Source organism: Oncorhynchus tshawytscha, linkage group LG28 (genome assembly GCF_018296145.1).
Source record: "Oncorhynchus tshawytscha isolate Ot180627B linkage group LG28, Otsh_v2.0, whole genome shotgun sequence".
NCBI lineage: Eukaryota > Metazoa > Chordata > Actinopteri > Salmoniformes > Salmonidae > Oncorhynchus > Oncorhynchus tshawytscha.
The window spans coordinates 8,573,784-8,717,962 of NC_056456.1; the positions used below are offsets into that span (position 1 = coordinate 8,573,784).

The 144,179-nt window shown below is 42.7% G+C and overlaps 4 protein-coding genes, 2 long non-coding RNA genes and 1 pseudogene across 12 annotated transcripts in view; 6 read left to right on the top strand and 1 right to left on the bottom strand.

The window, feature by feature from the left end:
- Window positions 1-12,468: 12,468 nt before the first annotated feature.
- On the top strand, window positions 12,469-28,210 carry LOC121838772. Its single transcript, XR_006080256.1, has 3 exons — window positions 12,469-12,816; window positions 23,409-24,118; window positions 27,899-28,210. It is a non-coding gene; the product is annotated as an uncharacterized LOC121838772 (long non-coding RNA).
- A 14,136-nt stretch (window positions 28,211-42,346) lies between these two features.
- Window positions 42,347-48,254, top strand: LOC112227318 (annotated as a pseudogene).
- A 7,508-nt stretch (window positions 48,255-55,762) lies between these two features.
- On the top strand, window positions 55,763-96,506 carry LOC112226599 (transcription factor E2-alpha). 7 transcript variants are annotated; one of them, XM_024391030.2, is made up of 21 exons: window positions 55,763-56,307; window positions 60,151-60,243; window positions 61,173-61,245; window positions 68,601-68,674; window positions 75,350-75,425; window positions 75,997-76,037; window positions 76,306-76,435; window positions 78,391-78,440; window positions 82,502-82,604; window positions 83,053-83,192; window positions 83,330-83,468; window positions 83,658-83,710; window positions 85,211-85,289; window positions 85,849-85,925; window positions 86,111-86,290; window positions 86,468-86,555; window positions 86,699-86,831; window positions 87,154-87,207; window positions 90,513-90,763; window positions 91,612-91,758; window positions 91,862-96,506. In XM_024391030.2, exons 2-20 carry the CDS (start codon window positions 60,190-60,192, stop codon window positions 91,749-91,751), a joined length of 1,935 nt encoding a protein of 644 aa, XP_024246798.1. In that variant the 5' UTR covers window positions 55,763-56,307; window positions 60,151-60,189; the 3' UTR covers window positions 91,752-91,758; window positions 91,862-96,506. The 7 variants fall into 7 exon arrangements, with proteins under 7 accessions (XP_024246798.1, XP_024246799.1, XP_024246802.1 ...); XM_024391031.2 differs by having other exon boundaries at window positions 90,516-90,763; XM_024391032.2 differs by lacking the exon at window positions 90,513-90,763 and adding an exon at window positions 87,896-88,137 and having other exon boundaries at window positions 55,766-56,307.
- An 11,890-nt stretch (window positions 96,507-108,396) lies between these two features.
- LOC112226600 lies at window positions 108,397-115,285 on the top strand. Its single transcript, XR_002949766.2, has 3 exons — window positions 108,397-108,458; window positions 110,791-110,912; window positions 114,813-115,285. It is a non-coding gene; the product is annotated as an uncharacterized LOC112226600 (long non-coding RNA).
- Window positions 115,286-116,051: 766 nt separating this feature from the next.
- Window positions 116,052-121,541, top strand: LOC112226601 (methyl-CpG-binding domain protein 3). The gene is made up of 7 exons (XM_024391038.2): window positions 116,052-116,224; window positions 118,112-118,274; window positions 118,359-118,496; window positions 118,955-119,045; window positions 119,134-119,311; window positions 119,954-120,112; window positions 120,310-121,541. The coding sequence occupies exons 1-6, from the start codon at window positions 116,211-116,213 to the stop codon at window positions 120,105-120,107; spliced, it is 738 nt and encodes a 245-aa protein (XP_024246806.1). The 5' UTR covers window positions 116,052-116,210; the 3' UTR covers window positions 120,108-120,112; window positions 120,310-121,541.
- Window positions 121,542-128,284: 6,743 nt separating this feature from the next.
- On the top strand, window positions 128,285-137,238 carry LOC112226602 (RNA-binding protein MEX3B-like). The gene is made up of 4 exons (XM_042307805.1): window positions 128,285-128,639; window positions 129,180-129,724; window positions 131,424-131,680; window positions 132,095-137,238. Exons 2-4 carry the CDS (start codon window positions 129,235-129,237, stop codon window positions 133,307-133,309), a joined length of 1,962 nt encoding a protein of 653 aa, XP_042163739.1. The 5' UTR covers window positions 128,285-128,639; window positions 129,180-129,234; the 3' UTR covers window positions 133,310-137,238.
- Window positions 137,239-143,003: 5,765 nt separating this feature from the next.
- The window catches only part of LOC112246888 (protein unc-13 homolog A-like), a 101,497-nt gene continuing 100,321 nt past the window's right edge, over window positions 143,004-144,179 (bottom strand). Inside the window, exons 42-43 of the mRNA XM_042308347.1 lie at window positions 144,117-144,179; window positions 143,004-144,014 (exon numbers count right to left, since the gene is read on the bottom strand). The exon at window positions 144,117-144,179 is cut by the window's right edge and continues 97 nt beyond it. Of these exons, the coding sequence (XP_042164281.1) occupies window positions 143,723-144,014; window positions 144,117-144,179 (355 nt within the window). The 3' untranslated portion in view covers window positions 143,004-143,722. The remainder of the gene's footprint in view (window positions 144,015-144,116) is intronic.

Here is a 144,179-nt window from a genome sequence, read left to right on the forward strand (position 1 = left end):
TTCCCCCATTTTGTCCTTCCTTCATCCATCTTTGTATTAAATGATTTATTGATCTAGGCCCGGTTTCCCGATAGCAACGGGATTTAGGTTTACGAGAGTAATGATGCATCTTTCCTAACCTCCGAAGATGTTACATGTGTTTCCCAAAACATCACGCAGAGAGAAAGTGCGTCGTCGAGGCATGTGTTGCTACTGATAGGATCGAAAGAAAGGCAGCGCTGCTCTCGGATCAGCTTTCTCCATTCAATTATTCCACAATACTGACGATTGATCAGCTCCTAGGGTAGAGGAACGCTTTCCATTTTACCTGCATGCATGTCATTGGTTGCCGGTTCAATAGGTTTCTCTGTAATTTTGTTCAAAGTTGAGATCCTGTTGAGGACAGGGTTCTCTGTAAAAAAAATGGAAATATATCCTATGGAATAAATAACAGTCCACACGAACAATCAATAAATATATACACCCACTTTAGAATAAAGCATACTGGAGCATACATGAAGTATCTGGCGTTGATATGAATAATATCTACTTTATTTACTGAAAATACACTGGCATAAAACTCCCACAACCTTTAGCTCCACTGAGGCACTGGTTGCTAAGTAACAGAGGGAGAGATGGATTGAGACGGAATAGTCGATCGATTCTTCAGGGAGGTGTGTGTGCGCGCTTATGATTGTGTGCGCATGCTTGTGTGTGCGGGCTTGTGAGCATGCACTCATACACGTGTGCACGTGTATATGAATATACAGTAAGGACTGGGATGGAGGTATGGGGTGAGGAAACGACGATCTTCTATTCCTCCAACCATATTGTTCCCAGACAGATAGATATATACTGGGCAGATCACAACATGCCCATTCAAATGCCCAACCATACCAATTCTTTGATCCCGATGGAGATATCGACTAAGTAGTTTTATTCCTATAGGTCACAGGTCATCCTCCATCTCTCCAGAGGCTTATCTGATTAGCTGTGTCTAGTTTAGGGAATATGGGAATATCTTATCTTCTCCATACAGAAGCATGGCCTAACCAGTCAGATATACAGTATCTTTACACTCCCAGCACTGCGAAGCCCAATAGGGATACATTGATCCTCCAACATCACCTGAAAATATAACCCTGTTCATACCTTTGAGTCTCACGGACCAATAAAAAGTCCTATCGTTGGATAATTGAATAGTCCCTGGCCAATAGTAGAGAGGAATGTTGACACAACTGGAACATATGTTGAGTGAAATACAGTCCCAATAGTCACAGGGAAGGTGAAAACAATGTGGATGCTTTCTGTGGCAGGAATTTACTTTCACCATTCTGTCACATCAGTGCAGGTTAATTAAAAGAGAGGATGCCTAGGGTAGGCTACTGAGATAGCCTACCCTAGAGCATGGTTAGACTAGTAAGATAAAATAGGATGACTACAGTATGTGCGGTGCTGCATATTTAGGAAATTACTGCAAATACATGCAAGTCATACGAATACAGCAGAATTTCTATAAAGTGCTGAATATTTCCAATACATAACATTATGTAAACAAACAAAATGTATGTTTTTTTTTCACCCAATTCCTCACACTAATCTAACATGCCTGCTCCTCCACCAACCATTTCCTCTGGTCGGCTACCACGAGAGGTAGAAAAATATGTCTGTTTCATACGCCTATCGATTTGCCCACAAACAAAGACAGAATGAGAGAAATGGAGGGAGGGATGTATGAAGTGAGGGAGGAGGGGAATAGAGAATGCTTGCATTTTTTATTTGATTAGATAATGCATGGCCAGTTGGCCCCAGATGTTTGTTGGGCATATACAATATCTGTACTGTAAGTCTTATGAAGGTATACATACTGTAGATACTGCTATCCTCTTCAGTATGAGGTTGGTTTTGACACTCGGCATATATCAATGCACAAAAATACCTCAGCATTTGATCCGAGAGCTTACAACAATGAATATGGTTGTGTAGGTATTTCCGACTGTGTGTTATGGAGAGGGAGAAATAGAGAAGGAGAGGGAGGTGGACAGAGAGAGCGATGAACATAGACAGAGATGGGGAGAGAGATACAGAGAGTTGGAGAAAGAGACAGTTGGGCTGGTGTTAAGGTGATTAGTCTGGTGGGCTGGCGATAGAGAGAGTTGATCAATAACCTATTGATCTCAGCTGGCGAGTGTCAGGGGGATAGTGGGAATGAGAGGGGGATAGGGAGGGGGTGGGCCCTGGGTTGACTTTTAAAAATCCTTTACTCTGCCGATGACAAATAACCCTCTGAATTGGAAGGGAGCTGGGAAATGCTCATATTTCTGCTCTGTCTGAAATCCCATATAAAGGCACACACAAATGCATGCATGGATGCAGCAGGCGCAAACACACACACACATCACGTGCTTTCCAGGCTATTCGTATATGTATGGGTCTGAATAAAATAATTTTAAACTAGGAAAAGGAGAGAGAGAGAGTGTGTGAGAGAGATAGAGATAGAGAGTGAGAGATATATGCCTTTGTTTGTTGGAGAAGTAAATATGGTTAGTTGGTGGCACAGGTGTTTTGGCCCCTTTGCAGATCCAGTAGCTAAAATCATTTCTGTCATGAAGAGAGGGGAAAGCTATTGAATTCTACGCAGAGCAGGTGCTTAACAAAGCACAGCATCAGAGGATTCCTATAGACCCTAATATTCACTGGACCAAACCCTGTCAAATACCTGGTCAAATACTCCAAAGTCTGTCAGAGTCCATCTCTGAGGTATTGAAAGATAGATTGTGTATCAGATTGAAAGACAATAGGAGACCAAAGGAAGACTGTATTTGGGTATGCATTTAGCTTGAATTAGGGACTGGAGAGAGTGTATATGAGTAGACAACCTGGACTCAGCGGTAGACATAACATAGTAAATGTAAATCAGTGACTCTCCAATTAGTATGATATGTTACATTTCGTACGTAATGTATTCATTTTTGGATGTCCATCATTTATTTCATATGATACGTTACGAATTGAAATTCTTACAATACGTTACAAATTTGCCAAATGTGATATGTTACGAATTCCAATTTGTTGTGGCTAACGTTAGCTAGGTGGCTAACGTTAGCTAGGCTAGGGGTTAGAGGTTAAGCTTAGAGGTTAAGGTTAGGATTAGGAGTTAGGTTAAAGGGTTAAGGGTAGGTTTAGGGGAAGTAGTTGCAAAGTAGCGAAAAAATGAGTAAGTATTAGAAAGGTTTCTAATTATATAAAATGCTAACGTTGTCCATGATGAGATTCAAACACGTAACTTTTGGTTTGCTTAGACATCCACATTGTATGCCTACCCATCCACCCCACGTTAATTTTTGCCTTAAGTAACCTTCTGTCTTATGTAGCCATAGCAAACTCAACAGATCATACTAATTTGAGTGTCCCGGAATTACGTTTACTATGTTAATGAGTCAATGAGACCAGGCTGGAGATGAGGGTGGTGTGTGTGAGAAGGGAAATTATATATGATTACAGGTGCAATGTTTATGTTAATATATTGAATGTAGAAAAAACAGCTAATGTTGATAATCAAACTATGGAACCATTTACATTGTGTGCAAGTATTTCTCCTCTTTTCCAATGAAAAGCCAATAGTCCCACCCTCTCCCACAGCCCAGCCTGACCAGCCCAGACGCTTGACAGCCCAGAGTACGTTTCTTACAGTGGAGGCTGCTGATGGGAGGACGGCTCATAATAATGGCTGGAATGGAGTAAATGGAATGGCATCAAACAGATGGAAGACACGTGTTTGATGTATTTGATACTATTCCACCAAGTCCACTCCAGCCATTACCACGAGCCGGTTCTCCCCAATTAAGGTGTCACCAGCCTCCTGTGGTTTCTTGGTATTCTAAACAGATAGATAAGGAAGATCAGGCAAAACTATTGATAACAAACAGATAGGAGGGGAGTTATATCATAAATCAATCAACCCAGGGAAGCAAAGATGACACCGGGGAGAGAGAGGAGGTGGGGTGCAAGGTTTGTCGCTCCCCAGTGTAATCTAGACCATGTGGTTGGGGTCAGAGTTGAGGGGTTAAGGGTCAGGGGGTATTGTAAAAAATACCTCTGAGCCCTGGAGATGGATGTGGAGGGGATGGGGAGGGGAGGGGATGGTTATCGAGTAACCCATCAATGTTAAATGTCAGGCCCCCTGGACCGGAAGTGTTTTTACTAGCCTGGTACCTAAAAAGGTCAGTGGAGGACATGGTTGTATTACTGCAGTAAAATAAGAAAGCACTTCTCCCCAATAAATCACTGTTCTCCGACATCCTCGCCCTGAAGAAGCCCGGAGATTTGATGGCTCAGAATGATGGATTTGACATGCATTTTAGCCCAGTGTTCACTTGGCCATTATCGTTAGGGATTCTGCTGAGTTCAGGCATTTCTCAAACAATGTGAGTATGTTTCTCAGACCATCCATTTGATACTTGACAAATGGGATTGAAGAGAGAATAGATTAATGTACTTTTCATCTTAACTGTTAAAAAAGTGAATACAGCCTGCAGTGTTTCCTCAATCTCTCTCTCTCAAGCCTCTTATTATATTCCCTATGTTTCATTTAATCTCTCTCATCCTTCTTTCATTTCTCTTTCAGCCTTCTTCCCTTTCTCTGTCCTTGTCTAACGACAACTCTATCTCCTCCCCCTTCTCCCTGCATACATCCACCCCTCAGGCTCGTAACGCCTCTGCTCGAGCTCGTCCGTGGGGCTGTATGCATCACCATGCTGCCTGTAAGATTAAAATGTTGATATTGACAAGCCATCTGCTCAAGGGGGCATAAATCATCAGGAAGAAGGAAGGAAGAGGGGCTGGGATGAGATCACACTGCTTTATATGGTCAGACAGGATTTCCTTTAGGCTGTAGGCTACTATGGGACCACATGTACCTGAATGTCTTGGGTTGCTAGATGTACAGTTTTTTTTGTTCTGGCTCAGCTGTAACACACATGATTCAAACGAGAGACGTTTTCTGAATTGAGGAATATTATCAGTGACTCCCAAAACTGTGCACACACTGCATTCCTTTAGGACCTGAGTTGCCCACCCTGCACCTGTAACCATAGTGGGTTATTCATTCACCAGGTAATCATTGAATAAAAACCTTGTATGATCACAATAGAAAAATATTTTCACAAGACACACAGACCCAAAACAGACACGTTCAACAGAAGTGCTGCAGTTGTTGAATTTACCATTCCCATAAACATTACACATACCGACTTACCCACTACACCTTAGCCCTGTAAAGTGGATAAGGTGTTATGGACAGTATATGAGTGGCCAATTGGTCAATACTGCAATTATATCGATGAGGCTATCGCCAGGGCAAATGAGAGCCAATCAGTGAAGTGCTTTAACTGCCCCTCTGGCCAGTGTTGACCCCCTGACTCTTGCTGATGACCCTCAAGCTAAAGGTCACCTCTCCAGGGCTCAAAGGGCATCGCTATGGTGCTGAACAGAGTGCCGTCGCCATGGTTACCCACCTGCCCATTGAGGGATTGAAGGGGGGTATATGGGTATAGAGAGAAATGACCTACAGTGGGTTGCCATGTGAAACAAGTGATGACTAACTGGACTAGACTGGACTATAGCTCCCCCCAAAGGTTATAAACATACAGTTGAAGTCGGACGTTTACATACACTTAGATTGGAGTCATTAAAATTAGTTTTTCAACCACTCCACAAATTTCTTGTTAACAAACTATAGTTTTGGCAAGTCGGTTAGGACATCTACATTGTGCATGACACAAGTAATTTTTCCAACAATTGTTTACAGACAGATTATTTCACTTATAATTCACTGTATCACAATTCCAGTGGGTCAGAAGTTTACATACACTAAGTTGACTGTGCCTTTAAACAGCTTGGAAAATTCCAGAAAATTATGTCATGGCTTTAGAAGCTTCTGATAGGTTAACTGACATCATCTGAGTCATTTGGAGGTATACCTGTGGATGTATTTTAAGGCCTACCTTCAAACTCAGTGCCTCTTTGCTTGATATCATGTGAAAATCAAAAGAAATCAGCCAAGACCTCAGAAAAAAAATTGTAGACCTTCACAAGTCTGGTTCATCCTTGTGAGCAATTTTCAAACACCTGAAGGTACCACGTTCATCTGTACAAACAATAGTACACAAGTATAAACACCATGGGACAACGCAGCCGTCATACCGCTCAGAAAGGAGACGCATTCTGTGTCCTAGAGATGAAGTACTTTGGTGCGAAAAGTGCAAATCAATCCCAGAACAACAGCAAAGGACCTTGTGAGGATGCTGGAGGAAGCAGGTACAAAAGTATCTATATTCACAGTAAAATGAGTCCTATATCGACATAACCTGAAAGGCCACTCAGCAAGGAAGAAGCCACTGCTTCAAAACCGCCATAAAAAGCCAAACTATGATTTGTAACTGCACATTAGGACAAAGTTCGTACTTTTTGGAAAAATGTCCTCTGGTCTGATGAAACAAAAATAGAACTGTTTGGAATTGTTAAAAACTGAGTTTAAATGTATTTGGCTAAGGTGTATGTAAACTTCCGATTTCAACTGTATAAGCATATCACATTGCATAGTTTTAGATCAAGCATTATGAAACTGTATAATAAAGAAGGCAGGCATTAAAGGACATAATATATTGTGAATATGTTATAGCTCCTGGGCTTTCAGAGTTTGCTTGATGAAAAACAAACAGCTGGTTTCCAACATGGAGGTTTTGACCATGATATTTAACAATATGAGAAGTTTTTGGCTTCTATAGGCTAATGAGCTTAATGAAATTGGTTATGTTTCTGGATGTTTACAACGGAAATCATTATGGTGCAGACACTTTGTTTATAATGTACTTCCGCCATCTAGTGGTTTCTAACGACACATTGAACAATGCTGCTGAACATTGGCAACAATTTTCCTTCATTTTTACAAATATTTTAACATGAACTTGTGATTCTAAACACTCATTAATATTATCACAGTGTACATAGTGAATACATCAAAACAATGAAATAACGCATAAGGAATCATGTAGTAACCAAAAAAGTGTTAAACAAACCAAAATATATTTTATATTTGAGATTCTTCAAAGTAGTAGTAGTAGCCTTCTTAAAAGTTCATCTGTGGAATTTCTTTCCTTCTTAATGCATTTGAGCCAATCAGTTGTGTAGGGGTAGGGTTGGTATACAGAAGATAGCCATGTGGTAAAATACCAAGCCATGTGGTAAAATACCAAGCCATGTGGTAAAATACCAAGTCCATATTATGGCAAGAACAGCTCAAATAAGCAAAGAGAAACGAGAGTCCATCATTACTTTAAGACATGAAGGTCAGTCAGTCTGGAAAATTTGAGTGCAATCACAAAAACCATCAAGCACTACGATGAAACTGGCTCTCATGAGGACCACCACAGGAAAGGAAGACCCAGAGTTACCTTTGCTGCAGAGGATAAGTTCATTAGAGTTACCAGCCTCAGAAATTGCAGCCCAAATAAATGCTTCACAGTTCAAGTAACAGACACATCTCAACGTTAACTGTTCAGAGGAGACTGCGTAAATCAGGCCTTCATGGTCGATTTGCTGCAAAGAAACCACTACTAAAGGACACCAATAATAAGAAAATACTTTCTTGGGCCAAGGAACACGAGCAATGGACATTAGACCGGTGGAAATCTGTCCTTTGGTCTGATGAGTCAAAATTTGAGATTTTTGGTACCAACCGCCGTGTCTTTGTGAGACGCAGAGTAGGTGAATGGATGATCTCTGCATGTGCGGTTCCCACCGTGAAGCATGGAGGAGGAGGTGTGATGGTGTGGGGGTGCTTTGCTGGTGACACTGATTCATTTAGAATTCATGGCACACTTAACGAGCATGGCTACCACAGCATTCTGCAGCGATATACTATCCCATCTGTTTTGCATGTAGTGGGACTATCATATGGTTTTCAACAGGACAATGACCCAACACACCTCCAGGCTGTGTCAGGGATATTTGATCAAGAAGGGGAGTGATGAAGTGCTGCATCAAATGACTTGGCCTCCACAATCACCCGACCTCAACCCAGTTGAAATGGTTTGGGATGAGTTGGGCCGCAGAGTAAAGAAAAAACAGCCAACAAGTACTCAGGGATGTGGGAACTCCTTCAAGACTGTTGGAAAAGCATTCCAGGTGAAGCTGATTGAGAGAACGCCAAGAGGGTGCAAAGCTGTTATCAAGGCAAAGGGTGGCTACTTTGAAGAATCTCAAATGTCAAATATGTTTTCATTTTTTTAAACACTTTTTTTAGGTTACTACATGATTCCATGTGTTATTTCATAGTATTGATGTCTTCACTATTAATCCACAATGTACAAAATAGTACAAATAAAGACAACCCTCTGAATGAGTAGGTGTGTCCAAACGTTTGACTGGTACTGTATATAAATATATACATTTCCCCAAAAATATATGGGGGATTGGAAATAATGGAGAAAATTACATTGATGGAAGCTACAATCTGCAATATTAAAGCTCATATTAACAGCTGATATTAATATTTTGACATTGTCAAAAAAAATCTACAGAAGTTCTCAGATTGATGTGTGTTGTTCGCTCAAAGTGCCATCTACCTTAGCGGGCGGTATCTGCATTCTTAACCAAATATATTCAAGCTCAGTTTTTCACAATTTAATCCTAATAAAAATTCCCTGTCTTAGGTCAGTTAGGATCACCACCTTATTTTAAGAATGTGAAATATCAAAATAATAGTAGAGAGAATTATTTATTTCAGCTTTTATTTCTATCATCACATTCACAGTGGGTCAGAAGTTTACATACACTCAATTTGCTCGCACATGCTTTTTCAGTTCTGCCCAAACGTTTTATATGGGATTGAGGTCAGGGCTTTGTGATGGCCACTCCACTACCTTGACTTTGTTGTCCTTAAGCCATTTTTCCACAACTTTGGAAGTATGTTTGGGGTCATTGTCCATTTGGAAGACCCATTTGCAACCTGACTGATGTCTTGAGAGGTTGCTTCAATATATCCACGTATTTTTCTTACCTCATGATGCCATCTATTTTGTGAAGTGCACCAGTCCCTCCTGCAGCAAAGCAGCCCCACAACATGATGCTGCCACCCCCGTGCTTCACGGTTGGGATGGTGTTCTTCAGCTTGCAAGCATCCCCTTTTTTCCTCCAAACATAATGATGGTCATTATGGCCAAACAGTTCTATTTTTGTTTCATCAGACCAGAGGACATTTCTCCAAAAAGTACGAACTTTGTCCCCATGTGCAGTTGCAAACTGTAGTCTGGCTTTTTTTTATGGCGGCTTGGAGCAGTGGCTTCAGGTTATGTCGATATAGGACTCGATTTACTGTGAATAGATACTTTTGTACCGGTTTCCTCCAGCATCTTCACAAGATCCTTTGCTGTTGTTCTGGGATTGATTCGCACCAAAGTACGTTCATCTCTAGGAGACAGAACGCGTCTCCTTCCTGAGCGGTATGATGGCTGCGTGGTCCCATGGTGTTTATACTTGCGTACTATTGTTTGTACAGATGAACATGGTACCATCAGGTGTTTGGACATTGCTCCCAAGGATGAACCAGACTTGTGGAGGTCTACAATTTTTTTCTGAGGTCTTGGCTGATTTGTTTTGATTTTCCCATGATGTCAAGCAAAGAGGCACTGAGTTTGAAGGTAGGCTTTGAAATATATCCACAGGTACACCTCCAATTGACTCAAATTATGTCAATTAGCCTATTAGAAGCTTCTAAAGCCATGACATGATTTTCTGGAAGCTGTTTAAAGGCACAGTCAACTTAGTGTATGTAAACTTCTGACCCACTGAAATTGTGATACAGTGAATTCGTTTTAATGACTCCAATCTAAGTGTATGTAAACTTCTGACTTGTATGTAAAAAAAACATGAAAAATATTGTGAAACATATTGAAGCTAAAAGACAGACAGTAAATACTGATATGAATAGGAAAATATTTTTTAATTTGCAGAAGGAAAAAATTCCCAAAACAAAATTTCTACGTTGTACATAACAGCCATCTTTGACTAAATTGCATTCCTTAAATGGGCAATTCAACCCCCTGGTAGAGCATATTTTTCAAAAGTTCCTAAAATTATAAAACAACCACAATTTCATCATTCCAAACTAACGTTTTTATAGGTCAACAACATTTGACAGTCTTGTATTTTCCCATTTTATACACAACAAAAATTGTGATTAATGAGATTTGGTTTTGCTAACGTTCATTTCCTGGTTTTCAACCATCTTTGAATGTGTGTTTTAAAAAATACAGGAGTCCAATAATGAAAACCACATGATAATTTACTAAATGGCGTTGGTTGAGATGATAAAATATGCCAAACAAAATTAATGTTTAATTTAATTTAAAATTGGTTGTCAAAATTTGCTCAACCACCCTGTTGAGCTGCCTGTTAAAGGGGTTAAAGAATCATTATGTATCATTCATTAAAATGATAATTGAACAGGTAGAGAGGTTTGCTTAGATAACCTATGCAGAGTTTAAATTTTTTTTGGCCTGGTCTTAAATGAGTAAATTACAGTGGGGCAAAAAAGTATTTAGTCAGTCACCAATTGTGCAAGATCTCCCACTTAAAAAGATGAGAGAGGCCTGTAATTTTCATCATAGGTACACTTCAACTATGACAGACAAAATTAGAAAAATAGATCCAGAATATCACATTGTAGGATTTTTTATGAATTTATTTGCAAATTATGGTGGAAAATAAGTATTTGGTCAATTTCCACCACAATTTGCAAATAAATTCATTAAAAATCCTACAATGTGATTTTCTGGATTTTTTTCCCTCATTTTGTCTCTCATAGTTGAAGTGTACCTATGATGAAAATTACAGGCCTCTCTCATCTTTTTAAGTGGGAAAACTTGCACAATTGGTGGCTGACTAAATACTTTTTTGCCCCACTGTAATTTACTCATTTAAGACCAGGCCAACTCTGTCAGTGTCGTGATCAAGGTTACACTTAATTAGATGTGGAGTTTACACAAAGACACATCTGTACATGGTAAGCTTGTTCGAGTTGCAGGTACATCTCCATTTTACACATTACACATTACACATTTTCTTGCAGGAACAGTGCACAAGCTCCAAGATGCCAGCTGGAGCTGGAGGGAGTGTCATCCAGTCGATCACCAAGAAGTCTCCCTCAATCTTCTAGCCGTGGGCCACTGGGGGATGTCTGGCTAGCTCTGTAGGCTCCTCCAGTGTATGACTGCTTAGTTGTTTGTCCGTTTTTGTTTGGTGATAGACCTCTGTCTGAGCACTTTCTGTTGCTGAACATCTGATATCTTGTTTGATATACATCACTTTTTGATTATACAGGTCACACATGAAAGCTTCTATGGCTTCATATACAGTGCATCCAGAAAGTATTCAGATCCCTTGACTTTTTCCACATTTGGTTACGTGACAGCTTTATTATAAAATGGATTTAAAAAAAATGTTTTAACTCATAAATCTACACACAGTACCCCATCATGACAAAGCAACACTCCTGTGTTGTCTTGGCTGTGTGCCTAGGATCGTTGTCCTGTTGGAAGGTGAACCTGGCGCAGTGGTTAAGGTTAAGATCACTGCCTTGATCATGATGAGGAACATCATGGCCCGTCCTAGATGACTTTGTAGAGTGGTGTGAGGAATCACACTTGGTCCTCAATACCAACAAGACCAAAGAGATTTGCATAGACTTCAGAAAGCGTACAACACCTACCCCTGCAACATCTATCAGAGGTCAGAATATAGAGATTGTAGAGGAATACAAATATCTGGGTGTCCTGTTGAGCAATAAGCATCAGTGGAGTAAATGTACAGACCTGATATACAAAAAGCTAGGTTATTTTAAATGTAGACTGTACTACACTGACTCGTTTTATTTTACAAATCTTTCATTGCGAGTATTTTAACTTTTTGTATTGTTTATTGGTTTGTCAATGCCACTGTCAGCCAGAGAAATTATCACCACTTCAAGCAAGGTAAGGCCTGGATGAGATCTTTAAGGTCAGGGCCCTCCGCAAGGCTCACAAAATCCTTTTAGACCCAAGCCACCCCCTGTACCCAGACTTTGAACTACTCCCCTCTGGGCGCAGGTATAGCTCACCCCTCAGCAGGAAAAACAGAACTAGACAATCATTTGTACCAGGTGTGATATCCCTCCTAAATAGCTCAGGCTAATGTTCCTATCGACTCAGTAAGGCCAGCAGGCTAGTCTCTTTTTATTGGAACTGTTATGAAAGTTGTATTGTCAATTTTGTTTTGTATTTAAAACGCCACATTAAACGTGTACATGACACTGCAACAAAATGTAAGTAAGTAAGTAAAGAGCCACCATTGGAAGGCACGAGGAGTTGCTTCCTGGTCTTATGGAAGCGTTCTAGACCTTGGCCAAACGCCATGACCGTGCATTGAACACATTGCTTGAGCAATTCCACGTGTTGTTTGTCAGGCAGCCTACCACAACCGTGACCTCCCAACCCCTCAGTAACCCGGCTGTTAGCAGCGCCGCCTCCCAGACTGTAATGTAGTGAACATTATGCCACACCCCAGTCCGTGTATTTGTACTGTGGGATTCCAGTTCCATGTTTTACAGTAGCTAGACAGTGCGAGGGACATGTGAAAAATGTAAGGCCAGCATACTTCTGAGTAAAGGTAAACTAAAGTATACAAATGCCCCGACCTCAGTTCTTATAACAATAAGCAATCTCAACAGTCGTATGTTATTGGCGACGAGTGAAACGCACAAGAGAAGAATGCAATTTACAAGACGAACTACGTGCGTACGTGAGTAAACGCAGATAGCATCAACAGCTAACGTTGGAATCAGCTAGCTAACATCGTACATTACAGTACAATACCACGATGGCTAGTTTGCCAAACTTTCCAATATTTGATGTGCACACGGATGGATCAACAGATTCTACCATTTTCTAGTGGAGTTAGACATCACAGATAACACACAGAAAAGGGCATTACTTATTTGACACACTGCAAGATACCGGAGCAGCTGATGACTGATACAACTGTAGTCAAGCTCAATGCATATCTGTCCAAAAGTCCAGACAGAATATGAAACCTACGTTTTCAGACAAGCAAGACAAAATGAAAACGAAACATTGGATGCTTACCACACTAGATTGAGGCAATTAGCATCCACATGCGAGTTTGCAACTGTTGATAAAGAAATCAAGTCACAGATAATACTTAAGCTGCAGTTTCGCACGCCTCCGCCTGATGGCGCTAAAAGATGGTTCAATGGCTCTCCAACAACTACTTGATACAGGCAGAGCACAAGAGATGTCAGGTAAACAAACTGCAGGCATGGAGAATGCTCAATCAAAATCACAAAAATAACTTTCAGTGTGCGCTGTACAAAATATGACAAAAGCCAGGGTTACTAAAATGAAAGTGACAAATGTTCAAACGGAACATGCAATAACTGGAGGAAAATCCCCACACGAGGACAAACTGCCCTGCAAGGGGGGAAAAATGTAAAGGATGTGGAAAGTTGAATCACTTTCAAAAATGTTGTAGATCACAAACCACAGAGTTAACTAATACATTTGCCATTGGGTGAGTTTTTCAGCGTCTGAAACACAAAGTGCATAAAGTGCAGTCACATGACATAAAAACATGACACCTCACCAAGCTCTGATGATTATGTGTATGTTGTGTGTATACTACAGAAATCATTGCAACCAGAACATCTAAGTTACCATTATGAACACTACTGTGGATGCTATTGTTGATTCGGGTGCAAGCGTTAACATTGTTGTTGATGTCACATATGACAAGTTAAAGCCCAGCTGTGAATTAAAAAAGGCTAAAGCAAACATCTTTGCTTATGGCTCATCTGAACCACTTTACTGAGAGAGAAATAAACAGCACCAGTCGGCTCAAAGACTAAGATGGTGGATTCCACTTTCTATGAAATCAAAGTTGACTATGGCTCACTACTTAGCTGTCAGACAGCAACAAACTTTGGACTTCTGAAGATCATCAACTCTCTGTACACTCCAAGTGAACCAGATGATGGTTCATTCATAAGCCAGCACAGCCTACTTCGCCAAATGGGTGATTTAACAAGCGCATTCGTGAAAAAAGCACTGTCGTTGCACCAATATATACCTAACCATAAACATCAATGCCTTTCTTAAAATAAAATACACAAGTATATATTTGTTAACCTGCATATTTAGTGAATATTGCCTGCTAACATGAATTTCTTTGAACTAGGGAAATTGGGTCACTTGCGTTCTGTGCAACAGAGTCAGGGTATATGCAGCAGTTTGGGCCGTCTGGCTCGTTGCGAACTGTGTGAAGACTATTTCTTCCTAACAAAGACAGCCAACTGCCAAATGGGATGATTTAACAGAAGCGCATTTGTGTAAAAAGCACAATTGTTGCACGAATGTACCTAACCATAAACATCAATGCCTTTCTTAAAATCAATACACAGAAGTATATATTTTTAAACCTGCATATTTAGATAAAATAAATTCATGTTAGCAGGCAATATTAAACTAGGGAAATTGTGTCACTTCTCTTGCGTTCAATGCACGCAGAGTCAGGGTACGGCATATACAACAGTTTGGGCCGCCTGGCTCGTTGCGAACTAATTTGCCAGAATTTTATGTAATTATGACATAACATTTGAGGGTTGTGCAATGTAACAGCAATATTTAGACTTATGGATGCCACCCATTAGATCAAATACGGAACGGTTCCATATTTCACTGAAAATAAACGTTTTGTTTTCGAAATGATAGTTTCCGGATTTGACTATATTAATGACCTAAGGCTCGTATTTCTGTGTGTTATTATATTATAATTAAGTCTATGATTTGATAGAGCAATCTGACTGAGCGGTGGTAGGTAGCAGCAGGCTCATAAGCATTCATTCAAACAGCACCTTACTGCGTTTGCCAGCAGCTCTTCACAATGCTTGAAGCATTGCGCTGTTTATGACTTCAAGCCTATCAACTCCCGAGATTAGGCTGGCAATACTAAAGTACCTATTAGAACATCCAATAGTCAAAGGTATATGAAATACAAATGGTATAGAGAGAAATAGTCCTATAATAACTACAACCTAAAACTTCTTACCTTGGAATATTGAAGACGCATGTTAAAAGGAACCGCCGGCTTTCATATGTTCTCATGTTCTGAGCAAGGAACTTAAACGTTAGCTTTTTTACATGGCATATATTGCACTTTTACTTTCTTCTCCAACACTTTGTTTTTGCATTATTTAAACCAAATTGAACATGTTTCATTATTTATTTGAGACTAAATTCATTTTATTGAGGTATTATATTAAGTTAAAATAAAAGTGTTCATCGTTCATTCAGTATTGTTGTAATTGTCATTTATTACATATATATATATAAAAATCGGACAATTTAATCTGTATCGGCTTTTTGTGGTCCTCCAATCATCTGTATTGGTATCGGCGTTGAAAAATCATAATCGGTTGACCTCTAAACCACACAGGAGGATTCCTTTTCACGTGAGAAAAAAAGTTGAACGGGAGCTTGACACACTACAAAGTGAAGACATCATTGAAAAAATCAGCGGGCCAATGCCATGGGTATCCCCAATCGTGGTCACACCAAAACCCAAGACAACAGATAAAGTTTGTGTCTGTATCGACATGTGCCTTCCGAACACAGCAATACAACGTGAACGACACATCGATGACCACGTTGATGACCTCATCCATGATCTGAATGGAGCAGTGGTGTTCTCCAAGCTAGATCTTAATGCTGGTTACCACCAGCTTGAGTTACATTCAGACTCAAGGTATAGCACAACCTCCACTATATATTCTGGCCTCTGGAGATACACCAGGCTGAAATTTTGCATAAATTCAGCTGCCAAGGTATTTCAAAATGCAATACAGCAAGTGCTGCAAGGCTTTCCCAACGTGAGAAACATGAGCGATGACATCCTAGTCTATGGTAGATCTCAAGATGAACAGAGAGAGAAATCTCATGCTGAACAAAGAAAAAATGTGAATACAGCAAAACAACACTTGAGTTTTACGGCTATGTTTTCTCAGAGAAAGGTATTTTGGCGGATCCAAAGAAAATCAAAGCCATACAGAATCTGCCAGCACCTCAAAATGCCTCGGAAGTTCGCAATCTACTGGGCATGATACAATACTGCTCGCGGTTCATACCAGACTTCGCAACAACTGCACAGCCTCTTCGTGAGCTCCCAAGAAAAGATCACACCTGGTCATGGGGACCACAGCACCAGTCTGCGATGGAAAAATTAAGAACACAACTGATGCAGCACATGACGACAGCCTACTTTGACCCAGCCAAGAGGTCGACACTGTTTGTTGACACTAGCCCAGTTGGTTTAGGTGCCATACTAAGTCAGCACAACCCTACAAGTGACAAAGACGCCCATATCATTGCATATGCTAGCCAAGCGCTCTGAGGTTGAACAGTGCATTCACAAACAGAGAGAGAAGCTCTGGCGATCATCTAGGCATGTGAACATTTTCACTTGTATCTCTACGGAGCTCACTTCACAGACATCACAGATCATAAACCACTAGAGCATAACTTCAACAACCCAAAAGCCACACCCCCAGCACGACTTGGAGACTGAGACTTCAACCTTACATCTACACTGTGAAGTACAAAGCTGGTAAAGGTAACCCTGCCGACTACATGTCAAGACATCCCATCGCAGGGGAAACGCCACAGAGAACCTCTTGCTTGGCAGAGGAATATCATCGACAACACAATTCCCAAAGCAATAACTCAGAGGTGCAAGAAGAAACAAAGAAAGACTCTGCTCTATAGAAGGTGATTCACCTATTGTCCACAGGAACGTGGCAAGATTCACCACGTGACACACAAGATGCTGATTTCCCAACACTAAAAGCACTCTTTCGCATGAGACATGAACTATGAACTAACAATCAAAGCACAAGCAAATGTCATCCTGAGAGGGACACAGCTCGTTCTTCCAGTCTCTCTCCACAAACAAGCAATCAACCTAGCTCACACAGGACATCCTAGGTATTGTAAAAACAAAACAGCTACCGAGAGAGAAGGTTTGGTTTCCAGGTATAGATGACATGGTGGAAAAAGCAATTCAGCACTGCATTCCATGTCAAACTGCCACTGCAGATTCCTATGGAACCGCCGTCTATGTCGAAACTACCCAAAGGTCCATAGCTAGAATTATGTTTTTTTCTTCTTTTTTCTTTTTGCGGTCCTTTCCCATCAGGAGCTACTTGTAGTTGTCGACGAATAGTCAAGGTATCCGGAAGTTGAATTGTAAAGTCCACATCTGCCACTTCTGCCAAGCTTCACAAAGTTTTCTCCTCCTTTGGAGAACCTGAGATTGTAAAAATGGACAATGGACCTCCGTTCAATGGACAGTCCTTCACAGATTTCAGCCTCTACCTTGGATTTAAACATAGAAAGATAACACCTTACTGGCCCGAGAGCTAATGCCAAAGCAGAACGCTTCATGAGAACACTCAAGAAAACTGTCACAGCCACAAACTCTGAAGGAAAACCTTGGTAACAAAATCTCTACAATTTTCCCATGAACTACTGTGTAACCCCTCACGGAACTACTCAACAAACTCCAGCAGAGCTGATGTTTGGCAGAAAACTGCACTACACTTCCCACAATGCCTCATGTTGCACCAAACACCAAGCTACGTGACACTGACCAATGTGAAAAGCAACGCATGAAAGAGACTGCTGACCACAAGAACTGAGCACGACCCTCCACACTCAAATCAGGAGACACGGTACTCTGCCGTCAGCATGACAAGAAAACTCATGACTCCCAACGATCCTAAACCTTACAAAGTTGTGAGAATCAAAGGATCGATGATAATGCGAACACGCTTTGGACGTCTGGTTACCAGAAACTCATCCTTCTTCAAAAAGCTTCCACCGTCAATACCTGTTGACTTTGACCCCGAGCTGTCTGAAGAAGAGGACGACCTGAACCCTTGTCCACATGTCACTGAACAACCAGATCAAGACCCAGATCCAGATCCAAACCCTCGATACTCTATGAGAACCAAATGAAGACCTCCAAGATATCTCATTGAAGAAATGTAATTAATCAAGTTCAAAGACTGTGAAATAGTTCATGTTAAGGTTATATCTCAAGTGAAATGTATACTGACCAGCAGTGATAACCTACTTTTCTTTATTTTTGAAATAAGGGAGGAATGTAATGTAGTGAACATTATGCCATAATCCAGTCCGTGTATTTGTACTGTGGGATTCCAGTTCCATGGTTTACAGTAGCCAGACTGTTCACGTGTCCCTCACACTGTAATGCCAGCATACTTCTGAGTAAAGTTAAACTAAAGTATACAAACGCCCAACCTCAGTTCTTATAACCATAAGCAATCTCAACAGTGGGATGTTACACCGGCCAAACCGGTTTCCCGAGAACCCCACTTACCTCCCGCAGAACGCTTTGCTGGAGAGTCGGAACCTGTCGGGCGTTTCTCGAACAGTGTTCACTCATCATCGAGTTGCAGCCCTCCCCCTTCCCCTCGGACCGCTCGAAGATAGCGTACCTCATCACGCTGATATCCGGGAGGACTCTGTTGTTCCCACAAGGGCTACGGCCTTGTGGGAACAACAGTTGGCTGTTTGCTTCAGTCTGGAGGAGTTTGAGGTGAAGGTTTTCAGTTATCCATTGTCTGGGAGAGAAACTGCCCGGAAGTTACTCCAGCTTTGGCAAGACTCCCACAGTGTGGAAGACTATGTGGTGGATTTCCGCACGTTGGCAGATTAGAGTGCTTGGAACCCGGAATCGCTGTTCGGCATGGATTATCAGAGGAAGTGAAGGACAAGCTAGCAGCCCGGGAACTAAAGACGGCTCTTGACTCGCTCATTGCCTTGATCATGCGGATCGATGGGCGGCTACGGGAACGTTGGAAGGAGAGGAAATCCGATTCCACTCGCCCGCCCCAGGATTCCACCTCATACCGGAAGTCCCCGACGTCTCCGTGGCCGAGAGGACCCAAGGCTACCCGAGTTCCCCCGAGTGTCTCAGAAGTCTGCCGATTCACCCTTTCCCGAGCCGATGCAGCTAGGCTGTCCCCAGCCGAACGTCTACACTGGCTTCACACAAAGAGTTGCCTGTATTGCGGGACACTACTGTTCATTTTGTGTCCTCCTGTCCACTAAAAGACCATTGGTACATTGGTGGACCATAAGGATAACTTTTCCTCTTCCTTTACTCGCACCCCTTTCCATTCCATCCTGCGGTGGGGGAACCTGTCAATCTCTCCAGGTACTCATCGACTCTGGGGCCGATGAGAGTTTTTTGTACGCTACCCTGGCGTCTGAGATAGGCATCCCCACTCAGCCCCTCTCCATTCCTATGGATGTTAGAGCCCTGGACAGGCATTCTATATGCTGGGTCACCCACAATACGACTCCCATCAACCTATGAGTGTCAGGGAAGCACAGCGAGGCTATCCAATTTATGCTAATCAAGTCTCCTCAGAACGGGCTGGAGCACCTCCTGGAGAACCAGCTTTTTGTGAAAGTGGAGAAATGCAAATTCCATCGCTCCACCATCCCCTTCCTTGGTTACATCATCGCTGCAGAGAATGTACAAATGGATCCCGGGAAGTTGAGAGCGGTGGTGGATTGGCCCCAGCCTACGTCCAGAGTGCAGCTGCAATGTTTCCTGGGATTTGCCAACTTTTATCGCCACTTTATCCATGATTACAGCACCCTGGCTTCCCCTCTGTCTGCACTCACCTCGCCCAAGGGGGGACAGACAACCAGATGTTTGTTCCTGACGCTGTCCGCCCATCGGTCCTGGAGTGGGCCCACTCCTCCAGGCTTACCTGCCAATCGGGCTCCCGTCGGCTCCCTTGGCAAGCTCATGTCCCTCACTGTTTCAGGTCTCACATATCCCTGAACTCCGTCACGGGTCTCCCCCGTCTCATGGCACCAACGCCAGCCTGACTGTAAGTGGACTGATTTTCCAAAGCCGCCATTTCCTTTCTCTCCCCAAGCTACCCTCTGCCAAAGAGACAGCCCAGCTCATGGTGCAGCACGTCTTCCGGATCCATGAACTCAGGGAACATAGTCTCCGACCGGAGTCCTCAGTTCTCATCCCAGTTCTGGAAGGCGATCTGCACACTCATTGGGTTGTCGGCCAGCCTGCCCACCGGGTTCCACCCTCAGTCCAACGGCGCCAATCAAGACCTGGAGACGACACTTCGCTACCTTGTCTCCGCCAACCCCACCACCTGGAGCCAGCAACTCGTGTGGGTTAAATAAGCCTGAAACACCCTCCGTTGCTCTGCCACCAGGTTCACGCCTTTCGAGTGTTCCCTGGGTTATCAGCCCCCGCTCTTCCCAGAGCAAGAGGAAGCGGTCGGCATACCCTCGGCCCAGATGTCAGTACCTGGAAGAGAGCCCGGTCAGCTCTTCTCAAGACTACCTCCAGGTATCGATGGCAAGCGGACCACCACCTTTCCCCGGCTTCCTGCAAACTTTCAGCCCTTTTATCAGCCCTTTCCCCATCTCCAAGATCATTAGGCCATCTGCTGTTCATCTTCTGTTGCCCCGTACCCTCCATATAAACTCAGCAACACAAAAAAACGTCTCTTTTTCAGGACCCTGTCTTTCAAAGTTATTTCGTAAAAATCCAAATAACTTCTCAGTACTTCATTGTAAAGGGTTTAAACACTGATTCCCATGCTTGTTCAATGAACCATAAATAATTAAGGAACATGTACCTGTGGAATGGTCGTTAAGACACTAACAGACAGTAGGCAAATAAGGAAACAGTTATGAAAACTTAGGACACTAAAGAGGCCTTTCTACTGAGTCTGAAAAACACCAAAAGAAAAATGCCCAGGGTCCCTGCTCATCTGCGTGAACGTGCCTTAGGCATGCTGCAAGGAGGCATGAGGACGGCAGATGTGACCAGGGCAATAAATTGCAATGTCCGTACTGTGAAACCCCTAAGACAGTACTACAGGGAGACAGGACGGACAGCTGATCGTCCTCGCAGTGGCAGACCACGTGTAAAAACACCTGCACAGGATCGGTACATCCGAATATCACACCTTCGGGACAGGTACAGGATGGCAACAACTGCCCGAGTTACACCAGGAAATCACAATTCCTCTATCAGTGCTCAGACTGTCCACAATAGGCTGAGAGGCTGAACTGAGGGCTTGTTGTAAGGCAGGTCCTTACCAGACATCACCGGCAACAACATCGCCTATGGGCACAAACCCACCGTTGCTGGACCAGACAGGACTGGCAAAAAGTGCTCTTCACTGACGAATCACGGTTTTGTCTCACCAGGGGTGATGGTTGGATTTGCGTTTATCATCGAAGGAATGAGCGTTACACCGAGGCTTGTACTCTGGAGCGGGATTGATTTGGTGGTGGAGGGTCCGTCATGGTCTGGGGCGGTGTCTCACAGCATCATCGGACTGAGCTCGTCATTGCAGCCAATCTCAACGCTGTGCGTTACAGGGAAGACATCCTCCTCTCTCATGTGGTACCCTTCCTGCAGGCTCATCCTGACATGACCCTCCAGCATGATAATGCTACCAGCCATACTGCTCGTTCTGTGTGTGATTTCCTGTAAGACAGGAATTTGTAAGTGTTCTGCCATGGCCAGCATAGAGCCTGCATCTCAATCCCAGTGAGCATGTCTGGGACCTGTTGGATCGGAGGGTGAGGGCTAGGGAAGCCCCCCCCCCAAGAAATGTCCGGGAACTTGCAGGTGCCTTTGTTGGAAGAGTGGGCTAACATCTCACAGCAAGAACTGGCAAATCTGGTGCAGTCCATGAGGAGGAGATGCAATGCAGTACTTAATGCAGCTGGTGGCCACAGCAGATACTGATTGTTACTTTTGATTTTGACCCCCCCTTGTTTAGTTTATGTCTCAGTTGTTGAATCTTATGTTCATACAAATATTTACACATGTTAAGTTTGATGAAAATAAAAGGGGTTTCCCGGCACACCCCTCTTCCCCGTCTCATTGACGGCCAACCGGCGTACACGGTGTGGCGCATCCTGAAGATTCGACCACGGGGCAGGGGATTCCAGTACCTCGTTGACTGGGAGGGTTATGGCCCGGAGGAGAGGTGCTCAGTCCCCGCTAGGGACATCCTGGACCCAGGCCTCATCACTGAGTTCCAACGCTGGCACCCCAGTCAACCAGGTATGAACGCCCATGCAAGACGCCAGGTGATGCCCCCTAGAGGGGAGGGTACTGTCACACCCTGATCTGTTTCACCTGTCTTTGTGCTTGTCTCCACCCCCCTGTCTGCATCTGGGTCTTCTACTGAGCCTTGACACATTGTTAGTAATGAGAATGATTGTTATTATGATGTGACTTCTGAGATTAGGAATTTAATTTGATACATGTTATTCTGTTTCCTTTGTTAAGCAGTTCACAAAAACTATCCAGTAAATATACCACTTTGTGTTTAAAGGAATTCCTGCCTCAGTCTCACCTGATCCGTGACCACCTGTTCACCTTGTCACACTGTTGTCAGTCATCCTACCTGTCCGGCTACACACACAAATTCCAAGATTCAAATTCTAGATCGTTACAGCTGCCCCTAAATTAGCTGCCCCTGAATTATTTTCCCATTTCTTCACAATGCAAGATTCCAACCTTAGATTAAGGCCTCTAGATTAAGTCTTCTAGATTAAGGCCAGTAGATTAAGGCCTCTAGCTTGTTTTGGTATGTCTGGGAAGTATGTAGGATGAGGGTAAGAAGTGCTCAGAATGAAGGACTGCCAAGTATGGAATGTCTCACAATTACCACAACAGCAGAACTTCTGTGCAATTCTGGAAATTCAGCGTGTGTGTGTGTGTACATTTTTTCCTACGTTATCAGGACCAGAATGTCCTGACAAGTCAACAGAATGTCCTGATAGGAATTTATTTTTTGAAATGTCTGGACTTTTTCCAAGTCCTAAATTTGTTAAAATGTTGTTTTAGGCTTAAGGGTTAGGTTTAGAGTTTGGTGTTAAGGTTAGGGTTAGGAGTTAGGTAAAATAGGATTACTCCCCCAAAAGTCCTGTAAAAAAAAAAGGTGTGTGTGTCGGTTCTTCTAAGCAGCATTTTGGATGACAAGCTCCTTTTACCCTGCAGCAGCAGCCAGCGAGGAGATTCCCTTCGAGACGGACAGAACCCCCACACACACATGCGTGCACACAAAAGTACTATTATATATAATGACGGTAATAATAGGGTAATTTAGCAGAGTGTAAAGTATTTTGTTCCAGCCCAACAGCAACACGCTTGATTTATGTCTATGATCTTAGTAACCTATTATTTAGCGTTGTGTAGTGTTGAATCCTATGTCCTCCTCTTTGGCAAAGGAGCCGTGGTAAAGAGCAGAAGCAGGGGTTTCCTAGACCTCAGCCGCAACCTCATGCTCTGGTAAGGGCCACTTCGACTGGGTTCATGGTCATCACTATCTGGTAATGCTAGAAAAGACAGAAATGTTGCTTTTTAACCCCACATTTTCAACCACAAACTATCCTTAACCATCACCTGAAACTGAAAACATATCCTATCTACATGCTCATCGGTTCACCAATCTGTATTTTTGCATGGCCATCCCATGATGTTCCTTCCCTCTCTCTTCTCTCCCTCACCCTCTTTCCCTTTCTCTCTCTGTCCCTCCCTCCCCCAGGGCAGTGACCTCAATGGTTTTCTACAGTCTCTCCCTCAACACCACCAACATGAACGGCGACTCCTACCTCAACTACTTTAACTCGGCACTAACAAGATTGTGACCTACATGAGTACCGGAGTTCTGAATCGCCGTTCCCGGCGACCCACAATCCTCTTCTACTTGCTGCTTTTCTGTGGCATTCATGCTGCTGTTCATCAAGCTGGTCCAAGGGGATCTGTGTCTGTTTTGAACCCCAGTGATCTGTAACCAAAGCGAAATTATGTTTTCCCCCCTACCTAATACCTCAAGGTCTTGTGTAGTACATTATCTATTACACATTATACACTGGATGGTTCGAGCCCTGAATGCTGTTTGACTGACAGCCGTGGTATATCAGACCGTATACCACAGGTATGACAAAACACTTATTTTTACTGCTCTACTTCCGTTGGTAAACAGTTTATAATGGCAATAAGGCACCTCCGGGGTGCCTAAGAACAGCCCTTAGCCATGGCATATCAAATCAAATTTTATTTGTCACATACACATGGTTAGCAGATGTTAATGCGAGTGTAGCGAAATGCTTGTGCTTCTAATTCCGACAATGCAGTAATAACCACCGAGTAATCTAACCTAACAATTCCACAACTACTACCTTATACACACAAGTGTAAAGGGATAAGAATATGTACATAAAGATATATGAATGTGATGGTACAGAACGGCATAGGCAAGATGCAGTAGATGGTATCGAGTACAGTATATACATATGGGATGAGTAATGTAGGGTATGTAAACATAAAAGTGGCATAGTTTAAAGTGGCTAGTGATACATTTTTTTACATACATTTTCATTATTAAAGTGGCTGGAGTTGAGTCAGTATGTTAGCAGCAGCCACTCAATGTTAGTGGTGGCTGTTTAACAGTCTGATGGCCTTGAGATAGAAGCTGTTTTTCAGTCTCTCGTCCCTGCTTTGATGCACCTGTACTGACCTCGCCTTTTGGATGATAGCGGGGTGAACAGGCAGTGGCTTGGGTGGTTGTTGTCCTTGATGATCTTTATGGCCTTCCTGTGACATTGGGTGGTGTAGGTGTCCTGGAGGGTAGGTAGTTTGCCCCCGGTGATGCGTTGTGCAGACCTCACTACCCTCTGGAGAGCCTTACGGTTGTGGGCGGAGCAGTTACCGTACCAGGCGGTGATACAGCCCGACAGGATGCTCTCGATTGTGCATCTGTAGAAGTTTGTGAGTGATTTTGGTGACAAGCCAAATTTCTTCAGCCTCCTGAGATTGAAGAGGCGCTGCTGCGCCTTCTTCACAATGCTGTCTGTGTGGGTGGACCAATTCAGTTTGTCTGTGATGTGTATGCCGAGGAACTTAAAACCTACTACCCTCTCCACTACTGCCCCGTCGATGTGGATAGGGGGGTGCTCCCTCTGCTGTTTCCTGAAGTCCACAATCATCTCCTTTGTTTTGTTGACGTTGAGTGTGAGGTTATTTTCCTGACACCACACTCCGAGGGCCCTCACCTCCTCCCTGTAGGCCGTTTCGTCGTTGTTGGTAATCAAGCCTACCACTGTAGTGTCGTCCTCTAGAACGCAACCTTGTGGGGCCCCAGTGTTGAGGATCAGCGGCGTGGAGATGTTGTTACCTACCCTCACCACCTGGGGGCGGCCCATCAGGAAGTCCAGTACCCAGTTGCACAGGACGGGGTCGAGACCCAGGGTCTCGAGCTTGATGACGAGTTTGGAGGGTACTATGGTGTTAAATGCTGAGCTGTAGTCGATGAACAGCATTCTCACATAGGTATTCCTCTTGTCCAGATGGGTTAGGGCCGTGTGCAGTGTGGTTGCGATTGCGTCGTCTGTGGACCTATTGGGGCGGTAAGTAAATTGGAGTGGGTCTAGGGTGTCAGGTAGGGTGGAGGTGATATGGTCCTTGACTAGTCTCTCAAAGCACTTCATGATGACGGAAGTGAGTGCTACGGGGCAGTAGTCGTTTAGCTCAGTTACCTTAGCTTTTTTGGGAACAGGAACAATGGTGGCCCTCTTGAAACATGTGGGAACATCAGACTGGGATAAGGATGGATTGAATATGTCCGTAAACACACCAGCCAGCTGGTCTGCGCATACTCTGAGGACGCGGCTGGGGATGCCTTCTGGGCCTGCAGCCTTGCGAGGGTTAATGCGTTTAAATGTTTTACTCACGTCGGTTGCAGTGAAGGAGAGTCCGCAAGGTTTTGGTAGCGGGCCGTGTCAGTGGCACTGTTTTGTCCTCAAATAGAGCAAAGAAGTTATTGGCCATATACAGTGCCTTGCGAAAGTATTCGGCCCCCTTGAACTTTGCGACCTTTTGCCACATTTCAGGCTTCAAACATAAAGATATAAAACTGTATTTTTTTGTGAAGAATCAACAACAAGTGGGACACAATCATGAAGTGGAACGACATTTATTGGATATTTCCAACTTTTTTAACAAATCAAAAACTGAAAAATTGGGCATCTAAAATTATTCAGCCCCCTTAAGTTAATACTTTGTAGCGCCACCTTTTGCTGCGATTACAGCTGTAAGTCGCTTGGGGTATGTCTCTATCAGTTTTGCACATCGAGAGACTGAAATTTTTTCCCATTCCTCCTTGCAAAACAGCTCGAGCTCAGTGAGGTTGGATGGAGAGCATTTGTGAACAGCAGTTTTCAGTTCTTTCCACAGATTCTCGATTGGATTCAGGTCTGGACTTTGACTTGGCCATTCTAACACCTGGATATGTTTATTTTTGAACCATTCCATTGTAGATTTTGCTTTATGTTTTGGATCATTGTCTTGTTGGAAGACAAATCTCCGTCCCAGTCTCAGGTCTTTTGCAGACTCCATCAGGTTTTCTTCCAGAATGGTCCTGTATTTGGCTCCATCCATCTTCCCATCAATTTTAACCATCTTCCCTGTCCCTGCTGAAGAAAAGCAGGCCCAAACCATGATGCTGCCACCACCATGTTTGACAGTGGGGATAGGGTGTTCAGGGTGATGAGCTGTGTTGCTTTTACGCCAAACATAACGTTTTGCATTGTTGCCAAAAAGTTCCATTTTGGTTTCATCTGACCAGAGCACCTTCTTCCACATGTTTGGTGTGTCTCTCAGGTGGCTTGTGGCAAACTTTAAACGACACTTTTTATGGATATCTTTAAGAAATGGCTTTCTTCTTGCCACTCTTCTATAAAGGCCAGATTTGTGCAATATACGACTGATTGTTGTCCTATGGACAGAGTCTCCCACCTCAGCTGTAGATCTCTGCAGTTCATCCAGAGTGATCATGGGCCTCTTGGCTGCATCTCTGATCAGTCTTCTCCTTGTATGAGCTGAAAGTTTAGAGGGACGGCCAGGTCTTGGTAGATTTGCAGTGGTCTGATACTCCTTCCATTTCAATATTATCGCTTGCACAGTGCTCCTTGGGATGTTTAAAGCTTGGGAAATCTTTTTGTATCCAAATCCGGCTTTAAACTTCTTCACAACAGTATCTCGGACCTGCCTGGTGTGTTCCTTGTTCTTCATGATGCTCTCTGCGCTTTTAACGGACCTCTGAGACTATCACAGTGCAGGTGCATTTATACGGAGACTTGATTACACACAGGTGGATTGTATTTATCATCATTAGTCATTTAGGTCAACATTGGATCATTCAGAGATCCTCACTGAACTTCTGGAGAGAGTTTGCTGCACTGAAAGTAAAGGGGCTGAATAATTTTGCACGCCCAATTTTTCAGTTTTTGATTTGTTAAAAAAGTTTGAAATATCCAATAAATGTCGTTCCACTTCATGATTGTGTCCCACTTGTTGTTGATTCTTCACAAAAAAATACAGTTTTATATCTTTATGTTTGAAGCCTGAAATGTGGCAAAAGGTCACAATGTTCAAGGGGGCCGAATACTTTCGCAAGGCACTGTACCACACCCCTCGGGCCGTATTGCATAATTTTACTCTTTGAAGAAAATGTCTATCTATCAAAAGCCCAGCACACCCTGTAAATCTCCAGGACTAGGGTTAGAGACTCTGTTAAATTTAATTTAACTATTATTGATGGAAACTGCTACAATTAGCTGTAATAACAGGTTGTAGTATATATTGTGTGCTGATAGGTGTATTGTGTTGTTGTAGTAAAATGACTGGTCTGTATTGTGTTTCTTTGTGTGGTTTCCAGCCCTGCTCCTGTGTCCCCTCAGATCAGCACATCCTGTCCCAGGTACTGGCGTTGCTGGGCGTGTTGGGGGCATACTGTTTCCTCTACCTCTTATCCACTGAGCTCTTGCCAACTGTGGTCAGGAACATGGGCCTGGGTATGGCCTGGGCATGGAAGCACGCATAGAAAGCATCCTCTCCCCCTACGTCATCTACATCAGTGTGGGGGGGGGGGGTTCGTGTGTGTTTGTGGAAGATTTCATGCATTAGCAAGAATGAATGTACACTGAACACAAATATACATGCGTCATACACATGTTGGTCCCATGTTTCATGAGCTGAAATAAAAAAAATCACAAATGTTCCATATGCACAAAAAGCTTATTTCTCTCAAATTTTGTGCAGAAATGTGTTTCTACCCCTGTTAATGAGCATTTCTCCTTTGCCAAGATAATCAATCCACCTGACAGGTGTGGCATATCAAGAAGCTGATTAAACAGCATGATCATTACACAGGTGCACCTTGTGCTGTAGACAATGAAAGGCCACATTAAAATGTGCAGTTTTGTCACACAACACAATGCCACATATGTCTCATGTTTTGAGGGAGCATGCAATTGGCATGCTGACTGCAGGAATGTCCACCAGAGCTTTTGCCAGAGAATTTAGTGTTCATTTTTCTACCATAAGCTGCCTCCAATGTCGTTTTAGACAATTTGGCAGTACGTGCAACCTGCCTCACAACCGCAGCCCACTTGTAACCACGCTAGCCCAGGACCACATCTGGCATCTTTACCTGCGGGATCATCATGCTGAGGAGTATTTATGTCTGTAATAAGGCCCTTTTGTGGGGAAAAAAAATAATTCTGATTAGCTGGGCCTGGCTCTCCAGTGGGTGGGCCTGACTGCCAAGTGGGTTGGGGTGGGGGCTATGGCATCCAAGGCCCACAAAGGCTGCCATGTGAAATCGATAGAATTTTTGCCTAATTTATTCATTTCAATTTACTTATTTCCTTCAATGAACTGTGACTTAGTAAAAACGTTGACATTTTTGCAGGTTGTGTTTATATTTTTATTCAGTATAATATGCATGAACCCAGATCTACGATGTTATGATTGAATATACATATGTAGGATATTAATTTGATCTCCCTGTTGGAGACCTGGACTGCAATGCAAGAAATATAAAACTTGTGTATTTGAGGTTTAAAAGGGCTTCTGAAGTTTGTAATTTCCACTTTGAAATTTTAGACTTAATTTTCCCTTTAAAAAAATGTATCAACGCTTACAACAATGTCCATTAATTATAATCCACATAGTGTCTTCAGAAAGTATTCATACCCCTTGACTTGTTTCACATTTTGTTGTGTTACAGCCTGAATTCAGAATGTATTACATGTTTCTCACCCATCTACCCACAATACCCCATAATGACAAAGTGAAAACATGTTTATAGAAATGTTTGCAAATATATTGAAAATTAAATTCAGAAATATTTAATTTACATATAAAAAGCAACACTTCATGGCACAACATCTTTCCCCCATGTGACCTACTTGTGTGTATGTACTGAGTTGTATGTAACTGATAGATGCACACACACACCTCATGTTAATGTATGTAAATTTTAGTTTTTTTGTCTGTAAGGTCTTTTTCGTTATGAGTCGGACCCCAGTAAGACTCAAATCAAAAACCTTTGCTATGACACTCCAAATTGAGCTTTGGTGCATCCATTTCCTTTTGATTATCCTTGAGATGTCGTTACAACTTGATTGGAGTCCACCTGTGGCCAATTAAATTGTTTGGACATGATTCAGAAAGAAACACACCTGTCTTTATAAGGTCCCACAGTTGACAGTGCATGTCAGAGAGGAAACTAGACCATGAAGTCTGAGGAACTGTAAGGAGATCTCTGAGAATTGTTATGAGGGATGTATCTGGGTAAGGATATAAAACAATTTCTAGTGTTGAATGTTCCCAACAGCACAGTGGTCCCCATCATTGGAAAATTTAACAAATGTGGAACTACCCAGACTCTGCCTATAGTTTGCCGTCCAACCCAAACTGAGCAACTGGGCAAGAAGGACCTTGGTCAGGGAGGTGACCAAGAACCCAATGACCACTCGGACAGAACTACGAAATTTCTTGGCTGAGATGGGTGAACCTGCGAAAAGGACATCTCCGCACATCACCAGTCAGCTTTATGGGAGAGTGGCCAGATGGTAGCTATTCCTGAGCAAAATGCACATGGCTGCATGCCTGGAGTTTGCAAAAAAGGCTTGTTAAAGACTGAGCGTAAGGAAAAATATTGTGTGGTCTGAAGAGACAAATTAAACTCTTTGGCCTGAATACATAGTGCTATGTCTGGAGAAACCCAGGCACAGCTCATCACCCATCTAACATCATCCCTACTTTGATGCATGGTCGTGGGATGATTTTCAGAGGCAGGAACTGGGAGACTGGTAAGGATGGCGGGAACAAAGAATGAAGCCTAATACAAGCAAATCTGTGACAACATGTTTCAGACTGCAAACTACCTTAGCCTGGGGTGACGATTTATGTTCCAACAGAGCAATAACTCCAAGCATGCAGCCAAAGCAATGCTGGAATGGCTTCAGAACAAGAATGTGAAAGTTCTTGAGTGGCCCAGTCAAAGTCCAGACTTGAATCCCATTGTAATTCTGTGGAAAGACTTGAAGATTGCTGTTCACTGTAGCTCATCTAATTTAACAGAGATTGAGACTCTGCATTGAAGAATGGGAGAAATCCAGATGTGCAAAGCTGATAGCCATACCTAAGACACAACTCAAAGCTGTAATCACTGCCAAAGGTGCTTATACAAAGTATTGAGTCATTGGTGTGAATACTTTGTAAATTAAAATTCTGTATTTCGTTGTCAAATTTCTAATCTTTTCACTTATGTTATTGTGTGTAGAAATGGTTTATTTAATCAATTTTGAATTAAGGCACACAATGTGGAATAAGTCAAGGGTTATGAATACTTTTTGAAGGCACTAATAATTCATATTTCCTGTTGCTGCAGGATTATTTTCCTACTATAGCAAATTGGCTCAAATGTAAGATCCTACATCTGTAATCCAACTTGATCTTTCTGTTTTCAGGAGTTTACACTACAATCCTGCTGTGCTTTTTGGGATAATCAGCCTCTTCTCTGCTGGCCTGTCTTCTGCTTCTGGACACCATGGATTGTCAAATCCAGATTGTCACATGGTAGGTCATAAGTGGGACATAGTACCATGGTTCAAACTTGTCTACAGTCATTGTAATATTTGTCAATGGTTGTCATGAACTTGAAGTGCAGGTCAACTTCTATAGACATGTTTATGGTCACAGTTAGTGCCATATCACTAATGTCGTGTGCCATATGATTTTGAAAAGGCAGAATCCAGCTAGCACATCTTATTTCCTTGGGAGTTGTGGGAACATTGGTTGTGGCAATGAAGCCATACCTTTCCTAACTGTTAAAATGGAATGTTTTTTTAAACATTCTAAGAACAGAAGTGAAAATGTTGAGTGTTCTGGGAACATTCATTTATAGGTTTTTGCTATGGTTCCTTAAGTTTTCCTGGGAGGTTTTATTAACACTCTGAGAACAGAAATGATAGGCTATTGAGGTTTTTGTAAAACTTTTGCCAAATGTTTCAATAAGACTTTTAATAACTCTGCTAGCATCTTGGGTAACCCTCTGTATTTTATTTTTATCCCCAAGCACCGGATGGGACATGGAAATTAATTTCACTAAGCTTTCACAGATAGGGCTCTACCTTTTTGTAGAGCACATGCTCCTTTGCCCTACCAATCTCAAGTGCCCTTTTCAGTGGTATAATTTCCCAGAAAAGTGAGTTACAGATGCACAAATGTAACTTCCCCTGTTACTGTAATGGTGAGAGGTTAGCATGTCTTGGGTTTATGATCAGGAGACCCCTCATTCAATGCAGGTGGGGCAGAGCCCCACATCTTTTGCAATACATGTATTTCTTAAGGCAGCTCCCAAATGCAGGTGATTCAGCCTAGCTAGTGCTTTCGGTGAAGCGAGCCAGCAAAATAGGAGCATTGCGCCGTGATTGGCTCAGTGTTTTGTCACTCATGGACACTACGTCATTGCTAAATTTAAGCCTTAGTAAGGTTAGACATCCAAAATGTCAGCCCTTTGTGTCCTGCTATATAGTTATATTACAAGTGCTTCCAAGAAGGCTCTGTCATTGGCCACACAACGTGATTTTATCTACAGTAGCTTGAACTGATCATGTTAGCTAGCAGTCATGAATCATATTGACAATCTACTGGCAAATCCTTTCAATTGTCATATGAAGAGGCATCGCAAATTCAACAATGAGGAGTTTGGAAGGAATCCGTGGCTAACTGAAAGCGTTGCAAAGCAACAAATAGCCTGCTATTCAATGGCGTGGCTGTTTTTGAGTTCCCACCATGGCATTCTCTGGATTTAGACTTTGACAAAATTTGCTGACAAAGGACTGCCACGCCACCTTCATGTTTAAGTGCGCACATCAAAAGCCAAGGTGAGTCCAAAAAATGTATTGTTTGCTACTACATAAATAGTCATACTTAGCTACAGTATACATAAGTGTGTAAACTGTTAGTAGTCTATTTATTTTTATTTATTTATTTTATTTAACCTTTTTTTTTTTTTTTTTTTTAACCAGGTAGGCAAGTTGAGAACAAGTTCTCATTTACAATTGCGACCTGGCCAAGATAAAGCAAAGCAGTTCGACAGATACAACGACACAGAGTTACACATGGAGTAAAACAAACATACAGTCAATAATACAGTATAAACAAGTCTATATACAATGTGAGCAAATGAGGTGAGAAGGGAGGTAAAGGCAAAAAAGGCCATGGTGGCAAAGTAAATACAATATAGCAAGTAAAACACTGGAATGGTAGTTTTGCAATGGAAGAATGTGCAAAGTAGAAATAAAAATAATGGGGTGCAAAGGAGCAAAATAAATAAATAAATAAAAATTAAATACAGTTGGGAAAGAGGTAGTTGTTTGGGCTAAATTATAGGTGGGCTATGTACAGGTGCAGTAATCTGTGAGCTGCTCTGACAGTTGGTGCTTAAAGCTAGTGAGGGAGATAAGTGTTTCCAGTTTCAGAGATTTTTGTAGTTCGTTCCAGTCATTGGCAGCAGAGAACTGGAAGGAGAGGCGGCCAAAGAAAGAATTGGTTTTGGGGGTGACTAGAGAGATATACCTGCTGGAGCGTGTGCTACAGGTGGGAGATGCTATGGTGACCAGCGAGCTGAGATAAGGGGGACTTTACCTAGCAGGGTCTTGTAGATGACATGGAGCCAGTGGGTTTGGCGACGAGTATGAAGCGAGGGCCAGCCAACGAGAGCGTACAGGTCGCAATGGTGGGTAGTATATGGGGCTTTGGTGATAAAACGGATTGCACTGTGATAGACTGCATCCAATTTGTTGAGTAGGGTATTGGAGGCTATTTTGTAAATGACATCGCCAAAGTCGAGGACTGGTAGGATGGTCAGTTTTACAAGGGTATGTTTGGCAGCATGAGTGAAGGATGCTTTGTTGCGAAATAGGAAGCCAATTCTAGATTTAACTTTGGATTGGAGATGTTTGATATGGGTCTGGAAGGAGAGTTTACAGTCTAACCAGACACCTAAGTATTTGTAGTTGTCCACGTATTCTAAGTCAGAGCCGTCCAGAGTAGTGATGTTGGACAGGCTGGTAGGTGCAGGTAGCGATCGGTTGAAGAGCATGCATTTAGTTTTACTTGTATTTAAGAGCAATTGGAGGCCACGGAAGGAGAGTTGTATGGCATTGAAGCTTGCCTGGAGGGTTGTTAACACAGTGTCCAAAGAAGGGCCGGAAGTATACAGAATGGTGTCGTCTGCGTAGAGGTGGATCAGGGATTCACCAGCAGCAAGAGCGACCTCATTGATGTATACAGAGAAGAGAGTCGGTCCAAGAATTGAACCCTGTGGCACCCCCATAGAGACTGCCAGAGGTCCGGACAGCAGACCCTCCGATTTGACACACTGAACTCTATCAGAGAAGTAGTTGGTGAACCAGGCGAGGGAATTATTTGAGAAACCAAGGCTGTCGAGTCTGCCGATGAGGATGTGGTGATTGACAGAGTCGAAAGCCTTGGCCAGATCAATGAATACGGCTGCACAGTAATGTTTCTTATCGATGGCGGTTAAGATATCGTTTAGGACCTTGAGCGTGGCTGAGGTGCACCCATGACCAGCTCTGAAACCAGATTGCATAGCAGAGAAGGTATGGTGAGATTCGAAATGGTCGGTAATCTGTTTGTTGACTTGGCTTTCGAAGACCTTAGAAAGGCACGGTAGGATAGATATAGGTCTGTAGCAGTTTGGGTCAAGAGTGTCCCCCTTTGAAGAGGGGGATGACCGCAGCTGCTTTCCAATCTTTGGGAATCTCAGACGACACGAAAGAGAGGTTGAACAGGCTAGTAATAGGGGTGGCAACAATTTCGGCAGATAATTTTAGAAAGAAAGGGTCCAGATTGTCTAGCCCGGCTGATTTGTAGGGGTCCAGATTTTGCAGCTCTTTCAGAACATCAGCTGAATGGATTTGGGAGAAGGAGAAATGGGGAAGGCTTGGGCGAGTTGCTGTTGGGGGTGCAGTGCTGTTGTCCGGGGTAGGAGTAGCCAGGTGGAAAGCATGGCCAGCCGTAGAAAAATGCTTATTGAAATTCTCAATTATGGTGGATTTATCATTGGTGACAGTGTTTCCTATCTTCAGTGCAGTGGGCAGCTGGGAGGAGGTGTTCTTATTCTCCATGGACTTTACAGTGTCCCAGAACTTTTTGAGTTAGTGTTGCAGGAAGCAAATTTCTGCTTGAAAAAGCTAGCCTTGGCTTTTCTAACTGCCTGTGTATAATGGTTTCTAGCTTCCCTGAACAGCTGCATATCACGGGGCTGTTCGATGCTAATGCAGAACGCCATAGGATGTTTTTGTGTTGGTTAAGGGCAGTCAGGTCTGGGGAGAACCAAGGGCTATATCTGTTCCTGGTTCTAAATTTCTTGAATGGGGCATGTTTATTTAAGATGGTTAGGAAGGCATTTTTAAAAATATCCAGGCATCCTCTACTGACGGAATGAGATCAATATCCTTCCAGGATACCCCGGCCAGGTCGATTAGAAAGGCCTGCTCGCAGAAGTGTTTCAGGGAGCGTTTTACAGTGATGAGTGGAGGTCGTTTGACCGCTGACCCATTACGGATGCAGGCAATGAGGCAGTGATCGCTGAGATCTTGGTTGAAGACAGCAGAGGTGTATTTAGAGGGGAAGTTGGTTAGGATGATATCTATGAGGGTGCCCGTGTTTAAGGCTTTGGGGAGGTACCTGGTAGGTTCATTGATAATTTGTGTGAGATTGAGGGCATCAAGTTTAGATTGTAGGATGGCTGGGGTGTTAAGCATGTTCCAGTTTAGGTCTATGTGCCGCACCCTAATAATTTGGTGTATTTTCACTTCTTAATTTCGCTTAACGTCACTGTTCTGACTTGGTGGCGTTACCTATAACTTGTTTTTGAGAAATGTCATCTAATATTGTAAGCGCTTTCACTTATTTATCCTACGGTTCTGACCTGGTGTACAGGGAAAGTACTTTAAAAGAGCAGCCTATTCTGCATTCTGTCGCTGTACATTTCAAAAGTGCTTGAACAGTTATATTGACTACGTCTGTCGTCGCTCGTTAATGTCCTAATCGAAATTACGGAATGCCTCATCTGCTCATCGCTCCCTTATGCCTTAGTTTGTTCATCTCATTTGCCAGGAGAAACCACATTTGTCAGTCAGCCATATCGGCTTTTTTTTTTTTTTTTTTTTTTTTTTGAAAGGCAGTAACTAGGCTGACTGAACTGTTTCGCTACCAGACAAGGCTCCGCTGGTAACCAGGTGTAGCGGTTGTAGGGATTCACTCCATTGTACTGGAAAGAGGCCCTAACAGTTTGTGGGCACCGCTTGTCGCTGTTATAGTGCAATTTTACGCGTTGTTATTGCTGGCATGCATCTGAAAATTGAGTTTGCCCCACCAAGATTTACATGCTAAAATTGCCACTGGTTATATTTGTGCGTCTGACTTTCTCCACTCACGATTCATTCAAGATTATCCGTAATCATGGTAGCATGCACATTCTTTAGAAACATTCTTATTGACATTGACTCAACTGATACATTTACCATTTGATTAATATTGGGCATAAAATCTGAAATACAACCAAAACAAACAGAAAATGCATCCAACATGTGTAGTCGCAAGCTTGATGTTGTCATTGCCTGCTATGCATAGGGGACCAAATATTTTACTTTTTAATACTTTAATACATGTGAATATGTCCCAATACTTTTGCTCCCCTAAAATGTACGAAGTGTTGTAATTTCTAAACGGTTGACCTGACATGGTGAATTAAAACTGAGTCTGCACAGTCATAGTTTGGATTATATAGCAAAAGGAAGTGCTTCACTGTCCCAATAATTATGGAGGGCACTGTACACGGCAACTGTATTTGTAAGCATGTGACTAAATAAAAATAAGCATGGGTAAGCAACACCTGGGCAGAGGAACACTGCCGCTGTCATTTTAGTTGTACCTCCAATCATCTTATTTGTCACATTTTTATTTACCACAAAGCCCATTGAGACCCAGTCTCTTTTTTTGAGGTAGACTTGGCCAAAAAGGCAGCAACATTCAATACAGTACAGAATTGAAACAGTCAACTTGATCCAGCCTATTTAAAAAAAAATATATATATATATATAACCTTTTTAAAAAAAAAGCATTTACAAAGTCTCCCATCAATATTTTAAAATCATTCTGTTGCATTAACATATCTAGGATGAAGCATGGATTGTAGACTATTCCATGTCTCTGGTGCACAAGAGAAGGCAGTCTTGCCTAATACTGTGAATGTCCTGGGGACTTTAAGTATCAACCACCCAGCAGACTGGGAACTGCTGGTGGTGGAGACCAGACTAGAGGGTGTTTAACCAAAAGGGCTTTGTAGATAAACTCATAATGTAGCTTTCTGTGCATATAAATTGAGGTCCAACCCACCATTTGGTGCACTGTAAACAGGTGTAGATTAACAGTGACACATTTATTTACAGGTCCTCTTCTAACAGTTAAATATAAAGATTTTAAAAATCAAATGGCGACATGAGTAACAACTAAAAATAGCATGGTTATATACCGGGAGTACTGAGTGGAGGGATAAAGTAATTGAGGTAGCTATGTACGACCTCAAGGGTGAAGTGACTAGGCAACAGGATAGATGCTTAGGTAGTAGCGTGCTCGTGTGTTTATGGGCGTACTGTATGAGTGGCGAGTCAGTGCTAAAATGGGTCAATGCAAGTAGCTATTTTGCAGTCTTATGGCTTGCGGTAGAAGCAGTTCAGGGTCCTGTTGGTTCCAGACTTGCTGTACCGCTTGCTATGCGGTAGGAGAGAACAGTAATGGCTTGGGTAGTTGGAGTCCTTAATTTTTGGGGCCTTCCTCTGACACCGCCTGGTATACACCGCCTCTGACACCGCCTGGGTCCTGGATGGCAGGGAGCTCAGTTCCAGTGATGTACAGGGCCGTACTCACCACCCTCTGTAGCGTCTTGCTGCCTGGTGCCTTGCAGTTGCCGTACCAGGCAGTGACGCAGCCAGTCAAGATGGTATCAATGGTGCAGCTGGAAATATAGTCAACACATTGGCACGGTTATAAATATAAATCCGGTGACTGTGCTGTCCACTCCATTATAGACTAATAAAAGCGGACTGCTTCTTCCCTAAATAATTCTTGCATAGTTTGGCGCTGTGCTTTGGCTCATTGTCCTGTTGTAGGGGGAAATTGGCTCCAATTAAGCGACGTCTATAGGGTATGGCGGTAACCTTCCTCCTAGATCCCTTTTACCCTGTACAACTCTCCCACTTTACCACCACCAAAGCACCCCCAGACCATCACATTGCCGCCGCCATGCTTGACAGATGGCGTCAAGCACTCGTTTTTTCTGCGTTTCACAAATGTTTACTTTTTTCCCAGTCTTCCTCTGTCCAGTGTCTGTCTTGCCGATCTTAATATTTTTTTATATATACCCTGCTCAAAGAAATGAAGTGAACACTTAAACAACACAATGTAACTCCAAGTCAATCACACTTCTGTAAAATCAAACTGTCCACTGAGGAAGCAACACTGATTGACAAATTTCACATGCTGTTGTGCAATTGGAACAGGTGGAAATTATAGGCAATTACAAAGACACCCCCAATAAAGGAGTGGTTCTGCAGGTGGTGACCACAGACCACTTCTCAGTTCCTATGCCTCCTGGCTGACGTTTTGGTCACTTTTGAATGCTGGCGGTGCTTTCACTCTAGTGGTAGCATGAGACGGAGTCTACAACCCACACAAGTGGCTCAGGTAGTGCAGCTCATCCAGGATGGCACATCAATGCAAGCTGTGGCAAGAAGGTTTGCTGTGTCTGTCAGCGTAGTGTCCAGCGCTTGGAGGCGCTACCAGGAGACAGGCCAGTACATCAGACGTGGAGAAGGCCGTAGGAGGGCAACAACCCAGCAGCAGGACCGCTACCTCCGCCTTTGTGCAAGGAGGAGCAGGAGGAGCACTGCCAGAGCCCTGCAAAATGACCTCCACCTGGCCACAAATGTGCATGTCTGGTCAAACAGACTCCATGAGGGTGGTATGAGGACCCGACGTCCACAGGTGGGGGTTGTGCTTACAGCCCAACACCATGCAGGACGTTTGGCATTTGCCAGAACACCAAGATTGGCACTGGCGACAAATTCGCCACTGGCGTCCTGTGCTCTTCACAGATGAAAGCAGGTTCACACTGAGCACATGTGACAGTCTGGCGACGCCGTGGAGAACATTCTGCTGCCTGCAACATCCTCCAGCATGACCGGTTTGGTGGTGGGTCAGTCATGGTGTGGGGTGGCATTTCTTTGCGGGGCCGCACAGCCCTCCATGTGCTCGCCAGAGGTAGCCTGACTGCCATTAGGTACTGAGATGAGATCCTCAGACCCCTTGTGAGACCATATGCTGGTGCGGTTGGCCCTGTGTTCCTCCTAATGCAAGACAATGCTAGACCTCATGTTGCTGGAGTGTGTCAGCAGAGCACAATTGAGCACATCTGGGACATCATGTCTCGCTCCATCCACCAATGCCACGTTGCACCACAGACTGTCCAGGAGTTGGCGGATGCTCTCGTCCAGGTCTGGGAGGAGATCCCTCAGGAGACCATCCGCCACCTCATCAGGAGCATGCCCAGGCATTGTAGGGAGGTCATACAGGCACGTGGAGGCCACACACACTACTGAGCCTCATTTTTGACTGGTTTTAAGGACATTCCATCAAAGTTGGATTAGCCTGTCGTGTGGTTTTCCACTTTAATTGAGTGTGACTCCAAATCCAGACCTCCATGGGTTGCTAAATTTGATTTCCATTGATAATTTGTGATTTGTTGTCAGCACATTCAACTATGTAAAGAGTATTTAATAAGAATATTTCATTCATTCAGATCTAGGATGTGTTATTTTAGTGTTCCCTTTTATGTTTTGGGCCAGTCTGAGAAAGCCATCTTTGCAACTCTGCCTAGAAGGCCAGCATTCCAAAGTCGCCTGTTGACGATGAGACTGGTGTTTTGCGGGTACTACTTAATGAACTTGCCAATTGAGGACTTGGTGTCTGTCTCAAACTAGACATACTAATGTACTTGTTTTGCTCAGTTGTGCACCGGGGCCTCCCATTCCTATCCTGGCTAGAGCCAGTTGGTGATGTTCTCTAAAGGGAGTAGTACACAGCGTTGAATGAGATTCAATTTCTTGCATGGAATAGCATCATTTCTCTGAACAAGAATAGACTGTTTTCAGAAGAAAGTTCTTTTGTTTCTGGCCATTTTGAGCCTGTAATCAAACCCATAAATTCCAATGCTCCAGATACTCAACTAGTCTAAAGAAGGCCAGTTTTATTGTGTCAACAGTTTTCAGCTATGCTAACATAATTGCAAAAGGGCTTTCTAATGCTCAATTAGCCTTTTTTTAAATGATAAACTTGGATTAGCTAACACAATGTGCCATTTGAACAGACGCATATCTGCAACCATCAAACCTATGTAGATATGTCATAAAAAAAGGTGGTGTTTCCAGCTCCAGTAGTCATTTACAACATTAACAATGTCTACACTGTATTTCTGATCAATTTGATATAAATTGTCGGATGTGTTTTTTCTTTAAACAATGACATTTCTGAGTGACCCCAAACTTTTGAAAGGTAGTGTAGGTGTTCCTTTTGTCCAGGTGGGAAAGGGCAGTGTTGAGTGTAATTGAGATTGTTGGGGCCGTATGTGAATTGGTGTTTCTGTGAGCCATGAATCTCCTTTCAAAGCACTTCATGGCTACAGACTTGAGTGCTACGGTGCAGCTGTTATTTTAGGCAGGTTACCTTTGCCGCCTTGGGCACAGACTATGGTTGTCTACTTGAAACGTAGGCATTAGACTCTCAGGTAGAGGTTGAAAATGTCAGTGAAGACACTTGCCAGTTGGTCCTCGCATGCTCCTAGTACACATCCTGGTACCATTCACAGGGCCAGACAGATTAACGGTCTTGCTCACATCCGCTACAGAGAGCGTTATCACAGTTGGCCGGAACAGCTGGTACTCTCATGCGTGCTTTAGTGTTGCTTGCCTCAACACGAGCATAGAAGGCATTTAGCTCGGCTGGTAGGCTCGCGTCACTGGGCAGCTCACAGCTGGGTTATGTTGGTAACCAGTTTTATAATAGCAATTTTAGCATGTAAATCTTGGTTGGGCAAACTCAAAGCCACTACACAATACATTTAATTGCACTGTCTCCACAAACCGTTGGGGCATACATAAAGCTGTACCAACAGCAGTCCCAACACCTTACATTTGCTATTAGCAGAGCCTTGTCTGGCAGCGAAACAGTTCATTAAGCCTCATTTACTGCCTTTAATAAAAAAAACAGCTGATTTGGCAGACTTGCTTTGACAAATGTTCATCTCAATTGTCAGGAGAACCCACAAACTATGGCATAAGGGGATGACAATCAAAATTACGGAAGCCTCTTATCCACTTAAGACCTTAATGAGCTCGCTAGGAAAGATGTAGTCAATAACTGTATAGCACTTTTGCAATGTACAGCGACAAAATTAGGAATATGGGCAATTCTTAGTGTTCTCCCTGTACACCATATGATAAATGAGGCATATAAGCAGACAATGAAAGCTCTTACAATGGTCAATGACTACGTTTCTCTAAAACTGGTAATAGGCTACATGTGCACCAAGTCGGAACAGGACTGGAAAATAAACAATTATTAGGGTGAGGCACATGGGCTACTAACACAACATACACTTAGTATTACTTTCCTTGCTACAGTATACATGCCTCCCTGACATTTTTGGACTCGCATTGTTCTGTGGCGCGGTGGTCCTTTGTGGGCAAACTTTGTCATTAAAGTCTGGCTTTGTCTGGATTTATGGTGCTTTCAAGACAGCTGGGAACTGTGGGGGGGGGGTAAGTGATCGTCAGTTTGTAGCTCTAGAAATAGGCCCGTGCTCATTACTTACAATTCTGAGTTCAATGACCGTTCAAAACATATTTCCCCAGTCGGAGCTCTTTTTTTTTTTTTTTTTTTTTCTTCCAGTTGTCTTGAACTCACAAGTCAGATTTCCCAGCTCTGAGAACAGTTTTGACCACGGCAGAAATCATGCTGGATTGACAGCATGGCCAATGTTTATCATTTTAATCTTGGAAAAGAACCTTAAACTGATAATTGGGACCACAATCTCCACTGAATAGCAAGCTAGTCATTGCTTTGCAATGCTTGTAGTTAAACACGGATTCCTTTTTAAACCACTCATTGTTGAATATGCGATTACCAAATTGCATAATTGTTTTAGCTGAGCACCGACATGTTATCTAATTTATTTTCTCTTATGAGGATTAAAAGATTTGTCAGTAGGCTGTCTACTTGATTCATGACTGCTAGCTAAGACTTTGATATGATCAATCAAAGCTACTGTAGATATTTAATGTAATTTTATCTGTGGCCAACGACATTGAGCCTTGGATGGGCACCTTTTAATGTAACTCTATGGCAGCACCCAAGGGGCTTGAATTTGAGTTCTACTTAGATTTGGCAGTGATGTAGTGTCCCCATGAGTGAGAACTGAGCCAATCACGGTGCAACTACAGAACAATACCAACCCCTACTGTTTTCATCTGGCTGCCCCACAAAGCATTGAGCTAGGCTGAAATGCCTTCATTTTGGCGCTGCCTTCCTGTTTTGTATGAAGGCTTTATTAAGTCTTTTTTTTTTTTACCTTGTTGGTGACCCTGCCTCACCTGCTCTGAATGACGGGTCGCCACTGAACAGCAACAAGGCACCCATCCCATGGTTTGTGTTATGTGGCCGATAAACCATGGTGAACAGCTGTATCCAGGTACTGTTACATCATACGTAAGAGTAGCCCTGGTACAATATATTGGCCATATACCATAACCCATTGTGACTTTTTAAGGGTGAATTATGTTCTCTTGCAACATATTCAGTCTTTTGTCGGAGTTTGCATGAAGTGTTTGTAACCGTCATTACATAATCCTTAATTGGCGCGATAACGTTAAGTAGAAAGTGTTTATTGTATAAATGTAGTAACTGCTACTTTTAGACCTTTTTTTGAGCAGGTTAAGTGATTGTAGTTTTAATAGGTCCTGGCCCAATTTAGCCACGCCCCCATTCGGTGTACCGAAAACCCGGCAGGAACGGATTCATTTATTGGTTCCTACGTTAAGCTTAGACTGTTTTGGCGAGGACCACAGTGGGTGTTGGCTAGTTAGCTAACGTTAGCTAAAGGAATTTGGTATGAAAATGTGCTTGTGGTCCCAATAAATTTAAGCTTGTGTTGCTAGCTAACGTTGGTCTTGGTTTTTCTTTTTACCCCCGATTTGGAGAATTATTTACAAGTTAGCAAACGTTACTTGTCTTAATAGTTATTGCTTTGTTACCATAATGTTAGCTTGCTAGCGAGTGCCTGTATACCAACAATTAGCTCATTTATCCAGTCATTTTAAAGTTAACAAATTAGCTTGGTGAATTAGACCAGATAACAGACAGCTTAGCTAGCTAACCACCTTGTCACCTGTTTTTGATTTGATAGATGCACAGGCTAGTTTGAAAGCTAGGCAGTCAGGTGGCTTTTTGGCTTGTTTGATCATCAGATGGCAATTTGGGATCAATAAGCTTTACGCTGTTTAGGAGAAGCTTTATTTAGCGATCAAATTATTCTCAAACATGGCCCCCCAAAAGAAGACCAGTGCCCCTAAACATCACTCCCACTGGTGGTGAGGGAGGATTGTCCACCTCTACGACCATCACTGCTGCCTCAGAGTAAGTGTAATTGCTTAGCCAGCTGGCTACTGTTCAACAGATGCACTTCAAGTCCCCCTCTACTTTCTAAGTCTTAACCGTGAGCTAATTCATCCTCCAGGGCTAACCTGAAGGCCCTACAGAAGAAGCTGGAAGAGTTGGATCTAGATGAGCAGCAGAAGAAGCACTTGGAGGCTTTCCTTACTCAAAGTCAGTGGGTGAGCTGAAAGACGATGACTTCCACCGCATCTGTGAGCTAGGCGCTGGCACCGGCGGCGTGGTCAACAAGGTGTGCCACAAACCCTCAGGCCTGGTCATGGCCAGAATAGTGAGTGGTGTGAATGCCGTTGCCAGTATGTGCTGTGGGAATGACAAAAGAACCTGGGGAGCTTTGTTCACATTGCCCTAAAAAAATGTTACTGAACTGTGGAATTCAAGTAACCAAGACCACCTCTTGAGATGGTGTCAGTTTTGGTTTGCTTCAGGGGCACTTTTGAGTGTTCTGAGTTCCTTTGGCGTGTACTCACTGCACACACAAAATTAGCAACCCACTGAGTTCACAATTGTCTGAATGGGACCAAGTGTGACATCCTTCCAGATCTAAGAATGTTATCAGATTGAGGGGAAGTCCACTTGGACAACCAGTGGTTTAGATGGCATAACTCTGTTACCATGGAGTTGCACCTGGGACTGATTTTTCAGTTTAAAATGTATGCCAAACAATTTATTTCAAAGTTTAACAAACCATACAACTCTATGCACAAGGACTACTGTAACAAATGTACTGAACTGTACAGATGCAAAGTTTGGTAATGGAATTACTGTAAAAGCTACCTCAGTTTTAACCTTTGGCAGTAATTATGTTACCAAATTGCATGTGTACAGCTTGCCCAGTACATGTTATAGTTGTCCTTGTGCATAATGTTCTACGGTTTTGTTAAACTGAAATCAATGATTTGTTTGGAATAAAGTGAATGAGTCTCCATGGAAATTGCCTGTAGCTTATCATATTGCTTACACCTGTCTGATCCTTATGCGTTTAGAAGACTAGGGGTTGGTTATTTTATTTATTTTTCAGACTGGACATCTGTCATGCTAGTGTAACCAGTGCGAAATGGCTGGCTAGTTGGTGTTTCATGCTTGCTCAGACTTTGAAGTAGTTTTCCTTGCTCAGCAAGGGCTGCGGCTTATGTGGAGCAATGGGTAATGATGCTTGGGGGTCTGGTTCAAGCCCAGGTTGGGCCAAGGAGAGGGACTGAAGCGACACTGTTACAATAAAACAATTAGACGGCCATTTTGATTTCAAAACCAGCATTGGCTACTAGTCATGAGACACAGCTGTTTAGATTTTGTATTGTATTCAACCCTCCATCTCCTTAGCTGATCCATCTGGAGATCAAGCCAGCCATCAGAAACCAGATCATCAGAGAGCTACAGGTGATGCTTTTGATGTGATTTAACTTCAAATATACAAAAATGTAGCACTCAACAATGTTAAAGGTTTAATTCACTGTTAGGGATATAGCAATAATTTAGTCAAATCTGAGCTAAATAAGGCTATTCCCCTGTTTGTAACCCTCCCCACCTGCTCTGTCTCCCTCAGTTGCTACATGAGTGTAACTCGCCCTACATAGTTAGTTTCTACGGGGCCTTCTACAGCGACGGAGAAATAGCATCTGTATGGAACACATGGTGGTGGGGGGTGCCTTTCAAGAGCAAGGGAAATATTTTGCGGGAGTAGGGGGAGATGGTGAAGTTGCAAATGTAATGCAGGTACTCAGCCTTGCCCTACTGCTGCCGTATGGCAGTGCGGTGGTTGTGAGTGGCTCTCCTCTCTCCCTACAGGATGGGGGCTCCCTGGACCAGGTGCTGAAGGAGGCCAAGAGGATCCCTGAGGAGATCCTAGGGAAAGTCAGCATCGCTGTCAGTACCAGCAAACCAGCTACATAGCCTAAAGATGGTGCCAGTCAGATGGCTAGCTTTCCATTGCCTTTTATATTTTATTTATATATTTTTGAGACTTACCCCCAAAACGTCTCGTCATCACAGGTTCTCAGCGGGTTAGCCTATGAGAGAAACACCAGATCATGCACAGAGGTACACATTGATTTGTTTTGCAGTTTGATTTACATACTACTGTATAGTTGTCGTTAGCTCTGTCTTGTATGTAGTTGCCCACACTCACTGACATCCTATCCGTCCCCCAGATGTGAAGCCCTCTAATATCCTGGTGAACTCTTGTGGGGAGATCAAGCTGTGTGACTTTGGTGTGAGTGGACAGCTCATAGACTCCATGGCCAACTCCTTCGTGGGAACATGCTCCTACATGTCGGTTTGTACACCTCCTCTCTCTGTGTGCATGTAAGCCTCTGTGTAATCCATTTATCTGTCTCTAACCAACAGCCGGAGCGATTGCAGGGCACCCACTACTCTGTTCAGTCTAACGTGTGGAGTATGGGCTTGTCTCTGGTGGAGCTGTCTATCGGCCGGTACCCCATACCCCCTCCTGACGCCAAGGCGTTGGAGACCATCTTCGGACGGCTCATCATGGATGGGTCCGATGGAGACATGCACAGCAGCACCTCACCCAGAACCCCCGGGAGCAGACCTGCCAGCAGTGAGAATAGAGTTTCTCCTCCAGATGGTTAGAATGGACTTATTTGTACAATTTGATCTCTAATGTTTCACTGTCTTGCAGGCGATGGGCCTGTGATGGCCATCTTTGAGCTGCTGAACTACATTGTCAACAAGGTGAGCATTGCTGAGGAGACCACCCCCTCATGGCCTTAGAATACAAATTATTGTAAGACTGTTTGGTACTAAGATATGACCGACTCTATATCCAAGGCATAGTGTATAGATGGGCTGTTTTTAGTCTGTTAATCTTGTTCCAGCCTCCCCCGAACTGCCCCATGGAGTTTTCACTTCTGATTTCCATGACTTTGACTAGATGGTGAGTCTCCCTCAGTCTGAATGATTTAAAGAATACAATGTCTTGATTTATTGAATTGCATTTATTTGGGTAAAAACGTATACAACAAGAGATTCAATAAATTCCCAGAGGATGGCGCTTAACCCTTTACACTCGAGGGAATTGGCCTATATGGATGGGGCTAAATTGAAATGTTTGTTACAGAAATATGAAATGCATAAGCATGGTAGCAATTAAAAGGGAACAGTGGAGAGTATCGGACCGTTATTAGATAAGTTGCGGACACAAAGATTCACCTGACAAGACTGAGTCCAAACAATACACTTCGATTTTGCATTTGACCTTTTTATTGTACTTTTTGGCAGATTTGCTGATAACAGTCTGAAAATACTCTGGATACATTCAGTAATATAAGAATATGTGGGGTAGATGCAACATGTATGAACTAGATATATTTTGCAAGGGTTTGAAAGAGGACTTACTGGTGTTCAAGTGGCCACAAACCTCAAGTGTGCGCAGCTAAGTTATAATACAGTTTTAGGCTTTCGCAAGGCAATTCAGAGGCACCAATGGTAATTGTGGTGCGCTTAACAGTCATGCGTGCGTGTTCCGCAACGAGTTCTCTACAACTAACAGGCTCATTCTGTTCAGAACCAACCTGGGTAATGACTCATCTTACCACTGTATATCAAAGATGGTCACTAAACGTTGATACTGTATATGACATGAGTTTGATACAGGAATAAATGGGAAGTGCACATTTCGACTTAGGGGTGTTTGGCCTGCTTGCATGACATCAAAGATGGTAATCCTCAATGTCTCATCTTTCAAAATGGTCTTAATTTACAGCATTTCCTTCACTCAGACAACAAAGCATTGTTGAAAAGTTGCCCAATTAGTGGGAGGGATGGGGGCGACTCCTTGTTGCGTGCGGTGCTCAAGTTCATAAAGGCTGTCAGCCAAACTCCTACAGCACTGAAGTGCAGAGCCTGAGCTCTGTCATTTATAGCATGCTCCTGTACAGACACTGTTCCAATTTTAGGTGCACATCAGGGCCCAAATCTGCAATTTTCAACCGGTGTGTGTGTGTGTGTGTGTGTGTGTGTGTATATGGGTACGAGTAATGTCAAACACTTGTTTCCAAAGTGGTCCTCGTCATTAGATCTAACTGCTTTGTTAGATCTGACTACTATGATTTTCTTGTGCTTCAGTCTCATGAAGAACCCAAAAGACCGGGCTGACCTGAAGATGCTGATGGTGAGTTTTGTGCTTATCAACTGCCTGACTTATAATAACCTGGGAAATTGGACAGACTTTATTGACATGTTGATGCCACGGATGTAGTCTTGTACTGAGCCATGTATCTCTGTTTCAGAACCACGCATTTATCAAGCGCTCTGAGGTAGAGGAGGTGGACTTTGCTTGCTGGCTCTGTAAAACCATGGGGCTGAACCAACCCAGCACTCCCACATGCACTGCAAGACTAGACACTCATTCAGTGGCCTGTGGACGCAAGCAGCCTCCACAACCACATGTATACAAACCCACTTTCCTTGTCAGCCACCTTTCCTCTCAGGTGGTCCTGGTATGAACTGGCCCTAGTCAGTCACTCTCCTCTGTCAGAAAGAAGCCCAAAGTTTCAACCGTAATCAACATTGCTTCAATGGTGTGGTTAGGGGAATCTGACAGTGTGAGGGGTTGCCCTATCAGACCGTCAAAGCGGTCTGGCTGTTGTAGTCTGCAGTATCAACAGTGTGGCATCGGAGCTTCATTACCCTGGATGAGCAGACCTAAGGTGTAAAATGGGCCTGGGCAGAGGTAAAGGCTTTAGATAAACCCATGCGGTGAACTCTTAACTCACAATCTACACAGTTGGCACCAAGTTTTGACATGTATCTACAGTGCCTTCAGAAAATATTCACATCCCTGAATTTTAAAATGGAGTAAATTGAGATTTTGTCACTTGTCACATAATACCCCATAATGTCAGTGGAGTTGTTTCTCAATGTATTAAATGAAAAGCTGAAATGTCTTGGGTCAAGTATTACACCCTTTTTTTCTTTTCTTTAAAAAACAAATTGCAAGCCTAAAGTTCAGGAGTGAATGTGCTTAATAAGTTGCATGGACTCACTACTATACTCTTTAAAATGATTTTTACAATTATCTGGAAGGTCCCTCAGTTGAGCAGTGAATTTCAACCAGAAAGGCCAGGGAGCTTTTCCTATGGTTCGTAAAGGACACCTATTGGTAGATGGGTAAAAATAAAAGCTGACATTTTAAATAACCCTGTGAGCATGGTGCAGTTAATTTTACGCTTTGGATGGGATATCGATACATCCAGTCACTTCAAAGATACAGGCGCCCTTCCTAAATCAGTTGCCGGAGAGGAATTTCACCATGAGGCCAATTGTGATTTTTAAAAATGACGATCAAAGAACTGATATTAACATAAATGAGAGAAGCCTCTACAGAATTAAATATTCTAAACATGCATCCTATTATCAGTGAGGCACTAAAGTAATATTGCCAAAGTGGCAAAGAATGTACAAAGTGTTATGTTTGGGAGAAACCACATCACGGAGTGCCACTTCATATTTTCAAGCATGGTGGTGGCTGTATATATAGGATGCTTGTGGTCGGCAAGGCCTTAATTTTTTTGATATATATTTAGGCTAAAAAGAAACGGAATATAGCTAAGCACGTACAAATCCTAAAGGAAACCCTGGTCTGCTTTCAAACAGACATTGGAAGACAAATTCACCTTTCAGCAGGACGGTAACCTAAAACACGGCAAAATCTACACAAGCTGCATACCAAGATGATATTGAATGTTCCTGGGTGTCCTAGTTTTGACTTGACTCGGCTCAACTCTATGGCAAGACTTAAATGGCTCTCGTGGTGATTAACCCACATTTTTATTATTTAATAATGGGAAAGTATTGTACAATCCAGGTGGCAAAGCTCTTAGACTTACCCAGAAAGACTCACAGTTGTGAATGCTGCCAAAGGTGACTGACATGTATTGACTCGGGGTTGAAGACTCAACAACAGAATGCATTTCTTCCACTTTGACATCAGTGTTTTGTGAAGATCAATGACAAATCTATTTTAATCCCACTGTAACTGTGGAAAAAGTCAAGGGGTGTGGGTACTTCCTGAAGGCACTATTTTGCATTGCTGCAACACCAGAACCCTTTGAACAGAGGTTACGCAGAAATATACGCCTTGTTTTAGAAATAAAGAAATCGGGATACTTGACATCACAAACTAAGTGAGACCTATTTCAGCTTCCTGAGTATGTAAACAAAACTGCACTTCTATTTTCCCAAGATCATCTTATTTTGCTTTTCAATTACATGTATCAATCACTCTGTACAAGCAATAACCCAAATATGGGCCACCGCTGCAGTGTATGATATTGGTCTTTTTTGCCAGGCCATAGGTATTGTTACAATCATGATTAGGAGTTATATGTATTGACATGTACATTGTATGTCTTCACATCTCTGTGTGTGCATATTCAGCAGAGGCTGGTGGGGGGAGCTATAGGAGTATCGGCTCATTGTAATGTCTGGAATGGAATAAATGGAACGGTAATAAACATATGGAAACCACATGTTTGACTCCGTTCCATTTATTTAATTCCAGCCAATACAATGAGCCCGTCCTCCTAAAGCTCCTCCAACCAGCCTCCTCTGATATTCAGATATGTTAAGCTTATTTGCATACTGTACATCAGTTTTTATTTTTCTCTTTTGGCAGATTTGAGTGAGTAGTGTTTGTCAATGAGATGTGGGATGGCATCCTGTCCAATTCTTTCACATCAGTGAAGTTAACAGAAATTATACTAGAAGAGGATGCCATTAGACTATTGAGATGCAGCCCTAGTGTCTGCGTCCTGGCCAGGCTCCCGCCATCCCTTTGGCTGTAGGAGAGATGCATGCCTGACCAGTGTTGGGAGATAAACACACCTTAACCAGAGTAATTTATATCTCCTAATACAGTGTTTCCCAAGTCCTGTCCTCAAGTACCCCCAACAGTACACATGTTTTGTTGTAGCCCCGGACAAACTCACCTGATTCAACTCATTGATGGTTGTGGGTACTCTATGACTGGAGTTGGGAAACACTGTCGTAATATACACTTGAGTGTACAAAACATTAAGAACACCTTCCTAATATTGAGTTGCACCCCCTTTTGCCTTCACAACAGCCTCAATTCATTGTGGCATGGTCTCTACAAGGATGCTGGCCCATGTTTGAGTGGTGGACCATTCTTGATACACAAACTGTTGAGTGTGAAAAACCCAGCAGCGTTGCAGTTCTTAACACAAACCGGTGCATCTGACACTTATTACCATACCCCGTTCAAAGGCTCTCAAACCTTTTGTCATTACCATTCACACTCTGAATGCCACACAGACACTATCCATGTCTCAATTGTCTCAAGGTATAAAAATCCTTCTTTATCCTGTCACCTCCCCTTCTAATCAATCAAATTGTACTTGTCACATGCGCTGAATACAACCTTACCGTGAAATGCTTACTTCACAAGCCCTTAACCAACAATTCAGTTTTAAGAAAAATGTTTACTAAATAAAGTTAATACAATTTTAAAAAGTTATACAAAATAACAATAATGAGGCTATATACAGGGGGTACCGGTACCGAGTCAATGTGTGGGGGTACAGCTTAGTTGAAGTAATTTGTACATGTAGGTAGGGGTAAAGTGACTATGCATAGATAAACAGTGAGTGGCAGCAGTTGTAAAAACAAAGGTGGGGTGTGTCAAATAATCGGGGTGGCCATTTGATTAATTGTTCAGCAGTCTTATGGCTTGGGAGTTGAAGCTGTTAAGGAGACTTTTGGACCTAGACTTGGTGCTCCGGTACCGCTTGCCGTGTGGTAGCAGAGAGCACAGTCTATGACTTGGATGACTGGAGTCTTTGACAATTTTTGGGGCCTTCCTCTGACATCGATTAGTATATAGGTCCTGGAGGCAGGAACCCAGTGATGTACTGGGCTGTATGCACTACCCTCTATAGCGCCTTACAGTCAGTTGCCAAGCAGTTGCCATACCAGGCGGTGTTGCAAGCGGTCAGGATGCTCTCGATGGTGCAGCTGTAGAACTTTTTTAGGATCGCGGGACCTATGCCAAATCTTTTAAGTCTCCTGAGGGGGAAAAGGCGTTGTTGTGCTCTCTTCATTACTTTCTTGGTGAGTTTGGACCATGATGGTGTTCACATCACCAATAGACTAAGGTACTTGAAACGTCATCTACACGGATTAAAGTGGATTTAACAAGTGACATCAGTAAGGGATCATAGCTTTCACCTGGATTCACCTGGTCAGTCTGTCATGGAAAGAGCATGAGTTCTTCATGTTTTGTACACTTAGTGTATATAAAAGCATGTATACAGCAGGGCATGGAGCTGCCATAAAATAAGTGCGTTTCTGTGTCCTGGGGTGGTCGAGTGAAAGTGAAAGTTGGCCTTTCACTGATTTCTTTGCTTCTCTTTGTGTATTTCTTCTCAACAATGGTTTAAAACTATGGATGTTTTGTACCATGTCAAAAACATCAAAAATGTTGTTTTCATGGCATAATTGTCAATAAATTATATGTATTGTCACAACGGAGCACAGTCTCCTTATTTTCTATAAAACTATTGAAAGCAAATTCTAAAGGGATTTTCTTTCATGGCATGACAAGGACTACCGGTATCCTGGGGTGTATTCACTAGGAATGAAACGGGGAGGGACCTACCTGAATCTGTAAAATAAACTCTTGTTTCGGTAGCAATATTTTTGCAACTGTTTGCTACATTGTGGTAAAACACTCATGATACCACTAGGGGGAAGTATAGCAATTCAGAGGCGCTCAGGGTAGAAGTTGCCCTCAAGCACAGATCTAGGACCAGCTTACCAAGAGGGAAAACAGCAAACCTGACCTTAGATTAGTGTCTAAAAACAATTGTATCATATCCCTTCAAAGGCCACTTCAGTAGAGTAAACAAATTCCCCACAGCCGACCTTACCTATGTGCTAAGGATGTTGACTGTGTAGGTTTTGTGTGTACACTCACGCTTGAGTGTGTGTGTGTATGAGTGTGTTGGGGATAAGTCTAAAGCTTAAAGAGCTCAGATTCTAGCAGAGTGTGTGCAGGTTTTTGTATATAAGTCTGTGTGTGTGTGCACACGTTTGTGTGGTGGGGGTAATTCTAGAACTTAGAGAGGAGGGGGCTATGAGGGAGATGGGTTGCTCTAAGCCACTGCGGCAGTAAAATAGCAAAGTCTGCAGTCATTAATATGCAAATATGCAAATTAGAGGGTAATTAAGATCCTGCGTTCGTCAGTAGCTCTTTGATTGCTAATGAATTCCAATCTGCAAGAAAGGGGGAGGGGAAGATGAGGAAAAAGCAAGTGGAAAAGAGAGACAGAGAAGAGTAGAGAGAGGTATATTGCACCTCTAATCACATTCTGTGAAAACAGGAAAGGGTAATGGGGGTCCATCATTAGAGGGTGAATAGGCCTATGCATGAATGCTTAGATGGATAAATGAAAAATAGATGAATGCTTTTGTCTATTGTCATGACAGAATGTTGTCTCTGTCAGAGTGTGAAGGGTGTGGTTGTTGTTAAACAGTGATTAACGTACATCATCACCAAACACACAGCATGGTGCAAGCCAGACCCGCTACGGGGAGCAAGAGAGATGCATGCTGGTTAACGGTGATTCTTATGACCCCCGTTGAGCTAGAGAGGGAGAGAAAAAGAGAGCAGTATGGAGAGAAAAAGAGCAAGAGGTAGCCTGGCGGGGGGGGTTGCAATGGCAGCATATGTGTCATTGAGCACGAAGGATGTTATTTTATATATTTGGCAAGCAGTAACTTCACCCACGGGCAGACACACTGCTGTTATTGTTGCTTCAGTGCTCCCTTGGCACCCCTAATCCCCCCCCTCACTCTCTCTCCTTACATAGCCTTCAACCCCCACCCATCTTCATCTCTTTCTATCTCTCTATCGTTCGCTTGCATATTATGGCAACAACACCTCTTTCCAAACATCGCCACAGAAGTAATTTTGTTGCTTTAGAATTAAGTTGCCCTTCTGCACTGATCTAAGATCAGTTTTGTGTTTTTTTCTTGTAATAATTTATTTGGGCAGTAATTATGGCAAGCTGGTCCCAGATCTGCACTATTGGGAGTTTGTTGCATTTGTTACAGGAAACAGGAAACCATAGTCATAACAGGAAGCCCCAGGTTTTGCACACTGTACCTGATGCGTGGGTGGCTGCACGGGGCCTACCTGCTAAGAAAGGGGAGCTGTACAACTGTAGAGAGAGGGAGCCCAGGAAAGCGTGGGTGGAGGAGAGGGTGCTTTAGGGTTAGGAGGATGGGGTTCCACGCTTAAAATAGCTTTTCATACTTTGCGTAGGCCTATAGGTAAACCACACCACCGTACAATGCTACAGTGCAAAGATGGCAATACTTATATAAAACAGAATTTCACGCTTTTACAGAAGAAGTGGTAAGACCTTTCCACAGGTGCAAAAGCCTAGTATATCTAGGACATAGTAACCTTTTGTCATAAACTGCTCATAGCTGAGAGGGGAGGAAAAAACACAATGTAGATACAAATGTTTGACAGCAATGACATCAACTTCGAATCAGCATAAAAAATCATTACAACAGCAGAATAGTAGAAACGAGGTGAGGGAGGAAAGAGCAGGTCAGGAAACGAAGTGAACATCTCACCCTTGGTTTGTGAAGCCACACATGTGGTGCGCTCTGTACTCTTGTGAAGGCTGGGGCAGATGTAGCTCAACTCAATACCACTGAATTTTTTTCTTTCTTTTGAAACACATAAACACACACACATACACAAACACACAAAACCTAACATGAGCCACAGACACATGCTGTGCTTGTTTATTTTACCACTGAAATACCTGTCTCAAAAGAACCAGGTCCAGAGTCTGTATTACTTGCCATTCCCTCTACAAAACCATAGGGGAAAACCAGGCGCTCTTTTACCCTTTTCTCTCTCTCACACACACACACTCCTTTATACAATACACACACACACACACTCCTTTATACAATACACACTTCATGTCAGACCCAGCTGTTACTCAGTGCCCGACCCCCCTCAACTGATGAAGCCTTGGTTCATTCAGACAATTCATAACAGACTACTTGCCCCTGTGGAGGGAACGCTACAATCATCCAAACTTCCATTTCATTATACTACTGATGGACACAAATAATGTTGACAGGGATTTTGGATTTAAGCCAACGGCTAACACCATTAGTGGGCTTACCATAGTGGGCTTATAGTGACACAAGTCTCAACGATACAAACGGGGTCCAAGTACATAAGAAATAGGAAATGAGACGCACTTCAAATAAAATAATCTGAATCTTGTCAGTCAAACAAATGTATCATCCTCCTCCCAAATGGAGAAAAGGTGTCTGTCTATACTAACTAATCACAGTGTAATAGAACAGTAATAACACATTTTCCTGTTATATGCACTCCTTTCCCTTTCTCTATAACCCATGGCATATGTTGCTGCCCATACAGTTTCCCTGCCCCCACGCTATACATTCTTGTTGTGGTCTTGTCCACTAATTCCTCACCTCCCTATGTATATTGAGTCATAAGCTAGGGCCACCAGGGATGGTTAGTCCTCTGTTTCAGGTCCAGATCGGTTGCAGAAGAAAACACTGTGCACTATTCTCTCCGGGTGAACCTTATATAAGACAGAATTTTTTTTACATACTTAGATGAAAACTTCTTAGCTCACAAGCTGTTCTCACAAAGGATCAATATAAAAGGCAAATGCTGCTGTATCCTGTACTTTTAAACCCCCTCTTTAAACACACTTTCACACCACTGAGGTGGAGCCATTTGTCCAATGCTGCCTTTGGAGTGACACACACACAAACACATACACACACGCAGAAATCTTGACCCCTGATCTGCCCCCTCCTAATTATTTTGCGTAAAATAAATGTTAATACTGGTAGGCTAGATTATTATTAACAGATACTGTCTATGTGCTTAAATCTGCAATACTCTTTTGTTGGAGGACTGGGCTGGTAGATCACATGAGGTCTAAATGGATTAGGATACTAGTAACCTTCACGCAATATCTTAGTAGCCTATATTCACGTTTTGTTGTTGTTTTTACCGAATTTGTGACTGAATTGTATAGGCCCTGTGCAAATAGGATATATGTACGGTTTGTTGATGTACCTAATATGAGGATACATATTTTGCAATGGTTTTCAAGTTCAGCCTTTACCAATAACTGCATCGTGCACTGTTATTGCAGTTAAACACATTTTTAAAATGAAATGCTGTCCATAACACGGACCATAGCGGGTCCATGATGGGGTAACCTTGGAGGCAGGCCCAACGAACAATGTCGATATATATTTGGACTTTCTTACTGTCAATCAGATTCTCGTGGCATACCATTGGTTGTGCGTCTGCTGTATTATCGTTCCATCTCACACTGTTTCTGGTCTGCCACTATTCGGTTTTCCGCAGTCTCCCTCCGCAAATTGACGTAGTTCTCATGGTTTGCGATTTAAAAAAGATGTCATTTTAATGCATCGACAATAACACTGATGCTGTACAGCATTTTAGTTTATCTCCATATCGATGTGTTACTGGATGTTTATTGAAAACGGCAGTTTTTAGTTGTAGGGCGTTTGAAATCGGACACCACTGGTGTTTTTACGATCCTCGTAAGCCGCGGAGGGATACTCTTTTGGAACCGACAATTGTGGAGGCTGTTAACATGTCTACTCGGAGGATAAAATGGTTACAATTGTCGCAACTAAAATAATCGATTGAGATATCACAAGAGTGATGAAGATATTTGGAAACGTTGTCTCATTTTCCTGACTTGGACTCTATAACGAACCAATAAGGGTTTGGGAGAACACGATATCGTCGTTCGCTCTTCATTTACAGTCCGGAGCACAGAGAGGGAATCTATCCCCAACTTTGTTTTTCTCTCTACAAGCGTTCTTCCCCCCTCCTGTTGGATGCTACATAATTAAAGAGGTTACTGAAAGGTAAATACACCACATCACACACTGTATATTTGTGAACGATATTATGATATTGACCGGCATATGTTTGGCGGGGGCATTTGTGTAACTTTAGCGAATAATAATAATAATAATAATGAGTTGTGTGAGTAGCACTCCCGGAGAAAACGGGGTCTTGAATTTTTGTCCGGCCTGGGCCATGGGAGCGAGCATGCAGCAGTTGGGCAGTAACACCAGCTACTTGCAGGCTTGTCGGAAAATAACGTTACTTCTTTGTTCACTTTGGACAACATTGTCAAGTTTTAAAAGTAAACTAACATGCCAGTTCGAACGGCTAAATCATTGTAGTGATGCTACTGGCATTTCTGTATCAATATTTTCTGGAATAACAAACGAAATGTTTTTTTTTTAGACGGTTCGAAATTTGGTTAAATATTTAGAGGAAAACTTTGTGGTGTAGAGGAAAGTTGCGCCCAGAAAGGCACGCATGCATGCCTCTATTTTCTGGGTCAAATAGGCAGTGTTTATATTTTACATTTATTTTGTAATACACGTACGATCTAATTTAACTTAATTCCCAGCTATGTGCTCCTCAACATTTTCCACTCTGTTTATTTCGCATTTGGCAGTAAATTCCTTTCCCCCCCACCCTCTTCTGTCGCGTTGAACCCCGTGAACATGAACTTAAGCAATGTACGTTCTTTACACGGTTCGACACATTTTATTATCGTTTTTCCATCATGCACATTTCATTTAATATGCAAGGAGAGAATTTTACTCCATTGTTCTAGCGGTTATCACAAACTTTATCGGGGCCTGACTCTCTTTGTGTTCTAGACTAACAGACTAGTAGAGAAGTCGTGTGTATTCGACAGCTAATTCACAACCGGTTTCTCACCCATCCCAAACGCACGGACTGAACAATAATTTATGGGCTGGCAATGGTAAAACCTGAACTTGGGGGATTCCGTCGAAATCCACAAAAACTATTTAGATTCGCCGTCCGGGAAGGCCTAAGTATTTGGGGGGGGGTGTTCGTCAGTGGGGCCCATTATGGATCTTCGATTTTAGGGAGTTGGCAGATTTCCGCAGCAAATGGGACTTGCAGAGAACTGTCAGGCAACTGTTGAACGTCTGCTACAGCATGAATTTCTGTACCAACAAGCTCATACTACTTTTCAGTAGTGATGCATGTGTTAGTGTACTCCTTATACTAGTCATGTCCATCAAAAACATCCTGACTATGTGATTCTGAGTAGGTTATAGTATACTTTTTTTGCAAGGCTTACATAACTACCATACAGCCTATTCATGATTACATTCCCCACAGTGACAAGTTTACCAAACTGAGTTTTGCATGAGGCCCCCTCTTATCTTTGCACTTTCTTGTGTGTTGGCTCTTGGCCATGGGGTGCTGCCTGCCTGGTAGTGTTTCAGATGCTGCCCTCAAGGGAAGACACACTCACCATCACCAACAAAACTGATGCTCAGCACACATAGGCTACTCTTGTTCTTGATGTGTCTGAAATCCTTTCACACAACCAGAACCCAGTGCTTGTCGATGCCCTGAGGTGTTCATTAGCCTACTTAGATGATTGTGTTTGATATTGGAACACAGATTTTGTAGCCTAAACCTTACTCTGGCTGAAGTTTGAGGAAAACACTTGAGACCCGCGTTATGTTCATCTGGTACAAACGGGGAAATGTTGTGAAACAGAACAACTAGGTCCTTTATTTGATAAACTCACGGGGTTGCTGTGCTGGTAAAGTTCAGATATTTCATACCATATGTAATGGCCTTTGATGTGTAGGCTGGTATTGTTGTTGTTGACAATGACTCTTGAAGCAGGTTGGTTTCTTAGGTTGCAGAGGCAGCCAGGGCTGAGGAAGGAGGAGAGAGGCGAGTATTGGCTTTGTGGTAGACCAGAGGCCATACTCCAGATAGCTGACTGATGTGGGCTAGAATGGGGAAATCCCAGAGTTTGTGACACTAGATCTTTGATAAAGGCACTGAAAACCTCTAATACCCAATGATTAAAGCATCACCAGTAGTTCATCCCAGTGTGTACGTTTGCTAGTAGTTTCCATACCTTAAGGGATTCCACACCACCTGTTTTGTAGATTGAGCTATGTAGCACAAATCTGCAGGCCACAATTCCAAATGAATGGGAAAGAGTTGCGTCATCTAACTCAATAACAGAGCAGGAAACTTGTAGCAGTGAAATAACTAGTAGGCTATATTTGTGCCATCCCTCTCCCTTATTGGCCTTTTGAAGTGTGTGTAAAGGGTGCTTTGTGTGTTTTGCCAACCCTAATGTTGGTCATTCTATACAGAAGGCAAGTGATATCATGCTGACTCGATGCTCGTGATATTTTCACCGTGATGGCCGACCGGGTATCAAACCTGATTTACTTTTATATTCCCAAGACTGTTAGCCCACTGAACTAAAGCCTATGTGCGGGAGCCCCTTGTTTGCTCAGGGAGCAAACTTCAGTCTTCAGGTCTCAGACAAGGTTGCTTATCACGTTGACCACCTACATGCTCTGCCAAATGTGAACTTATGTTCTACAAGGGGAATTGTAATGTGGAGTATCCATTACAAAGAGATGTCTAACCACACAGTGAAAAGTGGTTGCAACCAAGTTAATGGTTTGTGTAGAGAAATCTTGGTGTCTGAATAAGCAATTTGTTGGTGGATTTGAATCCTGATGCTGAAAATGTACCCTTGACACAGGAATCAATTGATTTAAGATTTGACTTCACACTTTTGTCACTCAGAAGAGAATCAGTCTTTCAACTATTTGTACCTCTAGACCAGGAGTCTACAACCTTTTCTAGCATGAGAGCTACGTTGAGAGCCCCGGCCCACACACAAATTCAGTTTTATATTAGATTTTTTTAGTTTGACTCAAAATGTCTATTGTTCTTAGAGAAACAATGGAAATGGATGTCCTGTGTCCATGCCAATTCTTAAATCACATCAGAAGACCATTTATTTTTAGTTTGGGAAGATTTGAGTGTACTTCCCCTTTAATTACATCTAGTGAGTGAGGAATGTGCCGGTCTAGCAATGGTGCTTTACTGCTGCTACTCATTTCATGGCAAAGTATGCAAATGAACAAATAATATATTCAGATTTATATACTTACTCATGATATACTTCTGCCAGGTAAGCCTACTTTGCAGTTAACATACAATTGAGAAGGTTTTGGGGAAGGTATTTCTGTCAACCCACAAGACGGTTATCGCATCAATGGTCTACACACAGACAAATGCACATGCCACACAGACAGACGGGCAGATATTCTGTTAGGACTGGCTTCCCCCCCGGGGTGGAATAATGACGATGTCGTGTTGATTAGATATTAGCTGGAAGCTAACGGTATCTGATACTTGGGAGGTTTTGTTTATGACAGTTTTTTTACCCTGCAACACGTGAAAATTGCATGTACTTTCTGAATTGTTTGGCGAGCTACTCGTAGGTGGGCTGCTGGTGGCTGGCGATCGACCTGCTGGAGACCCGTGCTCTAGACCATGTGTCACTCATTCCACTGAGGCAGAGTGTCTGCGGGTTTTCAAATCAAATTTTATTTGTCACATACAAATGGTTAGCAGATGTTAATGTGAGTGTAGCGAAATGCTTGGTTTTTCACTCCCCCCTTGTGTTTGCTTGATGAATTAAGGTCATTGATTAGTTAGGAACTCCCCTCACCCGGTTGTGTAGATCTTAATTGGATACAAATTGAAAGGGAAAAACCAGCAGACACTTGGCCATCCATGGAATGAGTTTGACAACCCAGCTCTAGACCTTGCCAGTTGGTCTGTTATCCCACTAAAGATCACCTCTCTCACTCTCTTCCCCTCAGTTGCTGAGACTGTGAGGGCCAAAGGAACAGCAGCAGAGAATGGCTACAGTGGGAACAGACAAGGAGCTCAGCGACCTGCTGGATTTCAGCGCGGTAAAACATTTGCTGTCAACAGCCCTGCAATATTTTTGTTCCCAATACTAGAATATATTTGTCCAGAACAGCTCCTTCAGGGTATATAATAGGTTGTTTGTAGTCAAATACACATAGTCTCTTATAATGGGATGAACACGGGAAAAACGTAGACTGGTAAAATGTATTATTTTAGATAATAGTTTATGTACACAGAAACACTTCAACACACCTTTTGTCAAGACGAGTGTATAAATCCAAACCCATCAAGATAGACATGCCAAAGACCATTTGCTAAAATGTCTCTTAACTTTAATAAAAGTTAAGTGTTTTTTGTTGTATTGTTTGGTATAGAAGGTTGGTACATAAAGTGAATAGCACGGTATCAATCAGCCAGTGTTGTTATTGGGCTGTTTTTGTGAGTCACTCGCGTCAATGACTAACTCATTGGCATGTTTTTTTAGATTGCTTCACACTGTTGACAGCTGCGGGAGTCTGTTGTAACTGAGAACGACTAAATCCTTCTATCAGATAGATTAAATTAGCGCCTAGCACCAAACCATGTAACATCAGAGGTGTAATGTAACCGTTGTAATTGTACTTTGGTTTCTATTAAGAGCAGCTTTGGTTTCCTGTAGTCTAATGAAGATGACTAGTTTAGTGAAGTGGTTGCCACAGGCTCGCCATTTTTCTCAAGACATAGATGTCAAAAGGAGACTTCTGCTTGTTTTTAAAAAAATTTTTTTTAGAACTTTAGGGCCCATATCCACAGTGCTTCCCTAGCATCAGGTTGGACTTTTACATCATAATGAATAAGATTGTATGAACTGATTCGAGATTAGCGTTCCAACTCTGAGATGCTTTGTGGATATGGCCCCAGGACTTAAAAAAAAAATGTACACCCCATTTCTTGTTGAATGTTTTTGACTCAGTGTTTGTCTCTGTTTCAGATGTTTGCACCACCGGTGTCAAATGGGAAGAACAGGCCCACCACTCTCGCCAGCAGCCAGTTTGGAGGCTCCGGTAAGACCCGCCCTTGGTTTTTATACAAAAATAAATGCCCACTGACTGCTTACAGCTCCCAAATAGATTTTTAATAAAGCCTAATTATGGTACAATCATTTAAGTATTTCAGTTAACATGGTCTTCTTCAGGTCACCTTGGTGATAGTACAATAACATTTTGACCAACATAACCAACATGTGACCATATGATCTAAAATGGTCAACATCCACCTTTTCCCTACATCTCATCTGAAGCTGTTTCATTAAGGGTGTTATTGCTTTATAATGGTCCCCTATATATGTCTTTAAGGAACAGCATGACATCGATGGGCTGTTACAGCCCTTTCAACAACACTTTCTTATTTGTCTTCTGAGAACCCTCCCCACTGTCCCACCTCTGACCCCACCCCTCCCCACTGTCCATCCTCTCACTGCCCCGAAGGGAGTGTTGTCAGTGAGGTCAAATCACAGTAGCTGTATCAATACTCCAAATAGGCTGAAATGGCATACTGTCCTTCATTACCACTGATGGGTCGAAGGATTGGATATGATTCCACCGGTCTTCTCCTTGCAGATGTTTGTTAATAAAGTTCATAATGAAAAGGAAGCAGCCTCAGTTCCCCCCCCCCCCTCCAGGTGTCCCCGCCCTCACCTTCTCAGCTGCTGCCTCACCATCACACTCTACGGAGGGTGTTAAAAGGGGGGGGGAATGACCCTATTCACCCCCACATTCCCCATCACTCACCCTGTGGGGAGGGGGGAACTATTTCCGTTATTCTTCGCTCCTCCTCACCCCAACCAACTACCATCCCTCAATAGATCCCATCTCCTCTTGTTGATAACCATCCAAGATCAACACAAGAACCATGGGGTGGCAGGGTAGGTTAGAGCGTTGGACCGAAAGGTTGCAAGTTCAAATCCCCGAGCTGACAAGGTACAAATCTGTCATTCTGCCCCTGAACTGGCAGTTAACCCACTGTTCCTAGTCCGTCATTGAAAATAAGAATTAGTTCTTAACTGACTTCCCTAGTTAAATAAAGGTAAAATAAAAAATGCTCCACATGCAACTTGCATCCTCTCTCTCACTCGGCCTCAAGCCACTTTTCTTCAACCCTCTCCTCTCCGCCAATCATTTTCCTTCACCACCCTTCTCCAATCATCTTCTTTCACCCTCCTTGAATCCATGAACCGTTGATGTAGGTATTTTCAGGTTGTAACTGAAAAGAAACAGGATATTGAAGTAGCATAAATCAGATGAAAGGGATGGAGTAGGTGAAGCATGGAAACCGAACTACGGTGTTTCTCTAAGCTTGAGGGCCACTTACATTTTCTTTTGTAGCGACAAAGGTGCACACTTACAGAAAAAGGCCGTTACTGTTCTCAATCCAACGGCTGCTCCTGGTATTGTGTGGCAGCCCTCAGCACAGGTCTCCACAATGCTCATCAGAGGCCAAAACAAAGGGCCTAGGCCGCAGAGAGAAGTGGATAGGCAGGCAGCATATGTGGCCTAGTGTATGATTTCACCCAGGAAGCCCCCACCCATCCTCTCACAATGGGGAGGAAGAGGCTCTATAAGGGAAGGTTCCTAGTCTTGCTGCACTACCATCTCCTTGGTAGCATTGGTTAGTATCTGCTCTGCCGTGCCTTTTTTTCTAGATTTGATTTAGATGAGCTGTGGTTTATTTGTATTTTTTTGGTGCTCGTCCCTGTAGAGTGGAAAATGTTTGACGTGTGCTGTCATGGATTATGACGAGTTTAGCCTGGCCCAAGATATTGATCTATGGTCAATTTTTGCGGGAAAGGTAATAATGCTTTTATCACAGATCTGTGTCTGTGGGAGATCTTTACCCGTAGGAATGGTCATTGTCGTGCATCCCTAGTTCTCTCTGACTTTGGGTGTCTATGTGCAAAACCCTTGAGGTGTAAACTAACTTCCAACCAAGTTTCATTTACTGGCAACCAGAAACTGAGATTCTGAACTGGTATTTTTAAACTCTGGCTTGGGTTGAAATGCAAAAGAGGAACGTATGCATTTTGCATTAACTTTTTGTTCTTTAGGAACTTTCCTTCATGTGAATGGAAATTTGGATTTGGTAATTCAGTAACTTGATCAGATTTGCTCATGAATTGGATTCCTTGTGCAGTATAGAAGCATACTCTGTCAGACTTGATCAAACAGAGCTTTAAACATAAGATACATTGTCCAGAATATGCTTGTAGCGTCGAACTTGAATGATTATGAAATAACTTCAATATGGAAAGTAACATGCCTAATCATGTTCAAATTTGTAATTTCAAGTTGGTGTTGAATATTGTCCTCTCAGTATCATGACACTGGCTCTTCTTAGAGCTAACCCCTCATTTTTTTCAATTTCCGCCTGAAGACGAACCCAGATCTAACTGCCTGTAGCTCAGGCACAGAACCAAGGATATGCATATTCTTTGTACCATTTGAAAGGAAACACTCTGAAGTTTGTGTAAATGTTAATTGAATGTAGGAGAATATAGCACACTAGATCTGGTTTGGATAATACAATGAAAAAAAAAACAAGATAAAACAAACATTCAGATAGGATGATGGGGACAATTTCAGTGGAAAACATAAGTGGGCAACAGTACTTGTGCAAAGTTTCAGAATGACAACTTCCAAAATGAGTGTGCTACATGACATTCATCATTTTACATTTATCAAGTCACAAGTAGCCAAAATGTACCCAAGTGGCCAAATTGTTGAAGTTATACATTTTGAATGGATATATAACCAATAACCAAAATGGTATTCTCCCCCCAAAAAAAAAAAAAATTGTATACATTTACAAAATAACACTTTCAATATTTGGAAGACCCTCCGTCCTCTACACAATATTATGCTGCTGATGCCAGGTGCCATAGAACATCCATGCCTGCAGAAATACATTTGGGCAGATGAACACCACTCGTGGCAGGAGCTGGATGAACCAGCTTCAGTGGGGGATGGACACCTTGGCACTGGGGGCTCCCATTCGGAGTCAGTGTCACTGTGAAAGAAAATGTTCAGTCAGAATAGTTTCACATATGAGCCCTGTATCAACAGGTATAATAAACAGATATATATATATATATATATATATGAGTACAGGGAACATAGGGTTGACTATATTATTATAGACCTGCTAGATCTACTGTCTCATTTATATTATGACAGACCAGCTGGATCTACTGTCTTTATTATATTACAACAGACCAGCTGTATGTCTCCGTTTCACTTTGGCCATTGTTGTGGCCTGCCCTCCCCTCAACAGCCTCAAATAAGGTTATTTGATATCACAAATAATATTTTATATTAATTTCAAACAACGGCATGAGAAGAACTTGCCAGTCCAAAACGATGTCCTCTCCGTTCAAAAAATATTCCTCCATTTGGGAATCGCTACATGAATCGTCCCCGGAGTTTACTACATGGGTTGATCTTCCAACACATAAACATTCCATATTTCTGTTTACCTCAGCTCATTGGCTATCTACCCAGCTAGATTTCAAGACGATCAGTGGTCATTGGGTTAAAATACAGTCAATCAACGAAACAGCGAGCAAATCATTGCACAAAAATGTCATTACTTATTATCTTCAAATCGGTATCTTTCAGTCAATGCGTCCCGCGAAATGACCCATCAGGTTTGGTTGTGTTACAAACAAACCAGTTGATTGCAATGAAACCAAACATGACTGGAAAAGTCACGTTTTGTGTGTGTATTTACCTTGAATGTGTCATCGTCAAATGGAATGAGACGGAATTCACGACACAAGCGGTTCACAAAATGTTTTGTGTTAGGCTATAAAAATGGATTTTATCAAACAAAAGACCATTCATTGTGTAACAATGAGCATTGGGATTGCAAACAGAGGAAGATCGTCAAAGGTAAACAATTCATTTTATAGCAGTTTGTGATTTTGTTACACCTGTGCTGGTTGAAATAGTTGTTTTTTTACGGGGGGTGCTCAGATAATCGCATCGTATTCTTTCGCAATAAATCCTTTTTTAAATCTGACAACGCAGTTGGATTAGCAAGATTCTAGGCTTTCGAAACATGTGAGACACTTGTATTTTCATGAATGTGTAATGACTTTATGTAGCGATCACCGTATGTTGTCGAATTTCATCCCCCTACCGGGTTCCGTGCGCAGGGAGGTTAACAATTTCAGACACATCCTATAACAAACAAGATACTGTTGCGTATCCATTGTAGACATTCCCTAAATCATAATCACTCCTTAATACTTATTAGGCATCATGTATTATGTCTGGTTGACTCACATTTCTGTCATACAGGGCTGGGATGAAAGGAAGGAAGGAAGTGTAGACACCAGACAGTACACCAATCAGTGCCCGGGGCATTATCCTATGAAAGCAAAGTGTTTGTGCCTGCATGTTCCCTGTGTATTGGTCCTGTAGCTTCATAGCTTGTGTGACTCAGGCTGACTGGCCATTTCCAGTATCTCTTCCTGATGTAATTATAGGCCAACCTCGCTTGAAAGGGGTGGTGAGACCCGGGTTTAAAGGGGACTTGCTAGTGAATGTGTCTGGCCTGACTCAACCCTCTCGCTCTCTGAGCTAACATGCTGAGACGTTCTCTCACTCACTCTTAACTCACTCAGTCACAGAAGTACCCTGGGGGAGGGGGGCAAACCCTATAAAAGAGGTTAAGGTGTGGAGTTCCTGCCTCATGTTTTTAGGGTTGTTGTCATCAGCAATGGCTTGGTAACGTAGTAGACCAACTATTTTCAAGATTCTTGGTTAAATTAATCCGTATAATTAGAATGTGGAGTTTAGTACTGGGTCCTCTCTTCTACCAGGGTTCTGTGGACAAGAGCTCTGGTTTTCTCTGATGTTCTATTTGTCATATATCAGGCTGTCATGGTAACGACTTGCAGGAGGAAGCCATTTGAAGTTTTGTGGAAAACAAATGAGTCTACTTAGACGAGTCTCACTTATTCTCTCCTTTATACTAATCAGCAGATCTGTTAATTAGTAGGAAAATGTGGTCCTAATGAATATGCATGAAAGTAATTTTAATGATGTTTTACTTCAGAGTTGCTCACTTGCCCTCTCCCTCACCCAATGTGAGTAATTTGTGTGGTGTGAAACTTAGTCTTTTTCTCTCTTTTTTCTCCCCGGTTGAAACGCAGCTCCCCGTCCATACATTTCAATGCAGTCCAAATCCCTGGACCTGCCATTTTAAAATACCTTGCAATAAGAGTTGTGATGCTACTTACTACTTACCCCAGAAGGTCTAGGAGAGTGCTTCCTTCCATGCATTCCAGACACACTCTTCTCCATTCTCTCCGTACTTCCTGTAGACCCTTCCTCTCCTCAGGAGAACACATGAATAGCCTGAGGTGTGAGGCCCTAGCTACCTGCAGAGCTCCCTATTATCCCCGTGCCTTTGTGGATCTCCATGGGTGTCAGTTCAGGTCTATATCCCCCTGCCTTCCATCTGTCAGTCTTCCTAAAGAGCAGTAAGAGATACCCACCATGTTCATTTCCTACCCCAGTGGCTATGCTAAGTCTTCCACATGACCAATTTTTAGCCGCCTATTCACGGTGTTGACGTGAGGGGGAGCGAGTGGCTTATAAAGGTCCGGCCTGAATCAGTAGCAGGATGCCAGATTAAGATGTCCTGATAATGTTTGTTGGCAGCCCTCGACAGAGTTATGGAGATTTTTAATGGTCCATTGCAGCCATTTTTATCGCTATCAAATCATTTCTGGTTAATAATTAAGTACCTTAATGTGATTTACTTTTTGACCATTTTAATTGAAAACAAACTGGGCTTCTTAGAAAAGGGCAATTTCTCAAGCAAGAATTTTGATAGACCACTGCCAGACAGTCCCTGAGTGGGGAGGGGAAAACTGAGAATTAGCAATTATTGGCAGAGGGGTTTGGAAATCTTTTATTATTTTTTTTTTTTTAAGATATTTTTTTATTGGTCTATTAAACAAGTCACTGCATGGTAAGGCCAAAACTACATCCCACCAAAAGACTGACATTTCAGCCATTCTTTTCAAACATCTCTTAAACTAAAAGGGCATTCTCATTTTCACAGTATCATTCCAACCTCATTTATCGGTCCACAATATTCGGCACATTTCATCATTTGTGGGCGCTGTCTCATTAATCGTTGCCTCTGCGATCCACCTAAGAAATGTCTAGGGGAAACACTGGTGTCCTTTCAGCAGAGGAAAAGACTGGTCCATATCCCTCTGTGTACATGTCCTCTCTGAGTCTGTTCTACTGCTGGACATGTAGAGTGAGAGTCAGGTTGAGGCAACAAACCCCTCGTCTCCTTCATCTGCGATTCTGCTGCCATCTCTCCTATAGATCAGTTGTCACGGTGATATAGCAGCTCTTTCCTCTCTGGACCCATCATTCTCCTTGATGGCTGATCCAGTCGTGCTTCCAGCCTGCTCCCCTCCGCCCCTTTCCATTTTTTCTTTATTAGACAACAAAACAAAAATATGAATATTCATAGAGCGAAGCCTCATTAATATGCACAATTATGCAAATCAGCACACAATTAAGCCTCAGCTTCTCCCCAGAGACGCTGGGTAGCGGTAAGAGAGGAAACAGAGGGGGAGGAGAGAAGGGGAGGGGGGCAGGAATTTTTGCTTCGGCAATCTTTAAAATCGCTCTCCCTACTTCCCCTTCTTCAATGCAAATCCTTTGACCAGGGACAACATGCATGACGTGTGTCCCTTCTGTCATTTGTGTACTCCTTAGTCCGCTGTCATGCAAAGGGAGGTGTGAAGGGATGGGGATACGAATAACTACTGCGTTGCCATGGACAGAAGTGGGGAGAGTGGGAGAATGACAAATGTTGAGGATGATTGTAGGAGGCTCATACTGGGTGTTAATTATTCAAACTTCCTACAGCTCATAGCTACACTAAGTGACAGTGTGGTGGCAGAGCTGTCACGGGGAGCTGAAGTAGCAGCGCTCAGCCAAAGGTTATTTAGAACACTTCTAGCCAGTGAGGAAGCAGCAGTGCTTCCTAACTGGGTCACCCTCCATTGCATATATTGGCTTCTAGCCTATATCGCCTATCTCCCTAGGTACTGGTGTAGATCTTAAAGGACAAGATGGGTATTGGCATTATCTTAATGGATCCCCCTTGCCCTCTGATTGGCTAGGTGACCAATATGGAAATAATTCCACTTCTCAAACCTACAAATGCTCTGGGAGGGTACTAGGAACTAGGGGTTTATTTGGAGTTGGGTGAAAGACTACCAGTCTACTTACTAGTTTTGGTCCCTTTCCCTCTCTCTTATCTCCTTTCCCTTTCCAGTCCTACATGGTTCTGAGTGAGCAGGTCTAACCCTGTGCGTTCCATCTTCTAGGTATAGATGAGCGGAGCGGTCCTGGCCCCTGGGTATCAGGAGAACAGAACAGCTCTTCCTTCAACCAGGGACGGGTAAAGGAACACTGCACACTTCATACTGTACACTACAGTGACTACACACTGATCAGCATGGACATGTTTTTCTTACACGGGGGATATTACTAATAGTATATGACTAGCAGGGCTCAAAATTTAAAAAATCATTATCACTGGCGCTTTTAACAAAGTTAGGAACACCACATAAAATTTGAAGAGCACAGAAAATAATGTACATGACAAAAAGTATGTGGACACCAGCTTGTCAAACATCTCATTCCAAAATCATGAGCATTAATATGGAGTTTGTCCCCCCCTTTGCTGCTATAACAGCCACTCTTCTGGGAAGGTTTTCCACTAGATGTAGGAACATTGCGGCGGGAACTTGCTTCCATTCAGCCACAGGAGCATTAGTGAGGTCAGGCCCCGATGTTGGTCGATCAGTTAGCGTTCCAATTCATCCCAAAGGTGGGGCTGAGGTCTGGGCTCTGTGCAGAACAGTCAAGCCCATCCAAACCAATCTCGACAAACCATTTCTGTATGGACCTCGCTTTGTGCACGGGGGTATTGTCATGCTGAAGCAGGAAAGGGCCTTCCCAAAACTGTTGCCACAAAGTTGGAAGCACAATTGTCTAGAATATCATTGTATGCTGTAGTGTTAAGATTTCCCTTCACTGGAACTAAGGGACCTAGCCCAAAACATTGGAAAAACAGCCCCAGACCATTGTTCCTCCTCCACCAAACTTTACATTTGGCACTATCCATTACTCCAGGTTGCGTTTTTCTGGCATCCTCCAAACCCTGATTCGTTCTTCGGACTGCCAGATGGTGAAGCGTGATATATCACTCCAGGGAACACGTTTCCGCTGCTCCAGAGTCCAATGGCGGCGAGCTTTACACTACTCCAGCCGAGGCTTGTCATTGCGCATGGTGATCTTGTGTGGCTGCTCGGCCATGAAAATCAAAAAAAAAAAAGCTTCTATCATACAGTTCTTGTGCTGATGTTTCTTCCAGAGGCCGTTTGGAACTTCGTAGTGAGTGTTGCAATCGAGGACAGACAATTTTTATTCATTTTAGCAATCTGCGGTCCTGTTCCATGAGCTTGTGTGGCCTACCCCTTCCCGGCTGAGCCGTTGTTGCTCCTAGATGTTTCAACTTCATAATAACAGTACTTTAAGTTGATCGGGGCAGCTCTAGCAGGCAAGACATTTGACAAACTGACTTGTTGGAAAGGTGGCATCCTATGACTGTGCCACCATTGAAATTCACGAAGCTCTTCAGTAAGGCCATTCTACTGACAATGTTTGTCTATGGACATTGCATTGCTGTGTGCTCAGTTTTCTACACCTGTCATTAACGGGTGTAGCTTAAATAGCCGAATCTACTAATTTGAAGGGGTGTCCAAACACTTTATATAGACAAAAGTATAAGTCGGAAGTTTACATGCACGTTTAGCCAAATACATTTAAACTCAGTTTTTCACAATTCCTGGCATTTTAATCCTAGTAAAAAAATCCCCTGTCTCAGGTCAGTTAGGATCACCACTTTATTTTAAGAATGTGAAATGGCAGAATAATAGTAGATCATTTTATTTCTTTCATCACATTCCCGGTTGGTCAGAAGTTTACATACACTCAATTAATATTTGGTAGCATTGCCTTTAAATTGGGTCAAACATTTCGGGTAGCCTTCAACAAGCTTCCCACAATAAGTTGGGTGAATTTTGTCCCATTCCTCCTGACAGAGCTGGTGTAACGGAGTCAGGTTTGTAGGCCTCCTTGCTCACACACTCTCTTTCAGTTCTGCCTACACATTTTCAATAGGATTGAGGTCAGGGCTTTGATGGCCACTCCAATACCTTGACTTTGTTGTCCTTAAGCCATTTTGCCATAATTTTGGAAGTATGCTTGGGGTCATTGTCCATTTGGAAGACCCATTTGCAACCAAGCATTAACTTCCTGACTGATGTCTTGAGATGTTGCTTCAATATATTCACCAAATTTTCCTCCCCCATGGTGCCATCTATTTTGTGTAGTGCACCAGTCCCTCCTGCAGCAAAGCACCCTCAACTTGATGCTGCCACCCTCGTGCTTCATGGTTGGGATGGTGTTTTTCGGTTTGCAAGCCTCTCCCTTTTTCCTCCAAACATAACGATGGTCATTATGGCCAAACAGTTCTATTTTTTTGTTTCATCAGACCAGAAAAAGTACGAACTTTGTCCCCATGTGCAGTTGCAAATCGTAGTTTGGCCTTTTTATGGTGGTTTTGGGGCAGTGGCTTCTTCCTTGCTGAGCGGCCTTTCAGGTTATGTCAATATATGACTTGTTTTACTGTGGATATAGATACTCTTGTACCTGTTTGCTCCAGCATCTTCACAAGATCCTTTGCTGCTGTTCTGGGATTGATTTTGCACTTTTCGCACCAAAGTTTGTTCATCTCTAGGAGACTGAACGCATATCCTTCCTGAGCGGTATGACTGCTGCGTGGTCCCGTGGTGTTTATACTTGCGTACTATTGTACCTTCAGGCGTTTGGAAATTTCTCCCAAGGATGAACCAGACTTGTGGAGGTCTGAATTTTTTTTTCTGAGGTCTTGGCTGATTTCTTTAGATTTTGCCATGGTATCAAGCAAAGGGGCACTGAGTTTGAAGGTAGGTCTTGAAATACATCCACGGGTACACCTCCTATTCACTCTTATGTCAGTTGGCCTATTAGAAGCTTCTAAAGCTGTGACATCATTTTCTGGATTTTTTCCAAGCTGTTTAAAGGCCCAGTCAACTTAGTGTATGTAAACTTCTGACCCAGTGGAATTGTAATACAGTGAAATAATTTGTCAACAGTTGTTGGAAAAATTACTTGTTTCCTGGAATTTAAATCGATTTTTATTTGGATATTATGTAATGGACATAAACAAAATAGTTGAAATTTGTGAAATGAAAAAAATTACTTTAAATAAATTCTTAAATAAAAAACAAAGTTCACCCCCTTTGCTATGAAGCCCCTAAATAAGATCAGCTGCAACCAATTACCTTCAGAAGTTACATAATTAATCAAATAGATTGCACACAGGTGGACTTTAAGTGTCACATGATCACAGTGTATATATACACCTGTTCTGAAAGGCCCCAGAGTCTGCAACACCACTAAGCAAGGGGCAGCAACAAGCAAGTGGCACCATGAAGACCAAGGAGCTCTCCAAACGGGTCAGGGACAAGGTTGTGGAGAAGAACACAAACTCATGGACCAGGCAAGGACGGCATTAATCAGAGGCAGCAAAGGGACAAAAGATAATCCTGAAGGAGCTGCAAAGGTCCAGCGGAGATTGGACAGACTCCATAGGACCACATTAAGCCATACACTCCACAGAGCTGGGCTTTACAGAAGAGTGGCCATAAAAAAGCCATTGCTTAAAGATTTTTAAAAAGCCACGTGGGAGACTTCCCAAACATATGGAAGAATGTACTCTGGTCAGATGAGACTAAAATGTAGCCTTTTTGCCATCAAGGAAAACGCTAGGTCTGGCGCTAACCCCAACACCTCATCACCCCAAGAACACCATGGGGATGTTTTTCATCGGCAGGGACTGGGAAACTGGTCAGATTTGAAGGAATGATGGATGGTGCTAAGTACAGGGAAGTTCTTGAGGAAAACCTGTTTGTCTTCCAGAGATTTGATACTGAGATGAGGTTCACCTTCCAGCAGGACAATGACCATAAGCATAATGCTAAAGCAACACTCGAGTGGTTTAAGGGGAAACATTTAAATGTCTTGGAATGGCCTAGACAAAGCCCAGATCTCAATCCAATTGAGAATTTGTGGTATGACTTAGATTGCTGTACACCAGCAGGAACCCATCCAACTTGAAGGAGCTGGAGCAGTTTTGCCTTGAAGAATGGACAAAAATCCCAGTGGCTAGATGTGCCAAGCTTATAGAGACATATCCCAAGATACTTGTAGTTGCAATTTCTGCAAAAGGTGTCTCTACAAAGTATTGCCTTTGGGGGGTGAATAGTTATGCACATACGTTTTCTGTTTTTTCTTGTTTCACAAAAACATTTTGCATCTTCAAAGTGGAAGGCATGTTGTGTAAATAAAATGATACTAACCCCCCCAAAAAAATCAAATTTAATTCCAGGTTGTAAGGCAACAAAATAAGAAATGCCAATAGGGTGAATACTTTCGCAAGGCACTGTACATACAGTACCAGTCAAACGTTTGGATGCACCTACTTATTCAAAGGTTTTTATTTTTTACTTTTTCCTACATTGTGGAATAATAGTGAAGACATCAAAACTATGAAATAAAACAAATGGAATCATGTGTATAATCAAGTGTTAAACAAATCAAAATATATTTGAGATTCCTCAAGGTAGCCACCCTTTGCCTTAATGACAGCTTTGAACACTCTACGTTTCTGTAGATTGTTCTAAAACCATTATTTTGTCAACAGTAATAGCCACTGCAGTATGTTGATTCCTGCTATGAAAGTATCTGCCTGTTTCACTGTCGGCTGCTGTGTGAGCGAGCCACTCTCTCCCTCTCCCCAATGTGTGCATGGACGAGGGAGAGATGCGTTCCGAGAAGCACAAGCATATGACCTTTGCACAAAATGCAATTGCGGGAAAAATACAGTTTTCAGCGAGACTACAGTTCCACTTAGAGGGGAAAATTGCAACTTTCTGGTAGTGTCTATTTCTATGGTTTTGATGCGCCGCGTAGTCAAGCGCCCCATTTGCAGTGAATAGGCCTACATCAAGTAGCCGATGCCAAGAGCTGGACATTTTTTGTTTCGAGTACCATCAGGTGTAGGCCAATATGCACAAAGATCTCGGCAAATTCTCTGAAGAGCCAAAAATAAATCTGATCATTCTGGATCCTATTTTCACAGGTTGCACATCCAAATATGAATCATGTGTTCTCTGGATATGTAATCTGAAATGGCTTACTTTTTGAATCATGGGCTACCGTTTCAGTTGTCTTACATGGCAGTGGGTAAACATTGCCTAGGTCACTGCCGCTAATGTAAACAAATAGCAATTTTCTTATTTGATGTATTTCTAATCCAGCAAAATAGACAAGTCATATCGTGATAAATCAGAGAGCCATATACAAAAACTAATAGTAGAATTCGAGAAATGTTTTCATATTTAGAAGTAATGTGGAAAGCAGCGATGTTCATGTTTCGGAAAAATCTGTTCAAGCAGTGTTGCGGCAAAATGTTACTTGTGTATTTTTAAAAATGTATTATTGGATTTTAGTCACACTGGTGCTCTAAATAAAACTTAGGGTCGCACAGCCAAATATTTAGTCGTGTATGGGACCAACTTGGTCGTGCTTTAGAGCCCTGATGACTTATCTGGACTAGGGTTGGGCGATATTACGATTCTATCGTCGATGATTGATTAACAGCAATCATCAATGATGACGACATCATGACGTGACAGACAATGGTTTAGCCTATTTGAACTTGCCTGGCACCGCTCAGGAAAAAACAGTCTCCCAGCGCAGCACACAAGTGACATTCTGGGTAATTTGTCTCTTCCTCTTTGTTATAGCCTATTTCAATTTATGTTCTCCCCTACAGAACACGAGAGGAATGTAGGCCAGACAGAGTGGAGAATTTCATCAAAGCAGCACAGTCTCCAGTCAGACAATATTGTTTCTCTGTCGGATGCATTGGCGTTAGGCTATAGCCTAAACCATTTTTGTATTTACATTTTTTATAACCGATACTTAGTTTTTTCCCCTCTATTCCTTTCGCTCCATTTCATAGGCTATAAATATGACTGAAGGCGACTTTTTGTTTTATGCGTGACTTTCTCCCGATCAAACAATGAATGTAACAGAGTTCCATCTTATTAAAGTTATTTGAATAGCCTAAAAACACAAGCTTAAACTTGTCATTACATCTTTCTATAGGCTGAGATTTTGTTCTCTCATTATTAGTCCTCTGGCTGTCTTAAATAAATGGTCCATGTGGACCAGGAAAATCCCTTAATGCGCTGTTGAAAAACCAAATAACTTATCTTCCTACTAGACCTATCCTAAAAACTTTACGACAAGTTAGTTATGAAAAGTAGCTTATTTCCCAAATATTCTATCATACGAAGGCGTCGTCCCAAAGTTGTTGTGGCTTTCAAAAGTAACAAAAAATGAAACACTAGGCTCTTCTCAATCACAGCGGACAACATTATTTATTTTGCGGCAAATAAAGCAATTATTATCCAGTTATAAGGACTGTAAGTGCTTTTTATCCATCCCATGATGTAGGCCTATAACCTAGCTCACTACGGTAAGACAGCCCGTTCCTCATCAGACACAAACCTGCTCTGCCCCTCCACCAGAAAGGAATATCAGAAAACATTTGCCATTGCCTCCACTTAGCATCTGTCCAGGCTTTCAACAATATTATGATTCGTTCAGTTGCATTACATTTTGCCCTATAGCCCAACTAGTGTTGTATTCTTGTCATTAAGAAAAATATATATGGGGGTGACTAGCATTGTATGTCACAATGTTTTACGGGTACATAATCACGATAGTACAAAGGTTGACATCGCCCAACCCTAAGCATAGATTAGCCCAAAGAGCCCACATCATGCGCAGTGCATTTGGTTGAAGATTGGCATGCTGAATCTTTTTTTTTTTTTTTAAGACACAGCAATTGATTTTAAGTCTTCATATTATCTCTCATCTCTCCCCCTCCCTCCAGGGTTATGGCGAAGGAGCTCATTACAACGAGCACGAAGGCCTCGCTTCCACCCCCTTGTTCGGCTCGGGGATCGTTGGTAAGGAAATCTGAATATATTTCCTCCAACCTGGTCTGTGGTTTAGACCTTGGAACAGGAGCGGGTTCTCTCCCCAACCCTCAACCCTTTAATTAAGCTCAGCTGATTTGACGGCCCCATTAAGACCAAGTAAACCCACTAACAGGTCCCTGTGGTCTTGTGTGGCTTTCGGAGCTGCAGTAAGCCACTCTGTATTTACAATAAATGACCAGGAGAAGTGACTGCATAATGATGCGTCTTTAGGGGAGCAAATTGAAATGCACACAAGTGAATGGAGATGCAGTTGTATGTGTGTCTCAGAGGATACAGAGACTGTGTGCGAGAGAACCTCACCGTCACTGTATATGAGAGACCTCCTTCAGGGGCATTCCATGTGTGTGTGTGACTAGGCGCATACATGGGGACAGGGTGTTTAGGCTGTGTGCTGTTAGGGGTTTTGGTGCACCCAAGCACAAACAACTGGAGAAAGGGGAACACCCTGGATTGAGTATTAATGTGCTGGAGATGCATAAAAGGTAGCTTTAAAGGTCTTTACAATGGCCTGCCCTGATTGTCCCTCTCGTTTTTATAGGGAAAGCTGAGCGTGGACCCTACTCTTCTTTTGGAGCGCAGGTAAAATCAGACTCCTCTTGACCTCGCTTCTCTTCCAACGTGTCAAATGTTTTTTTCTGTGTCCCCTCTGAAGCTATCATCTCTTCCTCTGACTGATGTTCTTGTGAATCTGCCCACCTTGTCCCATCTTCTACTTCATCCCTAAGTTGTTTTCTCCCTTCTCCTCCCGTCGACCTTCTCATCCTCTTTCCTCTCTCCACATTGGTATAATCTCCCATGCAGTATTTGTGTGTCTGACCTTGTCTTCTCTCATTCCTCTCCTGCGTAGCCGGGCTTTATGCCCAGTGAGATGCCCATGCCCAGTCCTGATGCCCTGTCACCCTCGGGCCTGAAGTCTGGCTCCCAGTTCTACCCCTCCCAATTCAACCCTCGCAGGAGACCCACCCAGGAGAGCATGGGTAAGGACAGAAACCACTGAAAATGACCCCATAATACACTCATGCTATCCCCATTTCCTAGCATGGATACATGCAAGGAAGATGGTGCACAGAATTACACTGGGTAGAATAGACATACTAATGTAAAGCAGTGGCAATTTTCCTGGTGGCCACATTGGAGGGTCTTTAACCAAATCGTTGTTGAATTTAAGCTTACTTCCATGGAATGGCATTTCTATTTAAATGCTTACTGCAAATGCATTTGTTGTAAATCTCGGACGTTCTACATAGGGCTGGGCGATATATCAAATTAATTCGAATTTGTTTTTGTGTGATATTCTAAATGCCAGTATTGCAGATTTTTTTTTCTTATTTTTGTGAGCGTTTGTCCTCTTGTTCTCATGTTGTCTTTTTGGTTTTGCTCGCTCCGTCTGTGCTGTGCTCCTTCCCATTTACACCAGAGATCTGTATATAATTACGAGATGCTCATGTCTCCGCCTTAACAATGGGAGTCGTTGTCCCAAATGCGGGGAAGGCAGGCGACAAGCTTAAGTTCAAAATAAGCGCATAGAAACCCACTAGGCTTATTTTGGACAGATTTTGGCCAGAGTGAAACCTCTCGCTTCGTCTCGTTCTCCCAAGCCCTTCCCCTTACCACTCACAACAACAACAGATGAGGGATCACTTCTTCCTCTCTGACAAATGGTTTAATTTAAGGTTTGGTCCAACAGAATTGGTCATGTGGACACCACAACACATGGAGACAATATTTTACTGTAATAGAGGAGACCTTAACCTTTCCAACCATCCCGTTTTGTTTCAACTCCTCAAATTTCGAGCAAAGCAGACACTACTAAAACGGATGTACCAATGAACACATTCTGGAAAATGAATGCTCAGTTTTTGTACCACGTATTGCAAGCAGCATTTTAGTCAAATAAAGATTGTTATACTAGCTGTGTATTATAAATGTGCAATAATCTTAACACAATTTATATAAGGAATTGGCAACTCATTCTCATTCTGAGAAATAAGGTAGGCCATTTGATTTCAACAACTGAACAAAGTAGAAAGGCTAGAATGCTGTTTTTAAACAGTTGGATACGGGCATAAGGTTGTTTTCATAACAACTGTAGCTGAATTCAGAGCTTGTGAAATTATACCTAGATCCAAGTTGACTAAACTTTTAAATTATGAATATTAGCTGGCTTATTGCTAGCATGTGGGCTTGGTTTGAGAAATTGAGACTGGTGGTGATTTTCTACATTATTAGTGGGGTTGCATTATGCATGGTTCTGGTTAAATGTGTTACAAAAAGGTCATTTTTATAGACCGACCTGAAAGCCAGATAAGTGAGAATTGCAACAAAAAATGCAGGTAATACTATTTTGATAAAATAATTAAATTATGTGTTATATTCAGCCTAGGTATAATTGACCAAGTTCTGAATTGATTTTATTTTTTGCTGTTTTAAATGCAGTACATTTTTACCTTGTACCACAAAGCTTTTTTAGAGAGAACATTTTTATAAATCTAGATGTATATCGGGGAAAAGTTAGCTGTGTTTTAGTCCAAATCGCCCAGCCCTAGTTCTACATGTATACTGTTGAATAATTGCTACCTCTTTGTACAAAATCACATGGAATTCATGACTGTATCTGCTCCACTTTTACTATGACAAAGGAGAGGAGTTGCTCTTTATTCTGGTTCATATTTCCGACTGTGATTACCTTCACTTCTCCTACTGAGGTTTAAAATAAGAACCTGAGAAATCGCACTTCTGCTAAACCTGCAGGGGATTCAATGAAAGGAGAGGTGGTGTGAGGCCACTGCATAAACAAATTGGTTGTATAAGATTAGATTACATTTGATTAAGTTATGGGCCATAAAGGCAGATATTCCTACCAGCACAAATGGACAATTATTTGGAATGCCCTTAACTGCTTTCATAACTTTGTTTCGTGTGTGTGTGTCAGATGCCCAGCCAAAAAAGATCAGGAAAGTTCCCCCTGGCCTGCCCTCTTCGGTAAGTACTGTTACATTCCCCAGCATGAAATCCAAAAGTCGCTCAAACAGAAGGGAGAACTAACAGATTTACTGACAACGACCATTAAAACAAAACCGGTGGGGTTTTAGGAGGGGCTCTAAATGACAGTCACGGGGGTGTCCACTGAAAGTTGCATAGCAACAACAACAACTGGGACCTAAAAGACACTCACCATGAGCGCCCACTAAATTTAACCAATAAGAGGCAGACGAAAGAAGAAAAAAACCACGACTTAGATAGGAAGCAAACCAAAAAACGGTGGAGCAAAACTAAAATCAGGGAAATCGGACAACGGAATTTTTTTCTGGAAATCAAATAGAGAGCCAGCTAAAGGTGTTAACCTTTCGCGTCTATCAAGACAACTGGAGCACTGGGCCAGCCGCTCTTAAATATCACCTGTGCCAGCACAGTTGAAACTTCTTCTGACTAACAAGATGACAAGCCAGCGCAGGTGTAACATACTGACTAACCAGGTGACACCAATTGGTGCCCCCCATTGTGCCAATGTCCAAACTTGAAATATAAATGGAACACCAAAGCTTGTAGAACTGTCCCCCTCTCCAGCCCCACCGTTACCCCCCCCTCTTACCAGACTGCCACACCCTAGTCTGCCTATTTGCCCCTTTAAGAACACACACCCAAGAACACTCAGACCTTTTGCCCTCTCCAAACCCAAAATGTGCCCACCTACCCAACCATATCCACACCTTTTCCCCACCCATTATCAGGAATGCTCCCATTTTTTTTTTTTGCATCCCCCATCCTTAAAATGCCTCCCAGCACTCATCGTCACTGAGTGTGCACTCCAATAGCCAGACTAAGCCCACCCCCCCCACACACACAGTCCCAGTGCATGGCAGGCTTCTCCCTGGTGTTCAGAGCAGCAGCCTAACTGGCAGAGAGAGAGCCTCCAGACCCACAGCTGTGTGCCTTTACACTGCCGACGAGGTGAAAAAATAAACAGAGCCCTACTCATTCACCCATTCATTTATTTAGACATGTTTTTATAGAGGGTCATATTTATAGGCCATTTTTTTTCTAGATGTGCTTGCATTCCTTCCAGCCCAGCACCCTCGTCCACAGATTACTTAAGGGGAAAAACTATGCTTGATGACATGCAGACCTGGCCGCTACCTGACTTCACTATACCGTTTCTGCTCTTCCCCTGTTCTCCTTCCGATTCTCCCTCTGTCGCTCTCCCTTCAACTCCCTATGTTTTTTTTCTCCCTCTCTTGTGCTCTACTTCCTCTCCTACCCTCCTTTCTGTTTCTCTCTCGCCCCCCCCCTCCATCCCCCTTGTTCTCTCCCTCCCCCATCCCTCTATCCCAGCTGCCCGTAGAGTTGGCTGCAGTCCAGGAATGGGCAGATGGCACAGTAATTAGTAGTGCATCTCTCCATTCCCTTTTGTACCTCTCCTCCTCTCTTCCTCTCCTCCTCTCTTCCTCTCTCTGTTCAATCAAATAACAGAAAAAACTTCACTGTGTAAGATCTGAGTTGTCGGGCGCATAGTTTGATTCTCTAACCCCTGCCAGAGTAGAGCTGATTCTGAGAGCTCTGCTAGTTCACAACCTCAGGACCTTCACCTCTTTAGTGACATGCCAGAGACTACTAGCAATCCTATGGGTGATGCTCTGTAAGCCACAGAGGAGACTGGATCATGTGTGTTAACCAGACCTAACTTGATCATGTGTGTAACACACACACCACATATCGCAAACCTAGCCGTAAGGCCCTGCGATCACAGAGAAGAAGCAGTAAGTTGAGGGCAAAATCCCCCCCTTTTCAACCATTTAAAGAAACCATTTGTTGTCTTGGTAACGGAGCATTAAGATCATAAGGAGTTCAGACATTGTGCTGAGTTAATGGAAACCTCCATGTCATTAGTTCAAGGCAGCGCCTTCGGAAAGTATTCAGACCCCTTGACCTTTTTCCATATTTTGTTACGTTGTTACGCATCCTGTTTCCCTTGCCTTAAACTAAAATGGATTAAATAAATCCTTAACAATCTACACACACTACCCCATAATGACAAAGCGAAACAGGTTTTTAGAAGTTTTTGCACATTTACTACAAATAAAAACGGGAACCTTATTTAAATAAATCTTCAGGCCCTTTGCTATGAGACTCTGAATTGAGCTCAACGCATCCTGTTTCCATTGATCATCCTTGATGTTTCTACAACTTAATTGGTCTACCTGTGTTAAATTCAATTGATTGGACATGATTTGGAAAGGCTATATAAGGTCCCACAGTGCATGTCAGAGCAAAAACCAAGCCATGAGTTCGAAGGAATTGTCCGTAGAACTCCCAAGACAGGATTGTGTCCAGGCACAGATCTGGGGAAGGGTACCAAAAACTTTTGCAGCATTGAAGGTCCCAAAGAACATTGAAAAGTGAAAGACTAAAGTTACATACATGGGATGCTTTAGTGAATTTCAGAATGTCTGGAATAGAAAAGGCAGAAATAAAACAATTCAATAAACATTCGCAGCCAGTCATCCAAAACATAATGGAATAAGTTTGAAACCACCAAGACTCCACCAAGACTCTTCCTAGAGCTGGCCGCCCGGCCAAACTGAGCAATCGGGGGAGAAGGGATTTGGTCAGGGAGGTGACCAAGAACCCGATGGTCACTGACAGAGCTCCAGAGTTCCTCTGTGGAGTTGGGAGAACCTTTCAGAAGGACAACCATCTCTACAGCACTCCACCAATTAGGCCTTTATGGTAGAGTGGCCAGATTGAAGCCACTCCTCAGTAAAAGGTACGTGACGGGTCACTTGGAGTTGCCAAAAGGCACCTAAAGATTCTCAGACCATGAAAATGTAGATTCAAGATTGAACTTGTTGGCCTGAATGCCAAGCGTCACGGCTGGAGGAAACCTGGCACTATCCCTACCGTGAAACGTGGTGGTGGCAGCATCATGCTGTGGGGATGTTTTTCAGGGACTGGGAGACAAGTCAGTCAGGATTGAGGGAAAGATGAACGGAGCAAAGTATAGAGAGATTCTTGTTGAAAACCTGCTCCAGAGTGCTCAGGACCTCAGACTGGGGCGATGGTTCACCTTCCAATAGGACAACGACCCTAGGCACACAGCCAAGACAACGCAGGAGTAGCTTCGGGACACGTCTCTGAATGTCCTTGAGTGGCCCAGACAGAGCCCGGACTTGAACCCAACCGAACATCTCTGGAGACCTGAAAATAGCTGTGCAGAACGCTCCCCAGCCAGCTTGAGAGGATCTGCAGAGACTAATGGGAGACACTCCCCAAATACAGGCGTGCCAAGCTTGTAGTGTCAAACCCAAGAACTTGTCTGTGTAATCACTTCCAAATGTGCTTCAACAGAGTAAAGTGTCTGAATACTTATGTGAATGTGATATTTTAGTGTTTTTTTATGTATTATAAATGTACTAACATTTCTAAACCTGTTTTTTTTTTTTTTTTGTCATTATGGAGGATTGTGGAGAAATAACAACTTTAACATTTTTTGAAAAAGGATGTAACCTAACAAAATGTGGGAAAAGTCGAAGGGTGTGAATACTTTCCAGCAGATTATACAGGTGTACAGAGTTTGGGGCTGTACCTTGTATAGCCCAAATAATTACATTAAACAAAAGGAGACAATTTAGTTCAGAGGCAGCCAGAGTTTTCTTGTAGTAGTCTTTTTTAATGTGGCCCAAAAGTTGCCGTATTAAGACTGGGAGTGTGTCTGTGGACTTGTTATTTTCAGTCTTAAAAAACCTTTCACACTGCTTAGTTCTAGAGATATGTCAATGACCCAGTGTCCTCAAATGTCAGAGGCTGTTGATTTGAATTAATAAATAAAAATACATACTACTCAATTGAAAAAAAACAACAATTGATAAACGCTATATTGTACAAGGGTATGAAGGGAGGGATGGGTATCCTAATCAAGATATCGATACATGTTTTTTGACTACACCTTCTCTACTATCTCCAATCAATTGGAAATTATTATTAGAAAATAGTACGTTTGACGTACTCATCTCCCTACTGTGTGTGTGTGTGTGTGTGTTCTCTAGGTGTATGCATCGGCCTCAGGAGAGGAATATAACAGAGACGGTGCAGGGTATCCTGCCTCCAAGCCTGGAAATGTTGGCTACCCTGGCTCCTTCTACATGCAAGGTCATTACTTTTATACCAAAACTACACAGTGTACTTATCAGAGTGGCTTAGCCCATAGTGATAACTCTGCTATATGGAGAAAGTGGAACAAAACGTAATTTTAGGTGAGGTCAATCAATTGAATAATGCATTAGCTGACCAGTGACTTCTATGGCGATGACCCATTCCTGTCTTTTATTTTCTCAATTTCTGCCTGTGGAAACGCCTACTGATAGTGAGTCAAAGCCCTGAGCTAATGTGATACTCCGCCTGCCCTGTGTGTCTATCTGTACACTAGGATGAAGTCATCAGGCGTATGTGACATGCTTCATATGTTGTGGCCCCTTATTGTCTTATCTCTGGATGCTGCTTGTCCCTCTGGTGCTCACCCTCTCTCTCTTTTGTCTACACCCCTACCCCTCCACACACAAACACCCATCCCTACCCTCCCCTGGTTTCCCCCTGACAGAAGGCCTGCACCCCTCCCCTGACCCGTGGAGTTCTGGCGGGTCGATGGGGCAGCCGGGTTACTCTACAGCCATGCTGGGTAACTCCCCCCACCTGGGCCAGCCTACACCCTTCACAGCCATCAACCCCCAGGACAGACTGGTGAGACTTCTGTCACAAACACATACACCAAAAGGTTCTCTGTTTTAAATGACGGTTACATAAGAGGGTAGTATACACCACTGTCTTCTCGCTCTCTCCCAAAACACAGAATGACTTTTAAGCCTGTTTTTGTGCAGAAACGCCAGCCGCTGCCTCTCTCGCCCCAGAACTACCCCCTGCATGGCAGCGAGGTGAACGGGAGCTTCCACTCAGGATCCACTGGCTACGGAGTCTCCAACCACACGTCCCCCATCAACGGAACAGACACCATCATGGGTATGACTGTCTACCACTGACACTATGTAGACTGTCTTTTTCTATATAGCTTCCTGTTTCTGTCTATTTTTCTCTTACTTTTTGTCCCTTTGTTTGTTTTTGTTTGTTTCTCACTTTACTTCTATATGTTCTTCGAAATGGAAATATCAGTTCTAATTGTTTGCTGTCTACTTTATTGTTTCATCACAGCCAACCGGGGGACAGGGAGCTCAGGAGATGAGATCGGCAAAGCCCTAGCATCGGTGAGTAGAATCGCACAGACCACATCAACCATAGTCTTCAGTCATTTTGCCATGTTGATTGATCCACCGAGACCAAGAAAAAAACTAGGGCTGAACCCAATTAGTCGACTCGTCGATTTATTTATTTTGTATTTTATTTTTTTGTTAAGCTGTTGGTCGACCTAAATTTGTTTTAGTCGAGCAGTAACGTGTGTGTGTGATATATAGATGCGCCCGTCTCCATGAACTAATCCATTGCTGAGGCCTAGACTAAAAGCCAATTTATGCTTGATATGAAAATGTGGTCAGAGGCTCCATATGGACACAAGTGTGACACAATTGCAGAGGCCAAATCCAGCTCTGAACTGCATCGCCTCCCAAATTTTGTAACAATGCAGAGGGCTCTGTATAGCTCCTCATTGACATGACTGGTTGACGGTAGGTGGGGGTGGTACATCCTGTATAAACACAAACTTACTTCCTTGAAAACAGCTCTGCTCTGCTCCATGAAGCGCTAGAAGTATGATAGCCCTAACTACTTCTGAGGCCGTATCACCTTAAATACTGCATGGCCAATGCAGATGTCAGATTGACCATGCACCCAAATGCACAATGCACTTCTCTCTCCAGAATATCCAGTCTCTCCCGCCAATTTGTGCACATTCATTGTTTCATAACTTCATTGTGTGAATTGTTTGTTTTTTGATTGTTAATGTACATAAATTCCCCATTACATACAGTACCAGTCAAAGGTTTGGACGCACCTACTCATTCTATTGTAGAATAAAAGTGAAGACATTAGAACTATGAAATAACACATGAAATAATGTAGTAATCTAAAGAAGTGTTAAACAAATCAAGACAATTTGAGGTGTCGGGTACTCTGCTACAGTGAGCTCCTGCCCAAGTCAAGCACTGCTTTTTATGCCTTGCGCAAATGGTCTACAACTGTGTCTGTCCGGAGCTCACTGGTGCAGGAAACTCTTGAGGGCCCAGAATATTTTATACAATGTTGCACGTTCCCTAGCGCATGCTTCGGGCAGAACCCAAGTTAGTAGTTGATGCAATGTTTCAAGTTTGGCTACACATGGTCTGTCTGCAACAATGTGATTCATTGGATATTTATTACCTGCAGGCTGCAATGTTTTTATTTGGCTTTTTGTAGGCTATTTTTAGATGTTTAAACATTTTTGCATGTTTACCTAGCTGGCTAGATAACAACAATTTACATATCTAGCTGATAACTATCAAATAAAATGTTTGCTTTGTGTACATCTTGTTTAGTCTTTATTGTTGCCATTGTCCTGGCTGGAAGAAAGTTCAGTGATTGGGAGGTGCAGCGTGAGGTAATACAGTAGGGGGAGTGCGAGTGCTTCTCAATGTAATGTTTTATGCGTTCTCCACACTCTCATCCTCACAAGAACGTCCTCTAAGAAGGCGCTTGGAACATGAGTGTGGAGCATGGTAGTATGCATATTGAGAAACACCCACCATTTCATGTTGTCTTTTGTTTCTGTGTAGATTTATCCCTCAGACCACAACAGCAACACCTTCCCATCATCTCCGTCTACTCCAGTGGGCTCTCCCCAGGCCATAGCAGGTGAGTGGGCAGGGAGAATACACCTGTAGCTAGGAGGAACGCACCTGGGTTAGTTAGCCGTAGTCTAATTTAGCATAGCGTTTCCCAAATGGGGGGTTGGAGCCTACTGCTAGTTCCTAGCCCAGTCTTCATTCACAACTGATTAAGGTGTTATTTCGCTAAGTCTTTGGGTGAGTGCAAGGGCAAAAACATTAGTGAATCACTGACCTATGAGATCACACCTGTTTTAGGCCTTAGGGGGCACTATCCTGGGGTGTAAGGTTACAGCCACATGGAAAATGACAAGAAAATATATTTTGCAGAGGAAGCTTAAATGACACAATTACAATGATAATATGGCTCCATCTATTGGTTTAAAGTGGAACTGAGTAATAGGATTAGGTTCTTGCTTGACAACAGTGCTTTGAGTGACGTCTGAAATGGGGTTTAGGGTTGACTGCTTTTTTGCCGTCAAGAATGGACCGTTTACCTGGTAGCTGGACAGACCCACACTTGCCGTTAGCGCCGACTATTTTCACAGACCCTGTTGTCCAGATGCTCAATGTCTCTACCTCTGTAGGTTCTGCCTCTCAGTGGCCCCGGGGCTCGGGACAGGCCACACCCTCTCCAAACTTCGAGGGTGGACTGCAGGCTCTGGTGAGTAACTAACTTATCATGTTTAACTCCATGTATGTGTGCAGTGGCACTGGTTACAATGATCAAAAACATCAGACCAAAAATACGACCTTGATCCTAAGCAAGTTGGATGAATTGAAGTCGATAAATTAAGTGTTTACTCATTGGTTTTACTTAACCCCGCCCTTTCCCCCTCCCCCCTAAAGCAAAACAAGATGGAGGACCGTTTGGAGGAGGCCATCCACGTGCTCCAGCGTCACGCCGGGGGACAAGGGGGTCCAGGGGGGCTGGCTGACATGCACAGCCTCCTCAGCGCCGGGATAGGAGGGCTCGCCCAGGCCTTCAACAACGCTGGCCTGGGACTGGCCAACAGACTGCCCAGCCTGGTAAGAACAGGAGGGATAAATACGTAGTGGCCATATCTAGCTTCATGGGTGGTATGTCCATTGATTAGTGTCACACTATTATGTACATCCTCCTCCTTCATGTGATACCAATGTAACACCTACTTGTCCGTAGTACTGTCTACTTGCCTAATACCATGTTTCTCATCTGCTCTATAGATGTCGAACCACCACGAGGACTCGACTAGTGGGGGTGTGCATGGTCATCATGGCCCTCCCTCTGGCAGCCAGCCCGAAGGCTTCACCAGTGAGTTTCTTTTTTCTTTTCTCACTCTTTCTTTTCATCATCATTTCAGGAAAGGACACGCAATGTTTGTCGATCTCTCTCTCTCTCTCTCTCTCTCAAATTATCTGCTGTGCTTTTCATTGACTTATCTCCCCCTCCCTCAGGCCTCTCTCGCTCCACACACTCATCCAGTGGCTCTGACATCAAAAGGGAGGACAAGGAGGATGACGAGAATTCCTCTGTGGCTGACAAGTCAGAGGATGAGAAGAAAGACTCGAAGGCCCGCACTCGAACAAGGTGACTAACCCTTCTGATAGCGATAAAACATATCAGAAACGCACGTCCATTTAAAGTCCGTCTCTCTCGGCCAAATCCTAACTTGAGACGCGCGTATGTGGGGTCTGTGCCATTGTCATAAAGGGGGTGAACTCTCACTCACTGAACATTATCATGATTTATTTAATTATTTAAATTCTGCTGCTTGAAAATGATTAGACGTATTCAGGGAGTGCAGGTTTGCCATCATTATTTCAACTTAACACGGCCCCAGCACCCAAAAAGAGGTGATTCTCCGTAGCACTGTTGTCATTTTTGCCCTCGTGTCTACCGTTGTTTTCAGAGAGATGTTCTCCTTCCAGACCTTCTCCTCCTCCCTATCAGACACGGGAGCAGAGTAAGTCTGCATCCAATCACGTGAGCCTCACACTTAAGGGGGTGTGGCCATAAATATAGATAGCTATTTAATTATTTTGAGAATACATTTTAAAAAATGGATTATATCAGAACCATTTTAGACTGGGCAGAATTTCAGCATAAAAAAAAAGCTGTGCTGTTAGTGCCTTGAGAATGGTTTGTACAATCTTGAAATTATAACATTCTTATAGCATACAATCTCTGAAGCAGATAACCTGAGTTTAATAACTGATGGCGTAAGTAAGTATTATGAATGTGAATGTTCAATTTGATGCCTTGCATTTCAGTTAAATAAGATGGTATCATGTCAGAGCTATTTCATGAATATAAACCTGGCTTTAAGAAAATGTTATACATTTAAAAAGAAAAGCTGTTTATGTTCTGTCGGTTTGCAGAAATCTGTAACTGATTTATATAAAGTCCTGTTTTGTTGTAAAATTTCTAGCAACAAGTGTGCCCCAAAGTACTTTTTGTAATCATAGTCCACAAACTAGTACAGCACTCTCCCGAATGATAAAATTGAGTAATTATCTAGCGTGAACAAAATAATACTTGTTTGGACAGTCTTGTCCATGTTAGTAAATATGTCAGTCATACCCATGTAATGTCTTCTATCCCCCCCTTCCAACCAATCCTTCCCCCCTTGGTCCACATTGACTTTTCATCAGTCGTGATGAGGAGGACGAGGACGAAGAGGATCTGCCGCCGGAGGTGAAGGTGGAGCGGGAGAAAGAGCGGCGGGTGGCGAATAATGCCCGCGAGCGGCTGCGCGTACGGGACATCAACGAGGGCTTTAAGGAGCTGGGCCGCATGTGTCAGCTCCACCTGACTAATGAGAAACCCCAGACCAAACTTCTCATTCTGCACCAGGCCGTTAATGTTATACTCAACCTGGAGCAGCAAGTCCGAGGTCAGTGTGCTGTCACTGGGGGATCCAGGTTTAGACAGGAGAAAAGACCAGGGTAGGGCCGTGTCCCAATTCTGAGTTTCTAGTCTCCTATTCTTCAGGTTGAAGGCCCTGGGATGTGTCTCGATTGTCTTGAATGGTTTGGTCTCTGTGGCTCTCTTCCTTCATTGATGTGATGTAATTGGAAAGGTGTCAGTCCATATTGCTTTCACCTGTTCTGTGTTTTTAGATCATTGCAGATGAAGGAGGGGAGGTCACTTTCAAGTATTGAGATGCTGCCTTTAGGCTAGTTTCCAACCAAGTTGTGTTTGTTGATCAGTGATGATGGGAGGAAAGGGGATGAGGAAGCAGGCTATTTAATTGTTTTGGGACTAGCCCTTCTCTAGTCCTATAAGGCTTTGCTGCTGTGGACACATACAGGCCAGCACTGGACTCATGTCTGGTGAAGTATGTGTTGCCTGATCTAAATGGCATGGGGCTGTCTGTCTGGGCTGTCTCCACTGTAAAATATGCTTCATGTGACTCTGCCTCACCCTCCACTATATTAACATTACTGATTTCCTTTATTTGCTTCTATTGCTGTCTGTGTCCAATCACTGTGCTTCTTGTCTAAGGCCTTAGCAACACACATTTTCTTTTTAACAACATTGTTATCTTACACTTCACGTTAAAATGATTTCAGGACCAGATGATGGCTTCTGTATTCGTTTCATCAGCTTTGGCGAATGGCCCAATTTTGAAGTGTGAAGATGTGATCTATTGCTTATGAGTGTTTTACATTTGGAAAAAATGTAAAACCTCCTCAGATAAAAAAAATACAAGTCCCAAGTTACATTCTAGTCTTGTTTTATTTCTCTTGGGTTAACTTATATGGGCTTGTCTCTATTATCCACAAAAAAGAAAGGAAAGAAATTCAGGCAGCTATCATTTGACATTTACCCCTCACGTTGTTTTAAAAACAAGACCTTACCACTTCTGTTTCTACAAATGTGTTACTGTTATCTGTGTCTGGCTCTATGCATAGACCCCCCCACACTCTGTATTCTGCTTGCTGATTGGCTATACAAATGCAGACACAGGTTGTGATTGGATGGAGGGGCTCTCTTCTGCTCCTATCCCAATCTTCAATGTATTAACTTAACCCTTCACTTCCTTATTGCAATGTCTTTGTTGCATGCCCTTATTTTTCAAATGTTAACCTTTTTAATGTACTGATTTCGTTGGTCATCTCCACGCCTCTCCCTCTCTTCAACCCCCTCTTTCTCGTTTTGTCGTTTACTTTTGCAGATGGCAGCAGTGACTTCAGCTTCCTTTCATTCAGATAAATACATCTATGGCAGCTGATGTATTTAACATGAGGCACCAGTGGCATTCAGCTTACTGTTGTCCTGTTTCCCAATCTCTCCCCCCTGGCTTCCTCTCTGGCCTTGTGTATGATCTAGACCTGCCAGAGGGTGTGTCGCTCTCTTTCTCCCTCTCTTCCTTGGTCTTCTTACCTCCTAACTGACAGCCCCCCCGCCCCAAAGGCCTCATATCATCCTCTGACTCCCACCCTGGACCCTGATCAGCAGAAGACAGACTTGTCTTGGCTTTGTCAGATTTGATTTGGAACATTTGGTCTGATAGTTGTCAGCCCATAATGGCTCAACATTCAAAACACTCAATTTGACAAAAGAACCCGAAAATGATCTATTTTGGCCAAGTGAAAGTCTGCCGAGAAGTAATAAAGTTGCTTTGCGAATACGGTTTTGTTACATGCCAATTTTCTTTCTTCGGAAGTGAGTGTCATTTGCAAGGTCCTATGCAATGTCTTCGTTGACAGTAACAGTAGTGCTCTGGCCTTAAGATTCCTCCATGTAAAAAAATAAATAAATAAAACATATTAAAGAAAAGGATTCTAGTACCATGTCCTTGGCGGTCCATCCCTCCGCTCGATCTCTTGCTCTCCTGCACCTTGGCGCCACTCCACTGGGATCATCCATCCGTGACCCCCATCCTCCTCACTGGAATACATTGTCCATCCGGACCTCCACAGCTTTCTGCTGCTGGCCTCCTGGCCAAATATGGCACTTAAATAATGACTGCTGTCACCTTCAGCCAACCAGGCCGTCTGCTCTAGGATGTGAATTGAGTAGTGTGCAGGGAATGCTGTAGCCCGTCTGAGGTCACACTCCAGGGAGAGGCTGCCCCTAAATGCTCGTCTAGGATCAGATCTAACGATGACTGACCCTGGAACAGCAATTTGCTATCCAAGGAAACCTTCCGCAGAAATTGTCCTTAGGGCTGTAGTTAGGGGCAACTTAAACCTGTAATGGCAACTTGGAGGGTAAAAGCAGCAGCTGTTGGGGTGTACCATAACGACCCTCCTCCCTCCTCAGCAGCAGCAGCTGCAGCACGGCCTCGCTGAACGATGAGAACCTGACGGCCGAGGAGAAGGAGAAGCGCGATCGGGAGCGGCGCTCGGCCAACAACGTCCGGGAGAGGGTGCGCGTGCGTGACATTAACGAGGCGTTCAGGGAGCTGGGCAAGATGGTGCAGGTGCACCTGCGCAGCGACAAGGCCCAAACCAAACTGATCATCCTGCAGCAGGCCGCGCAGGTCATAATGGGTCTGGAGAAGCAGGTCCGAGGTAGGCCTCTCTTTACGAATAGATCCAGTACCGCCAACCACCTTCACTCAGCCAATTCCCTTCACTCAGCCAATTAGTTCTTAATACTGGACATGGAGAATCAGGTACAAAGTAGGGATTCCTGTACCAACCAACCCAGTAATGTCTGCTTCCAACCAGTCAACTGAGGCTTGACTAGTATGACGGCTAAAGAGATCATACTGTGCCTGGAGATGCAGGTGCGAATAGGGCTTCCTTTTAGCTGTGGAAGGCTTCCTTACCAAAAATTCCAGATCCAGTATGATTCACCTATAGGCCCTCTACCTCCACTCAACCACCCAACCAGCAGTCTCACCTCTATATGCACTCACCTGCCTCTGACTGTCCTTCTATCCTCTTGGATAATGGAAAAGGTGCGAGCAAAAAGAGATGCCGATGGAGGCGGGGAAAATGGGGGCTGCACCTCTGTCAAATACTTAATGATCTCACCACTGCTGCCGTCTGGTCGTTCCTCTGTCCTGTCCAGCTGTGTCTTCCATTCACCATTTTGGTCCACTGTCCTCCATGCTTGACGATTATATACTTTTTAATATTTCTTTCATAACTAGTCTCTCAGCATTTACACCTTAATCATACCTTTGCCCGTCTAATCCTATCCCTTTTTGTTTTTAACAACTCTCGTTCTTCTATACGCCTAACCGTCTCTGTTTACTAGAATATACTGTGAAACCTGATGGTTTTGCCTCTTGCCTCCATCTCTTTGACAATCTTCTTTATTGCGCTCCCCATTGGTTTACCTGATTTTTCAGCCAAAACCTGTAGATCCACTCCACCCCTCTGATTCTAACCTGTGTGGCCTCTTCCTAAAGAGCGTAACCTGAACCCCAAGGCAGCGTGTCTGAAGCGCAGGGAGGAAGAGAAGGTTTCGGGGGTGGACCCCCAGATGCAGATGGGAGGTGGGCACCCCGGGTTAGGCGGCGATGGACACAACTCTGTCAGCCATATGTAACACCCGGGTAAGTTGTCATTCTCTGCTGTCATACTGTGACTGTCCATATCGCATGTATTGTGGCACGTGTGTGTTACCATAATATAACAATCCCTGTTTCTCTCTTCCAGCTCCTGATCCTGTTGATTTGTACAGCTCCTAGAAGACGTGGCCTTAATCTCTTATCATGCATCTCAGTGTGCGTCAATCCACAAAGGTGCTCTCTATATATGCTAGCACATATAGTGGAGAAGCACATTCTCACACACACACACAAAACTGACAAACGCCAGTGGCCACATTCCTGTCCATGAACACACAATACATACACACCAATACACAGCGTTTTGAAGAATAATTACAGTAAACACCCTGAACTCCAAGGAGAGACTGGATCACAGGCAGAGGAAATTTAAATGCAATGATTTTCTTTGCGTAATGGTCATGTTTTTGTAAGACATTTTGAAGAAGTTGCTTTACATGTTGGGAGCAAAATTTGTTTGGATCAAATAGTATTTTTGGATCAATTGCTCATGTGAGCAACCTAGGATTGTGTGTCCTTTTGATAGTCATTTGCCATTCCCACCTGAAAAGTAGGTCTTACTTTCATCACAAGAAGAGGTGACATCAGAATCTAACCTGTATGAGTAACTATGTGCCTGATGTACATGCATAACGCCAAGGCTTGGGCAAGTTACAATCGTCGTCGTCGTCATCCCCACCATTTTTACTTTTTTTCCTCAATGTCAAACACAGAAGTAGAGTTTGAGGTATCCAGCCACCAGAATTGAAAAGACTGGACTGTCATAGTGATGAATGGACACTTATTGAATTGGCAGGCTGAGTGCTGTTATATAGCACAATGATAAAAAAGAAACCCTAGCCAACTTTGGCCATATTTCTTTGTTTATGCCTTCTCGTAAGGGCAGCCCAGACACAGGCCCGTCTGAAGATTTATTATGGTGTGTATTTTTTTGATCCAGGGATCCTACAATCCTTCCATTTTGTCTTCATCCGTTTGTTGTCACTGCCATGAGTGGAGTTGAAGGACTGCCAGTGAGGAAGGTGAGCTCATCAATACATACCGAGACCCAGGACAGGTCATGACTCGCTACTAGCTGAAAACCACTCCCCGTTCACCTACTATTCCACAGGATCACACTGGCATGGTCATCTCAAGACTTCCTCAATCTGTCTTGGGGAGATTGGACTGAAACATGCAGGAAGTGTGTGTGCTCTGAACCAGAGCAAGCCTCTCCCCCTCCACCTAACCTGTCTTTGCCCCTCTGGTTCTGTTTCCATTTCAGCCAGGCCATGTGGACACGTGGCCAGTATACTCTGCCCCAAACTCAGTCAACCACCTGCCTTCATTGCCTTCTCTTCACGTTTGTGGCGCAAGTGTCGTCAGTTGGCAAGGCAAACCTAGATGTCCAGGTCATGCGTACTTAAAAGACTATAAGTTTTCAGTAGACTACAGTTAGTTTGAAGAGGAGAGGCTATAGGGACACACTTGGTGCCCAAATTGATGGCGTATGTCGCGCAGAGTCAAGTGGAGCTGAACAGATTGCGCTCAGTTAGTCGCGCTGAAGAGACCTTCCCAGCTAACTAGTTTAGGCTCGTGGCTAGAAAATTCAGCAAGAATTTAAAACTTGTCTGCTGAAGTTGGGACTTGGAAGAGTGTTCAGAATCGTTCAATTTTAATCAGAGTAATTGTTCATCCAGATGGTTACTACCAGTAGTACAAGTTATTTCTCATGTAGGCTGCTATCCTACTCAAAATAAAATCAAGTGGGATGGAACGAATTGACCCCTTTTAGCTACCTCCGGGGATATGTTCTACTGCTGCCCAGTGGGAAGCAAGTCACACCGACAAGCACCACACATTCGCACCGTTTTGTCTTTGCTCGCCCATAGAAATAAACATTACTTTCTTTTACAAGTTTTTATTTTTTTAACTAGCGCCATGCTGCTGTTTTAGCCAGCATAAACTAGCTAGCTGTGAAGGGCTCATCTGGACGACAGACTGCGCCGAAGCCATATTCGTCTCCACTCGACCCTCGGCTGCATCATTCATTTTGGCACCATGCGTATCCGTATAGCCTCTCCCATACAGAAGGAATGGCTGTTGGACTTCAAAGAGGGTTTATTTCGTGGTGTGCATTCTGAAATGTCATGGATATCTTCCCTTGAATGCATTCAACTGCCATCGATGGACAATTTGTGTTCCTTAAATTACAGGAAGCATTGGGTGTTTTGAACAATTTACGAAGCCTGTTTGTAAGGATCCTCCTTTTTTGTAGAAGTGATTTGTTTTTCGTTTGTTTTTTACTTTGTAAGATAGCTGTATGGGTTTTCTTTTGGATTGCTTACCTTTTCATTTACATTGTTGAAATGTAAGGATGACTCATTTTAAAGATACCAGGAACAAACTTTAAGTGTCTCTCTTCCCTCCCAAATGAAGTGTTTTTTCTTTTTTCTTTGGGAAAAGCATGACGTGCCAGTTGCTTTGGTGTAAAAGTAGTTCATGCCAACTCCTAATCTGTCTGGAACATCCCCAAACTTTTGGAAGTACCTGTAATTTGGAGAATGTCTGTTTAAAAAAAAAAAACTGCAAAAAGTCTGTATTTGTAATTTAAACCAGTTATTACTACTTACTCACTATCAAAGGAAAATAGAAATGTCTGAGTATAGAGTACCATAGTATGAGTCATAATACCCATAAAACCGAGCGGTTAAAGAGAGAGATGTTTCCAATTGTTTTTCCACCATTCATTTTTCCCGTCAGGGATCTTAGACACACTTAAAATAAGGGCTGTGTTTCATGTAGGTTTACCCTGGCGTGATGTTTTGATAACCGAGTATCTTTTTAGGACAAGGTGGGTTTTTTTTTTTTTTTTGGACAATATATATGCTTGAATTAAATTTATTTCGGGGGTGGGATCATAAACAAAAACAAATGCCATGATGATCTGGACAAGACTGCCGAATCAAGGCAGTAATCTTTGGATTAACAATCTGTTAGCTAATTGTTGTAATTAATAAATTGGCTAAATTTCTTTCAATTTACAATTCCGGGAACTGTCTTGTGCAAGTTGTAAATTGACACATTTTCTCAAGGTGTTTGCTTGAGATGGTGTGCAGGAGCTTGCAGGGATTTGTAGTTTTGCATGGTCTAATTTGATGGTAATTTGCATTTTTGAATCAGAGTAAATGGAGCTGAATATATTGATAAAAGTCCCCTTGTCTGAGAGAGATTTACATGGTTGTCAAAACCAGGGTCAGGTCAGGGTAAGCCTACATGAAACACAGCAGCCCTTTTAAGTGTTTCCAAAAATCCCCAGTGTGAAAAATGAATGGTGGAAAAACAATTGGAACCATTTCCCTGTTTTATGCATATTATGACTCCTACTGTGGGGCTCTATTGGCAAGCTTTGTCACGCAAACATTTAGTACAAACGATTGAAAAAGGAACAAAGTTGTTTGTGTGTTTCATACAAGTTAGATTTTATATCAATACCTTTCGGCTTGCTAGGTCTACAGTTGCTGTATTGTCAATGTCTGTTGGTCCTAGTTAAACATTTCAAAACAAACAGAAAAAGATTTATGAGGAATTAATGAATAGGGCAACCTTAGTCATTCTCCTGACTTTGGGATCATTGTTAGTGGTTACTCACCAGTGCCTGAACACTGTTGAATTGTGATTGTCTCTGCATGAATGGCTTTCCAAGAGAACCTTTTACAGATAAACATGGGATGGACATGTTGACATGGGAGGGAAGAGTGGGGCAATGCTTCAGTAAATCTCTATGAATATTGTTCTTATTTAGCGCCCAAAGTAAAATAAACTATAAAGTTAATTTTTTTTTAACATCTTTTCTCTTGTCAGTTAGTGATGGCATCTCAGATTTTGGCAAACAACTGAGTCCGCTTTGATTTACTGAGCCCTATTATAAGTTTCTATAATAGAAGTGTCCCCAGACCTTTTATCTTCTGTACAAACCATTGGCGATTTGGAAACAATACTCATGTGGAATAGAGTATGATGTCCATATTTTTTATTTGCAACAATTGTCTGAACTTTATTTTCTACTGAATTAGGGCAGAGATTCATTTTTTGTTACCATATCAAACATCTGAAATTGACATGTCCTGTATGTACAGGACTTGACCAGTTTTTTTTGTTTTACTTATCAACTAAACAGTATTTTCCCGTGCAGAGTGATACTGAATTGTAACAGTATTTTTCTTGATTTTGTCAGTTTCTTTCATAATAACCATCCTCCAGATGAAACCCTAAGCATTAGTATCAGTAATGTATTGTTTCGTCTGTTTCACAGAGGACATGTATTGTCTTTTGATTTATTACTCGAATGAGATTTGAAAACTCAACATCGCTGACGTTTGTTTTTTGTTAATATTAACTGAATGTTGAGTACAGTATCCTTAGAACATCCCTTGTCAAAATGCACAACTAGTATTTTGCCAAGGGGCCTCTCATGGTCTGCCAATCTCTGCCCTGTTCAACAGATGGACACACTGCTACAAAACTCAGTCTCTCTTACATTGGGGACAGAATCCATTTGTCCTCAAAGTGCCTCCAGTTTCCTATTTTTTATATATAAAGTAGATATTGAGAACTGTCGTGTATATAACAGTAATGTAGCAATAAATGTGCCATTTTTAATAAGAGAAATATACATTTTTTCAATGTCCGTCTTTTTGAGCTTGTATACCTAAATGAGAAAAAAAACATTGTAATAAAGGGTTGAAAACATACTTAGATGATTTGCTTTTATGTTTGTAGGCTGTGTATTGAAAACATGATTATCTCTCTGCGAAGGTCTACTACAGTGCGATTCCACCCTTCTCCCTGATGCACATGCTCACGCCCTCTTCATGGATTTAGAAGGAATAGGTAGAATTAAGAAATATAGTTGAATTGCCGCCTGACCTAGCATCAATACAACCATTTGTTCCTTTTCAGTCCTCAGGCCTCATAATATTAGGGATCTGTTGGCAATTCTTTTGTGAAGGTGTGTGCTGCAGGTAGCCTGAAAGAAGCGGCTGAGAATGCCTCAAGCGTTTTATGTTTTTGAATAATTACAACGTGCTGGATGGAAATATGGCTTAAAGTGTATACCTGTCAGAGTAAATGGAGCCGAATATATTGATAATGTGTACTCCATTGCAAACTAAAGACAGATCTGAAAGAAGGCTACTGGAAGTATACTCCCATTTACAGGCTAATTATGATATTCTCCAGTCCTTTGCATTTCTTTTTTGAGTAATGACCCCATACAATGTCAGTTTGATTATTCAATTTCCAATGATTCTAGAGCTATGAGAGGAGAGACTCAATGAGAATGAAAAATGTGGCTAAATACTTACTTACAGTCAACAGCAGGAGTTTAGACACGAAACAGACACATGCTCGCTTGCACACTACCTTCAGACTGTTTGCTAACATTTTAGCAAATGGTTGCGGCTAACACAAACAAAGCAAATGGAATGTTAGCCAACATTCGCAAACTATTTCCCGTGTTAAACACACCTATTAGGTGATGGCCATATACCACACCCCCTTGGGCCTTATTGCTTAATTATTAAGTCATCAGGCATATTAAGAACAAATTATAGAAATAGGTGGGGTTTATGACTTCCTAACTTGACCAGATAGTGACGACCATACTGTTAGGAATTAGAATAATAGAATGGACATGAACCTTATGATGGAATAAAGGTCAGGGAGTTGGTCGACCATGGTTTACAAGTGCTATGATAAGATGTTATGTAAAATAATAAATTCGAATTTATCATTCCGTTCAAACAATGCAGTCAATCCACAGCCAATACGCTGGTTTAGGGAGTTTTCCCTTTCAGCCAATCTTTGTGAACTCTGAGGTTCCCTCCAAAGGAAATCAGACCATTCAAAAGAGGCCCTGAAGTGAACTGAGACCATCTGGAGAGGTGGTCGGAGTTTGGTTTGCTTGTTATTATTCACTCACTACACAAGACTACTGCAACACTGTTTCCCCTGCCAGTAACATAAGTACTCACATTGGTGCCACAAAAGAGAGGTGTACTGTTTTGGGATATTGATTTGCTATTGTGAAGGATGCACAAGAAATCCAAAATGTGTGGTTCAGATTATTTGTTTGCAATATGTGATCTGTAGGCTAAAATAGCTTCATAGCGTTTCAATAACATTATTGAATCGGCGGTTATTCTGATATTTTTTTGGATACCAATATTTACATGTAAATAGTATCTTATTACAATTGTCTAATTTAACTAAATGCAATCTATTAGCTTCCAAAATGTAAGTATGTGGACACCTGCTCGTCGAACATCTCATTCTCATCCTGATTGCATAATGCTGTCACCACCATACTTCACCGTAGGCATGGTGCCTGGTTTCCTCCAGACGTGACACTTGGCATTCAGGCCAACGAGTTCAATCTTGGTTTCATCAGACCTGAGAGTCTTTAGGTGCCTTTTGGCAAACTCCAAACGGGCTGTCATGTAACATTTAGTGAGGAGTGGCTTCCGTCTGCTCACTCTGCCATGAATGCCTGATTGGTGGAGTGGTGCAGAGATGGTTGTCCTTCTGGAAGTTTTTCTTTCATCTCCACAGAGCAACTCTCTAGAGCTCTGTCAGAGGGACCATCGGGTTCATGGTCACCTCCCTGACCAAGGCCCTTCTCCCCCGATTGCTCAGTTTGGCCAGGCTGCCAGCTCTAGGAAGAGCCTTGGTGATTCCAAACCGCTTACATTTTAGAATGGAGGCCACTGTGTTCTTGGGGACCTTCAATGTTGCAGACATTTTTTGGTACCCTTCCCCAGATCTATGCTTTGACAAAATCCTGTCTCAAGTTTCCCTGTAGAGCTCTAAATCAGATTTACCTAATTTCTATCAGCATGTTAAATGTGCAACCAGAGGGGGAAAAATTCTAGACCACCTTTACTTCACACCCAGAGACATGCGCAAAGCTCTCCCTTGCCCTCCATTTAGCAAATCTGACCATAACTATATCCTCCTGATTCCTGCTTACAAGCGAAAATTAAAGCAGGAAGCACCAGTGACTCGGTCTATAAAAAAGTGACCAGATGAAGCAGATGCTAAACTTACAGGACTGTTTTGCTATCACAGACTGGAATATGTTCCGGGATTCTTCCGATGGCATTGAGGAGTTCACCCCATCAGATACTGGCTTTGTCAATAAGTGCATCGAGGACGTCGTCCCCACAGTGACTGTACATACAGTTGAAGTTGTAAGTTTACATTTAAACTCAGTTTTTCACAATTTCTGACATTTAATCCTAGTAAACATTCCCTGTCTTAGTTCAGTTAGGATCACCACATTTATTTTAATAATGTGACTTATTTCAGCTTACATACACTCAATTAGTATTTTCTAGCGTTGCCTTAAACAATTTAAACTTTGGTCAAACGTTTCGGGTTCCACAAGCTTCCCACAATAAGTTGGGTGAATTTTGGCCCATTCCTCCTGACAGAGCTGGTGTAACTGAGTCAGGTTTGTAGGCCTCCTTGCTCGCACACACTTTTTCAGATCCTCCCATACATTTTATATGGGATTGATGTCAGGGCTTTGTGATGGCCACTCCAATACCTTGACTTTGTCCTTAAGCCATTTTGCCACAACTTTGGAAGTATGTTTGGGGTCATTGTCCATTTGGAAGACCCATTTGCGACCAAGCTTTAACTTCCTGATGTCTTGAGATGTTGCTTCAATACATCCACCAAATTTTCCTCCCTCATGAAGCCATCTATTTTGTGAGGTATACCAGTCCCTCCTGCAGCAACGCACCCCCACAACATGATGCTGTCACCCCCGTGCTTCATGGTTGGGATGGTGTTCTTTGACTAGCAAGTCTCCAGCCCTTTCCCTCCAAACATAACAATGGTCATTATGGCCAAACAGTGTTATTTTTGTTTCATCAGACCAGAGTACATTTCTCCAAAAAGTATGATCTTTGTCCCCATGTGCAGTTGCAAACCGTAGTCTGGCTTTTTATGGCCGTTTTGGAGCAGAGGCTTCTTCCTTCCTGAGCGGACTTTTAGGTTATGTCGATATAGGACTCGTTTTACTGTGGATATAGATACTTTTGTACCTGTTTCCTCCAGTATCTTCACAAGGTATTTTGCTGTTGTTCTGGGATTGATTTGCACTTTTCGCACCAAAGTACGTTAATCTCTAGGAGACAGAACGAGTCTCCTTCCTGAGCGGTATGACGGCTGTGTGGTCCCATGGTGTTTATACTTGCGTGTTATTGTTTGTACAGATAAAAATGGTACCTTCAGGCGTTTGGAAATTGCTCCCAAGGATGAACCAGACTTATTGAGGTCTACATTTTTTTTTCTGAGGTCTTGGCTGATTTCTTTTGATTTTCCCATGATGTCAAGAAAAGAGGCACTGACTTTGAATGTAGGCCTTGAAATACACCCACAGGTAAACCTCCAATTGACTCAAATGATGTCAATTACCCTATCAGAAGCTTCTAAAGCAGTGACATAATTTTCCAAGCTGTTTAAAGGCACAGTCAACTTAGTGCATGTAAACTTCTGGCCCACTGGAATTGTGATACAGTGAATTATAAGTGAAATAATCTGTCTGTCAACAATTGTTGGAAAAAATGAACAAAGTAGATGAACTAACTGACTTGCCAAAACTATAGTTTGTCAACAAGAAATTTGTGGAGTGGTTGAAGCACGTGCTGACCAACTGGCAAGAGTAATCACTGACATTTTCAACCTCTCCCTGACTGAGTATGTAATACCAACATGTTTCAAGCAGACCACCATAGTCCCTGTGTCCAAGAACACTAAGGTAACCTGCCTAAATTATTACCGACCCGTAGCACTCAAGTCTGTAGCCATGAAATGCTTTGAAAGGCTGGTCATGGCTCACATCGATACCATTATCCCAGAAACCCTAGACCTACTCCAATTTGCATACCGCCCCAACAGATCCACAGATGATGCAATCTCTATTGCACTCCACACTGCCCTTTCCCACCTGGACAAAAGGAACACCTATGTGAGAATGCTATTCATTGACTACAGCTCAGCATTCAACACCATACTGCCCTCAAAGCTCATCACTAAGCTAAGGACCCTGGGACTAAACACCTCCCTCTTCAACTGGATCCTGGGCTTCCTGACGGGCCATCCCCAGGTGGTAAGGGTAGGTAGCGACACATCCGCCACGCTGATCCTCAACAGGAGGGCCCCTCAGGGGTGCGTGCTCAGTCCCCTCCTGTACTCCCTGTTCACTCATGACTGCATGGCCAGTCACGACTCCAACACCATTAAGTTTGCCGATCAATGACGAGACCACCTATAAGGAGGATGTCAGAGACCTGGCTGTGTGGTGCCAGGACAACAACCTCTCCCTCAATGTGATCAAGACAAAGGAGATGATTGTGGACTACAGGAAAAGGAGGGCCGAGCACGCCCTCATTCTCATTGACAGGGCTGTAGTGGAGCAGGTTGAGAGATTCAAGTTCCTTGGTGTCCACATCACCAACAAACTAACATGGTCGAAGCACACCAAGACGGTCATGAAGAGGCATGACGAAGCCTATTCCCCCTCAGGAGACTGAAAAAATTTGGCATGGGTCCTCAGATCCTCAAAAGGTTGCATCACTGCCTTGTATGGTACATGCAACTGAAAAAAGGCCTGTCTGGAAATATTTTTTGCAGGTCTCTTTTAAACCCAGATTCTGGTTAAGATTGTGAAGACTGTAAATTGACTTCAATCTTCCGCCCAAATGCAGGGTTCCAACGTTGGCGGCTGCTTGTCCTGTTTTGCAGGATGTCTGTGTAGGCAGGGCAAACTCGATTTAGGATTTCTGGTATATCATCAAAATCAATGGCAGCACGTTTTTGGACTCATTCAGCAGTCTTTTTTTTACCTGATTAAGTAAAATGGAAATAAATGTTGAAAGTTATTTATATTCCCAAAACATAAATTGAATCTGGTTGTACATGCTGTAGAATTTAACATAACAAAAAAAACATATGGGAAAAGGGAGATTTTTTACCTCAACTGGTTAGAGGACAACTTGCAGAAGACAGTCAACTACTTTTCAGTGTTGGATTTTGATACGGGGGTCGTCAAAAGAAAAACGCAACACTGTTGGGGAGGCCCAAATAAAATCACAGAATTTGGCCCGCAGGGTCACCTGTTGGGGAACCCTGCTATACATAGTTGGTTAGATGAGAATTAGTAGAAGGCTTCTATCTATATTTTGGAATGGTAGATGTTGATTTCAGGAGGCTGCCATCATGGAAATCAACAGCGACAACGGTTGGCTGCTATTTAAGTGATCGTTTGAAATCAGGTTGTACAGTCGTGGCCAAAAGTTTTGAGAGTGACAAATGTTCATTTTCACAAAGTCTGCTGCCTCAGTTTGCCATCATACAATTTGCATATACTGCAGAATGTTTTGAAGAATTGATCAGATGAATTGCAATTAATTGCAAAGTCCCTCCTTGCCATGCAAAGGAACTGAATCTCCAAAAAACATTTCCACTGCATTTCAGCCCTGCCACAAAAGGACAAGCTAACATCATGTCAGTGATTTTCTCGTTAACACAGGTGTGAGTATTGACGAGGACAAGGCTGGAGATCACTTTGTCATGCTGATTGAGTACAAATAACAGACTGGAAGCTTCAAAAGGAGGGTGGTGCTTGGAATCATTGTTCTTCCTCTGTCAATCATGGTTACCTGCAAGGAAACACGTGCTGTCATCATTGCTTTGCACAAAAAGGGTTTCACTAGCAAGGATATTGCACCTAAATCAATTTATCCGATCATCAAGAACTTCAAGGAGAGTGGTTCAATTATTGTGAAGAAGGCTTCAGGGCGCCCAAGAAAGTCCAGCAAGCGCCAGAACCGTCTCCTAAAGTTGATTCAGCTGCGGGATCGGGGCACCACCAGTACAGAGCTTGCTCAGGAATTGCAGCAGGCAGGTGTGAGTGCATCTGCATGCACAGTGAGGCAAAGACTTTTGGAGGATGGCATGGTGTCAAGAAGGGCAGCAAAGAAGCCACTTCTCTCCAGGAAAGACATCAGGGACAGACTGATATTCTGCAAAAGGTACAGGGATTGGACTGCTGAGGATTGGGGTAAAGTCATGTTCTCTGATGAATCCCCTTTCTGATTATTTGGGGCCTCCAGAAAAAAGCTTGTCCGGAGAAGACAAGGTGAACGCTACCATCAGTCCTGTCATACCAACAGTAAAACATCCTGAGACCATTCATGTGTGGGGTTGCTTCTCAGCCAAGGGAGTGGGCTCACTCACAATTTTGCCTAAGAACACAGCCATGAATAAAAAATGGTACCAACACATCCTCCGGGAGCAACTTCTCCCAACCATCCAGGAACAGTTTGGTGACGGACAATGCCTTTTCCAGAATGATGGAGCTCCTTGCCATAAGGCAAAAGTGATAACTAAGTGGCTCAGGGAACAAAACAACGATATTTTGGGTCCATGGCCAGGAAACCTTCAAGACCTTAATCAAATCAAATCAAATCAAATTTATTTATATAGCCCTTCGTACATCAGCTGATATCTCAAAGTGCTGTACAGAAACCCAGCCTAAAACCCCAAACAGCAAGCAATGCAGGTGTAGAAGCACGGTGGCTAGGAAAAACTCCCTAATCCCATTGAGGATTTGTGGTCAAATCCTCAAGAGGCGGGTGGACAAACAAAACCCCACAAATTCTGACAAACTCCAAGCACTGATAATGCAAGAATGGGCTGCCATCAATCAGGATGGGGCCCAGAAGTTAATTGACAGCATGCCAAGGCGGATTGCAGAGGTCTTGAAAAAGAAGGGTCAACACTTGCATATATTGACTCTGCATCAACTTCATGTAATTGTCAATAAAAGCCTTTGACACTTATGCAATGCTTGTAATTATACTTCAGTATTCCATCTGACAAAAATATCTAAAGACACTGAAGCAGCAAACTTTGTGGAAATTAATATTTGTGTCATTCTCAAAAAACACATGGAAATAATTTTATTTTTTTATACCGCTTTTTCTCCCCAATTTCGTGGTATCCAATTGTTTAGTAGCTACTATCTTGTCTCATCGCTACAACTCCCGTACGGGCTCGGGAGAGTCGAAGGTTGAAAGTCATGATACACAACTCAACCAACCTGCTTCTTATCACAGCGTCATCCAACCCGGAAGCCAGCCGCACCAATGTGTCGGAGGAAACACCTGGCAACCTTGGTTAGCTCGCACTGCGCCCAGCCCGCTACAGGAGTCGCTGGTGCGCGATGAGACAAGGATTTCCCTACCGGCCAAACCCTCCCTAACCCGGGCGACGCTAGGCCAATTGTGCGTCGCCCCACGGACCTCCCGGTCGCGGACAGTTACGACAGAGCCTGGGCTTCCAGAGTTTCTGGTGGCACAGCTGGCGCTGCAGTACAGCGCCCTTCACCACTGCGCCACCCGGGAGGCCACCATAAATATTGTTTACATCACTCGTTAGAGGACAACCTGGTATCCTAGGAATCAACTTTGAGGAGTTGGTGAGGTAACTTTGGTCAACTCTGAGTTCAGTTCGAGATAACCAGTCATGTGAATGTGGCTCACCTTTTTAAGTTAGGTACATTTTTATGGCAACGAATCCTTCAGAACTAACCTGCTCCGGGGAAGGCTAACTCGGGGCTAACTCCATTTATCCTGAATGACGTGTCTAATAGTGATGGGTCGTTCGCGAACGAGTCGGCTTGTAGGTGAACGTTGGGAGCCGGCTCGCATATCAGAAGAGCCAAATCTATAATTTAAAAAATAATTAAGATATGAATAATCAAAAGATTGAAATGAATAGAATTAACTAATTCAAAGAACGTAAAAAAATCAATTAAATAATATAGGCCTAAATGCTCAAGCACACACATTCGTTCTGACTGTCTGCTCAGACTAACAGCCTCACCTGTTGTTCCTATCAATCAGACATGCAGTGTCAACCAATGAACCAAAGATGCGTGAGGGAGGGCCGAGCCAACTCACTCACAGTCACGCACTTAGCCGAGTAGAGTGAGGAAGGATAGCTGTGAAAACAACAGCTGGAAAATGAGTCAGAAGCACAGTAGCATTTGGATGCCTTTTAATAATGTAGACTGTTAGTGAACATTGTAGAATTTGCCAAAAATCTCAAAGCCGGTTCTACACACAACCTACACCGGCATATGTGAACTGTGAGTTCAGCGACAGACACACTTCCGAGAACTTGGCAGAGGAACTGTTGAGAGTGGCCAGAGAATGGCAAGTAGATGGAAAAGTGCTATGTTGTGTTAGCGATAATGCAGCTAACATAACAAAAGCCCCCCAAAAAATTAAAATGGACCCATCATCCATGTCTTGCCCACACAATCAACCTGACTGTAAGAGATGCTCTGAAAGTGATGAAGCCCACTGTGGACAAAGTGAAAGCAGCTGTGGAATACTTCCACAGGAGCACAGTAGGTGCTGAAAGACTAAAGTCTACACAACGCCAGAAGGGGATGCCTGAGCTGAGGCCTAAACAAGACTGCAATATAAGGTGGAATTAAACATTTTATATGTTGAAGCGGTTTCTTGAGTCAAAGGATGCCATCATCTCTACCCTGGCCATTGTCAATGCACATGCTGATGTTCTGACCCAAGAGGAATGGGAGGTGGTGGAGGAGCTTTGCAGTCCTGGAACCCTTTGAGCAGGTCACTGTAGAGATCAGTGGAGAGAGGTACAATAAGCAGTTATTACTACATCATTATTTAATCCAGTATTAGATATGTAGATGAGAATGTAGTATCAGTAGACAAAACATGAACCTGAACTAATAAGTTTCTGTTCTTTCTTTTCAGCTCTGTGACAGCCTCAAAAATGCTACTCCTGTGTAAGGGTCTGCAGCGAATCACAGCCAGCCGCCAGAGAGAAGCAAATGTAACCACATAACAGAAAAGAGGGACCAGTTCAATGTTTTAAGTCCATGCTGCAGTTTTGCACATTATTTATTTTTCTTTGAAAATGGTGCAATATTCTATTATGCTGTTCAAATTGTATTCGTTTTGAATGGTTAGATTTATATGCACTTTGTTTTATATACAATAAAAAGTTATACTTTAAATCCACATGTTTAATAGCATTATTTTTCATAACAAACCAATGCATTTTTAAATACATTGTGGTTAAGGTAGAGTATGATTTAATTTAATAGTTTGTTTTGAATTGTTGTAACATCAATCATAGTCAAACTATCGCTAACTGTTTGACTTGAAAAATTACAAAACATATTTTTGCCGTTTGGGAGCCAAAAGAGACGGCTCTTTTTGGTGAGCTGAACCGAACGAGCCGGCTCACTGAATAGAGCCGGAATGCCCATCACTTATTAGTGTCTGAGCTGCCAGTTGAGGACCAATAAAATCAGATTCATTCCATTCATTTGAGGAAGACTGATAAATATTTTATTAATCAATGTTTTTTTTGTGTAAAAAAAAAGGTACTTCAAAATTGAACTTATCACATCATGTAATGACAGAATGCAGTTCAAACTTCACGCACAGTAGAACGTTTGTATGACAAATACAATTATTATTCTAATAATCATTTTATCGATAGGAGTGGGGGGAAAAGGTGCGCATGCTTTGATAAGCACACCAAAGACGGCATTAACGATAAGTCATAAAATAAAGGTGGCACTTGTAAAAGCATATTTCGCGCCGTAAACTTTTTTTCAAGTTTTGATTTCGGTAAAAATTAATATGTGGCACAGGTTTGCAAATGGATTAATGTTTCAGCATTGTCACACTGCAGAGTTCGACTAGCCATGTGCACAGGTCCGGCCCTCCGATTCGGCAAGAATAGGGTTTTCACCTATGGCGGCACTTGAATTTGAGGCTGCATTTTGACAATTGGCTGCCGCCCTCTAGCGCTCCTGATCCGCTACTACACCACCCGCGGCACCCCAGCCATAGCTTTGCCTTGGTAGCTATGGTGATGTGTGTGTTTATCCAATTGTGAAACATTAATCAAAATTAATCTGCCAAATAAATTATTGTCTTTTTTTTTCATTTTTACGTTTGTGAGTTACGACGATGATTAGTGATTAAGGCAGTAACGTAAACAGCAACATTCAAACGAGGCTACAAAAATATATATTTTTAATTTTAATTTTTTTATTAACAACATCAATACATAAAGCACATGAGGGAACACAAGCATACATAGATTACAAACAATGGACAATCGCGCTAGGGGCGGGGCTAGGGGCGGGGCTAGGGGGTACAATATCACATTACAATTACACAAGGACCTTAAGGGACATGCATATACTTACAATTCTAACAGCTTTTTTGTTAGTAGAGCATTTAACTGTCTTAAAATACAGTTCAATTTCTTTTTGTAGGGTACGAAAATGTGGTTTTCTGTTTGTAAATTTACATTTGTGTATATGAAATTTGGCCAAAAGAATAATGAAATGAATTACATAAAAATGTTTCCGCTTATTTCTATTGTATGTAAAGAATCCAAGCAGTATATCTCTCCACAATAGTTTAAAATCTTCATAAATGTGTTCAATTATAAACCTACTGATGTCTTGCCACAGTTTTTTTTACATGCATACAAAGCCAAAAAAGATGCAAAACTGTTTCTGGATGGTCTACAAAAGGAGCCATTTGAGTTGATGTTTTCCTTAAACTTCTTCATATAGTGGTTGGCAGGATAATATTTATGAATAATTTTAAAGGAAACTTCCTTCATTTTGTTAACAAGTAGGTTTGTGTGTGGCAACATCCAAACTTTTTTCCAACAGATATTATCAATAAATCCATTCCAATAAGGCATGACAACATCCTGCTGAAACAAGGATCGTATCGCTCTGTTGTTGAATGGACCAAAAGAGAAACAAATCTTTCCTACTGATGAGTCAACAAGGTCAATAGAAAGTAGGCTCTGAGGGTCAGGTCTTGACACGTTCCTGAATAGCAACACCTGAGGGAATGGCATCTAAAACAATTGCAAAATCTTTAGGTGTTACAGGGACAGTGTAAAGTGATAAGAATTCTTTATAACTGAGTAAAAGACCCTCTGCATTTACCAGTTGGCTCACCAATAGGATATTATTTCGGAACCAATATTCTAAAAACAGAGAGGTATTTTTATACAATATATCCCAATTATTCCATATATAATATCTGTGTGGAGAAAAATTGTATTTATAAATTAAGGACCATGACATGAAAACCTGCCGATGAAAAGCAGAAAGTTTCACTGGAATTTTGTCAATATTATAATTGCAAAACAACATGAAGCTACAAAGAAAACTAATGGGACTGTAGCGACTGTGTTGACCTCAAAATCGAGGGTGTGAACTAGGTTTCTATTCAAGCGTTGATCGACATGGTAATGGCTCTATAGTATTGGAGAAAAGTTGAAAAGACGGACCCTCCGTTACATCTTAACGTGTCATGTCGTAACGTACAGCACGCATAAAGCAACTATTTATGTATTACAACCTCTCTCCACCAGGTGTAGCACTTCTATCATCCTTTAAAAACAAGAAATGTACCGAGACAGGGTACCTAGTCATTTTTTGCGTCATCATTGCATGCGATCATCATTCTCAAAGCCGCTGTTTACTTCTAAGATCACTTTTAGCACCGCCCTAAACAGATTCAAATTCAACACAAACCTTCAAATAGGTAAGTAATGACACATTATATAAACTCTTTATAGTGTTTTATTTACATTTTAGAGGTGATAAGTTGGACAGATCGAGTGAAAAAAAGCAGTTTTCCCACACGACATCTCTCCTTCTCACTATCACACATTAGTTTCGCTTCCCCACCCGCCATTTTTTTAAAGACCCGACGGGCTCATTGCCTGCTTGAATTATGCAGAAACGGGTAGCGTTTAGGTCATGTAATTGATTCTGTTGGAAAGAGGAGAAATTGTGCTTTACAATGGTATTGACATTACAGTTGATCTGGAAGTATTACGTTTTTGGGGCACTAAAATGAGGGCAATTGTACGGACCAAGGCGATGTACGAGTTTATGTTAGCCTAACCTAGCCTGTTAACGTTAGTTAGCTACTACTAGTGGATATAATTTTAGCTAAAAGTCATCTATAGAGATTTGAAACAATTTGCTACCATGTCTAAGAGACTAAAACTATCAGGAAGCGAATATTTAAAAAACAATGAGAAAGGAGTCACAATCTTTAAACCAAAGAAATTCGGGGTGAAATGTATAAGTGTGCAGCAATGTCCATCAGCCGGTGTGGAGAATGACAAGCCCTACGTGGACAGGCCATTCATTCGCCGAGAACGACGAGCCCCTGTTCGCTGATTCTAGCAGCGAAGAGGGCAAACCGGAGGAGTCAGAGCCATGCACTACCACCGATGATGACAGCTCTCTGGCCTGACAAGAACAGGTGGTCGCACCAGGCCTAGCAACACCTCTAAACAATGCCAGCGAAGACCCGACTATATTGAACCCAGACTCAGATTCGTCGTTCCCCGTCCCGGATGACAGTCGTGGTGCTGCTGCTAAATCCGACTCCCAGACAAAAAAACATAAAAGATCCCGGTGAGTGGCCAAAATATATGAATGGATCTTTACGGGATATGTTAGTGCAGGCTGGGCCACATCAGGATAAGGAGGGGAATTTCACAAGAGATGAGGGGCAACGAAAGTTTTCGGTGGCCCACTACAATAGGAGGATGGCGAACGGGGAGAGAGTGGAGAGACCAAGGCTTGTCTATTCCAAGCAAAAACGATGCAGCCTTCTGTTTCTGCTGCAAACTTTTTTCACAGTGTAAATCTGCGCTGGTCAGGGATGGAACCAGGGACTGGAAGAATCAGTGTCACCTCCTCAGCTCGCATGAGAAGTCACATGACCACCTAGATAGTTTCCAGAGGTGGAAGGAGCTGGAGATCTGGTTTGGTGTTTTAGCAAACTCAGATGATTTGATTTCAGGACCATGGACAGCTACCAAGCTAAAAACAAATCGCTGACTTGCAACGCAGCACCACAGCAGAGGAAAGAGGCCACTCTAGGTGGAGACGAAATAAATAAATGCTGATGTTGGACAATCGAATTCGATATGTAAATAAACAAAATTCTTTAAGGCATAGGCATAAAGCTTATTTTACACTGCTCCAGCAAACGAGGGCCGCCATGCATTTATGGAAGCACTCCTTTCCAAAGCTCAAATGATCTTACTCTGTTTTACAGTTCTATAGGAATATTTAAATATGTTATATAAAAGTGTTATTTTTATTGTAATTGTAACATTTATGGGGTCGTGCCATGTGTGATAACAGGTGGGATATTATTTAATAAGAAACTCGTTTTCCTACTATAGGTAGTAGGTTGCATAGTGATAGCAACAATGTAACTCGCTGATGCAGGGGTTAAAGTAAAATTCCCTTCTGCCTGGTAAGGGACCTCCTGTATGTGCATGCATCCATCAAAAATGTTTATGGGCATAAACATAGAATTACATAGATAATTGGAGCTTATTTCTTCATCTTCCAAAAAATAACTGGTAAGCCTCCCTGTTTGACAGAAACAATTATCCTATCCATAGATGTCGGTATAGCCAAATTCTCCAATATTGTCCCATGCACTATTTAAATACCTCCATGTCTGAGAACGGCTTGGTGTGTTTGACTAAAACCAGGGCTTGAATTGAGTGAGTGTATCACATACCCTTTGAAAGGGCAAAAATTACATCTTTTGTTCGCTTTATATTTTGAAATAAATACATAAAACGTATCCAGGTTATATCAAGAGTTCTATAACCATGCTTAACTCGGTGATACCTTATGGTAGGAACAAGCTCTAAAATGCCAGTGAAAGACGTGACTCCGATGCATTGATTCCTATGCATTGATTCCTCACTATGACAATCTGATGTTCAACTGCAGCCAATAATATTCGAGGATATTTTCTATTTTGAAATGACTTTGCTATTCTGTCCCTATTAATTGAGCTTTTCTCTTTATGAAAATATTTTTGTTTCGCCTAGGGTGGAAGAACGTCCAGGACCGGCCCTGCATGTGCAACATGCACCCACTGTTACAGCCTGTTAGAGTTAGCCGCAGGCGGACGACAATATCCACTGTCATGGTACGGATGAAGCCTGAGCTGGTATGTGAAGCTAACTAGCTGGCTAGCTTTAGAAAACCCTGAGTAGATCGAGCTTGTTTCATAGTACACCACTCTGCTGAAGACAACCAGCTATTTTGATTTAGTGGTCACCAAAACAGAAATAGAAATGCAACCCTTATGTGTCAATCACTCATATCGATTTCATGTTGAAATCAATAGAAAGAACACTACTGAAAAACTACATGGAATCTGGGAATACTATGTATATCACTGGTTAGAGGACAACTTGTAGGACAACCTGTAGAAGACAGAGGGTTACATTTTGGATTGTTGCATTTTGTTTCAAGTGGGTCGCCAACATGGAAAGGTAAACACAACACTATTTTGATAATCACTCATATCGATATCAACTTAAAAGCTATAGAGCGGGAGCAAACGTTTGGGTGATATGCACTGTTTAACTAACACTATTTAAAGGCTACACTGAATCTGATAGAATTTTTATGTCACTTGCTTGAGGAGAATTAGCTGAAGACCGCCATCTAAATTCTAGAATGGCAGATTGAAGCAATCGATTTTGTCATCATGATTACCAAACTTTTATACTAACCACTAATCTGAGATAAAAGGATGTGTGATTGCCCTGAAGTCAATGTGGCTCTAGAAAGATCTCTCATAATGACTAAGCAGCAGCCCAGGCTTGCATTCGCCCTCTACTATTAACGAACACAGATTGTCAATGTGACTCAACAATAACCTGTTAGCTCACTGGACTAAAGATATGGCACTAGATCAGTCTGAGCGCGAACAAGTCTGCAGAGCATAGTTCACCGATCTACCTCTGTTTGGAAGTTACCTTCGAACGCAACATTGATGGCAATGATGGGATAATGGGAAATAATGTAGTCTCCCTGTATGATACTCATCGTCAGCACCTAACTAGGGTTGGGTGCTATCTAGCCCTGACGTTCTGACGTCCCTTGGAAAACATTGTTGTGTTCATTTGTATTGACGAAACCACATACGTTCGCTGCCTGTCTCAAATGGCGTGTTCCATATACCTCTGGGAATTAGAGACAAAATATCCAAAGGAATGTGTTATTAAAACGGACTTTAAAAACGTGGGTCTGCTGCAGGTGCCTGACGTATCACTTGCTCTCTGCTTTACCTTATGTCAAAATAAGTCCTGCACATGTGGCATATGTACAGAAGCAAGTGATAACTTTTATTTTGACGAATTTGGAAAGTCTGTTTAATAATATGTTCCTTTGAATATTTTGTTACAAATTCCGAGCGGTATAAGAAACAAACTCCCTAACAATCGGCAGAGTAATATCTCCGACACTGAATAGTGTCGGCAGTCAGTCTCTTTTGTTTTCACACAACAGTTTAATAATATTTACATACTGCTTTAATCATCTCATATGTATATACTGTATTCTATTCCACTGTACTTGGTCAATGCCACTCCGACATTGCTTGTCCTAATATTTATACATTAATTCCATTATTTTACTTTTAGATTTGTGTATGGTTGTGAATTGTTAGATTATACTGCACTCTTGGAGCTAGGAACACAAGCATTTCGCTGCACCCGTAAAAACATCTGCAAAATATGTGTATGTGACCAATACAATTTGATTTGAACAGACCTTGAGGTCGTCAGACACGTAGCCATGTTAAAATACTCCAAACCATAAGGTGGCAGTAGCGTTGCACGGCAATTGCATGTCTGTGTGTTGTTTAGTTCATGGTCTAGATTCCAATGTTAGCTAGCTCCGCTGTTGTTGTTATTTTGTAGAAAGCCGTTGTTGATACTATCCAGATGGCCACAGCTAGATAACTACATAGTAAGATGACGAAGAAGCACTTTAATTCGATCTCCATAATTCCACTACCAGCCCATCGCTAGCTAGCTAACATTAGCATATTCGCTAGCTAGCTAACATTAGCATATTCGCTAGCTAGCACAACATAGCTAGTTGGCTAAGGACAATTGCTCCCGAGTGGCGCAGGCACTCGTGTCAGTGCTAGAGGCGTCACTACGGACACCCTGGTTCGAATCCAGGCTGTATCACAACTAGCCGTGATTGGGAGTTCCATAAGGGCGGCGCACAATTGGCCTAGCGTCGCCCGTTTTTGGCCGGTGTAGGCCGTCATTGTAAATAAGAATTTGTTCTTAACTGACTTGCCTAGTTAAATAAAGGTACAATTTAAAAAATGCACCAACTCGGCAGCTGTTTCATGGAAAGCAATACATTGTGATTTAATTATGTCATTACTAGCTACAGTGGTTAGCTTCCTTGGAAGTATTTATTGTGCATTGCGTCTGTGCACTTAGCTACTTACTATCCCATATTGCATATGAAGTGTGAATGGCTCATGACATTTAACCGTGTATGTATGGAGAATGTCATTTTTTCAATTTTTGTTGTCACTCCTGTTGGCTCCCCACGTGGGGGTTCATGCTCTCTGGTTGGCTCAAAGTCAAGTCATTGTCCACTGACGAGCATTGAGATTCTGACAAGTAGATAAGACAGGATTGTCGCTATGGGGTCTACACGTAGCAGGTACAGCATTTGTTCTAGCAGACAAAACGGCCTCCCACTGTGATAAGTATCAAGCAGCAGTCTGTCGTTAGTGAGATTATCAGTGTGTTTCATGCTGAAATTCAAATGGAATTTTATTCAACATTCGTGAAACACAGTGCACGTGAAGCTAGCTGGAAGGTTTTCGGCAAAGGATTTCTGTGCTCGGATAATGTCCAAGAGGGATAGCATCTGTGCATCGCGACTAGGTGGTATCCCAAATCTTTCACTTTTTTTGCTCCCTGATTTCATACCCGAATATGCGGTATACTTTATACAATGTGAAATCGCCACAGTAAGTTCTCAGATCTTCACAATATATTGGGTTTAGGGGTCGATTTGGGGACCAGTGTTTCCGCTGCAGTCATTTAGCCACGCAAAAATTATTGCCGCCACGCCCTAAAAACATGGACCCTGGAATAATAACAGTTCACATTTACTAATGAATAGAATAATCCGACAACCCCATAGTAGAGTAGTTTATCTATTTACCTATCCGGCTTGTGTGTTGGATATGAGAAATATTCCTCTCAATGCACAACAATTCTTAATGCAATCTCGAGAAAACAGCAGTTTTTTAATAGCCTTTGTTAAAAAGATAGGGATCTGCACCATTTTAAAGTGTTTAACAGTGTCATGGTTAAGGAGAGGGGAGAGTGGGGCTAAATGTAACACGGTACCCTGGGGTAAAACGCCACCCTACCTACAAAATATTTCTGGGGGACTTAAAAAATGGTGAGACTGATTACATTTTTAGTTGAGCAAGAGTAGTGGCAACCAGGGAAAGTGTTTGGAAGAATTGTGGTTTCTGTGAGAAGTACAGGCAAGGGACATGTTACCCTGGCTGGCGGCATACTACCAAGTTACCCTAACAGGTAGGCCAAATTTATATTCACTGTGTTTATGCAAGTTTTTTGGGACATAAAATATATCAATAGGATGCTAACAAGTTAAAATATCACATTTAGCTAATGATTGGCCCAATAGGGTAAATGCAGATGAGCAACCCCATGGTTTAGCCTATTTATTTGTAGCCACTATTCTGCTGCATCATCAGTTGGGCTACAGTTGATAATGCATCTGGCTAATAGCATACCTGATAATATGGACCATGCATAGGCTATATGCATTGTACAAAATGTTAAAATATGTATGTTATTGGGCTCATTTCAGTTGGTGGAAATGACATTTTAGAATTTTATTTCCATTCATTTTGGAGTAGAATATCCTTTTTAAAATGTCAGCAGAACTGAGCTTCTCAAATATAAATTCTCACCTTTGACTCCCCTTCACCCCCCCCACACACACACACACACACACACTGTCTGAAATCAATTATGTTTGCCTGTAGGTCAGACTGTGCTGTCATAGACAGGCCAAGAGAAATGGGGACAGTGTGACCAGAGCTGCAGATGTCATCAGACAACTCCACACCAGGGCAATGACAAGAGAAACAACATGCTTTCACCTTTTTCAATAAACTTAACTGGACTTTTCATCCTGATCTTTGACATATTTTTTTGAATAACTGTTGTGCATTTTATGTATTTTGGGGGGAATTGCTCAGCCAAGAAATCAGGTGGAGAAATGGGAAATGCATGCATGAGAAATTAACATTTCTCTTATATACCATTGTTATTCCTTTGTTAGTTTGAAGTCTGATTTATGTTATTTTTAAAGTAAAACTTTTCGCCTTTTCATGGTCCGTTTTCAATAATGGCTGCTGTGACTACTGCTAGTTAAACATGAGGATGAAAACGTCAGTTTTCTGGGGAATTTACGTATGTCCCCATTACCAGTAAAACATAATCAAAAACCTATTTATTTCACTTGCTGTGCTGTTTCGTTGTTCAGTTGTTTCATTCTCAACCAGGATTTCATCATACATGTCAAGCAGTGAAGTTTCAGCTCTGTCTGTCTGTGGTCTCTTCCTCGGTGCGCACTGTCATATAGCTAATATCGTCCGTTTCGATATGCATCCCTAGAAACAAGCAATATTTCAATCTTCTTGACGGAGTAGTGTGGATAAAGGTACAATTTGGAGGACAGTGGCATATCGCATCCCTGCATTGAGGTATGTTTTCCGACCCATGTGTCGCACCGGCTCCACAGTGTCTTATTGTAACCATGATTGCGTTCAGACGAAAGTGTCAACAATCGTAAAGGTAGGGTCGGTATCTTCTGGCAAACCTGACATGATGGATAGTTGTTTTCTGGAAAAAGTTGGTATTGGGTTATTTCATCCAGCTTGGTTGATTTTTTTATATTTTATTATTGTTTTAATTGTAATGTAAAGTGTTCTTCCTGTTGTGAGACAATGTTTGTACTCCGGGCACCATTGGGAATGCGACCCTGGTCTCAATTGGGCTATCCTGAATAAATGCAAGTTTTAGTGTTTAGTATGAAATCTAAATACTTTTGTACAAACATACAGCTAAACTGATGAGAAAAAGACTAGCAAATGTAGCTAGATTAAACAACATTAAAACACTCAACCGATCCCAACAAAGACAGGACTTCAGTTGGGACTAGTTTGTGGACCAGCGGATGACTTGCTGTCCACTTTATGTAACAGTGGTCTAGCGTTGCGGAGTGATCTTCTGAGTGTCTTGACAAGAGAAAGCAGGGAGGACAGCTGACATCGAAAAGGAAAGCAGATCCACATCAAAAAAATTATAGCCAAATATTTAAAAACCCCATGCAGATTCCCGAATCAACATAAATCGAGCAATCATAACCTGCAAGAAGCATGGAGAGGAAAAGGTGGGGTTGTACGACTTGCTCGAATGAGTTGTAAGGACAAGTAGCTAAGTAAAAGACGGTAGCTAGCTAATGTTAGCTGGTCTGCAGTAGAGAAAGCATGTCTCTAGCTAGCTAACATCGATTCTCGATGGAGTAGCCGAGACGTTAGCTAGCCACTAAAGTAAAACATTACCCACTTAGGTAACTGTGTACCAAAATTGCAAATGATCAGTGTCTACAGATTACGTCAAATTTGATAAGTAACCATTAGACAGCGAACGATAAGTCATTGATTGCTAACGTTAGCTTGCTAGCAAACGTCAGCTCCCCGCACATTTGACAACAAATTAGCAAGTAACGTTAGCATCAATAGCTTTCTGTTACAAGTCTTTGTTTAGATTTGTGTAAATTGATTCTGATTATGTGGACGTTGTACTACATTATTGTGGGTGCAGTGCAGCGGGTTACCCACGGCAGTAGCTAACTAACTTTCATTGTTTACTACTATGCAGGGGTGAAAGTAAGGCGGTCAGGTGCGGCGTCCCGGCAAAATAAATAGTGGGGGTACGCCGTACCGGTAAAACGTGAGCCTATCACAAGTAATACATGCCCAAACAACTATAGGCTATTACACAATTATTTAACAATTCTGCATGTCAGCCCCGTGAGCATTTTCGAATTGACTGGAAACTGGGTGTTATTACTGTCCATATTGCGTTGTGGTTTGAGGAGAACGCTTATATTCAGTCAAGGCCGTGATGAGTGGCGGACAAGGCTGAAATTAGTGGCCGAGACCGAGGCGTGCGAGGACAACAGTGAATGCGTCAATTCAGACTACAAGTGTAAGCCTAATGACAATCGCAGAATGGCATTACAATACACGTAGGTGTTTTGTAACAGATGTCTCTTCCGCTGGTGCACAGTTGGTTTGGATGCTGAAATTATTTTGTGAGCGGACTAATGTGCGCGGGTAGCCTACAGGAGCGCATTTGTTAAGTGATTGTTTGGCAATCAGATGAAAACATCTGGCTGGTTGTGTTTATGCCACATTAAAAGGCATAGGTGGCGTGACCATAATGCTAGTTGAAGCTAAGCCTTCCCTAAAGTGAATTGAATTAAATTGGCAAAATTATATAGCCTAATTAGCTTCTATCTATACCGAAATAAATCAAATCATTCAAAATAGGCTACTACACCAGAAAGCATGATTTGGCCACAGAGGATCATTAGCGTCTTTGAAAAAACGCTGTGGATTGTTTTAAATTGCATAGCCTACAGTCGGATAGATGATTGTTGAGTTGCGGAGACCTAGCCAGGCATATCGCAATATTAAAAATCACAATCGCGGAAAAACCGGTTAGAAAGCAAATGGATATTGCTGTAAAGAGATGCCAATAAAAGACCCCAATCTGTCTCTTAGGTGTCAAAACTCTTAAAACTTAATTGAGCAAACAGTAGCCTATTTTATTGGCACCAGGAGAGAACATCGGCCATATCCCTGGTGAGTGCGTATTCACTGTCTTTGTCATTGGGTTTCTTTTAGATAGTAATTTCCCCCTCCAGGTTAGATGGATGTTGAATTATATTTCGTAGGCCAATTATGAGTCAGACATAGTTTTTATTGATATTTTTTGGCAGAGTAGGCTACCCTGTACATTTTTGTAGCATTAAAGAAAAATGTGCAGGCACTTTGTGTCCCATACCAGTAAGAAATTAAATCTACTTTCACTCCTGCTACTATGTTTGCTTTGCAGGCTGAGGTTTGTGAATTAGGCCCATTTGTAGTCTTGTCAGTGCAACACCACTGACCTCCACAATAGGTTTATGCCTCTTGTACCTGCAGGTTTGTGCCTCAATTCATTGCCTATGATTTTTTTCTCCTGATGGCCTGTTTTCCTGCCCCTTTAGTGACCCTGGAAAGAGATTCCTCAGCAAGCCCCAGCTAGCTCGTTACCTGGGCAACACCATGGAGGTGCACGCCATTGACCCCCGTGCAGGAAGGATGCTAACGAACAAACTGCACAGGAACAGGCACAAGCATCGCTATGACAACAACAACCATCAGATCAAGGTGAGGGAGTTTGAGTCCAGGATCATGTGTAATCTGTTTGAACATTGAACTATGATCCCTTACCTGTTTCTGTCTGTGTTGAAGGTTAAGCCGGACCTGAACACGACCCTACCAGTCCGACAGACAGCATCCATCTTTAAACAGCCGGTCACCAAGGTTACCAATCACCCTAGCAACAAAGTGAAGACGGACCCCCACAAGGCTGTCGACCAACCAAGACAGGTGAGTCCAACGATGCTCTGCGCTTATTGTTTGTCATTTATTGATACCGTAATGTTATTTATTTCATTGCTGCCATATGGTTGGTAGATGAAGTCATCTGCTCTGGCCTAGTCTTTGAAAACGTATGGTTGCAAATTGGGATGAGTCACTCGATTTATCAAGCTGACTTAAATGTCTAATGCAGCTGTTTTTATCTCAATATCAAATAATTTCTGGGTAACAATTAAGTACCTTACTGTGATTGTTTTCAATTCAAATAGTCAAAAGAAACAGAGTAATTTCTCAAGAAAGAATTTTGCTAGGAGTGGTCTGAGTGAGAGGCCTCATTGGACGAGCATAATGGGAGGGCTATGTAACCTGAACTAGCTGTTAGAGGTTTTCCATAAATTATGAAGCACATCATTATGTGATGCGTTTAAATTCAAATGGTGAGCTGTTTACCCACTGTTTGTCCTCAGCTGTTTTGGGAGAGGAAGCTGAGTGGTCTGAGTGCGTTTGACATTGCAGAGGAGCTGGTCAAGACCATGGACCTTCCCAAGGGCCTACAGGGTAAGTACACACAGCAGAGAGTACTTGAGACTCATATACACATAAAACCAATGTTTTGGGATATCTGACTCTGTGAATCTCCCCCCAGGTGTTGGGCCTGTGTGTTCAGACAAGACCCTGCTCTCTGCCATTGCCAGCGCCCTGCACACCAGCCCCACACCCGTCACTGGTCAGCTGACCGCTGCCGTGGAGAAGAACCCTGGGGTGTGGCTCAACACCACCCAGCCACTCTGCAAGGCCTTCATGGTTACCGATGACGACATCAGGTAAAGTACACACACAACTCAGTGGTCTGGCTCAACAACACCCAGCTACTGTTGGGCCTTGTTGTTAAAGGGATAGTTCACCCAAATCACAAAATGACACATTGATTACTTACCGGGTAAGGAAACCAATGGACAAGGTATGACAGCAATTCATGCTTTGGTTTAGTTTGCTGGCACTGTTTCCACATGCTAACGTTTTAGCATTAGTGACACAAATCCCAGTCATGGGACCGATATTAGCATTTTTTTACGCATCATGTCCAAATCATCCGAAATAATCTCTTGATTGTGAAGCTCAACATTGTCGCTTATAGATGATTTTAAAATGTGTGAAAAATGTGCCAATACATTTTAGATGATTTCGGATGATTTGGACATAGTGCTCAAAAAATGCTAATATCGGTCCCGTGATTGGGATTTGTGCCACTACTGCTAAAACGTTAACATGTGGAAACTGTTCCAGGCAAACTAAACCAAAGCATTGGATTGCTGTCATACTTTATCCATAGACTGCTTACAGGGTAAGGAAACCAATATGCCATTTTGTAATTTGGATAAGTATCCCTTTAAGCCTGCCACGAGGACTGTCATCCTTCCATTGCTCCCTAACCCCTCTCCTCTCTCTCCCTCTGGTGTATATAGGAAGCAAGAGGACCTGGTCCACAGTGTGAGGAGGAGGCTGGAGGAAGCTCTGATGGCGGACATGTTGGCTCACATAGAGGCCTCCACCAATGAGGCAGACACAGACGCTCTGAAGGAGGAGCAAGCCGAGCAGGATGACAAGGAGGACGTATAGCAGAGGTAGAAATGAAATAGCTAGTTACTTTACCTTTTAAGAAATGGCCTAGGTGTGGGTTTGTTAGTAATACTTTGTAACGAGATAACCAGGGTAGCTAAAGTCCAGAATTTAAACGTTTACATAATTCTGTGATTACCGGTAGCACCACAGACAAAAAAAACTATTGATTTACTTGCGATCATTTTTCTCTCACCTACAGGGTTGGTGATTGCGACAGAGAGCTGCCTGGAGCACAGTATTCTACCCATACACACACCAATACACATACAGGACATTCACCAGGTTCTGACTAGCATCTGTCAACATGAAGGACCCTCTCTCTCGTCTACGTCTCTCTGAATTGTTGTTGACCGTCTTCAAGACAATCTAAATATATTTTTGACCAATTTAAATGTAATTTTGAATATTTTTTTTAAGCTCTTAGACGAGGCTTTGACGTTCAGAGTTCAATTCACTCATTTTTACCCTCACTAATTGTATGGAATGTGGAGAAGTATGTATGGTGCTTTAGGCAATATAGTCTTGCCCTCTTGTGAAGACAAGTTTAAGGTTAAAACACAGTGTGTGTGTGTGTGTGCGTGAGAGAGAGAGAAGTGTGTTTTTGGGAGGGGGAGAGAGTGTGATTGTGGGGCACCACTCTGCCCATTCCAATTTTCCATATGGTACCACTCAGTATCCTTTGCCCAAGTGGAGAATTAGTGAGTGGTTAGAGGGGTGCATATTGGGCAAGGGACCACATGCTGTAAGATGACGGTTGGAGGCTCAAAATGGACTTTACAAAAGACTACCTGTTTCAGAAGTCAGTCATAGATAAGCATGCATCATGATCTATTATGGCTCTTGTTATCTCTAACTAATAATTGGATTCTGTGTTCTCCAAACTGTCTTCTGGACGGTCATGAAGAGTGGTGCTCTGCACAGAGGTTGAACAGGCTCTCATGTCTCAAACTCTCCCGTAAGTTCAAAATGGTGCTAATTTAGTCTGTTCTCATCTTTCTAGATGTATTTGCTTTCATGTTACATTGATGATCTGTCAATAGGTGCGATGGCTGACGTAGACGGCTACTCTGAAATAGTTGCCTATTTGGGATTTTGTATTTTTTGTTGTTGAAATCGTTGCTGTGTGGCAAGTCACAATTATGCCATAGTTATTTAACGTTGGTTGTTTTTAGTAGGTTTTAAATGCTGACATTTTTCCCTAAACTTGTTCTTGATTTGAGTTCTGAATGGGAAGATCATTCACTGTCAGAATGATCCCTCCATGAAATGTTTTTGTTCAGATTATGCTTTATAGTTAAAAAAAACAACCTTTGTTTCCATAGAGGGATTTGTTACCATTTTCTCTTGAAATTTGAGGTCAAACATCAAGCAATTAATTCTGGATGATTATTTTTTTTCATATAACTAAAATAAATGCTAACTCTTTTGTAATTTGTGTATTGTGTTCTTTTAGACCAGGGGTATTCAACTCTTACCTTATGAGGTCCAGAGTCTGCTGGATTGCTGTTCTACCTGATTATTAATTGCACCCACCTGATGTCCCAGGTCTAAATCAGTCTGTTATTAGGGGGGGGACAATGGAAAATGCAGTGGGACTGGCTTTGAGGTCCAGAATTGAGTTTGAAGGTTTTAGACACTTGGCTTGTGAGAGCAGTGGACGACCTGGAGAAGATTCATCACTAGACTTGTCTGGTTTTGTAGGCCACCAAGCCAGTCTCGAAGTCAGGGATGGGCAACTGGCGGTCCCCCTTTTTTAGGCCTGTGGATCAATTTCCACAAACAAAACAAAAACACTTTATTTAGGAATTCTGTAGGGGTCTCAATTTACTGTTGAAAGTTAGAATAGTAGAATACACAAGGAGAAATTTGGTTGTGGATCAACAGTTTTTCCTCTAAAGTTGGTCACTGACAGTCACCAATAACATTTTTTAGATTGGTAAATTAGTCTAGCCAGCTATGTAAACTTGCATCAATCATGGTTAGTCACTCATTAAAAACTTCAAACATTTATCTCTGCCCCATGGCAAAATGAGTAGAATTAAATGACACTGAACAAAAATATAAATGCAATAATTATGCAGATTTTACTGAGTTATAGTTCATATAAGGAAATCGGTCAATGGAAATGCATGTATTAGGACCCTAACCTATGGATTTCACTTGACTGGACAGGGGAGCAGCCTTGGAGGGCATAAGCCCACCCACTTGGCAGCCAGGTCCGCCAACTGGGTAGCCAGGCCCAGGCAATCCGAATGAGTTTTTCCCCACAATAGGGCTACTCCTCAGCCCCCCCCCCTGGTTGTAAGGCTGGTTGGACGTACTAACAAATTCTCTAAAACAACGTTGGAGGCAGCTTATGGTGCAGAAATTAACAGTGAATTCTCTGGCAACAGCTCTGGTGGACATTCCTGCAGTCAGCATGCCAATTGTACACTCCCTCAAAACATGAGAAAACATCTCTGGCGTTGTGTGAAAATTAAAGTGGCCTTTAATTGTCCCCAACACATTTTTATTTTATTTTTTCTCTTAAATATATTTCACTGTGACCTGCTGCTGACTGTCAGGCAGTGAGGCAGGCTGTTGCTGAGTGAGTGAGTGGTGGGGAGAGCCAAAGGGGTGTGTGTGTTGAGATAGCACTATAGTTATTGGCTGAGTCACTTGATATAGAGGAGAGAGAGCAGCATGCATGCACTTTGTAGGTAGGCTATTTAGATTGTCATTATGGAGAACTATTTCCAACCCTTCTTCCATAAAACATATTAATACGCTAGAACTGATACACAATCATTATAAACTGGGTGGTTTGAGCCCTAAATGCTAATTGGCTGACAGCCGTGCTGTATGACAAAACATTTATTTTAACTCTAATTACGTTGTTAACCAGCTTATAAGGTACCTCGGGGGTTTGTGATATATGGCCAATATACCACGGCTAAGGGCTGTATCCAGGCACTCTGCGTTGCATTGTGCATATATTCTAATTTTGACTGGGTAAAGAAAATGGTATCAAGCGAAGTGCTTTATGCATGCTCATTATCATTTATACATGTTTCCTCCACTCCAATTTTATACAATTTCCTTTTTGTTCCAGTTTTAGATATTATTGTTGTCCATTCAGAACATTCATCTTCACCAAATTTACTTGACGCGCTGCTCAATTCGAACTCAGCATCCACTTCCGCCATCTTCTCCTAATCCCGCTCTGTTGTTCTCTACCGCCAACAGGTAAAAATAGTGCCAATCAGGGTTGCCAGGTCAAGTGAAATGTATAGCCCTATGACCACTCGAGAGGAGTTGCCATATTTATACAATAAACAATTTTTCAATGACGTTATCGAGCCAATTGGGAAGGAATATCTCAGTAACTTGTAATGACGTTGGAAGCAAAATTAGGGTTTCCTCAAAATAATAACAATTGCATGCTATGACATTGAATTATTAAGGAATATGAATATGTGGCAAGAGAAAATATAATTTACCCTTATTAAACACGCCAGATCATTGTCCATCAATGGATGGCGATTTAACTCGTTTGACTGCAATAAGGCACAAGGGGGATGACACAAGGGCCAATATACCACAGCTAAGGGCTGCTCTTAAGCACGACGCAACGCAGAGTGCCTGGTTACAGCCGTGGTATATTGGCCATATTCCACGAACCCCCAGGGGTGCCTTATTGCTATTATAAACTGGTTACCAACGTAATTAAAACAGTAAAAAGTAATGTTTTGTCATACCTGTGGTATATCATCTGATATACCATGGCTTTCAGCCAATCAGCATTCAGGGCTCAAACCAGGTTTATAATTGTAAATATATTACATTTGCGCATGTGCATAACTAGATAAATCCGACAGGAGAGTTTGAGAGGATCTCGAAATCTCTGAGCAACAAACACTTGGATGAAAATAAAAAAACTAATGTTAGGCTATTTTCTGGCAATTATGCTGTTATTATGTGCCAGATGTTAAGATTACAAACCGTTATAAATGGCCCATTTGTGAGATTGACTTTCCATTTCAATAGGCATAGGCTACAGACTCAAATCTGGGTTTATGATTGTAATTACATTTTGCCATAGTTTGCTTAGCTAAAGGCAGGAGTTTATAGCCCCTGATAGACCTACATCTAATTTCAGTGTACAGTAGCCTAGACAAGATGTAGGCAAGATATGAACGATTTAGCAGCTTGCTTAGTTCAAATTAACAGAATAATTTATTCAACATGAATAACGAGGCGATTTTGAAATAAGAAAGTGCTTGTGTTTCCCAATAGCCTGCTGGAATAGGCGACTGAGGATGGGGTTATAATTTCAATCACTGAATTAAATATACATAATATGTCTATGAACTGAATATGCTTGTCAACGACAGCTAGTGAAGCTGGTTGAGAGAATGCACTAATCCATCACATTTTCTCACAGTAAAGTGTAACCTGTGTGTTTGCTTGTTTACGTCTGTCTCCTACCCTGTTCCATTTAACTCTGCTCCTGTTCTCCAGGACCTAGGGGTTCTGCCCAACACCCAGACGTAGATCCACCTCATTACCAACCACCCTCCAACTTTTCATTACATCATCTACAGCTACTGTTATTGTCATGTTGTCATTATCTGCTAAAAAAGTGTTCTTGCTCTATCATAGTGGGCACTTAAATATGTGAGATACAGAGATTAACGAAAAACTCTAGCACTGCAAACACTCAGAAGAAAAAGTGCAGCAGTGCCTGGACTTTGCAATCTCCCTCTTCTAGTCCTCCTTCTGAGATTGGCTGCCCGTTGAGAACAAGTGACAAACAGAACCTCCCACCCACACAGCAACCACCTCCATATTACACACCAGAATTCAGTATTTAAGTCTATGATTGCCATGTGAGTGTACAAAAAAATCTGTGAAAATAAATTAATGACACAGCTCTATTAAAACAATATCAACATTTATATATTAAAATCTTAAATATTGCCAGGTTGGTTTTCACAGCTGTTTCACAAGGTGTTAATTATTCTAAATTGTAAGGTATCCTTTGATGGTATATATTAATTCCACATTATTAATTGTTGTATCCTAGGACCTACAAGTGATGTTCTGAAAGAGCTGCAAAATCTGGACCCCTACAATTCAGCCGGGCAAGACAATCTGGACCCTCTCTTTCTAAAATGATCTGCCGAAATTGTTGCAACCCCTATTACTAGCCTGTTCAACCTCTCTTTCATATCGTCTGAGATTCCCAAAGATTGGAAAGCTGCCACGGTCATCCCCCTCTTCAAAGGGGGTGACACTAGACCCAAACTGCTACAGGCCTATATCTATCCTACCCTGTCTTTCTAAGGTCTTCAAAAGCCAGGTTAACAAACAGATTACTGACCATTTCGAATCCCACCATGCCTTCTCCGCTATGCAATCTGGTTTCAGAGCTGGTCATGGATGCACCTCAGCCACGCTCAAGGTTCTAAACGACATCATAACCGCCATCTAATAAGAGACATTACTGTGCAGCCGCATTCATCGACCTGGCCAAGGCTTTCGACTCTGTCAATCACAACATTCTTATTGGCAGACTCGACAGCCTTGGTTTCTCAAATGATTGCCTCACCTGGTTTACCAACTATTTCTCTGATAGAGTTCAGTGTGTCAAATCGGAGGGCCTGTTGTCTGGAGCTCTGACAGTCTCTATGGGTGTGCCACAGGGTTCAATTCTCGGGCCGATTCTCTTTTCTGTATACATCAATGATGTTGCTCTTGCAACATTCTCTGATCCACCTCTACGCAGACAACACCATTCTGTATACTTCTGGCCCCTCCTTGGACACTGCGTTAACTAACCTCCAGACGAGGTTCAATGCCATACAACTCTCTTTCCGTGGCCTCCAACTGCTCTTAAACACAAGTAAAACTAAATGCATGCTATTCAATCGATCACTGCCCGCACCTGCTCGCCCGTCCAGCATCACTACTCTGGACGGCTCTGACTTAGAATACGTGGACAACTACAAATACCTGGGTGTCTGGTTAGACTGTAAACTCTCCTTCCAGACTCACATTAAGCATCTCCAATCCAAAATTAAATCTAGAATCGGCTTCCTATATCACAACAAAGCATCCTTCACTCATTCTGCCAAACATACCCTTGTAAAACTGACCATCCTACCGATCCTCGACTTCGGTGATGTCATCTATAAAATAGCCTCTAACACTCTACTCAACAAACTGGATGCAGTCTATCACAGTGCCATCCGTTTTGTCACCAAAGCCCCATACACTACCCACCATTATGACCTGTACGCTCTCGTTGGTTGGCCATCGCTTCATACTCATCGCCAAACCCACTGGTTACAGGTTATCTACAAGTCTCTGCTAGGTAAAGCCCCGCCTTATCTCAGCTCACTGGTCACCATAGCAGCACCCACTCGTACACACCCTCCAGTAGGCATATCTCACTGGTCACCCCCAAAGCCAATTCCTCCTTTGGTCGTCTTTCCTTCCAGTTCTCTGCTGCCCATGACTGGAACAAATTGCAAAATCTCTGAAGCCGGAGACTCACATCTCCCTCACTAGCTTTAAGCACCTGCTGTCAGAGCAGCTTACAGATCACTGCACCTGTACATAGGCCATCTGTAAACAGCCCATCTATCTACCTACCTCATCCCCATACTGGTATTTATTTATTTACTTGTCTCCTTTGCACCCCAGTATGTCTACCTGCACACTTCATCTTCTGCCGATCTACCATTCCAGTGTTTAATTGCTATATTGTAATTACTTCGCCACCATGGCCTATTTATTGCCTTAACTTACCTCATTTGCACTCACTGTATATAGACTTTTTGTTTTCTTTTGTTCTACTGTATTATTGACTGTATGTTTTGTTTATTCCATGTGTAACTCTGTGTTGTTGTATGTGTCGAATTGCTATGCTTTATCTTGGCCAGGTCGCAGTTGCAACTGAGAACTTGTTCTCAACTAGCCCACCTGGTTAAATAAAGGTGGAAAAAAAAAAAAAAGATAATTATATATATTCAACCACAAGGGTGTACTAATGAGCTATGTGAGATAGAAAAAAAGTTAATCATAATAGAGGATTACTGAAATTATATGATTTCAGTGTAGATAAGGGAAGGGCAGATTAAAATAAAAACATGACAGCCAGACAAGCCACTGTATGAATCAAACAGACTTGCATATGAATGGAGGGGAAATTAGTTGACTTTGATCTGTAGGGTAAGTAACAATGTGTCATGCAGATTACAGTTTTTTTTGTGCTATTCATGTTTTAATGTTAACAAGGTACCCAAAAATGATTTGAAGTAAGGTTTTCATTTTATTAGCAAAATGAAACTTGTTTAAACAGCGAAATTGTAGTGGAAATCAGCCTTGTTTGAATAGCAGGGATGAAAAGAATGTAATTGTAATGATCTCCAAAATTCTAATCATTAGGTCATCACACCGCTGACATTACCATGGACGCTAATAGTATATTGAAACCCATTGAGACGAAGGGGGGGACACTTTTTGGCTGGGGGACATTATTTGGCATGACAGGCCCCCAAACGGCTAGGGCCGGTTCTGACTGCATGTGTGGGCATGGAAGTGGGTAGGTTGTGGTCCCTCATGGTGAGCTAAGATTTTTCGTGGCTCCACCCTTATCAAAGTTGCCCATCCCTGCTCTAGGTCAATGTGAGAATCAGAAATGGATAGCAATCAATAATGGATAATAATTTCTTATTCCAGATTACATGTCTGGCATCTATTATTCAGTTACTGTCCCATTTGGTCAATGCCAAGGGGGATGACAGGCACCCACACAATAAGTAACAGGGACATTGTTCCGTTCTAGACCTTTAAGCATAGTTGGTGATATTTAACTGTTTGCTACCTTGCTACCTTTTTTTTGAGTTCTAGGTTTTGATAGGTCATTTAGAATGTCCCCATTCTCCCAATAATCCAACCAACCGTGTGATACCACACCACCATAGCATCCAAAACTGCCAATTTCCCACCACTTTTCAAAAGATTTGACATTGGAACCATCAAATGACTAATTTGCTTGATCAATTTCCGATTATAACAATTTACCACAGTAACAATAATATCGATCGTGACTGTGAGGCTAGCACGCTTGCGGTGAAGCGCTCCTGTGTTGCGTGGCCTTTGAACCCATTGTTGTGTCGCGACTGACGTCAGTTCTATGTGGGAGACAGGCAGAGCGGCGTGCGCCTGGCGAGACAAAGGCGGCGGACCAGGGAACAGCCGGGATAAATATCCAGATACAATTGTCGGGAGGTATCTGCATGGGAGTAAAATGATAGACTACAAATCGATGCAAAGATCGACGGGCCGCTAAATGACCTCGACATTCGTCTGGAATAGAATTGTTTCAACAGCCTGTCCCTTCTCTTTCGTTTTAAACATTTTCTCCAACGCCCCCAATTTAGCGAGCTAGCTACTAGCTAGCATTAGAGCATTGGTAGCCACTCATCATTCCTTCAAGAATCAAACGAGAGGAACTCCATACAATTGGGAGGTAGCCAAAAGGTAAAGTAACTTTGATATTTTATTCAAATATAAAATACACGTATTTGGATTAGACGTATTATTTGAACTGAAGTATTTTTGCTCGGCTATCCATCTAGCCAGCTAGCTGTGGTACTCCAAACAAAGGGGAGGACAACGTGACAGACTCAACTGTGTGGAGCTAGTTTGCTAGCAGATTACCGGTTTTCCAAATGTGATGCTCCCATTTCGGGATGAGACGGTCAGAATAGACCAAATAAAATGCCCTAGTGTTGGTCAGTGTTAGTGAATATTGTATGATGCATATTTCAACAAGAACCAAGCTTTATTTTCGCCACACAGAGAGACAGAATGCAACAACAAACAGACAAAGCAGGATAGAAGGGTTGAAGGAGACGTCGCCCAAGTGGAGCAACACACTAACCTATTTATGAAACTAGCGAACTATGACATCAGATATGTTTAATAACTTTTAGTGCCTTTAATTTGTGTGTTTTCTAAAACGTATCTTGGCGCAACACGTTTTGTGCTGACACTCCCTTTGTTGTGTCAATTTCCTAGAAAAGAGCGCTTTGCACACAGACGCCCCAAGATCTGATGTTCATCCTCTTGGACTATGCCTAGCCCCTTATTCCACCCCGAGATTATGGACCACGACATGGTAGTGAGCAGCCAGCACAACGGGGTCAGCCTGCCGCGAGAGACTGACCAGGAGTCCCAGGACGAGGACCATCAGGATGCGCTCCGCTTCGCCCTGGACCAGCTGTCATTTATGGCCCTGGAGAAGGTGGACTGTGGGGGCGGTGGTGGGGGGCTCGTTGACACGCTCGACGGGAACCAGGGACCGTGCTCCGGGAATTCCAACGGCGGTTATGTCGACCTGCAGATGCTGGAGCACCAAGGGGGTTCCCGGGACTCCCCGACATCCTGCTCCCCGTCTCCAGAGTACTATGGATCGGGCGGGTACCACATGACTGGCCCGCACTCTCACCCCATGCTCGGTGAACAAAGCTCAGTTCTCTGCAATCGTAAGAGGAGTGTCAACATGACCGAATGCGTACCTGTGCCCAGCTCAGAACACGTTGCTGAAATAGTGGGAAGACAGGGTAAGAATTCTGTATGTTTTCCACTTTTGTTTATCAATGTGGTTAGGCCGTAGCTAGCTAATTCATAAGGTATTCTAGTTATAGATGTTCAGTCTAGCCATTACCAACTACCTCTCTGATAACCACATGAATGCATAGGACTGCCTTCCTTTGTTTGGATGGTGAGATATCTCATAAATTTATCAGCGCCGGTTGGTGTTATTGAGACTTGGCCTTGATGTGTACAGTGGATGTTGTTTATGCGCTTCATAATACATGTAGATCAAGAATGACTTACTAGCCTAATCTGCATGTCCTGACAAGTGTTGAGACAACTAAAGATGTTGTGTGTATGGGATACGAGTAGGGGGAGGGGTGGGTCAGACAAAGCAGCAGATTGTCGGGAGTCCGGACATGTCTAGCAGCCGGCAGGCACCAAACAAAAGAAACCTGTCGAATAATATTGATTTAGCTATATGTAGGCCTCAAGTCACAAATTTAAACAAAAGGCCTGGCGTTTACATTGAGGTCAACGTTAAAAGTCGATTCTTAGTCATTTGTATATAGTTTTGCTCAACCCCAATGCGAGTCTTTTGGGAGGTCCGATGCACAGAACACGGGACTGGGCGGTGTTTTCGCCCCGCATCCAGCCCCGTCGACCGCTCTCGACTGGTTTCAAAATCCACCCATATTTTTTTTAAATCTCCGCACACTTAGCTCAATATTCACTACTAGTTTGCATACACACAGTGTCTATGCTTGGCGCAGTTGTGGCAACGTTATTGCATTGTTCTCTTTGTTTGAAAATGCCATGCTTTCTGCCTCCCAGAATGACATCACACACTCAGCACCCCATTGGTGGGTGAGAGTAAACCGTCCATATTTAAAGGAACAGTGCAGCGGTTCTTGAGTTATCGTCATTAATACTACTTGGCTAACAAGCTATAGGCTTTATATTCTGGAAATATATTTTAATCTGTTTGTTAACCAGTGAATGCAGTGTGGCCAGATAATTTTTTGCCAGTTTTGTATATTGTTTTGTCTCCCCAACAAATTCCTAGTCTTTCACTAAATTAAAGCAGCAAGCAGGGGTTGTAACAATAACAAAGCTGTTCTGTCCCTGTTTTGGTAACAACTTCAGGAGGGGTTGGAGAAATGCATCCACTCTCCAATTCATAGACAAGGGCTATAGATGCAAGGACAGGCCATCCATGATATCAACATTTTACTTTTAACTATGTTTGTTTTCATGTAATTTATTTAAACATTCGAGTAAAATAAGCTTATATTTTGGGTTCTCCTTGAGTGTGACAGTGTAACTAAGCTCATGGGGCATTTATAAGTTCTATTCATCAGGATTCAATGGGTATATACATAAATTCAAATATGAAAGTTGCATGCCACTTAAAGTTAGTCACTGTTTAAATTATATAATTCATTTTCACTTAGTTTATGCACAACCAATACTTTCCACTTAAATTCCCATTATGAGAATAATGAATACCTTAGAGGCCGCTGCCTATATTCTTAATATATTCTTAATTCCATTCCTTTAGTTTAAAGTTGTCTGTTTGATATTACTGTTGGAGATAGAAACATACATATTTTTTTACACCTGCAATAACATCTGCTAAACGTGTATGTGACCAATAAAAACTCCCCCAAACAAAACTGGCAAAAAAAAGTATATATGCAATCGTCCACCCTTCTCTTGTCCCAGGCTGTAAGATCAAGGCACTGCGTGCGAAGACCAACACCTACATAAAGACCCCGGTGAGAGGCGAGGAGCCTGTGTTCATAGTTACAGGGCGCAGGGAGGACGTGGAGATGGCCAAGCGGGAGATCGTCTCTGCGGCCGAGCACTTCTCCATGATCCGGGCATCCCGCTGCAAGGCTGGGGCCACGGGCACAGGAGCACCCGGGACAGGGGGAGTGCTCCCTGGACCCCCCCACCTGCCTGGACAGACCACTATACAGGTATGACAATCACAGTAGGAGATACAGCCGCTTAAAATGTTTTTGTTTTATCATTTATTCAACCAGTTCCGTTGAGATGGTCATCTTTATTTTACGACAAGGGAGCCTTGGCCAGTAGTCAGCATCACAAGCACCTGTGGAGATATACAAATATCTGTTGGCTAAAATGTCCCTTCTTTGAATAGATAAAGTAGAGGTCATGATAATGTCTAACGTCTACTTTCATACACTTACTGCACGACCGTTCAATTCCATTTAAATGCCAGTTCTTGCCAATTGCTTTACTGCTCTGCCAGTAAATGGTGTGGTTCATCACCAGTTTTTATAGTTATGTAATTCCTCCTTGACAGTTTTTCATGGCCAGGTCAGGTGGTCTGGAAAACTCACTGTTAAGTATGTCCTTCCCTGGTGCAGGTGCGGGTACCGTATCGTGTGGTGGGGTTAGTGGTGGGGCCCAAGGGGGCGACCATCAAGCGCATCCAGCAGCAGACGCACACCTACATCGTGACGCCTAGCAGGGAGAAGGACCCCGTGTTTGAGGTGACTGGCATGCCTGAGAATGTGGACCGAGCCCGGGAGGAGATTGAGACGCACATCACCCTGCGGACCGGGGCCTTTGTGGACCTCCAGGGAGACAATGACTTCCACACTAACGGGACTGATGTCAGCCTAGAGGGCCTGGGCTCGCTGGCTGGGGGGCTGGGCGCTGCTCTCTGGGCTCGGGCCAACAACGCTCACCCTGCCCCTCCACCCCCGCCGCCTCCTCCACCACCCCCGCTCCCTATGGCCATGCACCAATCGTCTGGGAGGAAGCTGTCCTCCTCTGCCTCCTACCACCAACACAACGGAGGGATGGGCTCTGAGAGCTACAGCGCCCCCAGGAGGGCCACCGAGGGAGGTAGCCCCACCAGCCCATTCAGCACTAGCTCCAGCAATGCCGGCGGAGGAGGGGGGTTCACCTTCGGGGGTGACTCCACCCCAGGCCTCCCCTCTGAGGAGCTGGGCTTTGAGTTCAGCGCCTCCAACATCTGGGCCCCTTTCGTCAACGGAGGAGGAGGGAAGATCCCAGGTACCTCTCAGAAGCAGCCTCTCCGCAGAAACAGCAGCGGCCTGAGCGGCGGTGCCATCACCCCCCGCCTGTCCCCCACCCTGCCCCCTGACGCAGTGGTGGGAACCCTGGATCATCCACTGGCCCGTCGTGCCCAAAGCGACCCACTCAGCACCCTCTCCTGGCTGCAGTCGGGCGGTGCCGGTGCAGGGTCCTTCTCTGGAGCATCTAGCTCCAGCTCCGGAGGGTCATCCACCGGTTACTCCTCCTGCTCAGCCTCCTCCCTGCCCGGAGGCTCTCCCACCGATTCAGAGGGCGGGGGCAGTGGCCTGGGCTCTGGCATGCTGGGCCGGTTGAAGGCCGCGGCAGGCGCTGGTTCTGGAGGTCTGGTTTGCATGGGGCCAGGGGGTGTGAGCAGGGACTGCTTTGTGTGCTTTGAGAGCGAGGTGACAGCGGCTCTGGTGCCATGCGGCCACAATCTGTTCTGCATGGACTGCGCCGGACAGATCTGCCAGTCCGCTGAGCCCGAGTGCCCTGTCTGCCATACCACTGCCACACAGTGCATCCGTATCTTTTCCTAATAGTCCCCCCCCCCTCACCCACCCGAAGACAAGGGATGGTATGGGGACTGAGGCGGGGGTGAGAGGGGTAGGGGTGTCATCTTTAAAAAAAAAAACTGAACTTTACGGTCTTACTATCCGAGAGAACTGCAGTGGACCATCAACTGTGGCGGGACGGACAGACATCAATGACCTTCTCCGCACATATGATGGACCACAATGATTACAATATTAGAAATGACACTATAAGGATGTTGATTTAATGATAACTATAACAATAATAATAATAATGAAAATATTTCCAGACATTTTGAGTGGTTCTGCGGACTGCAGAAACAGTATGGTGGGATCAAGAGGTTTCACGGTGGACTTGTGTGGAAGGAAACCAGTGTCTTATCTTTCTTCTGGATTTTGTTCTGACCTGGACCTGCCTTCAGGCCTGAATTAGCTCAGCCTCTAGGTTGCCAGGCTGTCTGTATAGTTTCATCCTCTCGCTTCTTTTTCTTCTTCAGATATCTCTGCCTGCTTCTCACAAGCCTTTTCCTTTGACACTTTTGTACTTAATAGCAGATATTTTTCGACGGAGCTGCCTAGGCCTGCACTTTTCTACTCAGTTTCCTTTTCAATGTTCTTTGACAGGATGCAAAATGCTGTTTTTTTTGTCTTCTGAGTTCTCTCCTGTTCTTTATTTTCAGCTCTCTCTCGCCATCTCTCCTCTCTCTGATTCAGAGGGGTTGGGTTAAATGTGGAAGACACATTTCAATACAACTGACTAGGTCTCTCTTGCTAGCTAGTATAGTGACATAAAGGAAATGCTTTATGAGCCTGGAACTGACTTTAAAACAGGCACAAAGAGACACCTATCAGACAAAAACAAGCCAGAAGGCCCTCCTAGATCTTATGAAGACTGAAACACTTAAGGTATTTATACTGTTCAAAAACTGATATCCAATGTTGTGGTTTTAATGACTAGTATAGGAATAATACAATGGTGTTAAGTTATTTAAGGAATATCAGAACTAATGCCAGAGGTCAGTTACTCAGTCCCCCTTGGTCCTTCTTTCTCTCAACCCCTCTCCTGCTCTCTCCCTCTCCACCCAATCGCTCTCCTTCAATAGTTCCAGTTTTGTTTTTGGGACCATTCTTCCACTCTCTCTTCCCCCTGTGGAGCTCAGTGTAGACACCAAGCCATCCATAACCCAGTCCACTCAGATCCTCTGTTACAGTTTGCTTTGGAGAGCTAATGTATTTTTTTTTTAACGGGTCTTTGGCTTTTGACTGTAAAGTATGTGGCCCATGTTGCCCCTGACTCCCTACTCTCTGAACTGCATTGACGTCGAGTAGGATAAGATGGGTCTTGATGTCACACACACACACAGGAATGTCTCGTCCAATAGGGGTCTTGGTTAAGGGGAGGTGGCCCACCCCCAGTATTAGGGGCATCCGAATGAGCTGTCTGTGCCCTGAGCGACACATTGTAATGTTATTAGACCCCCCCTCCTCCTCGGGTTCCTCGATTTGAGGGATTTTTGGTCTTCCCTGCCTCAACTCCCCCAGCAAAGCTCTTTATCTCCTAGTCCAACCTGGATCACCCCTCCCAAGTGACATTGTCACCCTAGGAGATCTATTTTGTGTTTCTATTTTTGTCTTTGTATTTTCACATCAACTGCCTCTCTTACTGTGTTAAGTATGACATGGTTGGTTTTGGTGTGACGGTACATGGTTGTTATATGCAGCCCTCTGAACGTACATGCGGATCTACTCCTAGAGTCAGACAAACCATGGCAAACAAAATCAAAACAATGAATGGGAGAAGAAAAAGGGCTTCCTTGCGCACACACACATATACACACTACATTTTCAGATGTTAACCTTGTTATCAGTGACAACAGCGAGAATAATCAACTTATCCAATATGGCAGCTAGTAGCTAGTTCATCCAGGGCTTCCAGACACTCTGTGTTCAAACCCCAACAGCTGCAGAATGTGTTGCTTGTTCTTTTCTCACTGGTCAACCTTGTCAGCACCAGCCCTTCTCAGTCATGTCCATTGCCTGTGAATGAATTAACAGAAGGCTCTGTTCCAATACTTTTCAAATGCAGCATCCCTTTCTACCCTCACACCTTCAGGTACTATCCACTGATCTACCATGTGTGGACAGGTGAAAGCAGGTTCTCTACTGGATTTTTCTCAATAATGTCACTTCAGATGAGTGACTACCTTCAGGGAGGGAGAAGGAAAGGATGCAGGGCAGCAGATAGCCTAGCAGTGAGAGCGTTGGGCCAGTAACCGCAAGGTTGCTGGTTCGAATACCCGAGCCAACAAGGTGAAAAAAGTCTCTGTGCACGGCACTTAACCCTCATGTGCTCCATGGACAACATACTACTATAGCTGACCCTGTAAAACAACTCATTTCATTGCACCTATCTGGTGTGTGACAATGAAACAGAGAATTTGTGTTTTTTTTAAAGAGAATGAACAGGCAATTCACATTGCTACAGAGCTCAAGTATAGTCTCTGTGCTTGAGGGTCAAACCGGGCTACTTTTTAACAAACAACTTCTTTGTCTGTGAGATGCCTGACTAAATAAGCTCGTCAAGTGAAGGGGACAGCGGCTTAACGTCGTAGTCTGTAATCTAATAATCGACCCTCCACATTTAACTACACCGCAACGCTCCCTACTTGAATGGCCCTTCATGTCCACAGATGTGGAGCTAGTAGCTGGCTGACTGAGTCATATTTCACTGAAGACTATAATGGTGCTTTGGTGCAACTCACTACTGACATAGATACCGTTTTCTACCGCAGCACCTCTCCCCCTCTTTTTCTTTTAGGAGTTAACTGTAACTGGCAACCCTGACCCCGCTCTCTCTCGTCCCTCAACGTGGGAGGGATCTGTGTAAACTGGCAACCCGTCCTTGCTGGGTCTGACTTTAAATGTTTTTAGTACAGTTTTTCTCTGCTCCTGCAGACTCAAGTTGGGTGCAGGGAAGGATGTGACCACGTCTTTTAAAGGAACAGATAAACTATGACTGTTGTGTCACTTTTATTTTGTGTTAAAAAGGGTCAATCTTAAAGGCCCTTTTCCAGAACTGCCCATGACTTCTCAGTCACTAAAATGTCCAGAGTTGAATTTGCCAGGTGGTTCTGGTCTGGTTGTTTCACCAGGTCATGTACAGTAGCATGAACAGTTAAAGGGTACAGAATATTCTCATATTGACTGCAGATTATTTTTTGCTGAATTTAACCCCTGACCCCCACCCCATTAAGGTTTGAAAACAGGGTTTATAGAGGGTCCTTAAGGAGTGACCTCTGACCTTTTTGTGACAAAGTTGGACCCAGGGGAGCCACGCCCATCCGGGAAAGCCGCTCCCCCTGGAACTTCGCCTTCCTATTTTGCTTTAATCCTTTAACGCAGAACCAAAATGTTATGTTAGCAAACAAGGTTTCAGGCCTGACTTGTGTATATACCCTGAATACAATCAATGGGATGTCATTTTCAAAAAGTTACCAGACTTAAGTAAGGAAGTTGTAGTTTTTAAAAACATGTAACATTTATTTGTAGGTTAACCATGTGCATGTCTTCAAGCCATCAGGCATTAGCAAATAATATTTCAGAGGAAAATAACTTTTTACACTTTATTTTTACAATTTATTTGCTTACCTAAATATCCCAGACAATAATGTGACCCTTTTTATTACTTCAAAATATTTTATTTTCCATATTTTTTTATTTTATTTCCTGTGTACAACATGTAGGCAATTTATAACAAAATTAGAAAAAATTATTGAAGAAATTTTAAAATTGAAATATATTTTATTTGAAAGTTTATGGACCTTTTAACCGTGAGCCGGAACAATATATGCATATAATTTGAGCTGTCTTGACGGTTGAGAAATGTATCAAGAGTTTTATTTTTTATGCTTCTTTAATAAAATCTTCGTTTTTGGTTTCATTTTTTTTACTGTAAAACAATAACCCTATTGTGATTTTGTTTTTTTCACTCCACTTTTTATGGTTGGAATACTGCATGGCTGTGTGGTCACCTTGCATTCCAAACTTCCAACCAAATCAGTGAGCCACTAGTCTTATGGACAGCCTATGTAAACATATCTGAACAAATTACGCAAGATTTTAGTTTTGGGTTAACTGAGATTAGTGAGCCACACCGCTCCTTCAAGGACGGGATAGGAATGCTAATTTGGTGTGGTTTGAAAATGATACATTTATCAGTTGACTGGCTTGGTTAACAAAACTGAAGCATGGATGTCCATAGACTGCTTTCAGAGCAAAGTAAAAAGTAACTTTAAAAAAAATATGTGTGAACTATCCCTTGCGGTAGGTCCCTTATTGTTCTTATTCTACCACATTGTGGCAGTAGATACTCATTGGCTAGATGCTATGAAGGATGGGTGTGCATACAGCGGCCTAACAAAACGCTCCCATTCAGAGGGGAGGCATTGCAGTTCAGTTGGCAGCTTGTAGATAGGTTTAGGATGGACAGTGTCTTTTTACATGTGGTCATTGAGTATAACAGAATAAAGAATAGGCAGTTTGTGACAAATGCCTTTTTAATAGGAAGCAGTTCACAACCAAGCTGCATTCCAACCCACCTTAATCCTTGACGAAGAACAATCAATCATAATGATAAACAAATTAGAAACATCCTCAAAAAATAATTCTCATGCGAATTCTGTGTACAGGCTACATTCATATTGGTTAAATTTTGTCTTCACAAGCCTTTTGAAAAATAAATGTTCACAATTCATTATCATTAATTAGGTATTCAGATAAGAAAAACAAGATGTCTGGTAACATCAAAGAGATGTGTGCTGGCATGATGAAGTTAATTTTCCTTTCATGCACTGGTGTTTTGCTTTTATTCACGGGGGTCGGCGTCGCTTGGTCTCCATGGAGATGTGTTGGCATGCATGCATGCGTGTTCATCTCACATGTGCCCTTTTGTGCTTGAGCATATGTCAGTGTGTGTAGTATAAGACAATAGGTTATTGTAATTAAGTGATACATTCTCACTATCAGTGGCACACTCGGCTCTCATAATCCTGTGATGTGAAATGACATTCACAAGCCTTGCATTTGGTTCTACGGGTCAAAAGCAAAAGATGAAAACAGAACATTAATGGATTAACTCTCCCTCCACAGTGCAACATAACACAGGCCATGTTGCCCTCTAGCAGTGGAAATAGTAGAAGAAGCTCGAGTTGATTTTAATTTACAATAAGCAGAAACATCACAATATAAGCGCTTTGTGCTAACACCCATCATTTTGCATTGTAAATGTAGAACTGTTCAAAAATGGACAGACAGGTCTGTGTAACATGGGGTGTTTTCTGTATAGTAAGATCAGCTGTGACATGGTAAGTGAGTGGTTGATATATATAGAGGGGTTGTGTTGATTATTACCACCGTCGTATTATTGAACTACTACATTGTCATCTACAATGGCTTGGGGGTTGACACTCCTGCTAGCCAACATTGGTCTTTGAAAAACATTAGCTGGTCCGTTTGAGTTGGCCCATTCACCGCAATCCCCGCAAAGTCATCCAGTGGAAAAGTCTGACCAGGAGCTGACTGAACAGCAGATAGGTCTTAATGTAAGCCGGACTTCTCTCCCGCATTCCTAAAGTATTCCCAGTCTTACAAGAAACACACACTTCCTATGAGAGGATTGAGATGAGTCCATTACAACAGGGAATTCCCCATTCAGTGATCCAATGAAAAGTTGGGATTTGGCATCCCGCTGCTAGAATCTGGGTATTGCAGTTGGAACTCCTGGGCGTGCCACAAGTTTCCAGTGATTATGTTGGGATTATATTGCTTGCAACCACATTAAAACAGATGAACTCTTAGCCCAGAAGTCAGGTAGGATAGGACAGACGCACAAACACACTCCAAAATGCGCTGAAAACTTTTGACAGGAAAATGCAGGGATAAATTCACCAAAAAGACAACTACTGTAGATATTGTCTTAAAACACAGAATCAGATTATCATGAAGGCAGTCAGAGAGACCACGCAGTTGCTATGGGTTGGTAATTGTCTGGCCCATAGCCTAGAAAACATTTCTTACATTTTCACAAATGCAGACATATGGACTGACTAGGCAGTGTCCTTTCTGTGTCTGATGGTCATGTAGCCCTTTGCAGTATTTGTGCACTTTCAGGGGAACATAGTGTTTTTGTGAGAAGCTGACGCAACCATCTTGGCTATTATTACTCCTTTTTAGTGTTGTGAAACGAGCGCCATTGCTAGAGTAGGTGAGTATGTAAAAAGAGCAGACCATCTTCAAAACGTACATGCTTGGGTCTATTGCACCATGTCAGTGTCTGTACATTATGGCCATATGGTGTGTTCCAAACAAGCTGACTAACATCCAACAACTGATCCAAACCTCAGGTAGGCCACCCTCTACGGATGTGAAAGTCTGGCATGTCTTACAAGAATTTCACTACACCTGCAATAACATCTGCTAAACATGTGTATGCGACCAATAAAACTTGATTTTGATTACAATCCTAAAAAATACACAGTCATATCAGACATCGGAACATTCTTATCTCGCTTTGTGTTTCACACTGTATAGTAGTTTGGATAGTGGTTATTTGCACTGTGCACACAGGTATAAGGTGTCAAGTCTCAGTATTGGGGGGAGAGGGAGTCTGTACAGCTGTTGCTGTGGTAATATCATATTAATCACAGTGTTCTGAGAATTGTGTTCAACATGCAGGAAGTAGATCACACCAAGTAGGGGGAAGTTGCATCCAGTTTGATATACACTGAACATAAATATAAATGCAACATGAAGTGTTGGTCCCATGTTTCATGAGCTGAAATAAAATATCACTGAAATTTTTACAATATGCACAAAAATATAATTTCTCTCACATTCCTCTTACTGAGCATTTCTCCTTTACAAAGATAATCCATACACTTGACAGGTGTGGCATATCAAGAAGCCAATTAAATGGCATGATCATTACACAGGTGCACCTTGTGCTGAGGACAATTAAAGGTGACTAAAATGTGCAGTTTTGTCACACAATGTCAACGTTGAGAATAGAGTGGACAACAAACACAATTGTATTTTATCGATGGCAATATAAATGCACAGAGATACCGTGACGAGATGCTGAAAATGACCCTGTTTTTCCATGGCCTGCATACTCAGACATGTCACACATTGCATGTTTGGGATGCTCTGGATCGACGTGTACGAAAGCGTGTTCCAGTCACCCCAATGTCCAGCAACTTTGCACAGCTATTGAAGAGGAGTGGGACAACATTCCACAGGCCACGATCAACAGACTGAAGGATGTGTCACACTGCATGAGGCAAATGGTGGTCACACCAGATATTTACTAGTTTTCTGATCCACGCCCCCTTTAAAAAAAAAAGGTAACTAATCTCAGTGTGAAATCCATAGATTAGGGTCTAATAAATTTATGTCAATTGACGGATTTCCTTATATGAACTCTAACTCAGTGAAATATTTTAAATTGTTGGATGTTGCGATTATAATTTTGTTCAATGCCTTCGGAAAGCATTAAGACCCCTAGACTTTTTCACATTGTGTTACGTTACAGCCTTATTCTGAAATTGATATATTTTTAAAATCTTCAGCAATCTACATACAATAGCCCATAATGTTAGCAAATTCAAATAAAAAACATAAATACCTTATTTACATAAGTGTTCAGACCTTTTGCTATGAGAATCGAAATTCAGCTCAGGTGCATCCCGTTTCCATTGATCATCCTTCAGATGTTTCTACAACTTGAATGGAGTCCACCTATGGTCAATTAAATTGACTGGACATGATATGGAAAGGCACACACCTGTCTATATAAGGTCCCACAGTTGACAGTGCATGTCAGAGAAAAAACCAAGCCATGAGGTCGAAGGAATTGTCCGTAGAACACAGAGACAGGATTGTGTTGAGGCATAGATCTGGGGGAAGGGAAGCAAAAACATTTCCGCAGCATTTAAGGACATCATTTTTAAATGGAAGAAGTGTGGAACCACCAAGACTCTTCCTAGAGCTGGCCGCGCGGCCAAACTGAGCAATCGGGGGAGAATGGCCTTGGTCAGGGAGGTGACCAAGAACCCAATGGTCACTCTGACAGAACTCCAGATTTCCTCTGTGGAGATGGGAGAACCTTTCAGAAGGACCACCATATCTGCAGCACTCCACCAATCAGGCCTTTATGGTAGAGAGGACAGACAGAAGCCACTCCTCAGTAAACGGTACATGACAAGGTACATGAACAAGATTCTCTGTTCTAATGAAACCAAGATTGAACTCTTTGGCCTGAATGCCAAGCGTCACGTCTGGAGGAAACCTGGCACCATCCCTACGGTGAAGCATGGTGGTAGCAGCATCATGCTGTCGGGATGTTTTTCAGCGGTAGGGACTGGGAAACGTGTCAGGTTCGAGGCAAAGATGAGCGGAGCAAAGTACAGAGAGATACTTGATGAAAACCTGCTCCAGAGCGCTCAGGACCTCAGACTAGGTCAAAGGTTCACCTTCCAACAGGACAATGACCCTATGGTCAAAACACAACAAGACAGTCTTCAAGAGGGCACGATAAAGCCCATTCCTCCTCAGGGGACTGAAAAGATTTGGCATGGGTCCTCAGATCCTCAAAAAGTTCCACAGCTAAACCATCGAGAGCGTCCTGACTGGTTGCATCACTGCCTGGTATGGCAACTGCTCCGTCTCCGACCGCAAGGCACTATAGAGATTAGTGCGTATGGCACAGTACATCACTGTGACCAAGCTTCCTGCCATCCAGGACCTCTATACCAGGCGGTGTCAGAGGAACGCCCTAATAATTGTCAAAGACCAGCCAACCTAGTCATAGACTGTTCTCTCTGCTACCGCATGGCAAGTGGTACCGGAGCGCCAAGTCTAGGTCCAAAAGGCTTCTTAAAGCTTCTACCCCCAAGCCATAAGACTCCTGAACAACTAATCAAATGGCTACCCAGACTATTTGCATTGTCCCTTCCCCTCACCCCCTCCCTTATGCTGCTGCTACTCTCTGTTTATTATCTATGCATAGTAACTTTTACTCTACCTACATGTACATATTACCGCAACTAACCCGTGGCCCAGCACATTGACTCTATACCAGTACCCCCTGTATATAGCCTGTCTGCTGTATTTTACTGCTGCTCTTTAATATTTTTGTTATTTTAATTAGATTTTTTATCACATATCTTTCTTAAAACTGCATTGTTGGTTAAGGGCTTGTAAGTAAGCATTTCCCTGTAAGGTCTACACCTGTTGTATTCGGTGCATGTGCCAAATCAAATTTGATTTGAAAGCACACAGCCAAGACAACGCAGGAGTGGCTTCGGGACAAGTTTCTGAACGTCCGAGTGGCCCAGCCAGAGCCCGGACTTGAACCCGATCGAACATCTCTGGAAAGACCTGAAAATAGCTGTGCAGCAACGCTCCCCATCCAGCCTGACAGAGCTTGAGAAGATTCCCAAATACACTCCCCAAATACAGGTGTGCCAAGCTTGTAGCGTCATACACAGGAAGACTCAAGGCTGTAATCGCTGCCAAAGGTGCTTCAACAAAAGTACTGAGTAAAGGGTCTGAATACTTACTTAAATGTGATATTTTTTATAAATGAGAAAAGACAACAACCCAAAATTTTTTTTTTGCATTGTCATTATGGGGTATTGTGTGTGGATTGATGAGTAAAAAATACATTTAATACATTTTAGAACAAGGCTGTAACATAACAAAATGTGTAAAAAGTCTAGGGGTCTGAATACTTTCCGAAGGCGCTGTAAGATCAGAGTTAAATTTCCCCCTCCCTAACAGGCAAAGTGAGGACAAGGGGATTGTACGCTGATCCTAGATCTGTGCCTTATGGCATCTTCTACCCAGAACACATCACACAGCAGGAAGACAGCACAACATAAAAAAAAGAGAGAGAGAACAACAGACTGTTATATTGACAGACAGAGGAGTAAGAGTTGGGGTTAGGATTAGGGCTGCTCTCCTGAACATGCAGAGGTCAAAGTGCAAAGTCATCCATAACTCCTCAGGTTATATTTTTTTCACAATCTCACATTTCTGCATTAAATGTATAGAAAAATTGGATGTAATATGCAAGAGTGAAAGAGAGCAGCAGAAATTGATAAGCTGATTGATAGGTGTACAAAATCTATCTATGGCCGAAGGAACCGTTGGCCAGTGTTTGGACACGTGCTAAATCATTGTGATAGAGATCATTAGTGTGTTTATGACCATGTTTTGTATAACATATGCATATGTTGTGTGGGTTCACGTATGTGTTTGCCTGTATTGTTTGTGTGTATATACAGTGCACGTTTTTGTGCACCCCTGTGTATTTTCCGTGACTGTGTGTATCTGCATCAGTATCTCTCGACCTGTTCTCTCTCAGCTCCCCTGTCCCTCTTCAGCAGGGCGCTGGTCTGACTTCAGCTTGACGAACTCTTTGGCCACCTCATCGTTGTTGCGTTGGGATAGGATCCTCAGTACTGTCAGGCCCGTCTCGTCCATGTGGACCCTCTTCCCCAGGGGGAGCCAGCACGTCACGCTGCCCCTAGAGGCCATGTCCTTCAACTGCATCAGGGCCATACCCACTGTACGGTCCTCCCTGGCGAAGCAGTAGTCCTTCACACACAGCTGCAGCTCATAACCCTCAGGACCCAACTCACTTCCCAGGGAACTGGAGAGGAGACGGAGAAGAGGTGGGTTGCATAGTGCACACATATTGACATTGACACGCGAGCACACACACCCTAACCAGAAATAGGCCTGATATACTCACTACTGAAAGGTCTCGTTAAACTTGGGCGACCAGCTGTTGTTCTTGGACTTGGTGGCATGTTTC

Excerpts from the sequence above, each read along its gene's own strand:
- LOC112226602 (XM_042307805.1), top strand. The coding sequence starts at position 129,235 with ATGCCTAGCCCCTTATTCCACCCCGAGATTATGGACCACGACATGGTA. Across the intron at positions 129,725-131,423 it reads TGAAATAGTGGGAAGACAGG|GCTGTAAGATCAAGGCACTG; the intron begins GTAAGAATTCTG and ends CTCTTGTCCCAG. Across the intron at positions 131,681-132,094 it reads CTGGACAGACCACTATACAG|GTGCGGGTACCGTATCGTGT; the intron begins GTATGACAATCA and ends TCCCTGGTGCAG.
- LOC112226601 (XM_024391038.2), top strand. Across the intron at positions 119,046-119,133 it reads CCTTCCCAAGGGCCTACAGG|GTGTTGGGCCTGTGTGTTCA; the intron begins GTAAGTACACAC and ends ATCTCCCCCCAG. Across the intron at positions 119,312-119,953 it reads GTTACCGATGACGACATCAG|GAAGCAAGAGGACCTGGTCC; the intron begins GTAAAGTACACA and ends TGGTGTATATAG.
- LOC112226599 (XM_024391030.2), top strand. The coding sequence starts at position 60,190 with ATGGCTACAGTGGGAACAGACAAGGAGCTCAGCGACCTGCTGGATTTC. Across the intron at positions 76,038-76,305 it reads ACTCTTCTTTTGGAGCGCAG|CCGGGCTTTATGCCCAGTGA; the intron begins GTAAAATCAGAC and ends TCTCCTGCGTAG. Across the intron at positions 86,291-86,467 it reads CCAACAGACTGCCCAGCCTG|ATGTCGAACCACCACGAGGA; the intron begins GTAAGAACAGGA and ends TCTGCTCTATAG.